This window comes from Manduca sexta, chromosome 24 (genome assembly GCF_014839805.1).
Source record: "Manduca sexta isolate Smith_Timp_Sample1 chromosome 24, JHU_Msex_v1.0, whole genome shotgun sequence".
NCBI lineage: Eukaryota > Metazoa > Arthropoda > Insecta > Lepidoptera > Sphingidae > Manduca > Manduca sexta.
The window spans coordinates 5,951,169-6,095,347 of record NC_051138.1 but is presented as its reverse complement, the minus strand read 5'-3'; the positions used below and the strand labels follow the sequence as shown (position 1 = coordinate 6,095,347).

Sequence of the window (144,179 nt, the reverse complement as noted above, 5' to 3'; positions counted from 1 at the left end):
ACCTATAATTATGTATGTTAATACGTGCGAGGTGGTTCAGATACCGTCTAACGACTTCCTTTGATAAAAATAAAGTTGCGTTGAAATTTTAGTTCCGTATTGCAAGTTTATTGTCGAATTGCGTGCGAAGCCATGCAATCAGGAGTTTACCATCGCCCTTTATATAGACATTGATTAAATTTACATACGAATGTAATGGAGATGATAATAATAATCAAGATGTTTACATTTGTACTACCCAATACATATCATGATTGAATAATTAATTAACACTTCAATTGCAAATGTGAGATACGATGGTCGTACGTCATCTTGATCCTTTGACGTTGCGAATGGAGATGTCAGAATAATCATTACGATGCTCAATAATCTATATTATTCAGACGTTTCTGTTTTAAATTTGAATGTAAGTTTTTGTTTATAACAGTAAGAAGACAGGCGAGGGTGTTGACAGAGTAGGTTAATGCCACTGCCCCTGAATGATAATGATTGATAGTTGATATTGTTAGGGCTCCAATGATATTACTAACCGTGTATACCGGAATAGTGAAGGTGTTAGTTTACCTCGACTTTCTGTTAAATTGTGCTATAGTACATAATATGATGTGCACAAATTGCACTAGGTATACTTGAACCCATACCAAACCATAGTATAGACGAAAATGCAGTATAAATATTATGTAGTACTTGTATTTATATGTTTGAAATAAAGTATTAAAGAATAAAAAATTAAGTAGTATTGTTTCATTTATATTTACATTTACACGGAAAATCTATCTTGTTCCGACAGTCTAAACCGCAACGGAATGTCGATAAGGGGTTATTTGCAAATTGCCCGTATCTGAATTGTGTTTTATGATTTACACTTATGTCGGGTATTTCATTATTTATATGAATAAATTTAAACACGACGTCAAATAATTTCGCATCGGTTTACGGTATCCACATGCACAGTGTAAAGTGTAAATCTACATACAAAAAAAACCCGTGTTCATGTTTATACATATTAAAATAACGTTGGCATCACTCATCAATATAAATGATAGGCAATTTATTCGTAGTCCGTCTGTACATATTGTCGCCAGTTGAGCTTGACAGATGACACCGGCGCCATATTGTTGGTGCAGAGCAACAAACAAATATGGCCACATCACGCTCTCATAAACGGGCTCAAATATTATCCTTTAACAAATTATCACAACGTCTGCGCGTAACAATAAACAATATCAATGTAAAACAATAACTCGACGGCGGACACAGTGAAATCTTCGTTAATTACGACTAGGAGCTTCGCTAAGCATCCCAGGCTTACCTTTGCGTATTTAATCTCGATCCCGCTGAAGGGAAATGCAGCTTCTGTAATCCGGATCGAAGCATTTTAAAATAATCGGTTTGGATGACTCGCGAGCGACGAATAATTAACCTGCTACAATTTGTAGCCACATGTTTATCCAGAAGTGGCGTGCACTGTATGTTTTATTAATTGTGTTACCTTGTATAGATAATATATGATTATATAAGATATTGAACATTGTTTGAGATGCTTAATTCTTTATACAATAAAATATACGACAATTTTCTTACTAATATCTTCTTAAATAAAAACAAACCTTAAAAAAATATTTATATTAAGGACGACTTTTCCATTTACACAACTTTAATCACGACCGTGCAAGTATAAATTTATCATAATTATTCAGCGCGTACAGAGCAAAATTCACGAAAAAAAAATCAAGTATGCCTACGTTGGCGGCTTCAATTTCATTACAGCGGCTGCCAAACAAAGATTTGAAGAAAACTTGTGACGCCGTTTTTCTCCGCAAGGAAGACGGTAAAGCGAAGAAAATACGCGTTTCAGACTGATTAATTTAGAACGAAACAACAATAAATGCTAATGTTGTCCGAAGACTTTCTTGTTTCTTCGAAAATAAAAAATAAAGCAGATTAATCGCTAGACCCTTATTAACAAAGCAATTGTTACTGAGGCTTAATTTTGAAAACCAACAATGGAAAATAAAAATGGACTGGAGTGCGCTGCGTCCTCTCGTCCTAATGAATGAGGAGTAATTTCAGTTTAAATAAAAGAGAGAACAATAAAATACTCATTTTAAATACAGTACGATGAGCAAATTGCCGAGGCATTCAATTTATAGACAATGGGGGAGAACTGTTAACATTGCTATTCCCAAACAATGAGAATGGCAAAACGCATCGCGTTTATGCAATACATACTGATCGGACTATTCCTAAAACTAATTTGCTTCGTTTTTGGTGTTGCCGCAACTAAATATGGCCTACAAGCATAATAATATAGCTAATTAATTACTCGAATAAATGTCCACATTTCAATATGAATTCTCCCTTTGTAACAAAAAGGTATTCAGTGAATTCCATGCTATTAAATAGAAATAAAAAGCTCATAAACACATTAAATTTTGTTTCCCGATATACCGAACATTAACGTTTAATATCGATATACTATAATGAAATTCACCGTGTTAATATAATACTTAAATTTATTTCATTTAGTGTATTTATACAAATTGCTTCGAGCAATAATGCTAAGCTATAATAGGTCAGCAATAAAGGGTACCAGAATAAATTTAATAGATGTACATGAAAGATAGATGGCTTCATGAACATACTAAATGAGAAAAGGGGGAAGCTGTTTTCATTATGGCCCTAAATTGCTACGAAATATTTCATTTCGATCGAATGATTGGCTCTGGCCCAACTGTGTGACGCGACGGATGCCGACAGTACTACGATGCTCGCTATCAGATGTTCGAGGTATATGCTATTTTTCTCCGCAAGAATACAAATGTCTTGCCAAATTGTCTACTGCCGAACTAGTCCAATTTGGAAAGCAATTTCGCGACCAATTCGTTTTGTAAGCGGATCAAGAGGCCAACCTTAAATATGGCCATTAACTCGTTTCGGTTGAAACTGAAATTCATCTTTTAAAAGAAATATTTTACTTCATATAATGTTATAGATAAAAACAGAAAATATGAATTTAATAAAATCTGAAATTAAGCCTAGAGCATGACTTTTATGAAATTTAAAGCATTAATGGATTAACGTAAAACAATTATTTACATAATTCATTCTACGTTATGGATCTCAAACAAAAGGCATCTGATAAGTAGTTGTATATCGAAATACATGCTCAGCGGCGTGTTCTCTGATAAGGAGCCGACCGTCAGCACGACATGAAAGAGCCACGTTATAGAATATTTTGAAAGGGCATCTGTTGACATGTGTTCGGTTTAACGAGGCAAGTTCCAGCGTGATTGAAACTGTTGCCCATCCGATAGTCATCGCACCCTTTCATTCAGAACTGACCCTCGCATCCCACATACATGCCTTCATATTTGATAAAAGACCTTAATTAAAACTTTACGTAGTTTCGAAACTAACGCCGAATGTACACCACGGAGCTGTTCAACAAGATCCCTAATTAAGTTTGAAGTATTTAGGATAATGTTAATTAAAATGATGCAACAAACGTTTGCATATTAAACTTACGTTGACAGCGTATGTTTGTATGTATTCGAGAGTTCAAACAAGCCGGAGTGGAGTGTACGTTATTCTGCTAAACGTCGATGACAGTAAATATGTTCTTTGCTATCAAAGTTTGATTCGATATCCGTGCGAAGCGAACCGTGCATGCTGTACGGTAGACATTGCACGTTGGCAAAGCAAACTCGCGGTACGTGAGGTACATAAACTTTCAGATCAACGTTCCCGAACCCTCGCAGGACATATTGGTCACGTATTCCCACCGACTGCTTTTATTATCTCTCAGTCTCGTCGCTTTTAATTTTCTGCCAAAGTTAATCGTCGCTAAGCCGACTGCTGCGAATTTCTTTTATTGGTTTTGGCGATGCCTAAATTACCGACTTTGTCTCGACTTAGTAATCTCAATTAGTACAGATCCACTGGGACTGCTTCTTAATTCAGATTATATAAAAACCAAATAAAAACTTAACTGGACCGTAATAGGAATTGTATATATTCCACAGATTATTTGGCTAACTTATATATTTAGCATAACATTTTTAGTAAAAAGTCAATTCTTAATTGTCAACATATACGTCATATCTACTTACGAAAATCCATAATTCTAAACTCGTTTCTGTTAAATAAAAAAAAACCATTTGCACCTAACTTTGTTCAGTATGTAACAATTAAATAACCTAAACAGTCAAAACATTGCAATGGCATGATTTAACTGCCGTAAGAATACACTCCATTAACCATTTTCCTGTAATGAAACCGAGGGTTAATCATTATTGTCAGAGCATAGCTCAGCCCTGCCACAGCCAGGGGACAACTACTTGCCTTTCCACTTGATTACTTTCTCACAATAGTCTCAACAAACAATAATACCCACACTAGTAAAGCTATTTATTTCTTACTGTTATTTACAAGCCCTGAACTTTTCATTGAAATTACGACCAATCTTACAACAGTGTGTAAACTTTACTGTTAAAATTATATTTACCTACTCGTATATCACTCTCACTCACTTAATATCGTGTATGTTTTATCAGTAATAATACTCTATAAATTATATATTTTAATGCCATCTTTTTTTACAAATAAAATACTCTAGTTGTGAGTTAAAAGTCAATAAATTAACTAACCTGTTTTATCTTAACTGTGCATAACATAACAAATTTTAAACGGATAAAAATCATGACATTCTTGAACTTTACTACAATCCAATGAAACATTGTTTACGTGGTCCGCATTACATGTACACAAAGACCTAAAGGGATCTTGCAGCAGTTAACCACGCAATCATAAGTGACACGACGAACGTCCATCGTAACATGTTCCAGAGCTGTAAAAGTGTACCATAAAATAAATTTAATATAAATCCAAGAGAGGCGACACATAAAATTGAAGTAAATCACCAAAAGTCAGCCGGCGGAGACGTTTACAGCCTCCGAGGCTGTTAGTTCCGAAGCCGGCACCCGTGGATACCCCTCAGACGCGTTATAACATGTTTGCAACCCTCTACACTTAATGTGTAAATAATTTTACAAATCTAATGTTTATTTTCCATGGAATAGGGTTAGGTCCGTTGATAACAATCTAAGGCGTTGGAGCGCAATGGAGCTCGAAATTAAAGGTTTAAGAGAAACTTAGAAAGACAAAAAAGGGGTAGACACAGGGGTTAAACTATATTATTTTAATATCATACAATATGTACTATATATTGACCTAAATACGAGTACACTAAATTTATTCAAAATTTACACATAGTTAAAAAGTCTGCACGTGAAATAATAAATGTTTTATGTTAATGTTGTAGCTCTCGGTTTGCATTTCAAACTAATTTTCTTCACTGCTCCCTGCTGTACGACCAATCGACGCTAATAAATTTGATTCGCTACTTTCTAAGTTGACTTCGAACTTTTTATTTTACACAAGACTTCATTTACCAGACGCTTGCAAATACATTGCTAATTTCAAGGCAAATAGACGTACATTTTGTATCTACATTTAATTACTTGGTTTTACTTGTGACTAAATAAAAACCGTTTTTGAGATAAAAAGTAGCCTACGGGACTCACTTATAATATGACTTTCTATTAGTGAAGGATATTTAAGAATCAGATGAGTATTTATTGTCAATTCCTGTGATATTGTGGAGGTTAGGGAGAAATCGTGATTATTCAGCATGGAGTGGTAGTTTATTTGCCGCCTTTATAACAGATCTAAACATAAAGTGCATAGACGTGTCATTTAATGTTGTTACAAAGCAAAATAAGCATATTATGTGGCGCGTTCACACCGCTAAGCCAGACGTATGGGCCATTTGCTGACACAATCGCGGCAACCCCTACACGTTGTATTTGATATTATTCATGGGTCTAACATTAATATCGCCGAGCGTCCTGTTACGTTCCGAAATTAACGCGCCACAACACTCGTTTGTATCTTTTATTTGAACACAATAAATATAATAGACGGTTTTAAACTTCATAAATATTTTTATTTGTAAAAGAATATTTTTGAATGACTGCCTCGGTGGCGTAGTTGTATTGCACGTGCGGTACAATAGCGCTCTGAGGTCCTGGGTTCGAATCCCGGGTCGGGCAAAGTGATATTTGGGTTTTTCTGCTCAGTATCAGCCCGGAGTCTGGAATTTGTGCCCGATATGGCGATAGGCTCGCCCCCTATCACATCATGGGACGGAACATACTTGGCGAAAAGTGGGTGCCCTAGTTGCGCCTCTGCATACCCCTTCGGGGATAAATGCGTGATGTTATGTATGTATGTATGTATATTTTTGAATATTTATGAAACTGTGATAACACCTGTGGCTTGGGAAACTGTAAAACTATTACAGAGTACTGTAAAAATTTAATAAATCTTAGAAATGGGCAGCGATTCGTTCTTGTGCGATGTTTTTAATTAATATCCAGGAATGGTGGATGAAAATTCAGAGCCATATACACCTAAAATTTTCAAGAAGTTGTTGCGTTATTCTATATCGGCTATGCGACTATATTCTATTTAAATACATACTTATAAACAAAATCAATCGATCAAAACAAGGATGATGAATATTTTCTCTGGGTCTCTTAAATAAAATAGCTTTTTTCCTCTTGATTGAATATGGTAGGTTTTAACTGATTTTTTTTCTGAGTATACAGATAAACTAAAGCTGTAAAGCACTAAACATTAATAAATATAGAATTTTGCTTCGCAGTTAAAGAACCACTTTTTATCGCTAATTAGATGGAGAGCCCTCATGCTACGAAATGTTACGCGGGAAAATATTTATAATGATCATAGAAAGAATTCGGTAGTACATTAATGTAGATATCTTCGTGCGCTGTGCATTGTAAAATTATGAATATACAGAATCCGCAAACCATATGGATGTTAACTAGAAGATATGAAAAAATGGATTGTTTGAAAATATTTTACATTCACGTCTACGTTGAGTCGGCATTGTTGTTCATTTTCATTCAGTGTGACTCCCGAAGGACCGGGGCATGACGTGATTCATTTCCAGACTGCATTATAAATTTGTATCCCATTGTTTCTTTTTCAACATCCAGCTGGTACAGTTACCTATTGTTGGGATTAACAAAAGCTGGAGATAGTGATACGGTTTGAAAGCAACCGCTGAATACGTATTTTCCAATTACTTTATATGCCGTCTACGCGGCTGTGTTAATTTTAAACTGTAAGTACTTAATGCTTACCATACTTCAAGTAAACAAAGAGTATACTTTTTTAAACTTTGGTTACAGTGAGGACTAAGTGATTGTGTAAACACTTTTTTAACAAAACGAAGGTGAATAACTAACTCACAATATTGTTTCATCACCGCTGCGTAAGTTATACATGTCTGATAGAATGAACTTACTAATGAACGTGCATAAATCATGATTTTTTCTTACAGCGTAATATACAGTGTGTCCTATAACTCCGAAACGATGGCCCTATTTTTGAGATAATTGCGTTTTATGAAGCAATTTACCCTTGCTATGTCGTAAAAGTGTTTATTTTATCACGTCTATTCCAGTTTAGTGTAATCTCAGGGAAAATTCAATGCGAAGGTGAACATAAACTGAAGGTGAAAAGTGTGAACAGTTAACTACCCGCTTTGTTTATAACCAACTTTAAAACTAGACGCAATCCTCAATTTCATTAAAAACTTTGGTTTGGAAACAATTTACACGGGCGGTATTTTTAAGGCTTTAAAATACGTTACACGTGGAGCGCAATTTTGTAATTCATTTCATTAAGTATATATATATATATATATATATATATATATATATATATATATATATATATATATATATATATATATATATGTGTGTATATCACCAATGTTTGTACCCAAGGTGACACTTAACCCAAATGTAGAGTAAAAATAAAGCTTGGTACGATTTTATTACGCCATATTAACATGGGCTATTTAGATGTATAACTAACAATTCAAGTAAATTTTTTTAACATAACAATATTCTTAACGAATTCCGATCATAATTTTCAATATGTTTATTCCACGGCTCATAGAAAAAAGCATAAATGATATAAAAACATAGTTTAATTACTACATTAATGTTTAAAACTAAATAAGTATTATTGTCCTAAATGACAAAATTCCAATTTAGAAACCGGGTATTCTCAAAACACATTAATTGCAACTCTAATACTAAACTCTTAAATATTAATTCATTAACAGAATAGTTAACTACAAGTATTCATATTAACAACACACACAAGGACAAGGGCCGGTCGAGTAAACACCCTGTTTATTGCCACCCCCTTTCATATAACAAAACTAGTATGAAACAGTGGTATATGAACCTATTGTTCTGGTTGTATATGTTGGAATATATCATTCTACCACTTTACTGCCGCCTTTGGATTCACATATTGCCTCATTTCGGCACGATTTCGTTGGCCCGAGCTGCATCTTGTTAGATATACAGTTTGGCATGGCTTGTGTATCAACTTAATTTCGGATGAAGTCACTTTATTATGTAGGATAGTTGAAATTGCACTTTAAATTTTTAGTTGAGTTTAGTAAAATAACTTTAGTAGAAAAAATATTTTGTGCTATATAATTTTTCATGCGAATGAGACACAGTATAAAGTGTTCCACATAGTATTTTGTAGACATGCTTACATACCTGACTGCGTGTGTCTGCAAGCATATGGGCATATTTGCTTCAACCAATGAGAAAAAATTCATCTCTCGCGAATTGATAGATTTTTAAAGCATCAGAAGCGGGGTATTTCCTTTACTATTCCCGAAAAAACAACATTCCGACGATGTAAATATTGAAACAATTCTTTTCAAACAATAATGAATACAATTATAATAATAATAATAATAAACGTTTATTATCAAAAGGTAAGTAATATTGACATCACTCTTGTTAATTAGTTTAAAGGTTTAAAGCATATAATTTTTATCTTAAAGGATTTATTTGATTTATCTCTCTTCAATAATGATGAGAGCAATTCTCATAATGCAGCGGCCAGAGCTTCGATTCAAGCGACTGGAAGCTATCTCGGAATAAACGCTGTTAACAGTCCACTTACTGTAATTAAGGCCGCGGCCTTAACCGATCAAGAGAAATCCGAAACAATTTCATTCGAGTTCTTCAATTTTATTTAATCCCAGGAAAGTCGCCACGACCTGCGGGGCTCAAGTAATTTCCTGAAGGGACCGGGAGGGCTGCGGGGAGTCCGACGGGAGACGGTTGAAAAACGAGAATTACACCATTCGCTAATTGCAGCAATCAGTTTAATGTAGTCGACGAGACCGGTCTGAGAGGAATCCAACCGATGGCCATCTTATAAACAACTCGCCACTTTTTTAACTACACTGTATAATGCGTTCGTTCTTTCCTTTAGTACTTAAGTAGATCTTTGTGTTTTACTAATTAAGCATTTTTTCATTTTGAATCAAGATTAATTGAAAATTCATTAGTACACGTCGTACCGGAGGCGACGCAATTTTCCTTAGCATTTTGGTTACGAATATGTTTGATGCTTCCGCCATTGTTATTTAAAGAAAGACATTATGTTATTAATATTAACATCGCTTTAACGACTATGTTATTAAACACGGGTACAAAAATAACGTTAATAAAATCGATAGTAGTATCGCAGAGGTCCAATAATAATGTGCTGACCTACTCAATGTCTAATTTCCGCAGTCTCTTTGAAACGCAGCGCACAGGAAGCTACGCCAGGCGCTCAAAGATAAATACAAACGAACTAGAGCCCACGTAGAAGCATATTCTGTTTCCAATTATATACATCCCGTGTGCATTCTAACGTATATTATATTAAAAAAGAGCTAAAATAATTGTGATGTACCTACTCGTGCGACAGTGTATGTATATTATTATCTTACTTCTCACTAACATTAAAAATAAAAATAATTACAAAATGTTTGGATGTTTGCTAGAAGTAAACGCAGAAACTACTAAACGGATTTGGATGAAATTTGGCACGCGAATAAAAAATATCTTGGATTAACACATAGATATCTTTTTATACCGGTAATTTTCTCTTATAGAAAAAAAAGGATATCCTTTATCAAAATCCTTTAAATAGATGGAACAGTGTTTCAGAGAGTTTTGTACCGGTAAAGGCTATTCACACGGATTAAGCCGCGAGCAAGACATATTAAGAAATATTTCTGATTATTGTATATCAACTTTGATTATTATCATATTGCGACATAGCATCTTCTTTCGTATATTAAAACTATTTCATTTATTTAGTAATAGATAGGTTAGTACTAATATTGACAGGTGGGGTGGTCCTTATGTTGTACCGGCAAGGAAAATTCCTTCATGAGCTATTTTGCTAACCGCCTTACGAAGAAGTCAAGTCAGTTATCAGAAGAAATATCACTTGTAGCCAGAGATTGTCTCAACAAACTAAAGTTTTGTCGTCCAATAGGTATTTTAAGAAGGCATCATGAGGTAGGAGACCACTGGAAGGATTCGGGATCGTACCGTGCTCTCTATCTATACTTACTATTATATAAAGCTGAAGAGTTTGTTTGTTTGTTTGTTTGTTTGTTTGTTTGAACGCGCTAATCTCAGGAATTACCGGTCCAAACTGAAAAATTCTTTTTGCGTTGGATAGCCCTTTGTTCGTGGAGTGTTATAGGCTATATATCATCACGCTATCCCCAAAAGGAGCGGAGCAGTAATGGCTAATCTCAGGAACTACCGGTCCAACTGAAAAATTCTTTTTGCGTTGGATAGCCCTTTGTTCGTGGAGTGCTATAGGCTATATATCATCACGCTATACCCAATAGGAGCGGAGCAGTAATGGCTAATCTCAGAAACTACCGGTCCAAACCGAAAAATTCTTTTTGTGTTGGATAGCCCTTTGTTCGTAGAGTGCTATCATCACGCTATAACCAATAGGAGCAGAGCAGTAATGAAACATGTTGCAAAAACGGGGAAAATTTATTAGTTTTGAGAGCTTCCGTTGCGTGCACTGCGTAAACGGTTAAAGTTATGCAACAATGATGTATGACGGGATTGTTCCTCTTAAAAAGTTCTACATATATATATATATATATATTATAAAACAAAGTCCCCCGCTGCATCTGTCTGCCTAAACGTGTTAAACTCAAAAACTACCCAACGTATTAAGATGAAATTTGGTATGGAGACAGTTTGAGACCACGGGAAGGACATAGGCTCCCGGGAAAATATAGCGTGACTTTTATAACGGAAAACTTTAGCCCGAAAAACTTTATAACGCGGGCGGAGCCGCGGGCAAAAGCTAGTTATAAAATAATAAAGGGAAAAATATTACCTCATACCTTGTTACAGAACAATGTGTTACTGAATATGTATTTTAGTTTTAATACAACCTTTACTCGTACAAATACTCTTTTAAATAAAATAAAGTGCTAACAGTCATTATAAACAAATTAAAATAAACAATGCAGTCTCATGCAATATTTTAATAACATGTCAACACTTTTAGATATCAGTGAAATAAAGCTTTGTTCACCTGATGGAATTCATTAAAATAATAATTAAACCAATTATATTTAAGCCAAATTGAATTCGGAAATAATTATAACTGGCCAAGCCGCGAGGCTATCTCTTCAGTTTTATATTGTACTAAACTGTATATAAGCCTATATATGATGTTATATCAAAACTGTAATGGAAGTGTGTCTATAAATAAGGTGGTATACAGACTTTAAGTAACAGTCGCACTCACTTCAGCAACTGTCAGTTACATGAGAGTACTTATTAGTTGGCAATAAGTTGACAATATCTTACTCGACGCGTTCATGGATTTGGGCGCACTACACTTTTATCGTTGCAAATATGTCAATCATGAGTAGATACTACTCACGAGACACTAGACTACATACGAGACATATCCTCAGTACGAGACAGAACCATTAATAGAAAGTGGTGCTGTAAATATTACATAGGAATACGAATTTTTATTATAATACCTTTAATTAAAAGTATCATTGTTGTTTAATTTGTCATTCCATAAGGTGGCTCATACAATCCTATAGAATTATACTCAAAGTGCAATTCAAAATTCTGATATTAACTCATTTGGTAGTAATTTCATTATTTGAAACAAGGTAATTTTGGTATTGCATTATAATTTTGGGATTATATTATAAATGAAACCGCATAGATATTTGTCGCCTTCAAAATAATATATTACTATAAATTACTCTAACCGTAGATGTATAATCAAAAAAGTGTAAATTTCGAACAAAATAAATATAAATAAAAAGTCATTTTAATTTTACACGTCCTAATTCTTATTTTTAGTCAGAAACACACTAACGCAGACACCGTATTCGCACCAAACTACAAACTGATAAGATTCAGAAAATGAAAACAGGGATTTTGGCGGAAATAATTATTATTTATAAATGATTTTTGGAACGATGTTAGCAGAGGTTGACAACCATGCGTTTTCATTTATTAATGCAGTATCAAAAGTCCTGTATATTGACAAAAATCAAAGAAACAATTTACACCCAACTACGAAACATATAAATCATGAAAAAACTCTGAACAACTAGTACAGAATGACAGTTATAGCTTGGTATATCATATAAGTAAGGTGATGTCAATATAACTTATAAATTTAGCAAAATATAATAAATTTTGTCCTTGATCATGTAGGCGTATGGACTGCGCGTATGATTAGTCAAATCAAAAAGTGAAAGAAAGTGATAACATAGACAATGAGAACAGAATTAGACCAATGGAAAAATAAGCGGAAGTTATAATAAAAAGGAATTCTTAATATAACCTAATTAATCTTATGTAATTTGGCGCCTACGAGCGGCATTATACATCTTACAATACATAACCAAGCATAATGTTTGGCACAAATGATCAAATCGATACAGGCTTCAAACTATTAAACGTTGCGATAGCGGCTTGGCTCGCATTCAACATTAAGAAAAATAAAAGTTAGGGAGCAAATTGACAGCTGCACCTTCCAGCCGGCCGGTCACACGCAACGCCACGTTTCCACAATTTATATGACTCGTGTTGCAAACATAAATTCATCCACGGCTTTTTTCACGTTGACGTAGGCACAAACCTATTTAGCGTTTTTTTTAATATTTGTTGAAAGGCTTGAATAAACATTTCACAATCAATAAATAACAGTTAGTTAATAGAAAACACAAGATTAAAATATGCTACTATTTTCAACATAGCAACAAGCAAATTGTTTCCATTTGGCTTCATTTCCGTAAATTTCTCTGGAGATTTAAAACGATGAGAATAATATTTTGTAGCATTTATGCCGATTTTAATCACTGTAGAAGTTGAACTTGGCTATAATTTTCTCAAGATATTTTCTTCCCCAATATTATAATGAGGGACGATTAAATCGCTTAAGATTTTGCTTGAAGAATGTGAATACTTTTTCATTCTATTTTCCTTAATACTAACATCATATCCGTAAAAACAGTTCAATAATAAACCACCTCTTGATACGAAATAAAAACAATAACTACACAGAGCGTGTGCGAAGTAAAAACAAATTTTTGCATCAATGAGCTCATCGCGACCTGCAGAGGCGTAGTTCGAAATGAAATGAGAGGCGGAACAATAAAATACGGGTTTTTAAGGCTGTACTGGAACAAATTGCGACTGGCAGCGTTCCTCCCATACTATGAGATTTATTCGCTAACAACTAAAACCTAACGGAACTACGTCTACTCCTCATTACACACTACGTATAATACATAACATTATTATATATTATCTACGTAGTATATATTCGTATAATATATTAGTAGTGATCGATGCTTAGTTTTTGTGGGCGGGTGATCGATGGTTTATGAGCCACTGTGATCACAAACTGTGATCATTTGCTATTAGGTGACGATATCCTAGTTTACTCAAAATCGAAACTATAAAAACTTAATCAACTATTTAGGTCTTTTTTCTGACACAGCTTTAAATAAACATGAAACAATGATTTGTAATCATATTCGAAATATCCTCAAATAGTATTTGTAATCAAAAGTCAATAGTAGCGGCCGCGCGGTTCATCCCGTTCCAAAGATTTGTTGGTGAGATTTAATTTGAGATACAGTCGCGACCATGCCAGCCGTCGCCAATTTTTTTACGTAACCATACTCTAAATTAGCTGCCATTGTTACCACATAAACGTATATTAACGCACAATAATTTTTGTTCAACTTGGCAGTTTGTTTTCTTGCTTATTTAAAACTCCGAAATACTAGATAAGTATTAACAATAGTTATGTATATCTTAATTATTATTGTACGTAATACATACCGAGTTAGTTCTAATTATATCAAGTTTGATACTTTTAATAAATAATTGTTATATAATTGATATATTTATAAAGCACCTAGCTTTTGCTCGCAATGCGCTTATTTACAAGTCCTTCTCCGCCATGCAATGTAATGAAAACTGTCTAAATAATCTATTATTCTGCGATCTACCTTCTGTTTTTGAGATTAAGGAATACGAACATATAGAGAAGAAAAGAAAAAGTCGTGTTAAAATTTGCTTATCACGTCAGCTCAAAAACAGCCTTCGTCTAGAAGTCACAAACACTTCAATTATATTTCATTCAATTTACCTCAAAATATTCGCAAAATAATACGAGACAAGCAAACAAAATTCATTATGAAAAAGCCCGGACAAGATCGCGTCATTAGGTACAAAGTTATACAAACACGCTGAAGCGAGCAAATTTCGTTGCAGCATTTAGAAATTATACAGTGGCTGGCAGGTAGTAATTTGATACCTGCCGTCGGAGATAGAAAACGGGGCGATCGTTGTGGCATGTATCATTCATAAGGAAATGTGGCTTCGGGCGTACATCGCGAATATTTTACAGTCGGTTTATCGAAAGAGCAGAGGCGCGTTTAAAGCCTCATAGAGTAGGGGCACAGGTGGCGGGAATATCCTCGCCAATAGTATGGAGACGTGATCGGAAAACCAAATTGCGATTGGCAACTCGCGACTTCCTCTTCAAATAATGAAATTTGAAATTTATTGTACCGATCGAAGTCTCCGCTGTTCCGCTGTCCCAATAAATTAGACCGTAGGCAACTCTGCACGCGAACAAAATTAAGGAGAACTTGCTGCAAATCTATTTTACCATTTAACTTCCATCGCAAGTTTTAATTTTATGAGAATAGTTCTTAATTTCGAACGTCTTTACGACGCGATGTTATAATAGACTATGTCAATAAAGCAAAAAACGCTTTACCCAACTATGACCTCATCGATATTATTCATTGTGTATTAAGACGCATTGCATTATCAACATGATATACATTATGTATGATACATTCCAAGTCTATTAAGAAACAAGAACTGCAATTAAATAAGAAAGACGCTGGCCTGGTGATAAGCATCACTATCGTCCAAAAGCAGAGTAACATTACTCCTCAATCTTTGAATTACAAATGTGTGCGTGGAACTCCACTACGTTTGTCACATGTTCTGCAATACGTGCAGGAGCCTTATTCTCTATGCCACACGTTGTTTTGAGTCGTAACAAGCACGTAACGCACTGTGTTGCGTTTAATACAACAGAAATTGGCATGCAGAATGCCATTTCACCTAATTTCACGAACACAACGTAACAAGGCCCGAGCTTACACTGTCATACAGAATAAGGCCCCTGTAATATTATTTAGAATAAGGCCCCTGTAATATTATTTATTAATGTCAAGAACTAAAACATAAATTGTTCCTGAACACTGTTTAAGAAGTAAAACAGTAACAACACAGTTTGTTGCATCTCTTTAACAATTTTTCTTAAGATGACGATCCCAACAATCAAACGGACGCTTTGAATAAAACAGGAACGTTTTTATATTTTGTCGAGAATCTAGTACTTACTTCAGAATTGTGCTGAGCACTCAAAGTTCAGTGAAGCGGTATAATAATGAAGCATCCGGCTATACTATAGTACAAATGGATAGATACTATACTTCAACGCTCGCAATTTTTATGCTTTAAGAAATATTTGTCTTAAAAAATATCATGCCGAGAAATCGAGTAATAGTTTAAAATTGGGCTCCATTTCTGATGCACATAAACTTTTTACGTGTAGTCTTAATTAAAAAGATATGTGTTCCATTACTCTGTATGCTTTCATGGCTAGCCGAAGCAACTACCATGAAGCTAACAATCTTTTCATTTAGCTATATAAAATTCTTAATCGAACATTGGTGATATATGTTTAAAGGCAAATGCTATAAAATAAACATATAGGTAGACATATTAATTTCCTAGTGTATAGGTTATATAAAATAACGGAATAATTTTATAGGAAGCGGAAATTGAATACTTGCTATAAACGTTTTATGACTTCTTCGATGCGTATATCGACCGTTAAATAAACTTTAGGTACGTATAAAATACACAATCCTTTTTGTATTCTAAATGAATATGATAAATGTAGCCTTTCTAAACATTTTATAAAACTGTTGACTTTTTAATCATGCTTTCCTATCTACACAAAGAAACGAGATTGTTTAGTCAAAGCAATTGGTATGCAAGCAATTTTCTCAGTAAGTACTGGATGGATTTGTTATGGCTAAAATGTTTTGTCTGATTTATTTTTTTAAATTGGTAACACACAGTAATGCCATTTTATTTATGGCACCTTTAGAGATTTTTAAAGAGCAACAACAATCATTGTCGTATGATTACTACAACACATTAAAATATGATATTTTGAAGATTTTTTCATTTGATATTAACTAAAGTATTGTAGTAAAACTATAGAACAACATACTTACTTAATCTATCACAATATTTTCTAAAATGCATTTCTAAAGAACACCCATCTTCTACAGAACCCTATTGCATTACACGTGATCTTGCATGACAGCAGTGAGCAGAAATTGAATACGACTACAAAAGATAATATTATATTTTCAAAGGAAATAAAATTACGTTATGGAAAATCATTGTAAACTTAATTCTTATGTGTTTATATTGAAGGTTGATTTTTGATCATATCGCGTACTAGCGAATCCTGAACAGGTACAATATCTATTTGTGAAAAAGCTTTTAAATATTACACAAATTAACGATTTATATTTATCATCTCTCTCTCTCTGTCTCTCCCTCGTCGCCCTTGTTTAAATTTATTTTTGTTTGGTTGTATTTTGTAATATGCATTTTGTAGAATAAAGTTACATACTTAAACATAAATAAATTATAATCCTAGAATGAAAGCAAGTTGTTCACACGCATGTGATGTTTTATAAATGAATGTATTATGACTACTTCGTTAAGCTGGTTGTTCATAGCGCATCATAGGTAAACCCCTTCGAACTAAATAATTTGGTCTGTTCATAGAAATCACATTTTCATTCGAAATCCGTGAATACTCTCTGAATAGTAGACAGTAATTTGAGAGCAAAACGCAATTCAAAGTGAGTTTTTAAAATTCATATTTTAAGACACCGAATCATAAAAAAAATATTTCTGCTCTGTGGCAGCAGTCACAAAGCGAAAAGGACCGTAGTGTTGTAAAAACTAAAATATTCACCTGAAATTTCTCGCTTTTTGTATCCCACCTCGATGACTTTCCTGCTTAAAGGTGGGAAAACGGCAGATCCCGTTAATTGGAGACTAAAAAACCCTTTCGAATGCACCCTAGGTCATTGAATAGGTTATAACTCAGATATAAATATTACTTTTATTGCGAATCTACAAATGCCGAAATGTAAACTATAATATTTCAAACAAGGAATTTATGTGTCATGAACCAGAAAAAATATGGGATAAGTAAATTATCTTTAACATATTTCGATACCAAATGTTGGCCACTATTAATATTTCTATTAGTGGTATAAGAATCAATAATTCCGCCATAGTAGCCACGTATATGTCACGCTCCGATCAGCCGGTGTACTATATCCGATTTCAAACGGGGCGGCATAATTGTGTCGACTGGCAAGGGGTAATCATCTCTCGTTTGACACTATATGAAAACTACTCCAATTACCATCAGATGCCGTGCGTCACTTTGCCGTGGAGGTATATTTTATTTTTATTTATTTAAGGACCTCCAACAAAGGATACACGGCATATAATAAATACAATGTCGTAATATTGGTATAATTAACAATGTATAAATAAACATGTAATATTTTATTTTCTTACGACATGCAGGGGATACCGTGGTGGAATTCTCCAAATGCCCCCAATCTACAGGGCGAATATAACCATTTTAAATGACCATTTTTAATTCTGACATCTTATATTACCGTTACTATGCTGGTAACATGCCTCCTTTACTACTATCGTCTTCTTATTCTATAAGAATCGCCCACAAATACATTTTCAGCGTACAACTAATTAAAATCGTAAATTAAATCAGTCAATGGAATATAAAAATATGTGCACAAATTTTTGCCTTATAAATATAAAAAAGCGAACGATATTCGTCGATTGACGAATAATAAAACAAAAAGCATTCATATAATTTGCAGAATTTTATTTTATTTCTGGCAGACACGATCAATCAAGTTCATACAAGCGCGTGCTATAAAAACTATTTTAAAACAACGGGAATTCATATTTTAAAATGGCCTATAAATATTTGTTATCTATAGTTTTGTAGTTACACGGCGAGATAAGCAATCCCGCAGTCAAACTATAAACATGTACCTAGTTAGCGTTACATGAGTTATATGGGGTTAGTTGGCCAGCAGAGTAGAATACGATAACACCTTCCTCTATAGTATCGAGAATCAAGGTGTCACAGCACACTAACCAACGAGCTTGATGCCTAAATATTGTATATATATACAATACGTATATATATATATATATATATTTGTTTTTGTAACAATATACAGCCCCAGTGCTGGGCACGGGCCTTCTCTACTACTGAGAGGACTTAGGCCTCAGTCCACCACGCTGGCCTAAATTGATGCATATGCTAGCAGTTTATCGTGTTCGTCCAGTGTACACTTTCGAAGAAAAATTCGAAATAAAGACAAAAGTCTAGCTTCGTAACTAGCCTGTCGTTTCAATCGAGAGGATTGGTCGCTAAATATTTTTATTCAACAATACAGCGTTTGTGTAGGTACTAGGTAGATATTATCTACTTCGTCTCTTTCAGAGTAGAACGTACTATAGTATTATGAATTAATTTGCGCTACAACTATCATACGATGTTTAAACTATACCACGCAAGCAATGTGTTTATATATAAAGGAATGCTTCCACACTCCGGGCTTAGAAAGCAAAGCCCACGTAAATCCAGATTTGAAAAATATAACAGTAGTTATTATAATTCAACTGTATAACTGTATCCAAGGTTCCAGCTACCACAGAAACTCTCACGCTAGCAATAAACGTCCCGAGAAATATTTTCACATCGTTGTGAAAGTTAAAATGAAAGTAAGTACACCCCACAGAGCCATAGCGGACCCTCACACCAACGACGGTAATGCTGAATATTTCTACGAGTTACATAATTTTATTCATGACAACACGAACGATTTCGTATCATATCGTATCGAGTTAGTACAATTGATCGGAACTTTTGCTTTTAAAATTCACCAGTTAGTTTAATATTTACAGAGTTATAACAAGGTTTGTCACTCTTCTTTTGTTTGGAGCTTAGTAGCAGTTATTAAATGGTTGGTGTGGTTTGAAGTTTTACTAATAAATAGTTACATTATTTCACGGGCTTATTTCTTTTGTATTGTTTTAGTAATATTGTCAATGATATCTACCAATAGTGGCAACGAATTTAGGATATAAGTACCTAAGCTCATAAGCACGTTTTTATTTAGTATAAACCAATTAAGTTTTATCTAGGTCTTCAGTGATGATTCCGTAAGCTTATGTAAGTACGTTTCAGTATTTTTACATAATCAATCTTCACATTATATCGTAAATTACGTATTAACTATGTCCATCAACTTATAAACTCGAGGTAATATTATGCACAGTATATAAAAGATATGTAGCTATTACAAACTAAAGCATCCATACATGACCCATTCGTAACTCATAAGTACTTATTTTTGAAATTGGGAATCAATTGCCCGTTGTGAGACGCACGCTCGTGTATCGATTTTAATAGCGCACTGTGACTGTTTGACGAATATAAAACTGGCGTTGCAGCGTGAGTTTTCAAATCTCAATTCAATGGTTTTAAAAACTCGAATTCACGTATCTCATCTGCCAACGACTGTATGCTATGGTTAGATAAAACAGAAAGCCATGAATGACACGTGAGGAAAACATACTTCGTGTTGCTTTGAAAATATTGCGTGGGATGAATGTGGCGCGATTTAACGTGCAATATGAAAGTAAATATTGAGAAACGACAGTGAAGGCATGAGTAAATACAACCGAAACAACGCTCAAGTCTGTAAACGTGACATTTATTAATGTTTAAAATATCATTAGGTGTTTAAAAGTTATATGTTGACTGTATTTAATATTTAGAAGAATAAAGTGTATAAAATTGTATTCGTATATATTTTTTGATTAGATACAGTATTCAAACTTTTATAGATTCAAAAACAATCGTTTAAAATTATCCAGTAAAAACCAAAAGATTTTTTTGCGAGTAGACTCCCAATCACCATTTGAGTGGGGCGGTGCGCGGCGGACACGTGTTCGAGTGAACAAACCAATAGCGGACACGTTTCTGTTTGAAGTTGAACTAATTAACGATATACTCCAACGGCATATAGAGATAGTTAACCAAATAATGATGTCCATCTTTGCAAATAAACACTACGTTGGATTGTTACTACTTAGTTACTCATTAATTTTGCCAAGGGAACCATCGAGGTATGATGCATTTTTGGTTATACCAATGGTTCAACTATCTCTTACGATAGTTTTATTTAATAATTATAATTGAAATAAAAACTAAAAACTATTTAAACGGATTTTATCGCGGTTTTTTATATTATTATTTTCTCCCGACGTTTCGAAGACTTTGCAACCTTCATGGTCACGGGGGGGAATAATTATAAATTAAAATATTTGTGAAATGATTAATAATACACGGTAACAATAAAAACATGTGAAATTTAGAGAATCTATTCACAATTTGTATGAACATCTGTGATTCTTTAAAACCAATGAATCAGAACATTTAAATGTAACAGTAAATATAGCTTAAATCTCTTGGAATCGGCGAAAATAATCACTTTCCTTACGTTCTCACGTCCGTAACCGTGTCTCGATTTTATAATTTCTCATCTCTCCCTTTGCGTCAGGAATAATCATAAAAATGGAAATCATTATTATTTTCAATAATGAGCTTTTGTTCAGCCGCCGTTTTCAATATAAAAAATTGGCGGCCATCTGTCTATACACTTATTGATCAACGACCATAAAATAGGCTGTCACAATAAATTACATTATCAAGTTTAATAGTATTTGCCTGCGACTTCGGACGCGTTGACTTCACGTCACATAAAATTTATTTTATGTTTTACTTGTACCCTAATACGTGGTAATGGACTGTCTTCCTATGCGTTCATAAGTTTTTCATCACTATCAATAGAGTTATTACAACAAAACAAACGTAAACATAATACGTAACGTCTTACTTTAAAGTTGTGGAAGCCGTATAAAATACTAGTGATAAATTGCACTGTATTAAGCAGATTCTACATAGTAAATCCTAACCACTATCAAGTCCGAACCTCATTCTGACCATGTACGATGAACAAATTTTCCCGCTGCGTTGTTTACTAGTTACTAAGTAATAAAAAGTTTGTTTGATAGCAGATTAGAAACTACGGGAAAGAACCCAGTTCGGTTTGTGGCTTACGTGACTAAATAAATCTGACTCTTGACTTCAACTCGGCTAAAGTATTGCCAAGTACTTATCTACTCAAGCTTGAGAAGGTAAATAAATCAAACTATTAACTTGTGAATAGCATGAGTAATTTATAGACGATGGCACAACTGGTATATTTGTGAATCTTAAAAATAAAGGGTTAACAAACTCACGTCAGCTTACTCAGCAGTCTTACAAACTTGTTTTAACTTTTGTGTAAATAAGGAGAAGGCTACCTAATGAAGATAGTAATCGTACTTGCATTTAAAACTGACTACGTCTTCAACTAAACTTGGAACTTGTAGTCGCTAGAGAAGATTTAGAAACATCAAATAACAGATGGAATAATTCATGTGTAGTTTGAACCGAAAAATATCGATTTTCTACCATTTAACGGTAATTGGCTTCAGTTTTTCTCAGTTTAAGCTGTTATAACGTCAATTTAAACACGTATTTGATACCAATACGCAACTATGTTGATAACAGTTCAATCTAAAAACAAAATACCAAATATTAGTAAACACAAACACGTACTTACAAATCTACAATAGTATACTCTTAAACAAATATCCTTATAAGTAAAGAATACCCAAGAAAGGAAATGGAATCCCATCTATAAAAACATAAGTGATTCATTGTTTCGTCGGAATCAAGATACCTGAATTGATTGGCGCTCATCAATTTTAATTCAATATCCACCGTCGTCTCGCGAGGAGAGAACATGTTGCAGATAATCGAACATTTTGCTCCGTCGACTATAAACGTTTGTACGTTAATATGCCCTTCTTGTAAAATATTATTTGGTCGTGTAGTTATGATGATGCCGTCTCGAGTAATATATAAATTGATAGCATCTCATGTTGTCATAACAGAACACATCTTAAATAGGTATTAACGTAGGTATCTTGTGTGAAGAAATATATATTTATTTTACAATTTTCGGTTAAAACTAACAGCTAATACATGCATAGTACAATTGTAAGTAACTAAAAGCTAATTATAAGTTTCTACTAATAAATATTGTTGTACTTTAAAAGGAGAAAATATAATATATCCATCACACTTGATTTTTGATACTCAATAGCATATAGCAGTTAAGATATCATAGTAGTGCCAGATCCTAAATAGAGGTAATTAAAAGCCGCTTAAGGCATTTAGGAGTTTTATTAAATAAAGTCTACAGTTGAAACATCTTCCTGTCCTTAAGAATAAGGCATTCTGCCTATCGGTTTTCCTTATCGACAGAGTATACGGAGGTCAAGTTTTCGAAATGACGCTGTATTCGTGCGTTACCCATTCATTTCCAATTAATTAAATATCTTAAGTCATCAATATTTCTACGTGTTTTTAAGTGCCAATAACTTAATTTCTTATACTGGTTAATAAAATTTGCAAATATATCTTTGTTTTATATTATAAGTGCCGTAAAAAACGCTGTTGAATTCTCTCAAACCTAAAAATATTGGAGGTATAACGCGGATTCCATGCGTGTGAGGCATATTCCAAATAACTTCGAACATATATAAGTACAATAAAGTATTTTAAAGGATTTAATCTTGGTAAATTCTGATGACAACCTAAGTGCAAAGCCCAGAGCTCTTAAGGCTTTATTAATAATATGTCCATGGTTTGGGCAAATAATAGTTTCCTATCTAAAGTTACACCTAAATCACGAATAGAATTAAACCTGGATAAAATTATACTATTGAATTCGATGAAATATTCTTTCGAAAATAAGTCTTGTGGTAGCTTAAATTAATGTACATAATGTTTGTTCTAATTTACTTCCAAAACCTCGTCATATTATGCTGTACACGGTTCCACTAAGTAATTAATCTACTAAAACTTGATTACAATTTCCTAAATTATAAAACTGTTTTCCCCTGAAACTTATTAAGTGAATGATCACGCCATTATTTTATTGTAATCAGGCACTTGATTGATGTCTACTTACAAAGTTTTTCATTTAGATAAAAATACTTAAAGTTAGAAAATAATTGTTTTTGTATTGAAGCAAATGTTATTAGATTTTAAATAAATGTTATAAAGAAATAATTCTCTTCCATTTTACTGCTTAAAGAAATGCTAAAAGGTTTTCTTTATCCATTTCGTGATCTTTTAGAAGTATAATGGTTCAAAATAATAAGAACAGAATATTTTCTTTATAATCTATTCAAGTTATCAATTTATATTTAGGTAGGTATCTGTTATTAATTCCTATATTAATTATAATAATTCTAAGTTATCTTAATGGTGGGTGTAAACAATTTATATTTTTATGCGGGTCAGTCGATACCGTTTTTAACTGTCTAGCCGATGTTCATTTCAGCCAAATGAGTTTTCAGCAGTCACGGGGGAATTGTCTTTGTATACAGCAGCGAGTTGAGACGCGACAATTGAGACAACGTTTTTTTGTAGAAACTGCTCTTTTCGCCATCCGCAAGATTAGATTCAAGAGGATAAATCTCTCCTTCCTCCCACTTGTGTCGCCCATTTTGTGTGAAGGCTTTATTCCGGATTATTTATACAGAACATTTCGCTCGCCGGCTGACATACTGAATAACGCCGTCCTTTAATCTTTCCATGTTAGAATAGTTGGTAGTCACCTTCCGAACTGAATCAACTCTTTCATTTGGGTGTGAAAGCAGAAAAAAACATAGTATCCTTTTAGAGGTTCGCTAAAAGATTTCACGGTAAAAGCTTTGCACGGTGTTCATTAGCGAAATTATTCAGTATTATCCAAGCACGTATGCCGATTGCGGCGCACTAAGTAGATATAAACATTGAATTACATTTAGAGACGCACGTAAGAAGCAAGCAATTCCTGATGTACCATGAAGTTAGATTGGAAAACTTCTCATTCTGCAACGTGCTGTTGCTTCGTACTGTTCACAAATGCTCATATTATTATCGTGTTTATTGAAACACGCACTAACAGAGTCTTTACTAGATTCGTTTATATGAAATCTCACACAATTTCTTACGTGAATTGTGTATTCAGATAAACACTGAATAACTTTCGTGAACCCAGCGGTGTAATAGATTTCTAAGTCAACTTTTTTCACGATAAAGACTGTTATATTCCTCTTCACGTTGAGGTGTATTTTAATTACAATATAGCTATTATAATTTATGTATTTGCTAAAATGTCGCGTTTCGCTTGCTTAAATATATCACTATGTTTAAATTTATGCAAATATTTTCCGCCTAATTTGTTTCCTATGATACAAAAGTGAAATATATTGATTCAAATTTATTGCCTAATTCCTGTAACGCATTCGTACAATGTAATTAATTTATAACACAACAAAAATAGTTTTGTCAGAATCTTGACTTTCTTCTATATATATAGGTACCATTAATAATGTCACAAAAGTCCATATCGGACTCACGGTAAAACGTGTATAGGCGACGTGTACAAAAATATTATTATCCCGGTATATTTTTTCCCGTGTGTAATATCGCCGCTAGACGTTCGTCGTAAACAGAGGCTTTGTTGATGCAATTTCCACGATACCACATTTCTGCGAGATTAAATTCGTAATACGGCTTCCGTTTGGCTCTGGTTCCATATTCACTGCGCCTACTACGGGTATAGTTTGCTGTTTGAGTAAGTTATTAAGAACGTACCAAAGAGCATGCGTGATTCTTGTTGTTAAATGGCATTGTTAAACGATTCTTTTGTAGTTTGTTGTTGAGAGCTCGATTAAGTTTAATGTTTCATGTTTTATTGAACAAGAGTCATTTAATAAAAGTTATTTTAATTTGTGACTGCCTCGGTGGCGTAGTTGTATTGCATGTCCGGTACAATAGCGCTCTGAGGTCCTGGGTTCGAATCCCGGGTCGGGCAAAGTGATATTTGGGTTTTTCTGCTCAGTATCAGCCCGGAGTCTGGAATTTGTGCCCGATATGGCGATAGGCTCGCCCCTATCACATCATGGGACGGAACATACTTGGCGAAAAGTGGGTGCCCTAGTTGCGCCTCTGCATACCCCTTCGGGGATAAATGCGTGATGTTATGTATGTATGTATGTATGTATGTATGTATGTATTTTAATTTTATAGAATAGACATGTTAAAACAGTTCTTTCTAAGTTCTTATATTCTTATGTTCTACTTTTTTAAGGTATTGCTCAGAAAGAGATTTTAAAGAATAAAAAGTGTAAATACTGTTATATTTTATTATTGTTGCAAAAGATAATACTTACCCAACCTCGAACAAAATATAGTCCAACCAAAAAAAATAAGACGTTCGTCTCATCTCGGAATCGATCCCTAAAATTGATTACACACACCTATCAAACCCATGACAAACCGACGAATAAAGAACAACTAAAAAAAAATAAAACAATCTGCAAAAAATAGAATTAATTTTATTTCATTTTTTATTTGACCACAATTTGCGGTTTCACTCAGCTTAATTGATATTAATACGTAGTAGGGGTTTCAGTAAAACGGGATCTTTTCCAGAATGGCTTATTTGTCAATGTCAGGCGAGCCAGTGACGCCTGTGTCTGTTTCTGATAGCCTCATTGTTTCGTTTTATTCGTAAGCACATTTACTTTTACACACTGCGTGGATAACATGTGGAATAGCTCATCGAATACCGTTTGGTACATGCCCTCTGCGATAATTTATGAACTATATAGCTTGGTTATCGCGAAAGAATTAAACGAAGCATTGGATTAAAATATAGATTAGATATAGAATAGTCAACTCAAGAAGATTTTTAGTTCCTGATTATGTACTGTAAGTCTTTAAAATCCACCTTATCTATTACTAAGTTAGATACTACCACCTTGTCAGTTTTAACAACCAAAAATACTTAGGAAGCTTTATAGTTCTAGATGTCGCTACTTATGTCTGAATCTGGTGCAAATGTTACTACCAGAACATGTAGTTTGTCTTATTGTGTATTGTGTACGAACGGAATTCTTTAAACATAATAAAAACGAAACGAAATAATTGACCCCTCGTACTGTAAAGAAAATTACATTAAAATTGGTTAGAAATGGAGGTTAGTATATAAATATATAATAAGACCTTAAAAATAAAAATAAACACGACAATTACCGTAATTTGAGCAACGCACCGTTTTTTCACAATTCCTTGTTTGTTCCAACCATATGTCCACACAGCGTAACGTCAGCTATTTGTCATTTTGTTAGTCGCGGGACTCGCAATATTCCGTGGAATAACTCGCTGGTGCGGTGGGATTGCTTCCCACTTTACTGCCTCCCCTCTCGAGAAGAGGGAACTGAGAAAAAGTTGTAAATTTGACGTCAAATCGCGCGTTTATACAGCCTGACTGACCTCAAGTGCCTTTGCCGCACTGCGTGATACGAGATTTGCTGAAATTGGACTCACCTGGTCAGTGTTTTATAGAGCTATTTCTTAGTTTCCTTTTTAATTAATATATCGATGCACCAACAATAGTCCCATCGTAAGATAATGAAATTATATGAAGGACTATTTAATGAGCAGTCATTAAATACGCTTTCATATATATACTAACTACAAAATGTTCATGCGATTCTTTATTCATGTAATGACGAATAATGCGTATTTATTTATTGACATACACGCTTTAAAAGTAATTTAGGACTGGAATACCGAGTACAGCATTGCTGTGCCTTTGTTTTGCTAAACATCATAGATAAAAATAAACTGTGTAATCTAGGGTATCATTTTGTGAGTTAAATACAAGAAAATATTTTTTAAATTTTATATCTTATAATAAATTAAGTTAAATTCCATCCATATCGCTTGTATGCGTATCTATCTTTAATCATATATGTGTCATTTAAGATATCACAAAAATAAATACATAATCCTAATCGGTTAACACAAAAAAAACTTGAACCAAAACTAAAAGCAATATTCTAATGAATATAATTTTAAGTAATACACACCACGTTACAAATTATCATCCCTGCCGTACCCATTAACAAATTGTGTAATTTTCTTTTTCCAGTTTCTGTTGGGCCCGAACAAAATTACATCGCCCTCGCAACCCGCCATTTAAAGGCAGGAATGATGAAAATTTACTTTAATAATAATTACGTTAATCAAGTTATTCCTTTGAAATTGTACTGACCTACATACCCCATCTAAAAACTCGACAAATAAATAAAAAATCTTCCTTTACATTGTGTTCAATTAGACTTCTTTAAAAGAAATTCGTTTTCGCACCATGAACAACACAAAAACAGTTTTAGTTAAACTTTTTTACAGATATTTTTATTTAATTGAAAGTAGAACTGGAAGTAAATAATTAAAGAACATCTGCATTGAAAGAAATCGTTCAAATGAATATACTCTGTTACTGTAGATATGTCGGTATGTATTTTAGGTATCATTTTAATACTTCGTGACGACATCATATCGTATTTCTACATCTATAACCCATAGATGCGACGAAGTTTTACAAATTATTTACGCACAAAACTCCCAAAGGATAGACGAGCTATAACTCAACGACTGATTCAAGTTGTACTTTTTTTCACTCCCTCAACATTTCATACAAACTACACAATAAACTACTTCACAAACTCTATATAATAACACTCCAATTCGACTGGCACGAATACGAAAGCGTTTCCAAAAAGAGGCCCATAACTTGTTGCGACGCCTGTAAAACGTGATGAAAACCGGCATTTTTGGACTAGTGCCAGGGCGTAGCGGTCACTCCTTTTTCTTTGGCAAGCATCGAAACTTTTACATGGTTTAATAGTTGCGAAGATATAGTTCAGGCCCACGCACTTATCTCGCGCATAACTTACATATAAGGAACTATTAAAGAAGATGGAATACACAACACGTTTGTGTACTGTAAATATACACCTAGAAATGTTAATAAAAGTGCGAATGAAATTTAGAATGGATAAATACATTTCTAAATAATAAAAACGTCACGATTCAGCTCCATCTTCTTAATAATTCACTTTCTATATCGCCTTCGATGTGTGGTGTCAATATTAAGAATGGTTCTCCTCTGTTTTAGGCTAGCAGGTGTATTTCAATAGTAGTTTTCCAGTATTTTAAAAATAAGAACAAGTTAGGTATTTTTGTTGATTATAATCTAGCCGTTTTAATAATTAAAAAATACATTAATAATAGTAAACAACATAAGTCAATGTTTCAGTTCAGTCTATTAATTCCTTATTATTTTTAGCAAACGCCAGAGTGAAAATTGAAATATAAAACAATATGTAATATTTCTTCACCTCAGTTAAACACACATGTTATTCCGTCATGAATAAATGATATCTGGATTTTAGCATTCAATCGCTGATTATCTCAGGCTTCATAAAGTACTAGGTGTTGCTCGCAACGTCGTGCGTGGAAAACCTTTACCGCAACAAAAGTTAACAAAACACTGTGGCGTTAATAGCACCAAATATACATCTTTTTAAAAGTTCTTATTATTTTCCTTGGGAGCAAATTATCTGGATAAAATGTACATCCAGGACATGGCCTATACGTGTGTTAAATTTCATTCCAATCCCTTCAGCATTTAATACATTTACATGTAACAAATATCAATTTACATTTCAATATTAGTAAGAGTAAGATTAAGTGACCTTCCCATAACAGACCATAAATAATAAATATGCTATAAATATACTATAGAGTTAGATAGTAATAATAGTTCAAATACACGCAATAGTTTAGATAGCGGCTGTGCCCGGACATTGCTGCAGTCGATGGGCGGCGGAAATCGCTTACCATTAGGCAGACCGCTAGATTATCTGCCCAATTGCGCAAAGAGAATAACAATTATTTGGAATTATAGAACTACTTTGGAGATATAAGCATTTTAAAACTAAAATAATAATTTATAATGGACAATGCGTTAATTATCGCTAACAATTAACTAAATAAATATTTTTTTCCTTCCTTTATGTCGGTTAAAAGTGAAACACGTACTTACTATATTAAAACACAAAGTTTGCGTCGCGGGACCCATCTAAAGGGAAAGCTTTGGGCACTCTCCCTATAACAACAATCATTTTTTAAACTTATGCAATTAATGTTGTTACAACTACGAATAATTATACATTGACTACAGCATATCTTGGTACACAGAAAATATGAAAATACAAAGATATATTCGCAACAACTCTTTAAATATATCTCGTGTTATGCTATTTCGTTTTGTTACATTGTTCAAAACATTCAATTAATATTGTGCATAATTTTATGTTATAAATGCATTCCTTACCTTGCCTTATAGGAGATTTAACATTAGATAATAGGCACACGAATGCAAAACTCTTAAACTGTATATATGAATAAGTGAAAAAACCTTTGAATACCTTTGTAGCTCATATATGCAGAAGGAGCGCATAAAAATATTCTTTTATGTATAATATTACAAATATATCAAGCTCGACGATCGAATTTCGAGCACGGACGACCACTACTTTAAATAAAAGCACAATGAAATCCATCCATTAGCCACAGATTTTTAATGGATTCGCCAAAACCGTAATAGACAACATGACTCTCAAAAGTATGAAACCAAATCGAGCAAAAGCGTTTCGACAATAGGAGTAAGGAATTCATATTTGCTACTGTTCGCTCTCACGGGCACGGAATTTAAATGAACTTTGGCCAACAACAATGACACTAGAGACTTTTGTTCCATGAACAATACATTTTACCGGTAGAATTAAAAACTGCGGACAAAAGAGTACAAATTCATAATGCAGCCACAGCCGGCCCGCGACGATTGCGTGCCGAGTTCTGGCGCTGAACCACCATAAGGAAAAACAGGAAGGATTTAGTAAATCATACCGTTTTTTACCAAACTTGATGCGCTTAAATTTAACTTAAATTTATTCCTTTTTTGTAATCAACATAATATAAAAACATATTTTTCTAAGTCTGTATTTCATAATTTTATGTCCTTGTCCTCTCTAATTCTTGTATGAACATAATAATCTATACTACTATCTTTTAGGGCGAGATATTGGGGTAACTTATGATGAATGCTATTGGCTATCGGCTGAAAAAACTGGGAAAATAATACATTATAATAATTGTTTATTTTAATACAGGTAAATAATTTTCATTTGTTAAACACGCCCATAACGTGAAAGCAATTACAACAACATAAATGTCAACTAAAATTCTGTTTGTTTCATTAAAATTAAATCACAAATCCAGTATTGTTATAGAAACGAATGACGAGACGACGAAATTGCTCCCTTGTGGTAAGCGACACGATTGCTGATAAACAATAACAACACTATCTAGTATTTCGAATTACAAAGCGATGAGTCGCAATACACTGGTTTAAATTATTCCACAACTTACTAGAATCGAGAGCGGTTTGGACTTCTTTGAACAGCCGGGCAGACTTTACATATCTTAGAAAGACTTAGAAGAAGTTAAGTATATCTATCAACGGCAAAGAGTCGATATAACTCGAGTCCTGTCGGCTTCCCTTTATATACGATTTATATAGATTCTAATTATCATTAGAATGATTTGCAGACCGCATTCAAACATTTTAGTACCCATATGTTGTGTCGGGTTCCCTTTTGGAAAATCCTACCTTCCGCCTTTCTCAAAAAGTGTACTTCACCGTTCAAAAAAACAATATCGACGCTTGAAAGGCATATCTAAGCGACAAATATACCAAGAATGAATTTTATAAGTATTTCGAATCGCCATATTTTTCTGCGTCATTTGATCTAGATTTTGTAGGTCTTAAACAATTTTAATATCATTAGACTGTATTGATATTATTATCTTTAATAATAATAATATCAGCCCTGTATTATATACTTGCCCACTGCTGAGCACAGGCCTCCTCTACTACTGAGAGGGATTAGGCCTTAGTCCACCACGCTGGCCTAGTGCGGATTGGTAGACTTCACACACCTTCGAAATTCCTATAGAGAATTACTCAGATGTGCAGGTTTCCTCACGATGTTCTCCTTCACCGTTAAAGCGAACGATAAATTCACAAAGAATACACACATGATTTTAGAAAAGTCAGAGGTGTGTGCCCTTGGGATTTGAACCTGCAGACATTCGTCTTGGCAGTTCGATCCACACCCAACTAAGCTATCGCCGCTTTTTTTTTTATTTTTATAAAATAAAAAAATATATTTTATTGTGATGAATTTTCATATTAAAATCAAAACTTTAGAGCACTCTATTCAAAAATTTACTGATCGCTTTAATTTGCTGATTTATCTACTGTCGGTTAGATATGCTCGCCTTTCAAGTGTCGATATTAATATGTTATAACCTACACGGTACTAATACACACGTAACTTGAAAAGGCTCATATAGGCCGATTATCTAAAGCCGGCGTGTATAGCACATTCGCATGTTGCGCTCATGTAGTGTCTGAATAAATAGACCCTAGTCGTCATGACAACGCAACGGTCAAGCAACAATAGATTAAAAAAAATTGTTGATGTTTTATTTGAATCCATGTATCACTACTACCCCAATTAAAGTTCAAATATAAAATAAATCATATAGTAATATGATTTTTTAATATATGGTTTTGAAATTTAACATTGGCCGAATTGTAAAAACGACACGTTTAATTACAACCGATTGAAATTGGAATTTGCTTTTTTTCACATACTGTGTAAAATTCATTCCGTGTATGTACTATGGTCGTGCAAGCCTTAGTTAATCGATCTATACTAAGAACAATAGTGCGCGCTTTGAAACCGAACTCAAAACCTCGGTCTCGGCATTATCTCCTACACCTGTTATACTATCGTTATAATAATATTTATATTAGAAAACATTGGGTTTAATATATATAACGACAACATACCGTAAGTATAATGTATACCTAAATAAAAAGCGACTGGCTGAAGTCGAACGCTGTACGAGAAGTAGTTGTGTTTAATGTATACTCACATACACTGTATTTATCTGTGTAGCATAGACGAAAAACATTCATCGTTCATGGTCCTCCAAAAAAATACGTTAACACATTTCGAATCTCGCTATACAAACATTAATAGGCTTTTAGGAAAAACAAGCGTTCAAGTCTCGCACAAATAAAAACAGAGTGGAATAACTTGGAATGTCCGCAAAACGATTGGTTGTGTAGACAGACGAGCCGACGACAGCCTCTTATCAGATGAAAGACGTTATTTGTCTCGGGAAAAATACAAAAGTCAGCCAAATACCACGGCTTGGACAGCTCAAAGCTTGAGAACCGTTTACGAATACAAGATGTCTTCGCGGATGTAACAAAATGCACGCCGAAGGCTAGTAAAACGCAAACTTTGTCGAATATAAACTCCGAGACTTCACATCATAAAGAGAACTACATATTCACATTGAAATTGAATGCCTATATGCACATAGCTTGAAGACTGTACTATATGAGTTGAGGTATTTAAACCCATTATGAAACGTTTCATGCAGTTTAATGTCGGTATAATGATGTTTAACTTTAATATCATTTTTTTTTTCTGAATATTATAGTTAGGCACTTACACAGTGCCAGAGAAATAGCTAAAGTAGTAAGTTTTGGAGTTCACGGTAGTTTATACTTCAACTATGAAGCAATAATAAGAATTTGTAATATTAATTAAAAATAATTAAAAGATAAATTAAATATTTGTCAATATGATCAAAAATAAAAAATAATTTTATAGTTTATTTGAATTAACGATGTTGACTAAAAGTTTTTCTTTTCGTTACAAAAAATACAAAAAGACACTTTTTTATTCATATCATTAAAAATACAAAAAATATTGGCAAAGGTCCGCTCTACAAGATTTTCATATACAAGCAACAGAGATTTCGTTATAAATGCGCGCTGCATCAAGTTAAATATTGACGCATCACGCCGCAATGTCATCAGAATTTATACATGCGTGCAGCGTACGGTACGTACGGTGGGTTAAAATATCAATGTTGACTTCAAAGCCTTTACGTGGCTTGCTTTTCGTATGTAAAGTAGGGTTCTTACCTATGCGAAGTAACCTATTATCCGTATTTTCGCAGTTACATTACTTCGGAGAGAGCAAGCTCTTATCTCTGGGGCTACGGCTTGTTTATCGTCCAACTCCCATTTATGACTTCGTTATTTCCCTATTCTGACAACATAAAAATGTCGTCCATAAGAATAACTCTGGCCTTTTATCTTTGTTCGTAGCCTGATAAGGGAAAATAATGAGAAGACTAAACATTGATCGCTCTTAACTTGTTGTCGTGGTCAAGTTAATAAAACCGAATGTGACAACGCGACGTTTGTGATACGTTATACGGGCACACACTAGATTGATAGCACAAATTCTTCCTATCATGTAAAAAATTACATTTCTTGTCCATTACTACAAATAGCCAAGATTGTCAAATAAAAAAAATTGTCGACATTAATAGACGAGGATAAAAACATTATGTTTCCTTTAATGTGAGAATTATCTGATGTGGGTCGCAGGCGGTCCGGCAAAGTAGAATAGCACCTTTCCCATTCGTACCAAGGTGGTATAAGGCAACTAAGCCGATTAACACACGACGTACCGCGCTGTGACGATTGGCTGCACGCGGTGTTTTGTCTGAAAATACGGTTTGCATTCAAAATCATACAATTTTTTATTCGTTCGCCATTATTTTTTTATCCGACTACGGCGAAGCAAGGAAGGATAATGATTTGAACACCTTATGTATGTATCAATTTTATATTACATTATTAGTCCATTGAAATGTTACATTTTTTTGGCCTTACCTTGCGTTTTTTAGAGGACGCAATTTTATTTTTAGAAGTGTAGGGGGGGTCAGTGTAAAGCTAAAACCAAGTTTCTGAACCAAAGTTGTAGAGAATTTAATTTGCAACAAAAAATGTTATAATTTTTTTTTGTCAGATAAATAGTTTAAGAGATACATCGTAAAAACTATTTCAACCCAAGATGGCGGCCGTGGGACAAGGGTGGCGAGCCCACAAACTTGGTTTTAGCTTTACACTGACCCCCCCTACACTTCTAAAAATAAAATTGCGTCCTCTAAAAAACGCAACCCCAAATGTAACTTTTCAATGGACTATCTACCGTCGCTCCTACTAAACCGATTGTGACAAATGCGATCACTATCGATTCGTTTTATTATTGCAATGTTTATAGGCTATAATATATTTTTGTATTTGTCATTTTTATCTATAATTTGTGTAAGATGGTATATTGATTATTATTATAAAGTTATATGTATAGTATATAAAATAAATGAATCAGAAAAAAAAACATTCCGTTAGATATTTTGCTATGGTTGACCAGTATCATTCTACAATGCTTTATTATATGTCTTCTAAACGAATTATAGTCGCTTTCAAGGACCAATAACCCAGAAATGTATCAATTCTGAGAAATTTTCCTGTTATATCAAGATAATCCAGGTTTTATGCATAGCCATGTACCCTAAATTATACCTCAGCCGATACAAGGGAAGAGGACACTAATTTAGTTCAAAATGTTGTTTTCAACACCTCACATACTTCTATCCCTTTTTCTTTTTTATCTATCGTCTAGACTACAAGTGCAACACTATGCCAAAATCAATTTACATATCCTTTCTACATACCTGATCCAATATCCATTTGATTAGTAACAGCCACGAAGTAAAAACGTCGAGTCTTAGTAAATGTCAAGTTATATAATGAAGTTCAACCTGGCGCCAATATTATCTTACCAATTTCAGTTTCAATAGGTAAGTCGGTTGGCTACGGGTAATTTTGTGGAATACGTGACAAATCACATGTCGTAAACTTCGTCTCCTTCTGTTTCCAATGTTTCCATTTACATATTCGTGAAGTCTTACTGTCGAATTTATAGTCGACGAATGAGATTCAGGATAATTTTAGCATGACATAAATCTTTTGCACGGACGAAAGATTTATACAGATAGGGAATTATCTGCGAACACACATATGTTATGCAAAGCTTTTATGGCTGTGAAATAGACGGCATCGTTTATTCCAATGTGTGTTCGAATTTACAAAGCGTACTCCGAAGAATTATTCTATATGGAATTTAGCCCATTAAATATTCGTGACGCTATTGTTTTATCCTGCTTAAGTTATATACAGAATAAAATCCATTTCTTTATTCGCGAGCAATTTAGATTATAAACACCATAATGTTAAGGATTCTAAGCCAAAAGAAAACGGCAATTTACATCTACCCACATTCATCACTTAGGTATGGGTTGGAATTAAACTGATAATTTTATATATTATTTCCTTAAGTGGTACTTATTTCAGATCCATAATTTGCACTCCCTTTGTTTTTTATTGTCAAATTCACAACATATGATATTACATTCCCAAAACTACAGTCTCCACAACCTCATGAAACCTTCGGCCAGTTTTTAATCTCAAATTATGCGCATGTCGCGCCACTAACGTTAAACTAAACAGGCGTACAAAATTGCAACAAAAGTAGTAGCTAGCTGGTTGATGCTTTGTAACATTCATAACGCTGACCTGTTTTCGTCATACGAGTAATAGGGTAGTCTTATTATATTTTATGAAGCCTCTTGCCTCAGGGAACCCGTAATGTTCACCACTCGGTGAAAATGCCCCCGGCTCTTATTACCACCTTCCTGCGCTGTTTAGTATTGTTGATATTTATTCGTCCGCCCTATCGCAGTGATAATACACAAGTTACTCGGTTGCAGACATTTTAATAATATGTTTACAAAACGAATCCGACTAAGAGTCGTACATTGAAAGTTTAGCATCGTACGCGCACTCAAAAATGTTAAGAAAACTTACGGTAAGTGAAAAGTGTATAAAACATGCTTGCCAACGCACGATGTCTGCAACTTTAGAAATAACGTTATTGATTCTTGAACCAGGATTCAGAATGGGGTGGAACCGATTCCGAATATGTGTACATAATATAACAAAAACTCTGTAATAGGAACTAATGCATGTGAATATGGCGAAAGTTTCCGAGGAGCCATTCTCTGCGCAATCTCAAATTAAATCTCCGCCGACGAGCCTGAGTCGCGAACTGCGAGACGTCCTCGATAGTAAAAATATGTCGCAATAGCATTTTAGGTACTTTTATGAGGTAACGTACAGACCACGAAACTGCTTTCTTTAAAGGAAAACTGTATTGTTGGTGCTAGTTTATTCGATCGTAATTTTTGTAGCTACGTAGGTACGTACTTATTCGATATAGTCATATTGTATTGGACGTCGGCGGATATCAAGCAAGTTTTAACGTGTGTTCACAATGTTTCATTGTTTTTAACAACTGTATTCATCTTTATGGCATTAGCCTAACGATTCATTTAAATTTAGAAATTACAATTCTTGTGTCTGAAATATATACCATCTAAAATTAGTTTATTCGATGTTTAAATGTTTATGAGCATGAACATAAAACTAGTTAACAAAAGCAATATGACACACGTCATGCCATTATGTATCTAGAGTTGCTAAATTAAACATGCTATTGTGTTCTATGTGTAATTTCCAAGCATGTATAATTTGATAATTTAATTTCATCCTTAATAAACTTGTTAAAATGTGGTTTTAGTAAAAATCTTAAATATTATATATTACAATGAAACAAAATGTCATAGTATTATGATATAATATAGTTAGGTAGGTAGAGGTAGTGGTAAAATTCTACTCATATTTATAATTCATAATAAATATGAGTAAAAAAACTTTGTGTTTAATGTAATAAAAGACTTGTATTTATAATACAGTTTATTTAGAAAACGATAAATTATTTCTTCACAAAAGAGTGACGAGAATAATATTTAGTATTCGAATGAAGGTTAAAATTTTTATCTCGTTCATAATAGCACGCCGTATTGAATTAACCTCTTATTGAAATTTATTCTAACAATGTAACGATCAAAAGGAACGGAATATAAAAATCTAATATTTCATTACCACAAAAACAAGAGTTATCGTGTTATTAAAATTGACAGAAAATTCAAAATATAAAAATTAATTACAAACAATGACATTTAATATCAGTAGCTTTGGTCATTTTATAAACATTTCAACGTGTCTGGTAATCTAAAATATTAAACAAGTGGTCATGTTTTGGTTAAGTATGATGGAAAGGACATTTTTGAGGTTCCAGCTGTCGAGGCGAAAGCCATCGAGCCGACAATTTCGTATCGATTTGGGAATATGAGCCCACTTATCATTTATATTGAATATAAATTGCGATGACTAGTCACCGTTATCTTAACTTACATGCGTATCTTATATACAAAGTGAAAAGTATAATCTATTCAGGATATCGTGCTTAGACAACATTCGGATTCTAAATGCGTAAGTTTTTAACATATCAGATTATGTTGTATAGTTTATAACAATAGACAGAGGCACTTATATATAGGCACCTCGTAGTTGATAAATTATATAATGGCATCTCGCTCTATCGAAAGTAAGAAGCGAATATTCCGCCCCAACCGAGGCATCAAAAACCACTACACCGTCAGTGTAAGTGTGTTGAGCAAACGTTTCATACCAACATCCCTCGACGTAAGCATTCGGCGTTCCAAATGTGGGATGAAATATGCCGAATAGATTATAGTTGCTATACGGGTCTATTTACGTTAAACTATTTTCTTTTGAGATTGTCGGGTATATAGTTGTCTTTGCCCGGTATGCCGGTCCCGCCAGAGTCTCCCAACCACGGGAATCTGAAACGTAAATTGGAATATTAAGGGTTTGTTTTGATAGGTATTTTAAATGGCGTATATCGTGTAGTTGTTTCACATTTCTGCAGAAGTTTAATTTTTCGAGTGTTGTGGATCATCGTTATCAATTTTTTATTAAGTGTTAAAAATACAGTATAATCCGTTTATTATGACTCTGCCTATATTGACCAACCTCTTATTATGACGTAATTACACTACGAAGTTTGGTTTTCATATAAGATTCTTTATAAAAAAGTCGAATATAATGACTTCCCTTACAGTGACATGTCGCTTATTGTGACCCCTTTTAATAAATTATGTCCGGTTATAATGACCGACATGATTCTTTACGCCCTCGGTAATGTTCCTTGATTCCCGACGACGTTCGGCACGTGGCTCGTTTTTGTTTTGAATCTCAGTGAGTAATTGACATAGCGATGTCTTCTATACACAATAGTATTAGAGACTGTTTTTACAATAAAATAAAAAAAACAAAAGCAGACAAAAATTACAGATTACTTACATTAAAAAAATACAACTTTTATGTAAATACATAGGTATGTACTTATTACGTGCATTTTTATTTTATAAGTTACTATGTTTCTTTATTAAAGTACTTAAATACATGCATACTATTTACATATTTTTTTTTTCACAAAACGCTTTGTATGACGTCCGCTTATTATGACGTGTTTGTCAATTCCCTTCGATGTCATTATAAACGGATTCGACTGTAGTTTTATTTTTATGCAATTTACATGTTTAGAAGACGGTGATTAAAACAAATAATAAACAATAGAATAAGCCTCTAGGAATACTCCTAAAGGAGTTCGTCTATCTATATACATAGAGCCTATATGAGATAAGAAAAACGCGAAATTGATATTAAATAACTTTGCAAAACGCCGCGGGATTCGTTTGTCCTGCAAATTTCAATATCACACCAGTAACATCATGACAATATTCGTAAATGCTAAACGACTAGTAAAAATAAATATGAATATTAAATAATGTCATGCAACAGCATTTTTATTACGCCGGTGCAAAATTCAAATTAACTCAGCGCAGCAATATCAACTTTTTATTTAGAAAACTCATTTTAACTTACTTGAAAAATAAACCACGACTTCGTTTAGTTGAGACGACAGCCGTGAATCATTAAGACGTGTTGAGACTGTGTTGGTAACTTAATAAGTGTTGTTAATGTAGCAAGAGCTGTTTTTAGATCACATATGGTTATAATGTATAGAATTGAAGGATTGCCATTGTAGGAAAAACACAGTCAAATTGTTTCACTTTTACCTTCAGTTAGCTCAGTCAACTGATTGTGAAAAATAAGAGAGTCTAAATAAACCAGTACATAAAAATCAATGCTACGGGTAAATCTAATGTTAATATTCTTGCATCCGGCGAAATGCAAACTTGAAAGTTTTCTAGAAGTCTATAACCGTCTCTCCACAGGAATAATGCCAACATTTATATTACGAAGTATATAATTTCCTGGTATAATATTTCTATTACCTAAATGAACAAGTATCTCAGAACTGGAATACTTGTTCACTCCATTACCGTGTATTTACAACCAATGTTTTTTTTCAAGTCCAAATAGCGTAAGTTTGATCGCGAGTAGTTCGCATAATGATTAAAACCACGTATTTCAGGCCCGAAAGTATTGTAAGCTTGGACGATAAAAAAATTACACGCTCTATTCAGAACCTACCAATATTATTTTTATATTAAGGACAAACGAATCCGAGAATAAAAGGAAACAATATGAAGTCGTTCATAAATAAAATGTTGACCCCGCCCCCGCGCGGGTCACATGCTACGAATAAACGCCAGTTTCAAGCACTCGCTGCACGGCTTTATTTACCTGACAGATTTTTTAACAAAGGATTTTTTTCAATTTTTAGAGACCACGGATCGTATGACTACGCTCATTGGCCGCTATAGTCAAGTCCTTTGCTAGAAGCTTTATTGACACTCTATCAAATGCCTATTAGTTTAACAACTGAGTAATAGTCAACTAATCTAACATAATATTCTTAGATTTAACGAAGGCCGTAAGGTATAAATGACTATTTATTCGCTATAACATAGGACTAATTTACGAAAGCGCCACATCATCACTTTTTATTTTAAGCCATTTTATATCTTACTGTCAGGTGGCTCTATACTATCACAGATCAATAACTACTGCTACACGATAATTCTCTTTAGTTTAAATCGACATTGCAATGTGCTGTTTGTAAACCGAAATAAATCAATCCAATTGGCTAAAATGCGTTGATCACTGTGCTCTCATTTCATATAATAGCAGGAGATCGAATGATGTTTCTATAAAACACAGGTTATCTATGGGACTTATATTCCATAAGAGTCCAAAACATTTTCAATAAGTGTTTCACAATTTAAAGAACCATGTCAATTAATTTTACCGATGTTTGAACATCTTTTTAATCGCCTGGACCTCTAATAAGGTCTACAATTCCTGTATTTGTATTTTTTCATGTATATACTCAAAAATGTATAGTTTAAATTCCGTGATTTCTATTTTATTAAGTAATTAAATATGTAATACCAAAAGTAACAAAGAAAAATATTTTTTATATAGTAGTAAGTAGCAAACGAGCAAATAGGTTACCTGATTGTAACTGATCACCACTGCGCATAAACATACCAATGCACAATACCAAAAGAACATGCTGCGGAAAGGATATAGATATCGGCCTGGTTAGCGAACTACGTACACAACTAGTAAACTGCCCGTAGTGGCCCATTGCGTTCCGCAATCAGCCTCTGTGTATCCGGTTCTAAACAGGCCGGCATAATTATGGCGACTGGAAAGAGGAAGCATCTTTCGTGTGTCAAAACTCTATGTCGACCATACTCCATTTACCATTAAATGCAGTGGTCACTTAACCGTGCACGTAGAAAAACCATCAAGATTTAAGTTAAAATCATGAATAAGTATACAGTCTACACTCACTGGTTAGGGCATTCGCTGCAAGTCTCCATGTATCTGGTGTCTGTGAAGTTGCTCTCTGGCAGTTTGAAGGAGAGCGCGCACTTGTTCGGCAAGTTGCAGGGAGCGGCGGGCCAGTCCTTATTGTCGCAGCGCCAAGCCTCGTAGTTGTTCAGGGCCTTCGCTGGCCGTGGATCAGTCATCCACGTCAAGGCTTGGGTCACGGTAACGAACCACACGTCTTTGCTGGATAGAGTTAATAACTTAGGTTAAAATTAATGCAAATCCCTCAGGTCCACGGTGGATTACTAAAGGTCTCAGAGTTTCATGTACGACCAAAAGGAAACTAAGATATAACTATTATATAGATAGGTCGGACGTAAATAAACAAGCATATTTCCGGTATAATAAATCACTTTCAAAATGCATACTCGAAGCAAAAAGAAATATGAATAATAAATATATAGAAAAGGCAAAAAATAAATGCAAGGCCTCTTGGGATTTAATTAAAAACAAAGCAGACAGTATGAAATATTACCAGTCCATAGAGTCCATTACATACAAAGATAAAATAATTACTAACCCTATTCATATAGCAAATGCCTTCAACGAATATTATGTAACAATGACATCCACAGAAAATCACTGTAATGATATACCTAACATACAAAATATACAAAAGTCATTATTCTTATACCCTTGTACCCCATCCGAAGTTGAAAAAATTATAGGATCTTTAAAAAGGACAAAGTCAGTAGGACATGACTCCATATCGACCAATGTACTAAAAATGTGCTCAAAATATATATCTTTACCTTTGTCGTACTTGATAAATCTCTCATTTAGTCAAGGAATATTTCCTTATGAGTTAAAACTTTCTACAGTCAAACCGATATATAAGAAAGACAATGCGTTAGAAATAGCTAATTACAGACCCATAACTCTGATACCTACATTGTCTAAAATATACGAAAAGGCAATGCATGCACGTATTTTAAATTTTTTGAACAAATTCAAAGTAATTAAAGAAGAACAAAACGGTTTTCAGAAGAATAAATCTACTACACTGGCAGGTTTTTCACTGATGAAGACGGTTACGGAAAACATAGATAATGGGATCCCTGTCACTGTATTATTTTTAGATATGTCGAAAGCCTTTGACTTCGTTAATCACGCTATACTCATTCGTAAATGTGAACACTATGGTATTAGGGGGCCAGCTCTAAACTGGATCAAAACCTACCTATCAAACAGACACCAATATGTGGTAATAAACCGTCTTAACAAAAATTTAATATCCACTACTTATAAGTCAACGCTCAAAGAAAATTCAAAGGGAGTCCCGCAGGGAAGCGTGATGGGACCACTTCTTTTCCTGCTTTATATTAATGTTCTTCCCAATAATATAAATCACCAATGCATCCTATTTGCAGATGATATATCTATAATTATACCTAACAAAAACCGACAAACCATCAACCATGAAATTGTAGCGAATTAAACTCTATCTGATGTAATTGAATGGTTGAAATTAAATGATCTACATGTAAATCTAACTAAAACTAAATTCATTTAATTCTCTAATTATAAAATGACGTCAAAGGGTTTATCCTTAAAATACTACGACCAACAATTAGAACAAACTGACCACATCAAGTTTTAAGGGATTTCTGTTGATGAGCATTGCAATTGGAAATCACACGTTTTATCCGTATGCAACAGAATAAATAAATTCGTCTTTGCGTTGCGAAATATACGTAGGATAGCCTCGGAACATACAGCACTAACAGCTTACCACGGGTATGTAGGATCAGTTTTGCGATATGGCCTATTGTTGTGGGGCAATTCACCACAAATATCTCAAGCTTTCCTGGCTCAAAAAAAAATGTATAAGAGCAATATGCAATGTAGGACCTTTAGATTCATGCAAACCACTTTTTATTAAAACAAAAACACTTACATTGACCGGTCTGTATATCCTCGAAATTGGACTATTTGTCAAAAAACATCCACAGTTGTTTAAGAAAATAGGTGACAATAGTTTGTTCAGTCAAAGAGACCCAACAAAGCTAGTAATGAAAAATGTAGAACGACCCTTTATCAAAAGAGCTGTCATAGTATGTGTGTTAAAATATATAATAAAATTCCACAATGTCTACGTGAACTACCATTAAGATTATTTGTTAAAAAATTAAAAAAATGGCTTCTGGAAAGATGCTTCTACACAATCCAGGAGTTCTTGAACTATAAAAATTAAAAAAAACGGAAACAGTACTGTATAAAGATTATCTGCGACATTTTGTATTCTAGAATTAATAATCATAATCAATATTCAAAATTAATCATATTACAATAGGTATCATAATGTAAAACTTATGTTAAATTCCATTGACAACCAAATTTTAATTTAAAAAAATTATAACTAAAACTTGCCCTAACCTAATTAATTATTTTCTTTTATTATTATACACATAAAAAAAAAAAAAAAAAATTTGCATGTCAATAAACTTGACAAAAGTTGATTGATCAGAAATGACTAGTTAAGATTCTATACTGTACCAACTTTTTTGCAAATAAAGGATTTTACTATTTTTACTATTTTACTTAATTAAGGTAGACAACAATCCTTTTATCTCAACAGTAAGTACTTTATTCGAAGAAATTAACCAAGGAGGATAGTATAATTTCCTACAAATCACTTACTCTTAATCACTTACTTAATAATGTTTATTATTAAAAACGAGATAACCCAAGGAGGAAAGTCTAAAATTTTCTACAATTAAATTACTCCCTGAATAATGGTAATTATTAAAACTATATTATTTAAATTTAATTCAATAGTATTCAATCTCTACATATTCGAACGATTTTGAATAAAACTGTCACTCGGGAAAATATAAGAGTGCGTAACGTCAGCGAAAGGCAACAATAACCAGCGTAAAGCGGTTTGTCAACAGCGAACCAAACGTCGGAGCTAATATGACCGCATTATTAGTTCCACCCTCCTTAGCGATGTGACGGACGGGAAATTCATAAAGAATGGAAGGTGGAGCAGAAAATATGTCATTCAGAGCTTAAATGAAGGTAGACGCAATATTTTCAAAAAATATATTAATAACGGTCACTCAGTGAGCGTTTGTTATTACACGGAATAGCTATAAATGTGGGAGATTTACTTGTACGAATATTCATAAAGAGGGACTTTAGAGAGTAATTAATACTTTATTTTTGACTTTGACTAATATTATTTTATAACTTACAGATCCGCCGCCCATCTCAAGAACTTGTGCAGGCCGTTCTCGAGCTCTTTGATCTGGAACCAGTTGGTATGGAAGGGCATCATGTACGGAGCCCTGTTCTGTTCATAATAACGGCTGAAATCCTCCTGCAGCCACTCGAATACCTGGCGAAACGTCCAATTTATTCACATAGTACTTTCAATACACAAATCGCACGATGTAAAGATTTTAACCATCGATGAGTGGCGTGCAAAAAGACCCATTAACAAAATTTAAATCTGCCGAACGCAATCAAGGGTCATTCACTCTTGAATGACTTCCTATATTCATTCGTTTAAGGGAAATACTATGGTTTCACGGTTAAACGATATTATATTAAAAATTGCTAAATAAAAAAAAACCGGGAATTAAAATATATAAGAGTTCCATATGTATAACAACAATTTAATCATTCTCTTAAATTTATATAATATTTCTTTAAAGTGATTTGTCCATTTAACTCGGTGTGTGCCATAGATTTATTGTCAATGACAATTCAGCTGTCCTATTCTGTGGTATTACAAATACAGTACTTGTATATCTTCTAACTGTTTGCAATAGCTAAACACTTTTTCCATTCGAGCCAATTTAATCTGAATAACTTAAAGTGCATAAAATACACAAAATTCCATGCGACATTAATCGAAAAAAAAAACATTTTCATATGTGAAAAGTTTTAATTAACCCTCTCTGCAGCGGTTGGAAACGATACTCTCCAGCTAGCAAGCGGTAAAAGCTTTATATATAGTTTTATTAAACACTTGACGTACATAATAACAGTGGCGCAACGCACAATAGTTTAAAAGCGTCGCATACCGACTGCATGCCGGCATAAAATAACATTCGAGTCAACCTTCCATATAAACTCGACTGCATTTACCCGCGTATTAATGTTTCATTAGCCACTCGGTGACTTTTAACATTTTTATTAAATAATTAAAACCTTTTCAAGCCACTTAAAAAAGCGGCGATAACTTAGTTGGGAGTGGAACGGACTGCGGAGACGAATGTCCGCAGGTTCAAAACCCTAAGGCACACACCTCTGACTTTTCTAAAAGTGATGTGTGTATTCTTTGTGATTTATCGCTTGCTTTAACGGTGAAGGAAAACATCGGAAGAAAATCTGCATAAAATAAAATAATAAATAAAATAAAATACTTTATTTATCACGTAGGCGAACAAAGTTGCACTTATGATACGTCAAAACAAAGAATAAGAATAATTATTATTTCTAAACAACTATTAAAATTACTTACAGTATATTATACAGAACTGATATTATTATTATTTATTGTAAGCCACTCAACATGCAGTTATTCGCTTACAGCCCCAAAACGTCTACGCAGTTTGATTTCTCTACGTTTATAATTTCACAGGAATTTAATTGCTATTTTACAAGTCAAAATGAAAACCAAATCAAGTCCGATACGACTCCGTTTGGAAATTATGTTTGTCTTTTATAACAAGAATAAGCTAATCTAGATTTCTATTGGATTTAACTAAGTATACGCGGTACTACTGTGAAAACAAAACCTGAGGCTAATTTAATCAAAGTTATATAAGAGAACATAATAAAAACGTTTAGAAACTACAGACCGTTTTAAATAAAAGTAATGATAGATATCTTATATAGCAATCAACCATTTGAGCGTGCTCTTTCATTATAAAATATGGTTAATAATTTCTAACATAAATCTATATTTATGTTAGAAATTATTGAGTCTTCGCGTCTATACGCGAAGACTCAACTTCAGATTGAAACCGCATCAAACCGTCTGCGAATAACATACGACAATTTAGTTATAAAACAGCAGCGAGTAAATAAATATTAGTTCACGGATGAAACACTGCAAACTATGCACAACACGCGTATTGTGAACGCTCTACACTGGGCAGTCACTTGCAAAATGTTTGCGGTCTAAAACTATTCAAAATTTAAAATATCGATAGAACGGGGTGAATGGGACTCAAGTCTGTCGAAACGTACTGCGACAACAATATCTAAACAGTAATACAAATTTACATTTGGTACATAATACATCTATATTTACGTTAATTAAAAATAGTTTTATCTGAAAATTAATTAATCATTAATTTTATTATTTACTATACCCTTGAGTCGTATTTCCCTCATTACGGAGTAAACTAACCTCATTAGCGTCATGGTTGTGAAGCACGCACTGGTCGAGGTAGGGGCAGTGGCCACCCTCGAAGGACTCCACGTAGTGGGCGTTAAACGGGACTTCCCAGAGACCTGTCACAACAACCCTCATTATGTGCTAACTACGTCATAATAGTAACAAAGGGTTAAAAACAACAGCTTGTTTTAATTAGATAGTTGTTAATTGGGTTGTGATGTAGTGTAAACGAAAGGTCATGTTACTTTTTAACTATGGGATGAATTAAAAGTGGACTAAGTTAAGGTAATTCAAATAGGTACAGGGTAACACGATAATGATAATTATTAAGGAACAAATTTTGAGACATTCTTTATTAGAGATTATTGTGTGTTCCTACAGCTTGCTTACATCTTTATATTGCCATGTCATGCGATCAATTATCGACCTTCCTGCTATAAACATGAAATGAAATAATTTATTTCGAATCCATAAAATGTTCAATATTTATATTCAGTAAATTTTTACTCTACCAACAATTTGGAAAACAAATTCCATCAGAGAAGAATGGGCAAGAAATACTAGTGTTACTCTTTATCAGAATTAGTTCTAAGGTATGATGTAGGTACAGTGTATAAAATAACAGATTTTTTTATTTTGTTTAGAGCAATTTATTAATGTATTTGCAAAATGAAAAAAATAACAAACTCCTCATGCGTAACCCTCTCAGGAATCATGAAATAATTTTATAATCTAAAATTTTACCAAGCTGTAGTACATAATGAAATTATCACTAACCTGGGAATGATTTAGTAGGACAGGTGCCAGATTTACACTCGTGTGGGATCTTGTAGTCCAGCGTGTAGGGCCACACGGGTATCGGCAGGGGCGGCACGCCCACCGAACTATCGTAAATGTACCCGAAGTCTTCCAATACCTGTAAATGACCTAGCTATTGGCGCTTTCTTGTCGAATCTTAAGCTTTAATCGATGTTTAAGTCTTGGCGGTGTGACATGTTTTTGCGCATATCTTTACTTACCATCAGGTTTCCACGATTAAAAAATGGTTTTAGTGACCAAACTGAGTATTATTTTAGAGATTATTATTTGGTCACTAGTTATTATCACGATCCACGGAGTTCTACTTTCACAAACTAGAAGTCATAAGCCACAGATAGTAACTAAACATAGTTCTGCCTAAAGATCTTTAGACCTACTTAAGAGAGGCCACTATATCAAACAACTATTACATTTAAAAAGTCATACAAAAAATATAGAACAAACGATTAAACATATTGCCGTGCCATAAATGTACCAAAGTAATACGACAAGCTTTAATGGATATAATCAATCTCAACACCTATACAATTGACACGATAATCGAAGGAGTTAAGTGGCAGAATGTGTGGCTCGGACTTGTGTTCCTTATGTATGTCCGCAGGCATAAGGTGATCCACAATTTGGAGTGACATGTTCGTTTAATACTGCCGCTATTTAGTTAATTTATAATTTATTTCTATAATGAAAAGGCTTTTTCCTATTTGCAAAGAATATTCAACCATGTTAAATATGACGTGCTATCAATGTTCAACCGAATGTATTTTTGATATATGACTCCTTACTATACTACAATATTAACATACTCCCAAATGATTTAAAAGAGCGATTCACTATTAATTCAGGTTATCTTTGTGTTACATTTGGGCCAACACTCATTGCCTATTTCGTTTGTCCATTCCAATTTGTTCCATTGTAACAGGAACGTATTGGTTAATTGCGGACACCGCGCCACTGAGCGACGTGCGAACCAAGTTTGGACGTTCGACGCGAATATTTCGCTTAATTGTGGGCCTTTTGATGTGTAAATAAAAACCACGACGAAACGCGAATTGACTATAATACAGATGTCAATACAGAGTCTTTATGAAATGGTGTGGAATACTTATTATTGTTTATTACCCTCACTGAGCTTTTTATACCAATCGTCCGGCGACCTAAACTATAATGTTGGAGCATAACACGTGATAGGGTTCGACGCAATTCTTCACGAAATGACAGCAATCAAACTAAATCATAATAAGCCCAACAACAAAGTAGCCATTAGTCACTGCAAACAATATAATGGTGGGATTGTGCAATGGTTTGAATTGTATTTCTGCACACGCTCGCACCATCTAAATCTGCCTCGAGCAATGCAGCGTCTGTTGAGAGGTCACTTCACCCACTAACGCTGTTTTAATCTTCTTGAGAGATGGAACAAGGCCAACAATAATAAAATTGGCGTTTAGAAAGTGTTGATATTTATAAATATACTTCCTCTTTGTGTCCCGTTATAACTTGTGATGTCTTGACCCGCCGTCAGTAACCCTTAGCATGAATGACAAAGGGACAGGTTTTCGAATGAAAGGATCTTCAACATCTAAGTAGACGTATATGTAGGCATATATTACACGTATAAATTACGAAAGCACATAAAACCTATACGGCTATTCAGTCTAAGAGGATTCCAACTAATGGCAAAACATCATAGGATCTAGTTATTGATAAATATAAATTATTTTTAAAGTTTTTATAAAAATTATAGATGACAGAAAATAGGAATGCATTTATAGTAATGATTAACAAGTAAAAGCGAATAAACTAATACGGAAAGTTTCTATTACTAACATTAAATGTTACATAACTGATAAAAATACTACAAGACACATTACGAGTACATGCAATATTCCTGCATTCGCGATCAGCAAGTAAATCGCGTTTTCGAAGCTCGGTTTAGCGATAGTACGATAGTATAATCAGCGCACGTAGACCTAAAACTTTTACCATCGCGATTGTCGATGTTACTGCATTTCGGAAACAAGCTATCAAAATGCACCGCAACGCTATGCGACAACGCGGGTAAATTCTGTCGAGTTAAACGTCAGTCATTTTAATATTTTTTCTATGGAGAAAATGTCAAATGATTCGCCCAGAAAAAATATCTGACGATTGAAAAAGCGGTCCTAAGGGCTTTTGCGTCAGACAATTCTATCGCACGAAATTCGACTTATTCAACAATCTGTCAAATTATTTAGATATTCCTGAGACAGCGCCGTCCTACGATTGAAAAATCTTAAGACATAATCTAGTTTAAGCTGATCAGATTGTTCATTACCTACCAATGATACTGAGTTATCTTCCCATTTGCTTTAACATTCTCACCGACAGCCGTCAATTTTTATTTTAACATTTAACGTTACCTGACAATTACATCAGTCACACGGCGTTTTCAAGTGAAAATATGTGGGGTATTACGTATGGAGACAAGCCGAAGGGAGATACGTCACTTGTCAACCAATTACGCACGCAATATGTAGGTTCGCGAGTACCTACCAACGTTTTCAAGAGCTCTGATTGATACATTGATTGATGCTAACGGATATATCCTTTGAAATTTGTCAGATTTAAATGCACTTAGGTATGTGTAAAGGTATTCTACATTAATTGAATATGGTGTCAATTATTGCTATAGAATGACTATCTATATAATATTTGTGACTAACTAGATATAATCTGGTATCCAAATTTATGTATGTAAGTAAATTCTAAGAAACTAAGGAAATTTAGTTAACATAGATAAAATAATTCAAAAAAATACTACAGTTCCAAGATCAAAAATATTAAAATCAAAGTCACATTGGACTATGTTAGTGTAGAGTTCCGTAGGCATATGTTATATTTCTATCAAAAATATGAAGGTAAATCTGTCTTAACTTATTGATACAATAGAACAAATCATTTAATTCTTTAATAAATATTCACGTTACCTTAAATTGGGTATTTCTGCCAGGTTTGAGGAAAGGTGCTCGGGCGCCGACAATCTCTGACCGGGAGATGTTAGCGAATTTCTTGAGGATCTCTCGCATGCCGATCATCTCTCCTGCCCATTCTTCGTAACCCTTGTCTTGCAGGCCTTGTTGCTGGGATACTGTTCCTGTTGCAATCTAAACATACAATAAAAAATGTTTATTTTTTCGGCACAATTTAATTTATATAGTTGGAGCAGTAGCTTTTTTAGGTTATAAGTACAAATAATATCAGTCCATTTAATATTCCATTACCGACTTTACATATACATACTTAAAAACGATATTTTAATTGACTCACGAAATTCTTTATTAACTTTCAATATAAAATGAATGACAGGGTCGGTTACGTATATTATATTTAATATGTACTTTTAATATAAAACTGATAATAAAACACATTAATTAAAATAATTAAAACATAATAATGAGATAAACCAATAAACCACTTCGACACTTTCAATCAATATTTGTGAATTTTGATAATATAAAATGTAAAAAAAAAAAAAATGATGACAATCAACACTTATTTAAGCATTTTTAAAGCATTCACTTAAGTAAATACTTTAAGCACCATCTATCCAGATGATCATATTTTAATATGATCACCAGGAAAGATGTTTCTTTCGTTATATTTACATCAGTTCTACGAATGAGAAGAAGCAATTAGGCAGGCCGTCACAATTAAGTCAACCGCCCAACAACTCAACAACCTTCGCAAGTAGATATTTTTCTCAAACCATGCTGTACTTAAACTAGTATAAATACAATAACAGCAAAAATCAACTCACTTCGTGACCACTATGTGCCAGATGCTGAACCATGACGTAGTTGCTGAAACAATGCGATAATAATAAAATAAAAGAAGCGAGTAATGCTTTCGCTTTCAAAATTTTACATCGACACATGTCTTAATTGCCTTCAATTCATTTATTTATTTTTTCATACCAAATTAATATAGATGAAACGCCAATAACAAATGTCGCGATTTATTAATCTTCAAACCTTGCTCTACATCCTCATATTAAATGCCGCGTGGCTCTTAGTTTGATATTATTATTCTATATTATAACTTAATTTAAATTCAAATACTGATGATAAAACAACATTAATTATGAAATTCGTGTTTAATATTAATAAATTCATATCAAACGGATTTTGATAGCCTAGTGATATTTTACAAGACCAGCATTTTTAACGTGATATAGAAATATTTAGCTTTCGAGTTTCAAGGATGATTTAAATATAACCTACGTATTCCGTTTCACAGTTCGTAATATTTCATTAACACGAAATAAATTATGTGTCGAAATAACTATTTTAATTATAAAAGTAACAACAAAAAGTATTGCATAAACTTATAATATAATATATTTGCAGCAAACGAGGCGTGTTGATTAATCCAATTATATTTGGTTGTACTGAAAAGTTTTAATGACATGGGCCTCGTCGGGCATTGTTACTTTTATGCTTTTGTTCGCGTCCCCAAAATGATCGTGGACGTAATAACAGACAGCCATCGTATTTATTAAAAACCGGAAGATGAGCGCGACCCTCGATATTTAAAACTAAATTGTATAGTTTTAACATTTAAAGCGCTTATAGAAAACGTGATCTTATAACAATGTAGTCAAGCAAGATAATTAAATGAACACTTATGGCCGAGTTTTTTAATTAATAAACGATCGTGATCGAAATCTTGATACCAGAAATGGATCGATCAGAATAAATTTTGTTTGAAAGGCTAAATACATATTTCACACATATGAAACTAAAGCAAATACAATAAGTTATACTTAGAAACAATGAGATCTATAGTGATAAATATATTAACTACAGCAATCAAACAAAAACATCGAGTTATGTAATGAAATAACGCACAACAGACAAGGGTAATAATAAAAAACAACACGCGTTTAAATAACATACCTGTATTCGTGAGACAAGAAGAACGTGCCCCGGATCGCACATCCATTAGGGTTCTTGATTTTTCCATTGAATACCTTTTTGTACAATTCGAAGTTATTCAAATTGACAGCGCCGTCGAATGTCAGCAAGATAATTTGTGGAGTCTGCAAGTAATTGTTGATAGTTTCAACTTTTGATACAATCGCTTTTCTATGTTACATAGGTAGCGTGGCTTGTGCCTCCACGCGCACAGTTCCGGATTTGGCTTCCTTATACTTGTTTATGGCATCATAAATTTTGATCGCGAGAATAATAATAATTGTAGGTCAAACAAATATTAGTAACTAGAAAGACTATCGTCGATAATCAGATGTTGCAATATGCGACGTCTTGTCTATTTGCTAAGATAAATAAAAGTCTCTTATTTCCACGAAATATCCAAAAATGTTATGAAATATATGTATTGAATTGATTTACATGTATTAATATCACATTTCACAAATCACAGTATGACCTATTTAAAACTAAACTGTACCTAAAGGACATTAATATGGTTAAAGTCTAAAAACATAGTCATTGTCAAACCGATTACATAAATTGATTTTAAGACGAGGTTTAAACACGTCGAGTCTCATATTTCATAACGTACAGGCCAAGGTAATTACACAATATATTCTGTCTTCGCTATTACAAATAACAATGAACAAAACGTAATATGTCCAATGAGAAATATGTGCCAAAATACAAAAAATGTGAAAGGGCACAATACAGTGACGTAAGCGAATGGAGCGACAGAACGCGGCAGCTGTTTTATTTCCTCCTTACAATATTGTGAACACTCAAATACAAAATATGTTTAATAGGTAATTGAATTAGACAAGTATTTTCTTAAATCGTGCTTAGTCATCGTAAACGATACTTTAAATACTCGATACCGGTTTAAAATCATATAAGTTTACAGAATAAACATAATTTTATATGAAAATGCAAATTCCGATGTCTAAACGTAATGAGTTAGGTGAACAAATGACCGGTTTAAATGAAAAACGAAGAGCATAATATAACGTTCGATGGTTCATGGTCAACAAGTAAAGAACACGGTGAAGAGCGATGTACCGAAACCAATGTTCATATCGTTCAAGAAAATTGGAATAGCCTGACCAAAGTAGAACAAAGTCATAATGTAACAATACTAAAAAAAATACCCTTTTATAGTAAAGTATATTGTGTATTCATCAAAATCTTCATGATAATTCCAATGACTTGAATTATTTACTTGAAATTTGGCATTAAGAAGCGTTTTGTCACAAGGGAAGAAATAAATTGGAAATCATTAATTTAATTAAAATCTCCGTAGATTTATTACATGTACTGCACAAGCGCCCGCGAATTAAAAGTTTGTCGCTTAAACAAAAGGCCATCAAACTTTTTCACTGTCATTAGCTGATTGAAACCAGTATAGATAGCTTTTACCATTAAATTATTTTTATGGTACTTTCCACAATATTTATGTGCAGTTACTTCGAAATTTTAAACACAAATGTAGAGTATATATTTTGACCAACATTGATTAGAAAATTACAGCAACAATAATTAAAACGAAACATGAAAATACGAGTTTCTTTAAAAAGTATTGTAAGTACAGAAATAATCTTTACAATATTTACATCGTAAATAATGCCCACCGGCCGTTCGGGTGTATATTCATAACTTAAAATGACTTTTCATAAAAGAAATATCAATTCTTATAATATTATTTCAAAGAATACTCAAAGTTTTACCTCTTCAGGGTCGAGTCCTCCAGGTATAAGCGTGCCGTCTTTTGAGCAGAAGCAGTAAGGAAGCTGACAGTCCGCTGGCTCGCATTTTGTGGCCAAATCTAGTGGGGCTTCGGTTATTGGAGCTGGTGCTAAGAAAAAAGGATGAAATGTTTTCTTCAATGCAAACAGCCATTCAACTCGTATTCAAGCCCATCCCATTTCTTTAGTATAATATTTAAAAGACAATGCCTGTTAAGTATCATAAGTATAAACAAAATAAGGTTTTTAAATATTTGTATTTAATGGAATTCGTGCATTTGACCTCCATTATAATGTAACCTTTATTGAGGAAGGTACATTTCTACTTTGTCGCAAACTTCACGACCTTCTCATTTGTTCACTGCAGTTTGTATCTAAAATGCATTGGCGTCACTTTCGGAGAAGAAAACGTCACAAACACTCAGGAAAGGTCACACTTTGTCACGAAACTATTCTGATTATAATCTTACAGATGAAACAACATCTTTGAGATAATCAATATAGTCGTTTTTGTTCGGATTCACTATTAATATAATCGATACGAACATAATATAATCAATAGCATTTTTACGTCTGTGTAAGTATTATTATTTCTATGTCACAAACATATAACAATATCATGCACGATATTCATGGAATTAAATACTCAATTGTAAACATTATTATAATTCTCGTATGGCAAAGCAAAAAGCGGCGATAGCCTAGTTGGGTGTGGAACGGTCTGCCAAGACGAATGTCCGCAGGTTCAAATCCCAAGGGCACACACCTCTGACTTTTCTTAATCATGTGTGTATTCTTTGTGAATTTATCGTTCGCTTTAGCGGTGAAGTAAAACATCGTGAGGAAACCTGCACATCCGAGAAGTTCTCTATAGGAATGTCGAAGGTGTGTGAAGTCTACCAATCCGCACTAGGCCAGCGTGGTGGACTAAGGCCTAATCCCTCTCAGTAGTAGAGGAGGCCAGTGCTCAGCAGTGGGCAAGTATAAAATACAGGGCTGATATTATTATTATTATTATTAAAGCAAAAGAACAATGATATCCTTGAAAAATATTTAAAACATCCAAATATTAATGAAATTATAAAATCATATTTGTATTAAGCTGTAAACATAATACGCGTTTATGACTCCACGATCATATACAATAAAAATATTTGGGGTTATAAACGAAATTACAAATTTCTTAATACAATGTTTAAACACAAAGTGTATGGTTACATAACTTTTTGCGAGCACGAAACAAATTTTAACATCTAGTCTTAACGAAACAAATGTCTTAGCTAGAGTGCGTAAACCGCAGCTAATGACCAACTGATTAGATTTACTACAGCCTACAGTGATGAGTTACTGTGTTTTACGTATAGTGAAGTAATAGGTCGGCCCTCCTCAAAATATATTATAATCCGCTAGTGAAACGTTAGGTAATACTCACTTGTAGCGATGGGACCGCATCTGGCTTCAGCTTTGAATGTACAGTACTTGCTAATATCATCAAAGTAGAGCCCAGACGGACATCTGTTCAAGTACGGGTATCCATCGACGCACTAAAAATGTGATCAAAGTAATGTTATTAGTGTTCAGTGACCTTGCTACAGACGCTCAATAATCAACAGACCTAAGTTACAATTTCGCAATAAAACAAGTATGCAACTCCGCCCGTTCATTGGACAGATGTCGTGAAATATGATTTAAACCTTTTATATAGATTAATATAGTACTGAGTTAAACCATAATAGTTAGAAAACTCAAACATATAAAATATCCTCAGTAGTCACTACTTATTAGTTAACCGAAACTCTAAAGGGTTGCTATATCATTGTTAATAAAATAACTGGCAAAGATAAATAAGAATGTTATCGTATATTAAAAACTTTTTTGTATCCGTTTTAGTATTTAAAAGAAGAATAAAACCTTGACGAGGGTAGAAGTAACTCGTGATTTTTAAATTTTTATTTTTGTTTGCGTAGTCTAACCGTACATGTTCAAATTAGTAACGATTGTAGTCGGCCATTTTTATTTTAGAATCCGCCCTATTTCGCAGACGTAACATAAACTCAAGGGTAATCCCATGAGAGGCAGTCACGCGGGGCTACATTATTACATACGAAAAAAGGAAACCTACATTTTTATACGCGTAATATTCGTTGTTTGTTTATATAATACAAAGAATATTTTGTGTACAGAATAAACGTTATTAATTTTCTTAGACCCGTTTATTTCTAACTTTTACATTTATTAGTGTAATAAAATTATAAGTTATTAGAACCTTTTTTCATACGGAGTATATAACTTATAGCTAAAATCCATTCTCAAATGCCACTGTCTCGTTTTTATATGTACACATTAAAAGTCATTAAATCGTTGAACCAGGTTACTAAAACCTGGATAAAGTAACCTAGTATTTAATTTTATGTATTTATATTTCTAAAATTTACGTTTTAATATAAACATATTTCGTATTTTCTACTAACCCCCTTATTCATAAACGTTTTTTATCTAAGGATGAAGTAAATCTGTAATAACAAGCCTGTTTCTCAGTGCCCAAAAGCACTGAGAAATAGACATAGGGCCGTTGTGATTGTTTATTATTGTTGTATTTCAATATTAGCCAATCACAACGTTCCTACGTCTACGCCCTGCGAAGACTGCCATGCCGTCAGCACTGAGAAACAGACTTGTTATCACAGCCTTACTCGGTCGTTAGATAAAAAACGTCTATGAATAAGGGGGTAAGTATCTACATGCATTATAGCAAATTTATTGGAATTCCATCCCAAAGGATTATTTGTGCAATACATAATTCCGATCCCATTAATTAGGTCTGGTTTTATAATTTATATGTTATATTATTAACAACTGAACAATAGAGACACGGGTCGCGTTTAAATTATATTCATAAATGATATATTATTAGGTCAACAGGTTAATTAAACTTATATACCATTGCTAAACCTACGTATTCTACAGATAAAGTCACTATGCCGGTCATATTCGTGATCAACATAATTTGCCGGAGTCGTGGGACCTATTTCAATGTTATCAAGGGCAAGGTTATTTTGAAGCATTTTATCTGTCATTATCATAATACTATAGATACCTATCTGTTTATATTATAATAAAAGGTACTTATTTAAAAAAAAAAATATTTGAGTGCCGCTAGCAGGGCCTAGCCCAGTTTTAGTACTGGGGGTTAAAAAAATAAAACGAGAAAAATGAGCATTGCATGACTTTCATAATCATTTCATATTCAGGTTGTCAGTCTTAAAAAGTCTAAAAAAATTCAATTGTTTGTTGAATAAACTTTATTTTGGGCGGAGGAGGAGGGGTAGAATGTTAACTCCAGATCACCGCGGTATGCTCATAAAATTGTGCCGGTAATATTTCACCAATTGGCACATTTTTGCGGCGCATTCTGAAGCATATTAACATTCAGCCGGCATAAGCAATAAACACACGTTTATATGAATAACGAAAAAGCCATAGAAATCCGACAACCGCTGTACACATAATATCGATATTGCCCATTATATTTACTCCGTATACAAAAATACGAAAGCAAATTCACTGAATAATTTTTTATAGTCACGTGAATTTTTCGCAACTATCAATGCAACACCTCTTAATACTTAGAAACAGCTATAATTTTATTGTTTTTGTAAGAATGATGGCGGCAAAAGATCTTGCTATAAGTAAGATTGTATTCGGTAACCACGGAAAGGAATAAAAATCCGAGTCGGTAACAGTAAACTCTACATATCTACTTATCAATTAATATCATAATAATTTAATAAAATTTTACAGTAGCTGTCTAGGGATATTTCAATTTAATTTTCACTTCTTAGGTTATAAGAATTGGTACAAATTTTTAATTTTCAAAATGGTTGTTAAAATTTGCTCCAGAATTTACTTCAGTTTACATGTTAACTTCAGTAGATTTTGTATCTCATTCATATAAATTCAGAATATCATGGTTCGTGAACTTTTCGTTTTAACAACTTAGATAAATAAAATTATCTAAGTCTTCATTATGTCATGAGGAAGAGGTGCCTACATTATGAATTTATAGTTTCACTCTTTCCATAGCAGCAAATATTTTGTGAGAGATTAAAGATTTGATAAGTGGATACAAAATCAATGCTATTCTCGCAAAATAATCTATACGACTCTGTTGAATTTAGATACTAACCTACAAGATACTTTGCACCTTTTTCTAAGATATGCTTCAATTTTGTTAGTAACATCTTATTAAATATAGAATTCTATTTTAAATTTTAATACTTAAAAACTCAAAGGCTTTTTTGTAAATTCTAGTGCCACAAGGTGTTCGAACTCTATGTTAATAATATTGAGATCCCTAAATACTTCCTCAATATGTTACACAACTAACATAGCCACCTACTGACCGATTAACAGTTATATGGTTGTCTAATGAATTGGCTTTTATTACTTTGTAACAAAAATGCCAATCGCTATATTTAAAATACACAACCAGTTTTTATATAATATGGTCATAACAAGACTTGTCTGATTTATACTAGCAAAAATTGTTTTAAAACCAAGGGTCAATAATATTCAACACTACGCTCATTTTAAGGTTTATTTGTACGTAAAGGTAAAACAAAATACTGTAGTTTTTAATTCAAAGAAAATTATTTTAGTTGCTTACCCACGAGGTAATATTTTAAAAACATAAGGTAACATAATAAAATGCTTGCAAAGGTATTACCAATTCGTTTTAATAACATTTTGTAAAATACGATCCGCAAATACATTTCTAAAGAAAGTATCTAAATTGCAAATCTTACTTGATAAAAACGTCTGCAAGTGGCTGGATCAGCAAAATTCCCATTACCTTGCGTGCCTTCGGGACAAACAAATTCTTCTTCTTCCTTATCTTTCTGTTGGTAGCTACCTGAAAATCGAATAAACGATCAGCAAAATGAATAAACAAGTCACGTGTAATTATCTGTTTGGAGATTTAATGTAAAACGGTCTTGTACAACATAAACAAGTTAAAAGTTGTTTCCACAGAAGGCGTAAGCTACGCATACAGATAAAATAGGTTTTACTATCCTCGTAAATGCATTTACACGAAATCCATTTGTATTATTGTTCAATAGCGCATTAGCTAAACTAATAATTGCCTCTTTAATGTCATTAGTTTGTACGTAACAATTTCTATGAGGAACTTGATGGTTATGACTGCTATTAATGGAATTCTTGCCAAATATTATTAAAATATACTTTCACACATTACCTATCCATTAGGATTCAGTGTCTATTGTCTCGCTGAGAAGAGAAAGTGAATTACGTAAAATTTGATATACCTATTAGGTATCAAATAAGTATGCTAAACAATGTTGCAGAGTTAATACTTATTATTAGCAACTATGTTTAAGGAAACATTTTTTATAAACTTTAAATAGCACCTTCATATCCAAACAAAGGATATTTAAAATTTAACAAGCAAAGCCGTCTTAATCTTGTCACGCATTCAAATGTTAGGCATGAAGGTAACGTTGGAAGAATAGTAAATTTTTATAAAGATGTGCTTCCATGGTCGTTGAGTTGCATTGTGCGTCAATCGCAAGTTGTTGTTTAGGCGTTGTTTGTGAATTCAACTAATAGACATTTTAAAGCTGTTCGTAATAATAATAGGTAAAAAATAATGATAAAAACTCGTACAGGAGTTGGTCAATATATCCGAACATTACTTACTCCATGAACAAACATAGCCAACCTTTTATGTATGTTACTATGCTTGACTATTTGGCCTCGTGTATAAAAAGTCTAAGCGATTGGTCGCCATTTATTTTATATTTATTTTGGCCGGTACTAGTACGAGCCAGTTCTTTAACCTGTCTGAGAGACTTTAATTACTCATTCTACCTATAGGTACGGCCATACGTTTTCTGTATATTTTAAACAATATAATTTATGTTTAAATAACTTCCAAGACGAAACAAATAAAAATATAAAATCTGTATCTACAGTACCACTGTTCCCAGCACTATATTTAAGAAAAAAATAATAAAATTATTTCACAAAATCTGACAGTTAAATTTTAAAAGACTACAAAAAAAAATCAGTCTGGCTCTAGCATGTTTCACAAAAAGTCCTCACGTTAGATACCGAATAAGTCATGAGTTGCATACATCATTTTGATCGTCCACTGAGTCAATATCCTGAATCACATACAACCGGTCACAGGCCTCAATGTCAAGTGAAAGAAAGGACGTACGTGTTATATTAATTATGTACACGTATTTGATGGAGACATATGATTATCAAAGCTTTCTCAACGATAATTCAACATTACAACATTAAACCCAGGCGTACTCGTGAAATTGCGTTAACGTCTCACGCGCGAGTCGTCCTTACGGGAAATTAAAATTACACAATACCTAGAAAACTATGAAAACATATAACAAAATTCCACCAAATGCAAATAGCTTTCACCGTATCACTTTGCCGTAACAGTTACGTTAGCAACTTAACAAATTGATCCGTGGATCGCTTGCATAAGCTTACGAAGCAAAATTTTCTAAATCCATGTAGAGATCGAGACGCAACTACTAGACGGGAATGCAGCTCGTCCACTTTAAAAATATATAAATAGTGTAGAAAACTAACCGTTGATTAAAAGCGCACAAATAAGGAATATTCGCAAGCCGGCCATTCTGGTGTTCCGCGCAACGTTCACACTGCATGTCGACATGGTGCCTTTCACCAGCGCGCACACACTACGCCTGGCAGCGTGCTGCGTGCGCTAGCGCCGCCGCCACCTCCGCCGCCCTCCACCAGCCGACCTCCGCAGACGGCTTTCTCCTCAGATCCCTGACACTCGTCACTCAACTAATGTACCTACTACCGCGTCTGCGTTGTTATTGACGACTTATACCGGTGTAATAATACCTGACATTTACGACCCATCTACAGTAATTTTACTGCTCATATACTTGCTTAACTACAAGCGTTTTATACGTAAATGATGAAACCATTAAAATCAGTCAACTTTATGTAAAAGAGGGCCTGCTTAAAGATTAACCAACCAACATAAAATACATTTGTCTGTCTAGAGTCACCGAAGTAAGAATTATAGCCATCTATAGCACTTTGTATAGGTCAAAGTTTAGAAACGTACCTTATAAAAATTATTATGACTAATAAATTTTATACGACACAATTAATACGTTCTTGCTGTTATATAAGTATATTTTACACCGTGCTCTAGGAAATAACATCGCATACTCGCATATTCTCATACGTATTTGGCGACTTTGATCTTATACGTAAATTGTATCCCCTTTATTCATAAACGTTTTTTATCTAACGACCGAGTAAGGCTGTGATAACAAGTCTGTTTCTCAGTGCTGACGGCATGGCAGTCTTCACAGTGCGTAGACGTAGGGCCGTTGTGATTGGCTAATATTGAACACAACAATAATAACCAATCACAACGGCCCCATGTCTATTTCTCAGTGCCGTTGGGCACTGAGAAACAGGCTTGTTATCACAGCTTTACTCCGTCCTTAGATAAAAAACGTTTATGAATAAGGGGGTATGAGTTTTCGAGCAATTACTTACAAGCAAATTCCTATCTCTAATTCGTAATTCTCTGCTATTCACGGTTGATGTGTCTAAAAAAAGAAGGGATATTTTTAGCTACAAACACCGAACCCGCAAAATTAGAAACTTCTGTCTGAGAAATCCTGGATACATATGGCAAATGATCATTCTCTATAAAATATTGACTAAAGTAATGGCAATGTTTTTTTTTCAAATAACATTACAATTACTTATTAAATAATTGATTAATTGTAACTGTTTTAAAAAAGAATTTATTCATTCTAATTGTAATTAACAGCACTTATGCGATTTTCATTAAGATCGAAAAAATAGATATACTTATTTTTTACTGAATTGTACACCGTTTACATTAAAACTAGTTTGCGTGTTTCCTGTATTCCAATTTTCAGTGAAATCACCTGTGGTTGATGCACACAGTTGATTACGAAAAACACTAATAGTTCTAGACCTACACTTGTTCCACAATCGTTTGTGATTACTTCCTCGGCACTATCCTCTACTTTGTAGAATAGTGATTAATTTTCTATTTTAATGTAAAATACAAACAGTTTAATCCTCTTTAATAATTCCTAGAATGCTTCTGTAAAGTGTTAAGTTAGTACCTAATCGGTTGATAAGAATTAAGAGTTCGATCGCCGCAACGGGATAAATATTGACGTGATCCACAATGTTTGATCGTAGGTATATTTGTGATGGTAATTCGAAAGATCTACGTAGTTCTTAACATCAGGAAATTAAAATTTGCCCGAAACGCCTACATAGCTCATCATTCCACTTGTAGGTTTCTATTCTATGTCTATTCTTACATCTTTCTTATACTTTCTTATTTATGAATATTGTTATAATATCCCCACATACGATACAAAATATTTCAGTAGAACTCCAAAGATAAAGTATATTGAGACATACTTATTACTTAATCAACAAATTATATTTAAAAAAAAAGATCGCTTTCCACGTTAGAACAGTCCAGAAAAAATCAAAGCAAGGAAGATGTAGGTATCCAATCGAAGCTGCCACGCCTATATCGCCTGTAAAATTATACCGTGAAAAATTAGCAATGTCAGACACATAACATGAATGATATATGATTAAAAATCATGATTAATTGAAGACCAAATAGGTAATAATCAAGAAACTCAAAAACGAGTAACAACGCATTAACTCAGTAAGAGAGTGTTCCATTTTTTGGGTTGATCTCCATGCTATTATAGCCTTATTAGATATATAAATATAAAAACTCGGTAAACCTTAAATTAAATAATGTGTAAGGAAATATTTTATCACATTTTTATATGTACATTAGTGCTAGTCCAATGATAATAACGAAAAAAACGTTTTTCGATTAAATAAACAGAACCCTTGAACGCATGATACCCTACATAACCGATAATTTTACAGTTATATTTTAACAGTCTCTATTATAGAGTTTTAAAATAATCATTCTGCTTCCACTGGAAACAGACACAATGGTAGTGCTAGATAAATACTACATAAACAAAAAATCTTATTCCTGACTAAGTAACCTAAGATCTAATTGGTGCCTTTAAAAATAACTACATTTTGCACAAAGTTCCTTATTCCTTACATAACATAAGTAATCACTCAGACAGGAATTTCGAAAATTCAACCTTAAGAGGGTTTAATCTTTTCGGCACTATAGTCAGTTGTAAATAAAATTATTAAAATAGAAATGGGAAGTGATTGTCTAGGTGTAAAAGGTTCACAGAAATACAAAGATTTGGTGTATGCTGCGACTGTTTAGCGCCAATCGAAATGCTTAACATCAGGCGAGGTACTAGCTTGTCTCATATAAGAAATATTGCATATCGTAAAAAAAAATGTACAGATCGTAGAAAGTAGTAGAAACTTGTTATAATACAACTGCTCCACAAATTTTGAAACCTAAACGTAAGCTCTCTTCATAATATTTTTATAATTATTAAAATAACGAGACGAGTATGTCTTCCGCTTATCGTGAACGCCATACCTGAAAACAGGCAGTAATTTTATTTTCAAGTATCGCACTTAATTACACAAAGCACGTGAATTCAACTTAAATTTCCTTTACCTAAATCACAATAATTCACTGCAGTATAAGTGTTTAGCAAAAAGAAAACGTATGCGGATAGATGGTGGATGAACTTTTGTCTTCCCAATAGTTTTATCTATAATATAATTCTTAGCATTTGGTTAGCTATCGCCTTAGTGTAAGTGATGATGAAGATTGTTTTTTTTTATTTGTACGTTTCTTTTGATTTTGTACATTACTTATATCAACTCTTTGCATATCTCTGGTGATTATTATACTTACATAATATTGACTTTTACGCAGCGTTTTACATGTGTAGCACCACGCCTGCCCATAAAACAGCAGCAATGACTCCCAAAGCTCCAAATTACAATTTTATTATTCAGTATATTATTACAACATGTTAGGATAATCTACCTATATAATAATGTTTTTTGTTGTTTTTTTTAATATACCGAACTACGAAATAAGCAAGTAGCTCGCCTGATGGTAAACGACACGCCCGCTCACAAATCGTAGAAACACTATCAACAATAATTTAGACAGCGCTACGTGGCATTCCGCTGCGCCAATCACACTGAAATTCAATATTATGTAAGATCTCATAACGCCGAGTAATATCATAAACTATAGTGTTTTTCCAATCAGTACACAGTTGTTTAGCGAAAGAAATAGATGTTTTGTTCAGCAATGATACGTAGACCTACACAGAAAGAGCCGCGCATACTACTTACCACCAATTAATGTCCATCAATTGCAAAGTAAGTAGGTGTTTAAAGCCAGAAAGTAACATTACTTTCTCGGTGCTGCTCATAAATAAATATTATAGCTCATAATTAGATCATGGGTATTTTGTAAAGACGATTTTAGAAGGTCTTGTCTATTTAGTAAAGACAAGGTCCTTAATCTTCATTACTGCACTAGGGCTTATGACTACCGCTCAGCCTTCGTGGGGGCGACTGAGCGGTTATGTTGGGGTCACCGTGCCTTACGACCCGGCATTGCGCCGCCTGGATTTGATGTCGACCTTCAGGCGACCGCCGGGCCGAGTCCCTAACCTATGTACAACGCACGGCATACCAACTAAAACTCCGCGGTGGCCCTCTTCGGCGCATTAGGGACGACTACGAGCTTCCTCTGACGGAAATGTCTAAGTCTGCTTCCACAGCCGCCCCTGCGCGGTGCCGCCTAGTGCGGCCCGTCTCCTGTGGGGGGAGGGGCTCAGGAGCCCCCACGCACCGAAGGACGCCCTCGGCGTCTACGGCAGCATGAGGCCAACTGCACACTGCCGTCCATCCCGGGGGTCAACCGAAAGATGTGCAAAAATGCACCAAAATGCACTAGGGCGGACAGCCCCCTGCTGCCCGCCGACGACCCCCATCGTGGCCCCTATTAGTCGCCTTTTACGACAGGCAGGGGATACCGTGGTGAAATTCTCCAAACGCCCCCAATCCACAGGGCGGACTGCACTAGGGCTAGCCTAGAAAGAGTTTTTTTTTAATTTATTTTGTGGGGAACCAGCTAAAATAAAGGACCATGCTGCATATTCATAAGTTATTTACTTTTTGGGTAGATTATCTATAAGTACTTATAATAAATCTGTAGAGAGGTCAATTCTGTACATGAAATATATTTCCAAAATAACTATCACGGGGTGATTAGGGATCGATACTGAAGCCAAAAATGCAATTAGTAAAATTTTTGTCTGTCTGTCTGTCTGTCTGTATAACCGTTATAGAAACAAAAACTACTCGACGGATTTTAACGAAACTTGGTACAATTATTTTTCATACTCCTGAGCTGGTTACTGTATACTTTTCATCACGCTACAATTAATAGGAGCAGAGCAGTGAAGGGAAATGTTGGGAAAACGGGAGAAGTTACTCCATTTTTTAAGCTTCCATCGCGTGTGCAATCTTAATGGTTAAAGCTACACAGAAATCAAATATGACGGAAATGTTCTCCTTAAAATTATATAAAAAATATCCCACGACAGCATATGTCTATCTTTTATGGTTGACTCACAATAACACGTGTAACTCCCGATAGCTTAGCAGTTCGAAGCTTTCTCATTATATTTGTCTACTCTTACGTTTATAACACTCTCAGTCATCCCTAATTAAAAAAGTTAACATTATTAAATATTCCATAAAAAAGAATCATAGAAATCGGTAGGTATAGAAACACCAAAGTTATACATGAAATACGCTAATAATAAGCCATCACGCGTGAATACTGAATCATGCTATATGCTTCCTTCGATTTCACCAGGATCCCATCAGACAATGACCGGACAATCGGACCACCTGCATACCACCATACATTAAAAAAACATCCCGACAAATTGAGCACCTCTTCCATTTTTGAAGTCCGAAATCCACGCGGGCGAAGCTGCGGGCGGAAGCTAGTATCCAATAAATTGCTTCAGTAGATAAACTATAAACTCGAAAAAACCGTCGACGGCAACAAGAAACTATAATTCGAAAACCGTATGTACTTCGCAGAAAAATAAGTGAAATATTTGCGTGTAATAAATAATCACAAAACATTTACAAATTAGTACAAATTATTGTTACATCAAATGTTCTTAAATAAATATTGTAAAGGTAAAATATTAAAAATTTTTTGATTTCAATAACATACTTTAGAGTTTAGAAATTAAGTATCGGAATGTATCGATTACGTGTCATTCTATAAGCGAAATGTCAGTTTGACAGATATGTGTAGATGTTGATAAAAATGTTGGTTCCCAGATTTTAAAAGAAAAGATTTGTGTATTGTAATAATTAAATCAATTGATATAATTTACTAATGAATGAGAAGCTATTCGCGATCTAAAATGACGACCTTACGAGAACGACAGTTAAGTAAGTACTGAGATTTTTAAGTTATCTTAAGAATGATCATAATTATTGTTAATTAAATGTGTAACATTACAGATGCTCTAAAGCAAATGCTCAATTTAAACCAGCCGCTAACTAAAAACACGGCAAACGAGCCAGTTTGGAAAGTACTGATATACGACAGAGTTGGCCAAGATATTATTTCTCCACTAGTATCAATAAAAGAGCTTCGAGAGTTAGGCGTGACTCTACATGTGTAAGTATCGTCACATAAACACGACAGACTACTTTATACTGTGAATAATTACATATCTTAAATATAAAAAATAATACATTCTGCTGTACACATAGAAATTAAATCCCACAAGACTAAACCTTACGAGGTGTCACAAATTAAAAGAAAGAGGTTGTTTCATGGAACATATACAATAAAAGCTATAGTAGAATATCAAACAAAATAATTATAATTTGACTGTTTCATATATTTGTTCTGTAATAATGTTATTACAAAACAATCTTGCTTATCATACAAAAAGAAATCTACACTTTTTATAATAACCAAAATTTATAATTAATATTTCAGACAACTGCATTCAGACCGCGATCCAATACCTGAAGTGCCAGCGGTATACTTCTGTGCGCCTACTGAGGAAAATCTTGGCCGTATATGTCAAGATCTTGACAATGGAGTGTATGATCAATACCACCTCAACTTTGTATCACCTATCACAAGACAGAAACTTGAAGATTTGGCTGCATCAGCCATACAGTCCAACTCAGCTGTCAACATTCACAAAGTTTTTGATCAATACTTGAACTTCATTTGCTTGGAAGATGACCTTTTTATTATGAAACACCAGCAGTCTGATTCATTGTCTTATTATGGTATGTATAAGTTAATTATAATTATGGTTAATGAGCTGTATTTAAATAATATAGATATTTCTCTGGAGCCTCTTCATCCACTATACACAATAATTGCATAACTTAGAGAATAACAGAATGACATGGACATTTCAAACAAATAATAATCCTTTTGAAACTGCATAAAATGTAATAATTTAATTTTTTCGGCTGAACTGATATCCTTTGCGTCTCTAGTTTTATCCTCGGGATCAAATTTAATTCTTAGAATGTCATCATAATATCTATGGTAACAAATCTGTTCCCATGGTAATGCTGGGTTGAAGCCACACTCTAAACTATATTTTATTTTAAAATTGTGCAAATAAAAAATGTGATTTGTGAAAAAATGTCTTTTGTACATTAATTTTTTTGAAACAATGTGAGCAGAGGTAAAGACGAGTATATGGTTCAATTTATCAACACCATATCAAAGTGACCCAGTATAGGTTTTTTTAGTGGAATTTATTATACCTGGAATTTTTATTCCTTTTTATGATCTGATTACAGTAAAGTTTTTGGTAAATACTTATTGTGATTGAAGAAGTATATCATGACTTTATTTTCATATATTTATTGGTTATTATTATTACATATAGATTATTGATAAATAAGATTTATTTATTACTCACATAAACCATTTCTATTTCAGCTATCAACAAAGGTGACACAAAAGACACAGAAATGGAAGCCATCATGGACAATATTGTTGAGAGCTTATTTTCAGTATTTGTTACATTAGGTATTTATTAAATTCCATTCCTTTCCAATCTTAGATATTATTTTGATTGGTAATTTTTTTACATAACATATTTTGACATACAAATAAATAGATTATAAGCCTTAAAATTATATAGACCACTTAGTTACGAAAAAAAGTTTGTAGCTTGTGGATTTCTAGATAATTGGGCAGTAAGCATAATCTCATATATAATATTTTGTCCTGCACTGATGTCAGTTGCAACCCTTTAAAAAAATATAACATTCATCATTATAGTAACATATATTGTTGTAGATAAATACATGACATCTTTTTTTTATTTTATTCAGGTAATGTCCCAATAATAAGAAGCAGTAAAGGCAATGCTGCAGAGATGGTAGCGAAAAAGTTGGATAAAAAATTACGTGAAAACCTTTGGGATGCCAGGAACAACCTTTTCCATGGCAACACTGGACAAACTGCATCTTTTAGTTTCACAAGACCTATGCTCATATTATTGGACAGGAACATTGATATGGCCACACCATTGCATCACACTTGGACATATCAAGCTTTGGCGCATGACGTACTGGATCTTTCGTTAAATAGGTATTTACTATTATAAAAACTGTGTTTATCCTTCCTGATCATGAAACTATTCATATGATATATACCACAGTACGAAATTTGTAAGATCTCTTAGTACTTGTTTGTGATACTACACTTGGTTTATACAGTAACAGATATACATCACATACTTGTATCTTAATAGTAGAAATATGTCTGTGACTGGATTCATAAATACATTCAGAAATTATTATTTTATGTTTCTAATTTATGATTCACTAGGTGTTGCCCACGGTTTGCCTGCTACAAAAGTCCCTAAAATTTGTACGACGCCAACTCCATTTAAGAAATCTATTATTTCCGAGGGGGGTAAATTATCAGGATAAAAAGTAGCCTATAAGTTAATCCACGACATGGTATACCCGTTTGCCAAATTGCATCAAAATCTGTTCAGTTGTTTCTGAGTTCTTGGTGAGAGAGAAAAAAGGCCATTGACATTTTTATAAGCTAGTACAGGTCTACTTGGCCCTTTGAATATATAAGGGCAAACTTATGTATTTTATATGCACTGTTATTTTACCAGGTTGCAAATTAATATTTTGGTTCTTGGTTCAATCAATTAACACTACTTAAAACACTAACAATTAATAAAACAAATAATATGACCTCTTTAATGGCTTCATTCCATTTTCACACCTAATGCTAGGCTTTATCATGAGTAATTAATAATTAATGCGTTAATATTTAATTCTGCAGAGCAGTAGTGCCGGAAAATACCGGTGTTGTAGTACCAGGTCAAAAAACTAAAACAAGGATATGTGATTTAGATTCTAAAGACCCTCTTTGGTTGGAACACAAAGGCAGTCCGTTTCCGACCGTCGCCGAAGCTATTCAAGAGGACCTTGATAAATATAGGTGAGTCAAAAATAAAAAAAGAATGATAAAATTATAGTTTGAATAATTTAAATAAAGATTTTTTAATAAAATTTGTAAATATTATAAAAGAGATATTAATCAATATGAATCTTCAAAGAAGGCACAAATATATTTTTTGAGTAATTAAAGAGTAGAAATTACTATAAAAATGTCATTTATATAATATTATTTTAAAACAATGCAAATTGACTCATAGTTTAAACGACTTTTATCCAATAACTGGTAAATTAAACATATAAACTGCAGGAGTTCAGAAGCTGAAGTGAAGAAGTTAAAGAGCTCTATGGGTCTGGACGCAGACAGTGATTTGGCTCTGAGCATGGTGAGCGACAACACGCAGCGACTGACCAACGCGGTCAATTCCTTGCCACAACTCATGGAGAAGAAACGGCTTATAGATATGCATACCACTATCGCCACCGGTAAGGATAAATTAATTGAAAAATTGATTAAAAAAAAATAAGACGAAGTGCTATTATGATGTCAGAATGTTCAAAATTTAATTATGATATATTCGTCTTTGTACATAGACAACATAACAAATGCACTATAAATTAATTATAGGATTACTTTTTTTTATATGAAAATCTAATATTTATTTGAACATACCATTCTTGTCGCTTATTAATTCCCAACGTCGATAAAAGAACCACGATGTTGTTAATATCAAGTGTGTTTAGATCACTCTAGTCCAATCATCTTCAAGTCCCTGTCCAAAACTATGCCTATACAGCATTTTAAAAAAAATCGCAATTTCAGCAATCTTAAACGCCATCAAATCCAGGCGTTTGGATTCGTTCTTCGAGTTAGAAGAGAAGATAATGAGCAAGAGCAGCAGTGTAGAGAGCAAAGCTGTTATGGATCTCATTACCGACCCCACTGCGGGCACGCCGGAGGACAAAATGCGCCTGTTCATTATATATTATCTGTGCACCGGTCAAATACCCGAGGAGGAATATAAGAAGTTCGAAGCGGCACTGTCCACAGCAGAATGTGATATAAAAGCTATGTCTTACATGAAGCGGTGGAAGTGAGTCATATATTTTGTTAGCTCATACACACAACTAGGGCATATGACATTTTTTTTATCAAAAACAATTATTTATGTAGTCAAAGTGCAGAAAGAATTATTAAAATTCATTTGATATTGTCCTTTACCAATGGTAATTAATTAAGTAAAATATTTAACAGTATTTAAGTGCTCCAAAAATTTTATGAAGTAAGTAATTTACATCATGTATTTTTGTTCCAGAGGTTTCACTAAAATGTCTAATCAATACGAGGGCGGAGGCACAAAGACTGTGTCGATGTTTTCTAAACTCGTTTCTCAGGGATCGTCATTTGTCATGGAAGGTGTTAAAAATTTAGTTGTAAAGAAACATGTAAGTAGTGATTATTAGTTATGGATATTGGATAATGTTCTCCTGAATAATATTCCTTTTTTTTTTATAAACCTATCTCGGTAATCTTACTTTTATTACTAACTTATAATCGTTATACAGCCCCGGATAGATCGATAGGTGGGGGTAAGCCAGGGCCTGTTCCCCGGGCGGCGAATTCACACTTGGCAGACGCATACACAACTCATCATTAACGCAACTTTGACTACTGAGACGTTCAGTACATTAAACACATTAATAATTTCCCGCGGGGCGCAAAATGATTATGATGCAAGGTAAAAATATAGGTGGTCGGGGGCGGCACTATCCAGATCCTGCCCCCCCCCCTCCAAAAGATTCAAGATCCGGGACTGTCATTTAAGTACCAGCCTGTCACTGCTCCTGTCGCACGCACTGGGCCAGAGGACTCAATTTTTTATGTTACATCTGGGCCCTGAATTACCTATAAAGCTGGCACGTTTACAGTACTCACACCAATACAATTTAGCAGAATATGTTAAAAAAAAACGCTTCATATTATTGTAATGGAGGAGATATACGATTAAAAAAGCTGCATATTATTATATAATAATGGAGGGGATAATCAACTGGAACAGATACATAAATATCAAAAAAAACATCACGCTATATTTTCCTTTATCGATGCTTGAGCAATGCATCGTCATAGCCACTGACACAAGCGCATCTATCGAATGTGTTGTATAATTCGGGTTTATATGATCGAGCTATACATCAGTGTACACTCACCCCATATGTACACAAATTTAATATTTTTTTTCTTTCTGGGAAATAAATCCCTTTCATATTATTCTAGTGAAGAAAAAATAATTTTGCTATGGACACAAAAGTGTACAGGCGATTAGAATCTTTGAATCTGTTGAGCTATTTAGGAAGATGACTGTACGTAGAATTAGATGCAAGTAATGATGTGTGCAGAAGCTGCCGGTGAGCCGCGCGGTGGAGGGCGCGCTGGCGGGCGGGTGGGGCGGCGGCGGCGAGGCGGGCGCGGAGCTCACGTGGCTCGACCCGCGCGCCGCGCGCACGGACAGCGCGGCGCGTGCGCGCGCCACGCGCCACCCGCCGCCCACCGACGCCGTCGTCTTCCTCGTCGGCGGCGGCAACTACATCGAGTACCACAACCTCATCGACTTCGCAAAGGTACGCCACTACTACCAGTATCGAATTACAAATAACTAGGCACTGTTCAGACCATCATTTTTGATTTACTTACTTTTTTTGCTACTACTAAGTAGTAACAAAAAAATATATTGGATGTCATCGACCTAAATGGCTTGTACAAGGTAAATTTAGAACTAGCTGAACCTTTCGAAATATGTGATTAAAATGCCCGATTCAAGTCGAAATGGTATTTAATACTAGGTGGACTTAGTAAGGTACTAATCGATACGCGTGCTTAGTACCTTTACTTCTTACTTGAACTATTACTCTTCACTACTCAACAAAGTTAAGTACCAGCTAGTTCACATAATCTCCATAGTCCAGAGGATTAGGTATTTTAAATCTTTAGTAACAGGATTCTAGTACCATCGACATTACTGAAATTTCGCGTGTCTAAACCGAATGCATACATAATTTGAGCCGAAGGAAGCGTGAGGGAAGCCATGGATCACTTAATCTTCAAGCTCACTTGAATTATTGACATTATTTGAAGATCAAGGCGGCTATTTCCCAATATATTAGTCAATTATGTAAAAAATATTCCAAATCAGTATTTGAAGGTCACTGTGGTCACCAAAATACAATATAAGTATAAAATATATTTGTCCACAATATTTTCAAGGCTTGAAATTTTAAAAATACTAATATTCACAGCCGCATATACATACCTAAACTGGTGCGATAACGGACGAAGGAAAGTAAATTCATATCGGCAAATATATTTTAACCCTTATTAGGCTTGTTATAGACATTGCAATTTTATTAATATTATTCACACAAAAATACGGTAAAATATTGTCAAATCACACTATTATAATTAAATGCCGGTTATGTAAGAAGTTTACAATGCGTTGCTCATTAGATTATTACACCTGAACGAGTGTAGCGAATTTTGTTTTAATTATAACCATTAACTCTCTAACTGTAGTTAGAGTCTGTTAGTACCTATTACATTATTTTTTTATTTACAGCAACAGGCGACCGGCGGCACGATGAGAAAAATTATCTACGGCGCCACCACTCTGCCGAACGCATCACAGTTTCTGAAACAACTGTCACTCCTCGGAGAAGAAATTCAATAATCATTCCTACTGACGGATGTCTATCGGGTTGTTAAGCCAATGAAACATGTCTCTCAACAAGTTGGCATTTTATTTACAATGACATTGAAAATATAGCTAACATCTAGTAATCTAGTATAGATTTTGATTGTTTTAAACAAGAAGTATAAAATCTAAATCACAAGATTAGTTAATTCAACAATGTTAACCCACAATTTATTACACGAAACTCACTTAGTCGGAAGATAAACAAAACAGTTTCACAACCAAAAATATAAATACAGTACTCGTCCACAGATATTGTAAGGACAAACTTGTTGAATGTCATCCCAGCTCTTATTCTATTGTGCTTAATCAATATAGAAAATAAAATGCATATTTTATTAAAAAGATACGTCAATAGCCCTCGAAAAATAGCAAATATGCGTTTGGACTACGTTACACACTAAAAATACATAAATGTTAAGGAAATAGGTTTATAGATTTCAATGATAAGGAACTTGAATATCTTCCTCAGCACTGCAGAAACCACCACTGTATAATTTGGAAAAGATAGACTCCATATATTTAAGACAATCTAATAAACAAAACATCTTATACATCATATACAATATTTATCACTGATCATGATATGGTTTTGGCACAGTGAAAACTCAATCGTCTAACAATGTATTAGGAAACAAACTTGAAAACAGGCGCGCACTACGATATTATGCATCTTACAATGGCAAGGTCGTAACACTCGTGTTTATCATCAATTATTTGTCTCATGTTTGTGCATAAAAACTCTCATTTAAAATCTTATATCATTCAGATGTTCAATGTATATTTATTATATAAGCATAAATTGTTTTGTAATACGCAGTTAATGCTATAAGCGACAACTTTTAGTGTTTAAATTGTGCGCAGTTCAGTAAAACAGGAACTGGTTGTAGAAAAAATATAATAATGAATGTATAATTCCTAAGTTATTATAATTTAAAAGTAAATTTAAATAAACCGAAAGTAACTACACATGGCACGTTTTATTATTTCAATTACATCGAACAAATTGTGTTTAATTACAATTAAATATACTAATTCAACTCAACGGCCCAATAATTCAGATAATATAATTCTTAGGCCGTTTTCACAGATGTATCACCCTGACATAGATTTCGACAATACTACGACGATTACCGACCGTGTGGTGCCGTTGCGGCGCCTTTATATAAACATCAGAGACAATATACGCGCACTAGACCTGGTACCTGGAAGGGAGGCGGCAGAGGAAAGTAGTGCACTCTCAAAGCAACTGCATTACACTATCCACACTGCAGCGCCCTGATAGCACTAGACAATGCCAACATTATAACGCTGCCGCACCGCCTCCTTGTAGCCTCATTAAAAGCAACAGCGTATTAGGATGCATGTCATTGCACATAATTACAAATATTTTAAATAATTTACGCCATAAACATTAATTGTAAGTTTCGGTATTTATCTTGACAAAACAAAATGGTGATAGTGTACTACAGCCTTGTCATTCAGTAAAATAAATCTCAACATGACCTCATAACCTTTCTTTATGTATAATAATAAACAAACAGATTACAGAAGTTACTCGGCTTATATCTTATATAGTGACAAAAGCCATATTATTGATCTTAAAATTACAACAGCTACAGTAAATTCTACACGGAGCACAGACAGAACTACTAAATTTACACAGATCATTAAGGCAGGCGATTATTCAAAACTTTATTACTTAAAAATATTAAAGATTAAGCAGTGCAATGCTTAACAAGGAAGCCATATTTATTAATAACATAGCTTTATAATATATATATATTTAACGCCCGATTGGGGCATACATTTTTGATGACATGGATTAAGTATACAAAACAAATCATAGATGAATCCCTTACTTAAAAACTTTCTAAGTTGGTGTTTTAACTAAGTCAGGGTGCTCTCACTCTTCAGGCGTTTAACTCAAGAGATAAAATGACAGTCATTAGTTAAAACACTGATTAAAAATGTTTGTAAGTAAAGGAGAATATACCTACATTAAATAAACTACAAAAAATAAAGTTTAAAAACATGAAAGCGCAAAGCGAAAACTAAATTGCGCCTCCTACCGTTCTCAACCATTTCCATAATAAAAACTCTACTTAAATATTTCACTCCAAACCGTACAGACCTATCTATATTCAGGTCAACTTGTATATTAAAAAAAAAAGATTATAGTAAAAAAGAAATAAAGTTCAAAACAAATGCAAATATTAAACGCCAACAATCATTATAGAAATGTTAACAATTTTCCAATATTCCTAACATTTATGAATCATTCAATGTTTGGTCAGATTATAATATATTGTATGTCTGTGGTAAAATTAAGAGATTATAATTCATACAACGCTACAACAATATTTTGGTTTATTAAATAATTTTGTTCACACCATTGCACAAATGACACATGCATCAGTAAATTGATTAAGCATTCAGGCAGTCACAGTTCAAATCACACGATAATACCCTCACCAGCCCGTGCCTAATGAATGTAAGTGTGTATGTTCTGGGGAATTATTACCTTATAAGTTACATTACGATATAAGAAATACTGCGTGTGCACGCATTTTTATACTTAAAGCGACACGTAGTCAAAATTTTGCAGTGGTGTGACCTAATCTTTAAAAAACCATGAACTATATTTCTAATTTAGTTATCAATTTATCACTGCCACGAAAGAAATAGAAAAGTATTAGAACATTTTAAACTATTCATTCAATCGAAATTATGGACGGAAACTTATCCATTTAAATGTATACAAGTTGCCAATTATAATTATTAGTCTTCAACGATACTCGTCGAAAAAATGAACGTGTCAAATTATAATAATCCTATTATTTTGATTTCATAATAAGTGGAATGTTGTTTTTAAATTGATCGAAGGATTTTAAACACGTTGTTAATTTATAAATCTTTCATAATGGAAATAATAGAATTAAAGAAAAAAACAATAGAAATTCATTGTAAATAAAATAATATACCTAAACACTAAGATTTAAAATAATTCAATAAGAACACAACGTATCCATTTTATGGGCTTGGAAAAGAATAAATTCCAAATTTTAAAATTCGAATAGGATATAAAGGCGATAATATATTATTATTTGAATTTGTAATCCTCTGCATCCCCAAGAAGAAGTTAATAACTTATATAAAGTAAGTAAGATAAATTGTATAAAGAGGTCACACCAGGCATTGTGATAACCAATTAATTGCCTGAACAAAATCTAACCAGAAACTTTTCAGTGGGTATCGAAATTAAAAAGATTTTATGCCCTGAACCATCACTTCAAAAGCACGTATATGTGGAATGTAAGAAATAAAGAAATATATTGCGCTCATTTTTTTATGGTAAATATAATACTTATATTAGGAATGTTTAGTAAAAAGACCCTCAATGTGAATCTAACAGATTTTTTTCTGATACAGCCTAGTGAATGCAATTCAATGCAATATTCTGCGAGCTCCTGCCATCGATAACACGCATATTATCAGTAATTCGATTCGCTTCAGTCACACAATGACGAATATCTCATTCCGTTTACAACAAACCGAAAATTTAAATATGGAATTTGGTTAGCATTGTGACCAGTCCTTATGAACTACAACAAATTGATTATGCTGCCCTATATTTGTTTAAGGATTAGACTCACTTTTCACCAGTATCCTTTTGCGCTAAAGTAAACAGTACGATACGTGGAAAGACATGACATCTATTGATTGTTTAATAAACTCCCAGTTACAGTTTCAACAATCGGTGACATAATAATACTCAGATAAAATAATAAGGTGACCTTCGTAACCTGATAAACGGGCCTTCAAACAGCTGACTCAACGCTGAGTGAAAATTAACGAACTGGACATATTATGACACTGAAATTGCAAATAAAAACCTTATCTTAGATAAAAAAATCCGCGAATCCTATTTTACCTTTGAATTACACGAAACTAGTAATAGATATACGCATTCCCTGTTTTCAATTTATAGCACGGATGTGTCTCGCAAATAACCTTTGGCCGAATTCAAATCACCAAATGCATAATATTATGGTCTGTAAACGTATATACATGCAAAGGCTAAAAAGTAAAAACGTGAGGATGAATTTCGTTCGATGGCATTCATTGTATTTGTTTAAACGCAGTATACATACTTAAACAATTTATTTTTAAAGTCAACTGTATTGATATGCTCCCTTACTTAAAAACAAATTTAATCAGTGTATACTTAATCATTGTTTTGTCGCTTTTCTCCTCACGTCTAATAATTGAAGAGTAAAAGAGACAAAGCATTATAAGTCTCAGTTAAACTAAAATAAAAATTACTAAAAAGAAAAAAGAAAATGTTACCTAAGTAGCAATGATAAAAACGAATTACCTATGCCTAAGGTTAACAATTTAAAAAAGTTTATCATGTCGTAACAGTCTCAGTCTTGCATACAATGCAGATCTTAAAAACGCTATTATCAAATCCACACCACATAGAAATTATATATAAATATACGTGCCGAAAAGAAAGAAAGGAATAAGCAGTGAAGATTTCTACCAACTTGGCATACATTGCAAAATAGAGATGTCTTATGCATACAGAGGACTTTTTTTAACTTTTGATTCAATAGTGCAATATAATAGGTATATTAATACCAATTACTACATAATAAGACATTGAACATTATAGTGGATAAATAGGACTTAGCTATAAAATCACGAAACTTACTCTAGGTATAACATAGTGAAGTGTCTATCGCCAGCCTCCATGGACGGCCTTCTGACCCAAATAACAATAATTTATTTGCATGAATGTTATTAGGGGGTACAGAAAGGCAATCACATTCCTATTCGTTGATGTAATCAGACACAGATATAAAAAATAATGACGGAAATGATTTTTTTTATTCTTAGCCGAATTTGGCCACTGTGGCTCATCACAACGAAGATCAGCCATGATCGGAGAAAGATCAGGGGCAGAACCAATGGCTTTACGTGTATTCCGAGGCACGGAAGTATCACACCGCCAACTTCCCGACTCCAAACTGCGACTGAATAATTTTTAAGATGGAAAATCCCACTCAATTATTTTTTGGTCCGACCCGCTATTTGAACCCATGACCCAGCGAGATAGTTGTAGTCGTAGCGTAGACAATTACAACTACGCCACCGAGACAGCCAAAAAGAAAATATGAAATGTACGTAAATACAAAATTGCTATCCTTGTCTTAAATCCATAAAGAATGGCAATAGACCCTTTGATAACATAGAGGAGATATTTTTTCAACAAATTTTCAAACAACTACATTAAAAGGGTTAAATATTTTCGTTATATTTGCAATAAGGGACATAATTATGTGCCCATCACAAGGACTAAAAATTCAGATCTCTGGTTATAATGTTGCGCTTGGGCGAATTAATTTGTAGCAACACCTCAAAGTGACATGTGTATTAAAACACTGTCATAAATATATTCGCCATTTTATCATCACTTTGTATCATTCTAAAGAAGTTTGCAACAGACTTATTACTAATAAGTGATTATAATCACAGTACCTAAGTAATATAATTATTAGTCAGTATCTTCAAAGAGAACTTTTTTAAATAATCTAACTATTTCAATTTGTATACTAGAAAATATTAAAGGTTCAAATATATTTTTTATTTTTGAAGGTACATGTAGAGTTATGGTAAAATGCTATTCAATTATCTTATGTAAATAAGATTGTCATGTTGGTAGGTTAATGACAAATTGTCATTCAGACTATAAGCATGAGATTCTGAATACAGTGCAGGCAAAATGTGATAAATGTATGTTAACACTATAGTAATCCACTATGATGAATATATGAAATTATTCTTGAGGAAAGCATGGTGATAATATGACTAGACATGATGTCTTATAAACATTTTGTTGATTTATAAAATTTTGACATAATTTGCTTATTGCATATTCCTAGAAGCACAGCTCAAGTATAATATATTAGAAGTTTCAAGCATTACATGGTACCTATATTTAGCGATGAAACAAATTGCAGTTGTGATTCTCAGTAACTGTTTTGACAATGAATTCCAATTAAAGTGACACAAGTACCAATTTAACAAGTGTTGCACGAACAGTGCTCAGTACCAATCACATTAAGACTATACGAGCTCAATCCAAGCATATTATATATTATGTTTAAGTACCTTGTTAAGCAAGTGTATCAATGGCAATATGAAGGTGGGCAAGTTGTTGGACACAGCTATTGTTTGGGCTGAGTCTGGTTGGCGCTGCGACTTGAACTGCTGCTGTTTAATATCATCTTCTGCATTTGCCGGATGACAGTGGTGGCATGGTATGCTTGTTTCCAACGGGATTTCGCAAAGTTCTTCTTGAGCTGTTCTGATACAGTACCGTGAATATTCTTGTTACTGGCAGCATTACCAGAGATCCATGGGTGTGCTAAGGCTTGCCTGCAAACAAAATACATTCTATTATATACAAATACAGTTAATATTTAACTACTACCGGCAATATATTGTAAATTTTTGTGTCAAATTCCTATGCAGGAATCCAGTAAGCTCTAAACCAATTTATGGTCAGATAGTACAATAAATATTAGTCTCAATGTGAGATTATTTACTAAAATAGCTATTGGTGTTGCTTAAAGGTGCTCAGAATAAAGGCAATGCTAAATAACCATTTAAGTATCTGAAATTGTTCAATATAATTATTTGAGGTTTTATAGTGCTTAGGGGTAATTTGGAAAGTAATTTCAGCCCCAAATAAATTTATAATGTGGAATACAACATAAATTACAAAAAAAGTTTAAAATAATATACTCAATTGAACTTTTGTTGCCACTCTTGTGCTATTGAACTATCCCCAACAATATGTTGACAAGGCAAGCTTCAATATTACTTTGTAATTCATATATTTGGTCTTCATTACTGTGTAAATTAATTTGAAGCTAGCTACCGAAAAAGGTACTACCTAGTAGTGAAATAAATTTTATTTATAATATTCAGTAGTAGTCTTATTACTCATATACTATATCTGTTATACTTTTACTGTATGTAGTCTTCAGAAATTACCTTAGCAATATAACAAACTCTTTAATTTAGACAACCATATAGATTATAATATAAATAGATTTATGTATCATTTTCAAGCCTGTACACCTGTATATTAATGATGTATAATGAAGAAACATTTTAAAAAACAATTTATATCACTAATTTGCTAATCACCATGTATTTCAATCAGTAATTTACTCAAGCACACATTAATAAAATATTTTTACCCTGTTATTTATTGTTACCAGCTTGACAACAATTTATGAATATTTGATACACATTGTCAGCCTAAAGCTAAAACACAAATACTGTGCAGAGCTATTGCAATAACCTGCACTTTCATGGATCAATATTGTATGATCATTAAAATGAGATGTATTTCTTTACTATCTTCTATTTACAATTTACATAAAATGTATGCTTACACACATTCATAATTATGTATCCAATTCAAGATATTTAACATATATATTACCATGGTATAAATATGTTGTAATATTGCATACATTAACATAAAAAACTGGCAAAATAGTTATTCAAATTATGTAACAAAATAAGAAAAATTGTTTAACAAGTTTTAAAAATTAGAACTCACTTGCAAGTGTATCTCTTCTCTACATCTACACACATCAGATGCCGAATAAAATCCTTTGCTGAATCACTAATGTCATCCCAATACGGAGAATCAAATTCAAAGTCTCCCTTTAAGATTTGGGCAAACAAGTTTGCATCATTCTCATCATAAAATGGTGGGTATCCACACAACAGGATGTATGAAATGACTCCTATACTCCACACATCCACAGCCTTGCCATATGGTTTTTGTGCTAACACTTCAGGTGCCACATAGCCTGGTGTCCCACAAGCTGTGGCCATAATCCCAGAATCTTCAATTTTCGACAGTCCAAAATCACTTATCATAATTTTACTATCCTCATCAGCACTATAGTAGAGAAGGTTTTCAGGTTTCAAATCTCTATGTACCACTCCCTGAGAATGCATGTAATCTACAGCCTCCAACACCTGTCGTATTAAGTTGGAAGCATCTTTTTCAGTGTATGAACCTTTCTCAACAATTCTATCAAATAATTCGCCACCCGTAACCAGTTCCATGACGAGGTACACTTTATTTTTGTCCTCATATGTTTCCAACAGCTGGACGATGTTCGGGTGCGAAAACATTTTCTTCTCGCCACCCTCGCCTTTTGCTTGCTCACTGAATCGTTTCAAAACTCTAATTTCATTTTCTAGAGAGTCTTCTTTGCCTTTTAAGGCTTTCTTGTCGATTATTTTGCATGCGTACAATTGACCATTTTCTTTACTCTCTATCAGACGCACTTCCGAAAAGGCGCCCGTGCCTAACAGATCTTTCACAATATACTTATCCTCAATGGATGGCTGTTTTTCAGATTCCTTGCCATCTTTTTTAGATTTCCTCCCAAAATCCTTTTTACCAAATAGAGGCATTGTCACGCCTCGATTACAAATATTTTTAACTATGCTACTTTTATCATCAATCCAACGTACACAGTAAATTACACACTTTGAGACTACTGGCTAGAGAACAATAATCTCGTTCGGAATGCTCGGCTGGCTTCACAAATGTTGCAAGTTGCGTTGCGCAGGACGCCTGCAAGGTCAAGCATTTGTCAAAAATTAAATACGTTTCGTTTTACAAAATATATTTGTGATTGTATGAGCGTATTTTTTTAAAAATATTAATGTCAGCTATGACTTGTACGGTGTTTTTGTTATATTATACTTATGTATTATGTATAAATATTATGTATTTCCACACACACACACACGCACACACACACATCATATAATTTTTTACAAAGAATATTTGTTTATTACTTATTTTGTGTGTATACCTCATTTAGGATTAAAAAAAATCTCTTACAAGTAACAACATTTTTTTGCACACAATTTACTCGTTAATTATATTTGGGACATGTTTTATAGTTTTTATTTATCGATCTAGTATTAATTTTCTTTCCAATTTTATTTATTTCCGAATAATCAGTGGACGTTTCGTTATATTTTTCCATGGTGGTAGCGATATAAAGTACGTTATACGGCAAGTTGACTTATAGCAACACTAATTACGACCTGAATTTTTAGACAAAGCCATTCCGGATGATTACCTCCGATCTAGCACGTGGATGAAGTCCAATTCTTGGATATTAAACTTTACCGTGGTGGTTATATTCTCTTTGAAATAACTTTACAATATGTGTAGCATCTAAAGTAGACGATATTTTCAATTTTGATCATTTTAATGCAAACTGAAACGAAACGATATGCATTCCGATTCTGAAGTTTGAATGCTCGCGAATATCATTCTCTCAGGCCAATCTGAAACATTTTAAGAATTATTCACATCCGGAAAAAATCGACAAATGACGGATGAGGTAGTACCAAATTGTATGGAAACTGGAGCTTTCCGGATCAAATTAAGCTCTGGTTCTAAATTCAGAAAGTATGAACCCGGCCTTAAATGATTCAAGAGTGCTGCAAGAAAAGGAACATGCATATGAGACAATGGAGTAAAGTTGTCCAAAACTTTTAGAGGCCACAAAAATGATAAAGTTTTCACGCCTGAAGCTTTAAACCTGGCGCTAATTATTCCCAAATATTACATACCTAAATTGAAATCTATAAAAACATAATACGATAATCATACGCGTCTACAACGACAATCATACGCCTAAACTTTAAAAAAAATAATGTGTTTCAGAATTATAGTTTGCAACTCTAACAACAAAACACATTTAAAGAAAGGAAAATACAAGTAAATCTGCCTACTTACTTATAAATGTTTAAATCTGAGGTTTAAATGCTCATTGACAGGCCGATAATTACGTTTTATTATGACCCGCACATCTGATAAAAACTAAGTGAGAAAGGCAATACACGATGCGATGATTCTGTGACCGAACGGACTATCCAACCGAATTCGTGTATAGATAGGGTTCTGCAGGTACTTTAAAGATTAAGCAGTCACCTACCATATATTATAATAATAATTTAATATTCCGCAAATAGGTGCATATTTAATACTAGTCGGTCCACAAGACGGTCCGCATAACCGGTCGAATCTGTTTCTAATACTTAAGTAAAAATCCTAAATTACCTTCCACCTTGATTAATTTAACAATTTTCATTTTTATATACACGTCCCTTTGTACTTATATTGCGGTTTGGCTCCACATAATACCTACTTATAAAATTTACTACTTTCTTTATGTTCTTAAATAGGTTTATCTAACCCACTTTTTATAAAAAAGTACACATAAAAATATTAAGTAGTAAAAATCTTTATGCATTGGTTTTTATAGTTTAAACTTACCTATTAAATATGATATCTATAGCTTGTATCCTGTAGGTAATTATAGGTAAAAGATGGATTATAATCATCTACAAGATACTCATACCTGTATGCTGTAATCAATGAAAGATTTTTAAATATACTTAGGTACCTGCACAAATTAAAATTAAAATTATTAAAGTACGATATAAAATGCATTACTTTATGTACTTCCTTTCATTTAAAATAGGTATGTCAGTATTTGCGGTGGGGCCGTGGAAACCGCAGGTAGAGATTTCTACAAAAAATATTTAAAAACGGTACATGTTTATTTTGTTTAGTTAAGTACATCTACTTAACTTTTCTTCTTAACATAGATTAATAATTATGAATGCTTACCTATTCCGACTTATATCAAAATAATATAATTAATTTTAATGTTATTATAATATTATTACCCAAAGGAAATAATCAAAAAAACTTCACAAAGCAAATACAAAAATTTGATACTTTTACTCTAAATAACAAGAAAATAATCCTCCAAATACTGTAAAGCAAGCACCTAAACTTATTAATAATAACACCAGTTTAACATTCAAACTCATCCACGATTAAGCTCGATTACCGAAAATAACCTTAAATACATACATTACCAGCTTCAATAATGTGTTTTGCCAAAGAGTGGTAAAATAATCTGTATTGTATTTTTGTTTCCTATTTTTCAACCGCAACCCTCATCTACAATTTCCTTCGTCTATGCTTCCACCCCCTGACGTCACTGTGAAAATCGACCAATCCTATTGGACGCAGTATTCGATGGCCCTCATAAGCGGTTTTACTGCCGCGCACTGTTTCATACCCTATTTTCTAAATGTTTTCGTTGTGCGACAATACGTGTAGTTCAAAAATGATTCCAGCTGTGATTAAAGCTGTTTAACATGAACAGTGTTACCTCATCGTCGCTGTAAAATATTGTTTTCGTTTTATTTTTATCTGAAGTGTGTTAGGTTTCTAAAATTACGCTAGGGGGTGGTGCCGTGATGCCAGTTCGTAAGCAAGGTATTCTATATAATATTTCAATATTACGTATTATATTTGCAATAGTTCCAACTGTGTTACGTATTGATACATCTAGTTTGCGCATTGTGCAGGGGGCGGATTGTATTGACGATAGCACCCTTCTGTTGGTTGGTATTGATATTAGGGGGTTGTCAGGCGACCAGTGTGCATGCTCTACATTACGCACGCTTACAGATTTTCTTTACTTTTGTATGGTACTATATTATTTTGTTATGCAAGCAATTCTAATATCAATCAAGTAAAGTGTAACATTATTAAGATTACAAATAATACGTACATTTTATAGTTAATGAAAATCACTCTTAAAATACAAATACCTATTGTGTGTAACCTACATTATATTAAGTTCTATAATTATTGAGCCAATAACATACTATTACATGAACCTATCATAATTTATATACCCGAGACAAAACTGCACTTCTAAATAGATTTTGTTACTCTATGAATAAAAACATATGTTAACCAGGTATATTGGACTCTCTGGGTAATAAGTAGAACCTTTTTCACAAAAAATATGACCCCTATTTTAGATGGAACTTATTACCTCCACTTTATTCGTCTACAGCAGTGACGAAGGGTCCATATAACCCGATTCCTACCGGCTTCCCTTTATGTAAAATCTAATTACCATTACAGCGATTTGCAGACCGCATTTATGCATATTAGTATCAATACATTATTAATTATGTCGGATTTCCTTAAAAAAAACACACTTCTCCACTGGTCTACAGCGTACTTTAACAGATTGTATAATTATTTATATACGCACAATATTGAGTTCAATTCCCGAGTTAGGCAAACAAACGAAAATTTCTCAATGTGTAAAGCACATAAAAGATTTTGGTTAGCGTTTTAAGAATTGTCTTTTTTTGCGTTTTTGTTTTGCTCGTGGCGACTAACTGTTCTAATTTTTACAGAGGCCCATCGAGCTTTAGAACTCCTGGAAGATTACCACAGCAAATTGGTGAAGCCACAAGACCGTCAACTTAAGCTCGCCATCGAAAGAGTTATCAGGATTTTCAAGTCACGCCTTTTTCAAGCTCTTCTTGGTATGTTTATTTTTTTTTTCTATAATTGTAAGGTCTATATAATCCACATAATATTTTTTGAAACGTTCGTTAAAAATATTCTCATTAAGATTCGGACTTGAACATCAGTTCACGATCCTAAAACTTTAAGTAAGTATGTCAAGTTATTATTGTAATATCCCAACATCATACTTTGGGGAAATTTCAGCACGCTTCATAATACGGTTGAAAAGGTACAATAATAAAAAATATACACTTGTCTTACCTTAAAATTTTATCATTTACACAAATATAATGATCGCTCTATCAGGTACTATTGGCAACCTGTGTGAACGGAACCTTAAAAGAACCTACCTTCTAGTTTCCACAAACGTGAGGTTTTTACATTTTGTGCTTTAAGAGTGACGTGTTCCGTTATGCACGTAATTAGGACCTATAATGTTCTAATAATTATTATATTATAATTAATGTGACTACTAGAAAGTCTGGAGACCTAAATCTAGTTGATCTCTTAACATGTAGTAAGTATATTGAGTCCAGGTGACGTTGGCATCAATCCAAGTGTATGCATAATTTACATCATACGACCTACAAAATTTCTGACTTAGCCCAATTCAATACATAGACCGGAAATATTAAGTTTGTCCATCCGGTTTTTGAATAGAGCAAATTTAAATATCGTTTTAAAATGATATCCTTGGGATAATTTTGTGGAGTTAGCTAACAAGATCACCCGATGGACATCTTGTGAAGACCGCTACTTATGAACAAACCAGAAGGTCATGAGAATTATTCCTGCTCTATTGACCTTTGAGAAAAACATACAAATAAGCACTCTACCAACAAAGATCACTAACCGCACATTATGCGCTATGGAAACTATTACTTCATGTTGTTTTTTTTTTTTACTAGTGGTAACAATAACCAGACACACCAACAGTAAACGTACTGTGTACACAATAAGGTTAATTTTGGTATGTTATGGTTAACGTACATTTATCATAAATCTAAAAAGATTAATTATAAAATCCGCTTGACAGAATTTAATATTCACTTAACCATAATTTTAATAGTTACCCAAGTATTCGAAATAGAAACTGCTTTTACCAAAGAAAATTTTTAATAAATTGTAAAACATACCTACCGGTTACAAGGTTGTATTTAAGTCCGGTTTATTTTCGAAGTTCAGTGATCGATGGGACCCCGTCGAAGCCGTGATTCAGTTCGATTAGCGCGTTTCTAGTCTATAAATAAGCATACAACAGTCGCGCGTGACCGTACTGCGCGTCACTAACGCTCTTGAGCCTTCCTTGACCACGACACTGCTATTGTGATTCGTATTATATTTAGCTGGCTGCAATGAGCAACATGCCCAATTGAAACAGTTGCATGCAAAAATATTTTATTTATTACATATACTATAATACCTACATGGTATTAAGTATATATTAACCTGCTTATTACAGTATCGTATATGTACAAAGTATTTTGCTGTTGGTAGAAAATATTTTATATCCGCCCGGATAGCGACCATCGTGCACAAGGTGATAAAACCCACCATAGTGGCCCACGTAAGAGTGATGCGTTCTGGGATCAGCCTGTGTATATCCAGTTCTGTATGGGGTGCCTGTGTATTGAGTAATCATCTCTCGTCAGTCGATATTTTATTGGACCCCCACACCACTCACCATCAGGTGTAGAAGTGTCAGTTTGCCATGGCCAGATGAAAAAAAGAAGTAAGCAGACATTGGATTTATAATCAAAAATCTACTGGGTAGAAGTATCCAGTAGGTGCGTGGCTCCATCGCATTATAAAAGCGTGCGATAATTTATAATGAATACACACAAACTTAAAAAAGGTAAACGTGCGTGCTTTGGGTTCAAACCTGTGAGTTTCGTTTCGGCAGTCATTTCCGTTCATCGCTAGATTACAGTCGCTTGTTTGTTGTTAAAACAATAACAATTAAGTATGTGAAGGCGTTGAGGAAAATTATCTAGGTATACCTACTATTATTTCAATTAATTGATTTATCTACCAATGGCTTCAAGTCACACCTTAAATGGAAAACTACTGCCTTAAAAATGTATTTTTGTACGCCGTAAATTAAATATTGATTTCAGATTAAACTTGCCTACATAATTTATTCCATCCCAATATTCAATTTTAAAACCTGCAACAAAATATATTATAGAGAGTTGAGTTAATGGTTAAGTAAATAACTTGTCTGAGAACCATCGCCGCTGTCTATGACCAACCACAACAGTTGAGAGTTCGTCGAAATGTTCCGCCCTTGAGAATTATTGGTCTTCTGTCGACTACCGTCAGCTAAAGTTGACAACACGAAAATGCGACTTTCTATTCAAGTCAGTTTTGTGTGAGTTTTTACTTTGCACACGGGTTCAATTAACTTATTTATGATGTAGAGCTAAATATTAGTATCCGCTCTACTGTTGTAATTTTTAGCGTTTTATCAGATTTTATTACTTACTTAAATATATTTAAAAAATTATTTAAAAATCTATTACCTACCTTCTTTAATGCTTTCCAATTTAATTTGGTTTAATTTATGGATAAATATTAATTATCTCGTGACTGTTCATTCTTTATCAGTATCTATCAATTGAGATGTTAAATATCTTTTACTTATTAATTATTTTGTGCATAAAGACCACTATATGAATTAAAAAAATGCTTTTTAAATTTCAGATATATCGGCTTTCCAGAAATAGTACCTACTTATAGATATAATTATTTATTAACTATCTAAAAAGGATCTCTTGTAGATTAACACGTTCACAAATGTTTACATGCATTGCATTCTTTGCATTGAAATGGGCATCAGCACATAATAATACAATAGCATCTGTTATATCGTCGCATAGTTCTTCCAGTGTGCATGTGAATATTCACACACTGCGACAAGCGATGCGTACGTAAGTACTTATTTGATCAACAAATTGAACGCTCTACCATTCATGTAATTCATGCTAATGAATTAATATTAGCAATTAATTAACATATTTGAACGTGTTTATCAAGATAGCAATAACTTGGTAGTGCTTGCTTACTACGAAATGAAATCGTTTATTGAAAAACAGACTTACAGAGACTTAATTCTGCTTAAAATAAATTTATATAAAAGTATGAGATACTTAAAACTAGAATTTCTAGGGGTATCCAAACTAGGCAAAGCCTGTATCTTGGGCTACCAGCGACAGAGTTAAACTAAACTGATACTTAGGACGAAAGGAAAAATAAAGGCAACAGAAAACAAAATAAAATTAATGGTATCCTAAAACAATGTACGAACTTATTGTGCATAAAATAAAATTGTTATCACTAAGTGGAATAGGTTTTCAAACATTTCCTGGGCAAAGAATTTTAAAGCAAATTGTCTTCAAAACCGATATTTAGGCTAAATACTAGATTGATTAAGTGTTACAAATTAAATTTATTGAAAAATAGGCTTTACTTCTACTTTTTTTTTATCTTTATTTCCTTAGAGGGTTTTTTCATTAATGAAAATGTCATCCCCATTATTGAATACAAAAATTAATATACAAAACTTACAAATCTACAAAACAAAACACAAAGTTATGGAAATTAATGTTCCCGTAATCTTAAACCTGTAATTATTATTTTGTAAAGCATTCTAGCCTCTTTCGACAACGGAATGGCCAAAATGCTATTATAAAAACCTAAATTATAATTTTTGTCACCAAAAGCTTGACATTTTTGAGTCTCAGTGAGACTACATTCAAATAAAATGTGATAGACGTCTTCCACAACTCCACATACTGAACAATTAGGCGAATTTATTTTACGCATCATGAAAGCGAAGCTGTTCAGTGGTACATGGCCAGCGCGAATGAGATATACTATAGCTTTCATATTAGAAGAAGCTTCATATATAGCTTCTACTTTTTATAATATGGAACTTGGTCTTACTTACCAGTTTTCGCGTTCATTAAACACGTGTCTACTCTCTATGATTGTGATAATCAAAACTACGCCATGAAAACTCTATAGAACTATCAAATTTGTAAAATACTTAAAACTAGTAACTTACGTAGAAGGCTACAACTGGATACATACATAAAGGGTCATCGATTCCCATGTCAATCAGGGCATGTAGACGTCCCCGCTATTACCAAATATAACGCAATCTATTTAAAAATGAAAGAAACTCATGTATAAAACAGTTATTTTTGTGCTTGGTGGAATTATTATTTCTGCGATTTAACAATAATTAATTAAAAATATTATAATCAAAGCGGTGATAGCCTAGTTGGGTGTGGAACGGACTGCCAAGACGAATGTCCGCAGGTTCAAATCCCAAGGGCAAACAACTCTAACTTTTCAAAAAAATCATGTGTGTATTCTTTGTGAAATTATCGTTCGCTTTAACGGTGACGGAAAACATCGTGAGAAAACCTGCACATCTGAGAAGACCTCTATAGGAATTTCGAAGGTGTGTGAAGTCTACCAATCCGCACTAGGCCAGCGTGGTGGACTAAGGCCTAATCCCTCTCAGTACTAGAGGAGGCCCGTGCTCAGCAGTGGGCAAGTATATGATACAGGGCTCATATTATAATTAAAAATATTAATTAAATCAACCAATTTTTATGGATGACTCGTAATATTAGTATGTGTTACCTATGTAGATATAATTTCGAATTTTGTTTGCCAACTAATAGATGTGCTGCCGCAAACTCCATGATATGTGCGGTGGTCCGTTTGACCCAGATCACAAGATACGGGTCAACGAGTACACTGGACCTGACGTCGATGACAAGATTCGCTCCTCCGCTGTTTACGTTGAAATTTTAAAATATTCAACAACCGCTCCTCATTAATGCACAAACAAATTAGTGTGATGCAAATGTAATGTAAATAGTAATAGCAATTTAATTAATTAACTTTAATAGTTTTGTCATTTACACTTTCAATTTTGTTCAAGGCATATCCATTGAATGTTTTAGGTAAAAGTTTGTATAAAAATTGTAAAGATTATACGTAAAGAGAAATGTTGGCGTCCAGCACATAATCAATATTTTTATAAGTATGGCCTAGCACAGCCTAAGCCATAATTATAGGCGGGCATGACCATGGTTTCGTGCACGACATGTTCCTGATTCACTGAAAATTAGATCAACAAATTAGTAATCCCTTTTTTATTTAAAAAAATATTTTGACTACTCGACTCTACCCTTGTTTTACAGAAAACCAACTTAAATACGTATAGTGAGTGGGATTTTCGCAGGCCGAAATAACTTTCTTACATCCCAAATCCTCATTACTTACTACATACCTAAGACTAGCTGCACATCCATGGCTCTCCTGCTGTTATGTGTTTGGCCAGGGGAGATCATGTAACACTAGGTGACCTACTTCCTCGTTGACCAGTCAATGGTATAAATAAATCAATTAAAAAACAACTACTAAGCAATAAATATTCGGTTAAAGACATAATCGCCGAAACCATGTAAACTCTACATCAAGGAACTCTACATGAGCGCCTATAGATCATCTGTTTTGCATCATATCGACTTGAAATGAGATTTCTTTGCTATTTAGTGTAGTCTTTATCGACATGAATAAAACTCGAAAAGTTTTGTGTACATTCTTAATAATTACTTAATAGGTACTGAAAAACTGAAAACATTTTACAAAAACGGATGCTTGGCCTATTATTAATTGTTATTTGAATAATTTTATAGGACATTTTTATTATAGTTAATTTAACTTTCGTTTATGTAATTATAGTACTATATAGCATTGTATTCAATATTATTAACCATAATTCTATTTAATAATGAAACTGAAACGGGGTCGCCGCCCGTTCGCTCCAAGTATATCGATCTTCGACATGACACGACTCACGCGCGTGTGTATATCTACTTTCCGCTACAAAATGTATTACAGATTAACTGTTACTGATAAAATCACCCCGCGCAGTACACGGTGTTTAAATTTATACCAAATTGACATCTTATTTATTGGGTCACTATTCTTATTTATTTGGCTTGGGCTGTGATAGCACTTCTAGGTACCACTGAAACGAGTTAAAGGCGGGGTGCAATTTAAAATTTCGTGGAGAATTTGCCTGACAGCAAAATTTTTATATTAGTTTATATCGCAAACAGATTTCAGAATCTATTCAAGAGAATCCAATTTGATCAATCAAAAAGCAGTACCAATATTAAGATTTAAACATAGATAATATTTTCAATTCCAGATATCCAAGAATTCTACGAACTAACATTACTCGATGACAACAAATCGATTCAGCAGAAGACTGCTGAAACAATCCGCATCGCGAACAAGTGGGAAGCGGATGGAACCCGTCGTGAGGTAATAACAATAACTTTTGGTTAGATAACAATACTGATCAACTGATGGATATCGATGCGCGCTTTTAATTATAAACATCTATAGTTTATATTACCCTATTCATTAGTTCAGGACGTGGTCCTGGACTTGGATTACGCCATACTTTCTCAACAATAAATGTAACTACTTAAGTACCTACAACAAACAAAATGATAACTATTTATCAATTAATAGGAGCGCGGATTGCTAGGTTTGCAATTTTTAATTACTGATCGTTTGTATTGCTATTGCAATAAAAGTTTCACAGAACTGTTTACAAAATCGCTGACCCATTTTACTGTTTCATAATGAAACAATTTGTAGGGATCCGGTGTATGGAATTATTGGCGTTTGTTCAAAAAGTATTCATGCTACAAATCACTATCGTAGATTGAAATTTAACAATCATTTACTACATCATTATAGTATGTATTAATTACGTAATATTAATAAATGGTTCTAATTATATGTATTAACTATTGGGGCGTTTTCTAGGATTAAGTAAATAATATCAAGTAATAGGAAATATGCAGTCAACAACGAATGATATGTACGATTGTTATAATAAGGAATCATAGTTATTTAAAGTTTGTAAACATCTATTTAACTTAGCGGTTTCTTAGCAAAAAATAAAATGTCGTTTAACATTAATGTACCAACTTGCCGACGATTCCGTATGCATTTAATTACAAAACCCTTTTCTGAAATAAAATGCACCTTAAATTACCAAAACTCTTTTCTTCGTAGATTTTTTTGATTTTTCTACTTGCTTTATACAACGTGTAAGTAAATCGCATTAAAATAGTTTATTAAATTTAAGATTAGCCCGCACTTACGAAAACACAAATATAATAATTGTTCTGTTCATTTGTAGGTACCGGCCGAGGAGAGTGACTACAGATCGGTGTCTAGTGCCTTTTTTCAAGACAACAAAAAAACGGAATCTGGCGTTGAAACGCCAAATTCAGCAAAGGTTTGTACAAACATGTACCTAGTCTTTATTTGTTTTAAATCGTATTAGTCGTTATTCAGCACATTAAAATTGTGATTGTTTACAATATTCAGATACATACTGTTATACAACCAAGCGATGACTTCGAAGAGAAAAAGGTAAGTATCTTCAAGTTTAATAGTTTGTTGCTTGTTTGATTATTTTGGTTTTATTTTATTTGAGTCTTACTTTTTTCACCTATCTACTAATTTATTTAGGTACAGTACATACCAACCTGTAATAGGTATCAGAGAAATTGTAGTTACAATTATTCATCAAACGAAAACCGCAACTATGTAGTATTGCGTCAAGAATCTATAATGCCACCTAGAAATTAGAAACGTTTTTGCGGCCTGGAGCGATTTTCAGCAACGGACTCTACAAAATGGAATCATCTTATAAATAAAATATATCGCGTGCGCCGTAACATAGCAGGCGGTCGTAATGGGTCGATTGAGCAGTGCGTATCATGTGACGTCATTTTTCGGATAAGGTTTGCCGTTTTTTATTTTACCCTTTTATTTTTTCCTGGGTCAGTGAAGAAGAAGAGTGCAGTGCGGCCATTGCCTGTTTTTGCTTCTCTCGTCTTTTTCCAAGCCTAACCATCACAATGAACATTTGTACCTCAGGCCTTATGCTTGCTATTATTAGAGTAAAAATTTAATTTATAGTTAGATAGATTATTTATATTAGATTTATAATTTATAGATTAGATAGTATAGGTAATATCAAATATGTGTTTGGTACGATATTTTGTTAAATGTTTGTACCATCCAGTATGAAGTACATCTATAAATATAATAAATATTAATATTTTATAAAAAGCATTACCTAGTCGTCCTACATAAATAGAGGCAGCCGTATACATTGTAGTTAGTAAACATGGTGATAATGCTTAGCAATAAAAGCATGCGCTATAAATTAACAAATAACTGCCAAATTAACATATAAGTGCACAGTGCATATTATAGAACGTGTCATTTCAATTAAAAATGCGTTCATAAATTCACGTAATCCGCTGTTAGCGCCATCTTTTGAAAAAATATAAAACCTGTTGATTCTTAGATAGTTACCTAAATCGCTTGGCGCGTTTGAACTATCGACGATTTCGTTTGTTTTTTTTTTTATTTTGATGACGTGACGAAGGTGGCTGAACGATGCGAGTACCTATAATATCTACATAATATTATGTACCTACACTTAACATAGCACAACAAGTGGCCAGTAATGGCGGATGGTTGGTGTTTCGCGTCTCGTAGTAGTACTATTTATAACCTAAAATATAGTACAAGTTTTCGGCGATATGTGCGCTAACGTTTCTTCGTTCTGTGGATTGGTGCCGTTAAATTTCACAATTGTGCCAATGACGTACGAACACTACATCAACTGAAAGTATACTGCTCGTAAATGATTATCAGTGAAATGATATTGCATACAAAATTTTGACATTCACACTGCTGATATTTCGTATCCGTCGCAAGTAAGGCCATTTAATAAACACTAATCTATTTATAAACATTTAGTAATTCTTTCGCTCTGTGGAAACATTTTCAACTTTTGGGCGAAACTACGAGTTCCGAAACAGATTTGCTTGCAACAAATCGCTGATACTTGCTGGTGCAACATAGTCATAAAGCTACACCTATGATAATATTACTTTCAAGAGCTCTTAAATTGCACACTAATAACGTAACACGGACATTCTAATTAAGGGTCATCGCTTTGACATTCATACCATCCTATCATCGAATATGAGTTGGTAACACGCCTAATAATTGCCTATCCATATATTACATATCTACTAAACTCGCTATCAAAAAAGGGCTCGGTTCGATTATTACATTCATTAGATAAGATTTGATGCAATTTTAAAACCAAGCTAACATGATAATGGGCTTAAAACATTATGGGACTGTCAACAGACACAAGAGGTGACACACTTAGCTACTTATAAAAGGTCACATGCATTTGAAATATTTGGTGCAAGTTAGTTGTAGGTTCTAGGTAGAGAATGATGCATGCTGAGCATCGTCCAATGAGGTGCTGAAAGTGGACAAAGTGTGTAACTAACAATGCATGCAGTGTACATAGTGTAATACGGACCACATTCGTATATTACTGAAAGGCTATGCAAACTTGATATCAAAAATGACAGAAAGACGGAAGAAAAAGTCACATAATGGATTCCTTCGGAAAGTGTCCTCCTTGTTTAATCTTGACACGGTGAGTAGGTGATCATTTGGACTTTAAACTACAAGTATTGGCTGTTTATAAACAATACTGTCAGGATTCCTCAATGAGATAGAATATTCCATATATACATACCTCAGACCTAAAGTTTAATAGTATACAGAGTGAGTACAAAATGTGTACAAAGCTGAAGAAATTGATACCATCTAGTATAATAATACCATGATGCCTGAAGTGTTTAATGGACACAAGTGAAAACAATACTCGACTCTAATGCTTTACCAAAAGTGCTGAAATAAATCAGCGAGAGGGCAATATTTTTGTGAACACTGTCACAGTAAATTCCTAGGAGATATAAAAGCTAAACAATATGAACTAATTTATGTGACTTAAGAAGTCCTAATAGTGATAAACATACAATATTTATTTTGTGTGATAAGTTATTCCTGTTTATGAAACCATAAATGATTTTAATTTGGAGAAGTCAAAAACATTGTTTTTAAGATACAAAGTTATATGTTCAATATCAATATTATCCATACCTGGGGGGCTAGAAAAATAATTTGTGTATGTGCTCTATTTTATTCTTTCGGTCTGAGGCATTTACTTGTTAACATATATGTATATTGTAACAGAAAGTGAAACCTTTTAAAATTATGTAATTCACATCTTATCAGGAGTACTTTACCTATTTAAATTCAACAACTCTCAATGCAATTGGTTATGTATATTTTTACAGAATTGTATTTATGTATTGACAATTATTTACAGTATTTTGTTTGTTTTTTTTATCCTTATCTGAAATAAATGTGTTGTTTTTATTTGTTTTTCTTCCATAACAATAATATAAGGACCATTGTTAATATTTCATTAGTTAATAGTAATGTTGACACAAGTAAAGTGAAGGCTTGCTATCTTGCAAGTAACTTGTCTCTGCATTTACTTGTTTAAAAATAAAATATTAAAGGTTTATATAGTACTATGCCAATCATATAAATTTGCCCGACATAAATTATGGCAACTATATCTTTGATATTTTTTTAAAAACTGATGGAGTTGAAACATGAATTAATGCCTAAACTTTTTGGTTGAGAACTTTATGCATGGGACACAATAAAATGTTCTAAAGGTAAAGGATTAAACTTTAAAAAAGTGTAATGTAATGATTATTTTTTTAATATACTTAAACAAGATTAGTTATAGCACTAATACAGAATTAATAATGATGTCATAAGTACCAAATCAGTGATAATTTTTTATGTTTCCTCTATAACACTCAACGGTAATTGTATTATATATATTTTTCTAGTGTTTATAAAAATATGTATTATTTTCAGGCTCACATTACGTCGCCAGAAATGAAGCAGGTAAATTTATTATCAATCCATTGTTCCATATAGTGCAAACAGGAAAACATACAATCAATGCATGTATACTATACTTCTAATTTTCCCAGAAAGGAATCAATTCAATAAATATACAACATACATTCTGTGTTATATGTTAAGCTAAACAATGTATCGCCTTGTGAAATTCATATATCACAAATCCTAAGTGTAAATTGCATTATAAGTATAATGGATTTAGTTTAGTTACATAGCTTAAAGGTGCATATTATGTTAAATATCGCTGTAAGTAAGCTTAATACATATATATTTTATTTTGCAAATAAAGTGAAGTACTAATTTTAAACAGTCAAAAATGAAATCCATGAAAATATAAAGGACAATGCTTGTATACTAATTAATTTTAAAAAATATGCTAAAACTACTTAACAATCCACTTTTAAAAATAAACCAATTATTTAATAGAACTGCAATATGTGCTATGTTATAAAATGCCAAACCAATATGGTAACACTGTGAAAGTTGCAGGTAAATGGCATCGAAGGGGGAGGCACAGAACGCACTCACGAGGATGGCTATGTCTACCTGAATGTTGTGCTGTCGCGAGCGGGCGGCGCCGGGCTTGGGTTCAGCATCGCCGGCGGCTCCGACAACCCGCACGTTCCCGATGACCCTCATATCTACGTCACCAAGCTTATACCCGGGGGCGCCGCCGCGGCCAGCCAGATGCTGATAAACGATGCTATATTACAGGTAATGTTAACATCAGATAATACAAATATAATTTTGTATATTGAGCTGAAAGGCTGGGGCAACTATCATGTCCCGAAAGCGTGAGTTTATGTTCTTTGATTGTTTTCTATTGATATCAAAAATTTATTTCTGAAGCATGGAATGATTTGATTTCAGAGACTTACTATATTTATTGGTTTTTATGAAATAATTATAGGGTATTAGAATAAAACAACGAAACATTTATCCGCACAATGTACTGATGTACTGGGGCGCACACAAACATTTCCAAGGTATAAAAAAAATTACACAGAGGGTTCGGGAAACGTGCATCCCATGATACTGCCGAAAAGGTTCCAGTTCACCACAAAATAAAAAAAGATTACCCTCTTCCAGATTATATTACCGTCTTTCCGTTTGCAAACTGTCCTAAGCAAGTCTTCAAACGAAATCTGTTAGGCAGGTATAGATAGGCATACAGTTAAACGAAGATTCAGTTTCTCATCTATAATATTAATAAGATATAGTTGTTATATAAAGTTAGAACAATATATTCATGAGCTTAGAAGTCAAATTAAGTTTGTAAAATATTTGCAAAAGAACTGTTTTATTATGTGATTGCGTTATACGCGATAAATGCCACTTGATGTAAGCAAAACTATGCCATCAGCCTCGTGTATATAAGAATTTTCCGCCTGATCTAATATCTATTCAGACAAGACTCAGCAATGACTCTTATTATTATAAGAATTTTATAAGCTACAGGTGATGCCGTCACTTGAATTTGAAACTTTCTAACTCGCATGTTTGAATTATTCTTAAATTAATATCGTCTCGTTAAAGTAAGATGTTTTTAATTACTCGAAACCCTTAACGTGAAATAATATTTAGCATATAAAGGTCCGTTACATAACATTGGTGTCGTAAGACTCGTCCGAAAAATTATAATGTCAATATGTAAATTCCATATACCTGTTAGTTACTCAATATTAGTAAGAACGAACCTTGAAGTTACTATCATAGTGTAGACACATGTCATTAGAAAATCCTTACGCGCGAGATAAGCGCGTTTTATATTGTTTTTTAGTACGTAAAATACAAACAATAGGTTGAATGTTTAAAACTTTCATAAAGTGACATTGTTTTGATTTTGTTGCATTATCGATAGAGTGGATCGAATAGCGTGCGTTTTTTATACAAAGTGTATTTGCGTTTTTGTTTTAGACTTTATCAATGACGACTGTGGTGTGTGTTTTGCATAATTTATTAAACTCGTAGTAAGGATAACGTCAGATAAGTAGGTGATTTAAGCTTTAATTATTGTAAACATCATTAATAAATTCCTCAGCCCAGTTCATTATATGCCTGCGTAGGTACTATGTAGGCATTGACACGTATGTTAAAGGCGAGGCAAAAGACTATATTTCTGCACTCTCATAGATACAATATCGTTACATAAACTACATAGTTTATGTAGTTTATGTAGGTATCTATATGAATCACCATAAATCTGGATATGACCTGTTTAACGAGTACGTGGTTTTTCTCAAACAACTACAAAATCAAGTACCAATGACTTTTTTGTAGATATTTTTAAGTACTCGTGTAGGTATTACTAATAATTATTAATAACATATATTTTTTGTTGCAGGTAAACGATACGAATGTAGAAAATGTAACGCACGCGGAAGCCGTCGACGCACTCAAAAAAGCTGGCAATACTGTCAAAATGGTAAGCATTTAATGAATGTAATACACTTTATGTATTCCTTTTGTATTGCATACTGTAACATTACATATTTTTTAATTAATCTAACATTGCTAAAGAAATGTGGGAGTGGTTATACGAAGGCAGTGACCCAGTGACCTATTCCTGCAAAGGGAAAACGTCATGATACTGTATTTATGTATTTTTACCGTTTCAGAAAGTACGTCGTCGCGCTGCCGATGACACACTGAACGTTTCCCAATTGTCTGCTAAGGAAGAGTCTGTAGAAATTGAATTGGCGAAAGGTGGATCCGGCTTGGGGTTCAGTATAGCAGGCGGCCTTGGTAATCAACACATACCCGGAGACAATGGTATTTACGTGACTAAGATAATGGCCGGCGGCGCCGCCCATCGAGACGGTCGCTTGAGGGTCGGCGACAAGTTGTTAATGGTGAAGAACACTTCTGTGAGTAACATCGACTTCTTCTAAAAAAATATTGCTGCTTTTTTTTTCATTATGAATAAACTAAATAAAAAAAGGAGTTTTCCGGTATAAAAGTCTTGCTACATATTTTCCCGGTAACGGTAGTTTCAAACTCATTTTATCCCCATGGGTGTTGAATTTATCAAAATCCTATTTAAACGAACGTCTTCATCATAGTAGCTCCAATCTTTAATTTCAGTTCAATCACTCGAAAATCTAAGAAGATTTATACAAACTTTCATCCCCTATTTTATCCCCTTAGGCGTGGAATTTATCAAAATCCCTTCTTAAGGGATGCCTACGTCATAGTAGCTTTATGCATGCAACGTCTCAGCCCAATCGGAGTTTCATACAAACTTTCATCCCCTATTTTATCCCCTTGGGGGTAGAATTAATCAGAATCCTTTCTTAGCGGATGCCTACGTCATAACATCTACCTGCATGCCAAATTTCAGCCCGACCCGTCCGGTGGTTTGGGCTGTGCGTTGTTAGATCACTATGTCAGTCAGTCAGTCACCTTTAAGTTATATATATTTAGATTGACTAATAGCTAAATGTCTATTTAGAGCATATTTCAGATATGTCGAGTTTAAGCTGCTTTAGTGTATGTAAATATACCTATTAATATATAGTGTGTTGCGCTGCAGGTATCACGCCGCGGTATAATTATAAAGAATTTTTGATACATAGCACGTATTCGTACATTATAGCAGTCTCAACTGTCTCTAGAATCGTCAATATTTTTTTTATTGTTACTGCATAACATTCCAGCACGGAGACGTGAACCTGGACAACGTGACGCACGAGGAGGCGGTGGCGGCGCTGAAGGCCACGGGCGAGCGCGTGCAGCTCGTGCTGGTGCCGGGGCCGCGCCACGGGCAGCCCTCGCCGCGGGTCTCGCGCGCCAATACACGTAAACATTATAATATTCATATACAACTTATGATAACTTCGCTATCTGCTTTACCTTTATTTATTACTAGCTTTTGCTCGCGGCTCCGCCCGCGTTATAAAGTTTTTCAGGCTAAAGTTTTCCGTTATAAAAATAGTAGTTTCCCGGGAGCCTATATTCTTCCCAGGGTCTCAAACTGTCTCCATACCAAATTTCATCTTAATACGTTAGGTAGTTTTTGAGTTTAACACGTTAAGGCAGACAGATGCAGCGGGGGACTTTGTTATATTATTTAGAACTTTTTAAGTGAAACAATCCCGTCATACATCATTGTTGCATAACTTTAACCGTTTACGCAGCGCAGGCAACGGAAGCTCTCAAAACTCATAATTTTCCCCGTTTTTGCAACATGTTTCATTGCTGCTCCGCTCCTATTGGTCATAGCATGATGATATAAAGCCTATAGCACTCCAGGAACAAAGGGCTATCCAACACAAAAAGATTTTTTTCAGTTCAAACCGGTAGTTCCTGAGATTAGCCATTACTGCTCCGCTCCTATTGGTCATAGCGTGATGATATATAGCTTATAGCGGTCCACAAATAAAGGGCTATCCAACACAAAACGAATTTTTCAGTTGAAACCGGTAGTTCCTGAGATTAGCCATTACTGCTCCGCTCCTATTGGTCATAGCGTGATGATATATAACTTTGTGTACTCCACAAACAAAGGACTATTCAACACAAAAATATTTTTTCAGTTCGAATCGGTAGTTCCTGAGATTAGCCATTACTGCTCCGCTCCTATTGAATATAGCGTGATGATATATAGCCTATAGCTCTCCACGAACAAAGGGCTATCCAACGCAAAAAGAATTTTTCAGTTTGGACCGGTAGTTCCTGAGATTAGCCATTACTGCTCCGCTCCTATTGGTCATAGCGTGATGATATATAGCTTATAGCGGTCCACAAATAAAGGGCTATCCAACACAAAACGATTTTTCAGTTGAAACCGGTAGTTCCTGAGATTAGCCATTACTGCTCCGCTCCTATTGGTCATAGCGTGATGATATATAGCCTATAGCACTTCACGAATAAAGGGCTATCCAACGAAAAAATAATTTTTCAGTTTGAACCGGTAGTTCCTGAGATTAGCCATTACTGCCCCGCTCCTATTGGGTATAGCGTGATGATATATAGCCTATAGCACTCCACGAACAAAGGGCTATCCAACGCAAAAAGAATTTTTCAGTTTGGACCGGTAGTTCCTGAGATTAGCCATTACTGCCCCGCTCCTATTGGGTATAGCGTGATGATATATAGCCTATAGCACTCCACGAACAAAGGGCTATCCAACGCAAAAGAATTTTTCAGTTTGGACCGGTAGTTCCTGAGATTAGCCATTACTGCCCCGCTCCTATTGGGTATAGCGTGATGATATATAGCCTATAGCACTCCACGAACAAAGGGCTATCCAACGCAAAAAGAATTTTTCAGTTTGGACCGGTAGTTCCTGAGATTAGCGCGTTCAAACAAACAAACAAACAAACAAACAAACAAACAAACTCTTCAGCTTTATATAATAGTATAGATATCTATCAAGCTCTACTGATTTTCGTCTAACTTTTTTGGTGATTATTAAAAAAATATTCAACGTTGTCGCCACTTCTTGCTGTCGTTATCTTATGTGTATACTTATTTTATTTGGTCGTAATTATTGTTGCTTGTATAAAAATATGAACCATCGCAGCGTCAAGCACAGCGAACTCTCTCCGGCGCGAGGATGTGACGGACGGCGCCGAGGAGCCGCGCGTGGTTGAACTAGAGAAGGGGCAGGCGGGTCTCGGGTTCAACATCGTGGGCGGGGAGGACGGGCACGGCATCTACGTGTCGTTCCTGCTGGCGGGCGGGCCGGCGGAGCGGTCGGGCGCGCTGCGGCGCGGGGACCGGCTGCTCGCCGTCAACGACCTCGACATCACGCACGCCACGCACGAGCAGGCCGCCAAGGCGCTCAAGGTACCACGCTCACACCGGCCACTAGACGGTGGCTACCTTCTCACATCTTTAATTTTACTGGGCGGCGTGATCGGAATAGTACCAGGGTCTTACACAAAATCTGAATAACGGAGCCCTCTCATTGCATTCCATTGTCATTATATTGTGAGCCTAAATTTTATCGACAAAGTTTGCAAACATAAACGTAACCGGAAAATTATGAAGAATACAATAATATATTATTTTCAGAGCACTGGACAAAATGTGAAATTAACAGTAGTGTACCGGCCTCAGGAATACAATAAGTTTGAAGCTCGAATCAATGAATTAAAGCATCACACACTCCTTAGAACATCTCAGAAACGCTCCTTATATGTGAGGTAAGTATTTATAATATTTTATTAGATTAGTATGCAGCACTGTATCATTTCTACATCCATATATTTTAAATATAATTCTCACCAATATTCTTTATATAAATTTCTAGGACTTGCCTTTTTTATGAAAAACATATGGGCATGGGCCTAGCCAACATAGGCTAGTAAATTAGCAAACAGGGCTTCTAATGTTAAGCGGAGTCTATCAACAATTAAAAAAAAATGATTAAGAAAGGATAATATGAATATCTTACCTAACACGCAAAATAATAATTATAATTTTACGTCAGTTTTTCTTTAAATTATGTAATGTAACTCAATTGAACCACTGTATTCAGGCTAAACTAAAACTAGAAATTTTGTAACATGTCTCGCAGCATTTTTATCCTTGTAGACTGCTAATAACGCATTATAGGCATCATAAATATTTTGACCCAAAAAAACGTAGTTCACAAGTTTTATACAATAACTGATGGTGACCTAATCCATTATAAAATTTCAGAGCACTATTCGATTACGACCCAGTCAGAGACGATGGTTTACCGTCAAGAGGATTGCCATTCCGGTATGGAGATATTTTGCACGTGACAAACGCCTCGGACGACGAGTGGTGGCAAGCACGGTGAGTTATTATGTTATATAACAAATAATATAATACATTACATACATAACATCACACATTTATCCCCGAAGGGGTATGCAGAGGCACAACTAGGGCACCCACTTTTCGCCAAGTATGTTCCGTCCCATGATGTGATTGGGGGCGAGCCTATCGCCGTATCGGGCACAAATTCCAGACTTCGGGCTGATACTGAGCAGAAAAACCCAAATATCACATTGCCCGACGCGGGATTCGAACCCAGGACCTCAGAGCGCTATTGTACCGGGCATGCAATACAACTACGCCACCGAGGCAGTCAGGCAATATAATACATTAGGTAGTCATAATATTCTGTTTAATCAAAATTATGCTACTTTTCCTAATATTATGAACTAGGTTTTTATGATTTTTTTCTCTATGAACTTTTTCGGAATGAATAAAACGTACTTATTTATCTGTGTGATTTATGAATACGTTCAGAGTTTTCTGCTTTTAGTGCTAACATTCAAACATCTTCACAAACTTTCTTATTAATATTGGTAAGAGCACGTTTGCACATTTGTTATGACGCTTTGCACTTGTCGGCAGAAGATTAGACAAGGCGGAGTCGGACGCGATCGGCATCATCCCCTCCAAGCGGCGCTGGGAGCGCAAGCAGCGCGCGCGCGACCGCCAAGTCAAGTTCCAGGGGCAGGCCACGCCCGTCTCCGCCGTGAGTCACTTCTCATACTTACTCCACAGTACCATATTGTACATAACTACCCCCGTATACATGGTGTAAAACCCGCCATAATGGCTTACGTAAGTGATGGATTATGAAAGAAATAACTCTGGATTGTAAAACTATTAGTGGATTTATTGAGAATAGTAAAGACTAGACAATGACCAAAGAGAAGTATATAATTTCTTAATTTAAAGCGGCATACTACCAGTACTAATATAGCTCACATTGGTTGTTATTGTTTGGTTTATACTCTTTGTTACTATACAGTTTTAACAGTTAGTGTCTCGTGTTCCGTGGCGTTGTCTGTGTATGTTCAAATAGTGGCCAAATTATGTTGACTCGTGACGGATAACATTGTTTTGTCAGTCGGCAGCCTATCTGAACTTTATTCCGCTTACCGTCAGGTGCAGAGGGTCACAATGCGGAGGTCAATAAAAAAAAAATATTGTGTCTGTACAGTCTGCAATAAAAAATTGCTGAAAAAATTCTAATATTAAAATGACCTATGCATATTAAGTTTTGAATTTGTTTAGCTGTTTTTGTGACCGTCTATGCACTTCAAATATACAGTTCACGTCGGACTTTATGTCTGGCATAGCAACAAGCTCATTTCTCGCAATCACAAAACAAATCTCACAAATCAAAAGTCAAAACTGGAGCAGTTATAATCAAATTCTACATTAATATTATTCAAAAGAAAAGTTAATATATCACTCTGCCTTCCAAGTTTGTAAGATCCATCTCATTTGTAACAGAGCCAGTCTACACTGGAGAGGAAAAAGAAAACTTTATCATTTAGCAGAAAGTTCCCGTTCATGAAGAGCAGAGAGGATGGCAAATCTGAAGATGGTTCGGACCAAGAACGTAAGTATAAGTATAAATATGCCTTACTGATATCAAATATCAAAAATATATTGAAGGCAAAACAAGGTTCGGTTGCACCTTACTAATACACCAAATATCGAAACATTCGCTTCTGGGACATCTCTTCATCATGGTCACATTGGCATAATGAGATTCAATGTACTGGATGCACTGTATAAAAATGTTATGGTTACCACATAAAAAGATATTCATGACCGTCAAGGAGTTGGTGTAATAACTGTATATTCTGGTGTGGGGCTCTAAATTTCACACAACTGTGTACACGTTTGAATGCTGTCGACTAATATACCTATTTGTTTACAGCTTTCATGCTTTGTTACACGCAGGAGGATGCTAACGCGGACGGTAAGTGCATAATTTATATCCATAAGTACACGTTTACATTCGCTATTTGCTGTTAATTGTATGTAGGTCATTATGCAGTTTTTGTTTCATGCGGCTGCTAACAACCACTGTTAAAAGTTAGGTTGTTTTTACATTGAAGCTGTGTACGCTTTGTCTAACCACAGAACATAGACGTGTCGCCCATCTATGACCAGATCAGCAACGCTCTCGAACAATTAAAATTCCTTTAGAAATAATAATATTGTTTCAAAGTATTTTATTCATTTTATACTTTATTCTATAATGAAGTATCGAGTTATCTTGCCAGCATCATGTATGATTTATTCGACGGCCTTTGACATAAGGGTATTTGCATATTTATATTTTCATAGTAATTGTCTCGATTTCTATGTTTATTTGCGGCCTCCTACCTGTCACTGCGTCAACCTTCGTCTTTTTAGTGGTGACTTATAATAAAAGTAGCTCCGATATAATCTATTAACTTGAATCCCCCGTAGATATAGGGTGTTTTAAATGAAAGCTGCTGATCTGTGCCCCAGTGTGTGATTTTTCAAGACGTAACCGTCGACCGTATTCGAGAAATATGAATTAGCGCGTCTACCGAAGAGTTGTGAAAAATTAAATTCATTATTCTTGAATACAGATGACGTGATCGTTATACAAATAAAACACACTTTGGAACCACCATATAGATGTGCGACGAGTCTAACTTATACGATGTGATAAGTTCTATGTTTTCTAAAATATTTAAAAGTATTTGTGAGAAGTAAGTATCACGGATGAACAAAACGCTTATGGTGGTTAATTATGTATACAAGGTGTAGCTTTTTTAGGGATTTAAGATTAAATACGACTACACTTTATAACAACAAATTGATTAATTCCTACATCTATTGAAATTCAGCAATATTATGATTTGATAGATATTTAAGTAAAAAATGTTTATATAAACATTTTTTATTAGAAAGAGAAGACGGACAGTAAAAAAATATTATTTATTATACAAGTTATCTCTTATTGAATTTGCGGGATTTGTGTGAGTAAGTTCTATAGCTTTTAGTGTGTATGGAGGAGCATGGTGAAGCATTATATATATTATAATAATTATTGGAATAATATAGGCTTAGTGATATAATATGTCAGTATTGCCGTAACATTTTGTCGCTTGTCGAATAATAATTACGACGCGGTGTTATAATCTATATGACAAGCTATGTACTCATTAACTCTGTGTTTAGATAGTTTCATTTTTTATAAATAACTCTTTATCCACATAAACATGTTTATTAATATAAAAAATTATATACAGGCAGTAGATTTATTTCCTTTAATATGAAACGTTCGACAATATTTGCTTATAAAAATCCCTATTGATTTATAAAAGAGAATTTAAATCAATAAAATTCCGAGTTCGATAAACTCATGCACAGGTTAAGAATTGTAAAAATTATTTACCATATATAAATGCACACCACCTGCCAAAACCTTTTTATCGATTAAACATATAAGAGTATAAGAAAACTGAAAATAAAGCAGATTAAAATGCTGAAAATGATACCTACATGAATCTACACCCTGTATATTCCACGAGATAAAATATTTTTGTTTTAATTAAATATTGAAAATATAACGACGTGGTTGTAGAATATTGGACAAGTTTGTGTGGAAAGAGCTTAGAATACAAATGGATGTTCCACATGTAGTTAATGTCGAACCAAGAATGGGTCGCAGCGAGCACGCGGGTTGGTTTGAGTCTTAACTTGAGACACGTCCGGCCGCAGTCCCGTGCTTCTAGTTGCCTAACCTGAGCGAACATACCGACGTGATAACCATCTCACAGATGATGCGTATTTTTATTTGTTGTTTATTTTCCTGAGCGCTATTAACTATTATGTAAAAAGCTACGTCCAAAACATTTGACACATATAGTGACGAATAATAATAATACCAAAAATTCCAGTAAATACCAAAGGTATCAATCACAGTCTGGTCCCGTATCCGTGTCCGAACTATACACATATTATGACAAAAAAATAAATAAAATATTTTTAATTGTATGTAACGTTAATTTTTCTACGTGTAGGGGAAATCTTGTATCGAGTGGAACTTCCCATGATGGAGGAGATAACGCTCATTTATCTCGAGGACGAGAGTAAGTTTTGGGAGTGAGGCGTAGCTTGCGAGTGCCGTAGCCGATACCTTACCTCCCGCATTCTGGTTATGATCATCAATTAGAGATGTAGATTTCATTTCAATAACACTCCAATTTTATTTTTATTATTTGTCATTATTTCTTTTGTTCAGTTGTTTTTAATTCATACAACGCGTTTATTCTAATAGCCTCTCCGCACTCGTTAAATATTACCATCGTGGTCACTAAAGTTTTTGAATCATTTTTGAGAATCGTAAGGTTAACTTGAGGCCGGGCTCACAATTTCGCGAGTGTGGGCGACCTGTCCCCGTCCAGTTAGAGTAGAGCGGTGTGGGTGATGCGAGCCTCGGTCGATCGATCAGTTGCGGTGGGAGATGGGGCCACTGGAAGCACACGAGGACACAAGTGCCGCCTCGGTCACGCAGACACTAGCTGCCGCTTCGGCCGCCGCGCATGTCGCCGAACCGCTTTGCCTTTAGTTACACACGACACTGCGTCACGAGCATGTATCAGAACAACAACTCGATCACACGACATCCTCATATGCGCTTGTTTTCAACGTTTTTTTTTACAATTACGCTGTGCTGGTTTATTTTAGATTTAGATTTTTTTAGCTTCTGAAATGTCGGGATGCTGTAAAATGTTGAATAAGCCTAGAAGACGCTGACGCCGTTTGTATTGAAATGTATAAATCTGCTTATTTGTTATATTTGAAACGTATTAGTTAGTATTTAGAACAATCTCAAAGCCATGATTAAACAGGAAGTTGCATTTTTTGCTTGAATCATAAAGGTGATCAATTAATTATGGTTTTGAAATTAGATTACGATACCTGTTATGTGAAAGAGCAAGCATGTGCAGTATGACGTAAGATAAAAGTTGGTCACATTTCTTAGACATGGCTCACATTATATTTTGCTTTGTGCTCGCGCGTTTGATACCTATTCTCATCGTAGCATTGTAATTACTACATTTAACCCACGTAGGTACTTGTATCTTATGTCGTGCTGTGATTGTAATCATTCACAAAAATATTATTTCGAATATTTATTTTATCAAATTGTTATAAATTAGTACAGTTTCTAAAATCAAGATTCTGTAGATTGAAGTGTAGTATATACAATATTTTGTATTTAATGAGAGCTTGGACCTATATAATATAAATCTTTAGGTAGCACCGTGTATGGCGTATGGCGTAGAATATCGAACATATGTTTGTCTAGATAATGCATCGTATGTTTAGGTTATGTACTTTAAATTTGATAAACGTATAAATATTAATCTAAGGCGAATTATGATAGATACAAGCGTTATGTATGTATTTTACAAGATATTTACAATTAGCCTATACTACATTTTGTATTATAAAATTTTGAAGAAAATACAACTAGTGTTTTCAACACTTCACTGCACGTAAAAATGCTATCGGCACGGGTAGCACGTATAATTTTATTATTGGATTTTTTTTATGTACAAAATTATTGTAAACTTACTCATAATCTTAATTGTTTAGTCAGCAACACAAGCTTTGTTATACTGAAACAAAATTGGGAACACATAAGGGTTTAAGGAACATTTTACAAAGTTACTATGCCATACACTGTAAAAACTACAGAAATCTGGTGTAGTCAACTACTAGTTAATAAATTCGTAATTTTTCAAGAAACACCGAAATTAAAACAGTTTAACACTTTTCTAATAATTTTCAGGTCAAGATGAAACTGTGCTATCATACGAAACGGTGCAGCAGTTAACGATCAATTACACTCGACCCGTTATTATACTTGGTCCTCTAAAGGATAGAATAAATGACGACCTGATATCAGAGTTCCCCGACAAGTTTGGAAGCTGCGTCCCTCGTGAGTAATGTTCTTTATGTTATGATGGTGACTGCTAGTTGTTGTTTCTACACTATATAAAAACAATGGTATAATGGTTGCGATATCAAGGATATGTTAATATTTTTGTGAAGGCATTGGAATAAAATATTTTCTTCTGAAACCATAGGTTTAGAGAAATTGCAACCAAAAACACTTTATGTAGTTAGGATAAAATTGTTGATACCCAAATGTTAGAACACCCTGTATATTCTCACCGTAATAAAATAAGTACATTTAGCAAGGCTCAAGATTATATCGAGCATTTTGAAGAAGAACATAGAAACCAATCTTTCGCACTTTATGTTAAAACTGGTTTTTCCTTATTAAGTATTGAATTACAAAAATAATCAATCTATACACGCCGTTAATATTCTTCCTGGAAAGGCTTATATTATGAAATAATAAATTACAATTTGAATCACTGTGTCCAAACAGCATTTTGATATTACGTCTCAAATGATCTCAATGTAAGTGTTATAATGCTCAGACACAACTCGGCCCCGTCGCGATTACGAAGTGGACGGGCGGGATTATCACTTCGTCGCCAGCCGCGAGCAGATGGAGCGCGATATACAGAACCACCTGTTCATAGAGGCAGGCCAGTACAACGACAACCTTTACGGCACATCTGTTGCTTCCGTACGGGAAGTCGCCGAGAAGGTCAGTTTATTATTTTATAGTGAACACATTTTTTTTATATTTTTTTTATTGCATTGAATGACGAGACGAGCTTGCCGTTCGCCTGATGGTAAGCGATACGACCACCCATAAACAATAGAAACACCATCCAACACCTTGAATCACAAAGTATTGTTTAGTTTTCCATTGCGCTCGCCATCCTGAGACGTGAGATGTTAAAGTCTTATTATGCCCAGTAGCTACACTGGCTACAATATCCTTAAAACCGGAACACAACGGTGACTACACACTGCTGCTAGACGGCAGAAATAGACATTGCAGTGGTTCCTACAAAGTATTTAAAAATTAAATTCCTTTGTTTGTATATATAGTATGTAAAATACTTGACAGATCTAAATTTAAAGAAACTAAAGCTTAAATGATTGAATCGAATTTAGTGAAGTTTGTTTGCACTCCTTCGGCAATAGCAAAATACTTTTTTTGTTTCAGGGCAAACATTGCATTTTGGACGTGAGTGGAAACGCAATAAAGAGATTGCAAGTGGCGCAACTTTATCCCATTGCCATATTCATCAAACCAAAGAGTGTAGAATCCATTATGTGAGTAATAGATGATTGTCACGAGTTAAACTATTTAAATTAAGTAATTATTCATATTACTTTAACAGCAAATTATGTTTTAGGGAAATGAATAAACGAATGACTGAAGATCAAGCAAAGAAAACTTATGAACGCGCACTGAAAATGGAACAAGAATTCGCCGAATACTTTACTGGTTGGTATTATTGGTTAGATAATTGTAATTACCTCAATTTTATTATGCACTAGGATTTTGCATACGGTATACGGGTTATAAAATGAACTCATTATGGATATCTGAAAAGTGTGTAACGAAATAAATACATAGAATTTAAGAAATGACTCGCCCGAGGCCCCTATTAGAATAGAACATTAGTATAATTAATTGATGCTTTAAACAACGATACGAAGTCCTAACTATAGAGAATAATGTTATGTTTGATCAGCCGTGGTGACGGGCGACACGCCGGAGGAGATCTACTCCAAGGTGAAGGCGGTGATCACGGCGGAGAGCGGGCCCAGCGTGTGGGTGCCGCGCCGCGACCCGCTGTGAGCGCACGCGCCGCGCCCGCCGCCGCCCGCCGCCCGCCGCCCGCCGCCGCGCCCCCCGCGTCTCACCCGCCACCAGTACCTACTACAGTGCCTCGAGTTCACTCGCCAACACACGCAAACTGAACCACCAGTCTGTTATTTTATTACGATATTTTGCGTAGGTAACGTGGGATCCCATGTCGGTATTAATCGTGTTTGTTGTTCACGCCATTAGACGGTGAGTGATATGTTGCAATGGGCTTCACTTGAATAAGCAATAAAGTTGTAGAACGAGTGGATCGCCGCGATGGTACTCGCGGCGACGGCACGCACGGTCGTGTGGTTTTTATCAGATTTTGACTTCACCGCTTGACAGTTGAAACCTACCCCGGTATCGCATAAACATATTCATTAATATGAGAATTTTCACTATTGAATACAATTGTTGACCAAGAATCTGTTATTGACTAGCGTTCACTAGATTATTGTACGCTTATGTTTATTGTGCATATATTTTATAATAGCAATAAATAAAATGTATTGTCAAATGCAATGTATGTTTTAAATTATAATTTTATTTCATTTGACAAGGCCCATTAATTGTGCTTCAATTAATTAATTGTGTAAATTGTATATTAATAAATTTTTAAATGGTATTATACATGTTAATTTACTCAGGTTGCTAGATACTTTTAAATTTTCATCAGTGTTAAGAGTTTACTATAATTAAAGTATTTGAAAGTAAAGTTGTCATGAAATGGATCACATGCACCTGTGATTTTAAATCTATGATAATGTATACTTATTTACTAAATAGTCTATATGTACTACGACGCTGAGTAGTCGGTCCCACCTCACGTATGCCTAGGCTAAGAAATTCATAATCTGGATTATTTGCTCAAGCGGCAATCTATATAGCAACCATTGAATCTCATTACATGTACTGCGCACCGACAACCTCCTTGACACGTTAGGCGATGTGCAAAGTTGTTTGTTGATCATTTTTATAGTAAGCAATTATGTTATATGGTGTGATTGTCTCACCAATTAAATAGTGTTTGACATTTATTTATTGAGAATTTTATTTTCTTACGGAATAATAACTGAATGCCCATCTGCAAATATGGCGCTAAAAGCGAGCATATAAGGCTCAAGTTTCATATTGCATATAAGCGATAATATTGCGAATTTTAATTTCGACACTGTCCCTATGCTGCAACATACCTAAAGATGGTACATTAATTTTATTATCCGTGTGGTACTTAATAGTTATTAGTGCGTTATTAGTAGGTTTACACAAGTGACTATGAGTATTAACGTTTGAACACATGACAAATACCGATTTTATTATAATAGTTTGGAAAGGAATCACGACAAACAACACTGATATTGTGACCAAAGAGATACGTGCAAAATAATTGGGCACTTGCAGATATAGTCATCACACATGGTTTTATTGTTTTAAAAATATTTACTGTTTGTCCTGATTCCTTGAAAATGTTTTGTTTTGTAAATAATATTAAAATCTATGATAAGTTGCTGTATCAATATTAACAATATTGTTAGAAATATTTTATTTTTATGAATATTTATTTTATTGTCTATTGTAGGCGTTCTATTTAAATGAATGAGTGTGTAAATTAAGTGTAATTAATGTTTTAACATCTATTTAACTTTTAACATAATCAAGACACCCATATTTGCAGATGTACAATGTTTATGAGTTAGTGATGTTCAATAGAATAGTTTGAATAAAATTATTTACGTTGAAAATTCTATTATTGTTTTTCTAAACACCCATTTACCATACCCCAAATAGAGGAGTTAAAAGTTATAAACGTACCTATATTTATAGTAAAACAATACTAGCAAATCAAAATATTTACACAAGTTTCCACACAATATTATAATCTATACCATTATACATTATTTTTAGAATATTACAAACCAGACATTTTAACATGTTATATTTTATCCCAAAAACGTAGTACGCACATATTAGCACATTAATGAAATATTAATTACGTACTAAGTACAGCATTTCGTTATTATTGATCTACCTCGTGCTGATTATTATATTTTTTTGTTTTATTTTATAGATAACATTAAGTGTAAATTATACAAAAAAAAAATCTTTGTCTAGTATTGCCATGATCAATAGTTTGCGCTATGCACGAAGCAAGGCTACTTCCGTCTTCCTCACACCCGTAAAGTAAAGCCAGGTGATGTCACTGCTTCTGACTGCTCCTGTCTTCCTATAATTGATGGTTATGGGTCAAATACCCTATCCAACTAATTTTAAATTCAAACTGTTTCGATTCTCTGTCAATCCCGTACTGTCTTGGGTTCGATCCGCGAGTCAAGTAGATGTCTGATGTTACTTACGCCAAAGTTCAATTATATTATTATTACCTACGGCTTCTAAAAGCGTATACTGCTAATGGCATCATCTTTAGCCTGTTAATCGCTAGGATCGATTTTCGATAACGTCGGCAGTCGGGAAAGATAAATGAGAATTTTTTTTTCGGAATTAGAATTAATTTTCATGAATTATCAAATTGTTTATGTTTTAAATATCGTAGAGGGCGGCAAATGACCAAATAGGTCCTCAGAGGGTAAGTTATCACCTCCATCCAAAAACATCAATACCAAAGGAATCCATTAGTTGGGACTCTTTTCACCCCTCTGGGTATAAACAGTTATAAATCAGCATACTGCATAATGCAATGCAATGCAATGCGATGCAATGTTCAGCGGCGATAGCCTAGTTGGGTGTGGAACGGACTGCCAAGACGAATGTCCGCAGGTTCAAATCCCAAGGGCACACACCTCTGACTTTTCTAAAAAATCATATGTGTATTCTTTGTGAATTTATCGTTCGCTTTAACGGTGAAGTAAAACATCGTGAGGAAACCTGCACATCTAAGTTCTCTATAGGAATTTCGAAGGTGTGTGAAGTCTACCAATCCTCACTAGGTCAGCGTGGTGGACTAAGGCCTAATCCCTCTCAGCAGTAGAGGCCCGTGCTCAGCAGTGGGCAAGTATATAATACAGGGCTGATTTTAACACGCTTTTATTATTATTATACTGCATAAAAATACAGAATTTTAAAATGTATTAAAAATACATCTAAAACTTTTTTAGTTTTAGGTATATTGTTAGTCTGATTACCAAAGGCGGCATTGGGGGAGGCGAACTGGACCCGCCCGGGCCCTCGCGCGGTGCATCGGAGGACCTATTTTTACGATGTTACCAGCGGAAACTATTAATACCTACTGGGGAACTGGTTTTTTGCTCCGCCCGTGGGCTCGCATCTCTTTTTTGCTTTCGCCTGAAGCCTCATGTAGGTTAGTGCCGCCACTGCTTATTATAATACTATTGAAATAACTGCTTTTGCAAAACAAGCTACTTTCATATTTTTTTTTGCCAGTCGCCAAGTTTAACCCTTTGTTTCTTTCATTTGATTGGGCTAATCTACAAAATATCTGAATCAATGGCAAATTAACTTTTTTGGGGGCTAGCCTAGTAAATTCTTAAGAAATAAAGCTACTGTAATTCTATTTTGGAAAATGCCTTTACAAAGGGGAATCTGCAAGCAAAAGGGAGTGTTTGTATAAAATAAAAGTACCAATATCATATACTTATTTTAATGATCTTATATCTCATCAAGCAACACCGTTGTCTTCTCAGACACATAGAGACCGTCCAAGAACTTTCGGATATCCTTGTTTTTGACCGTCGTTGACTGCTGGATGAGAGCTGCAGAGCTGGACACATCCTCAATAGAGTTGCCTTCGATGATGAGCTCATCCTTCTGTTTAGGTGAGTTGGCAACAGTGACTCCTGGGGCCATCTTTACTCTCCTGATGTATTTCTCACCAAGGAAATTACGGATCTCAATGACTGTGTTTCCTTCAGTGGTGACACAGTTGATGGGGAAGTGAGCGTATACAGCACGCATCTTGTATTGGAATCCCTTGGTCACTCCTGGAACACAAGTATGAAAATTTTATTACAATTATTATTTGTAAAAAGGCACACTACAGGCAAATACCACTAGTTGTCACACACATTAGGCAAAAGTTTAACATCAACATGCCACAAATATTTATTAAATTTAATACAAAACTGATTACAATAACACTATCAATTCCATTCTTATGTTTCATAAGGGTGATGACTGGTACATCACTGACTTCATTATAATTAAAAAAAGGAATTAATTTCTAAATTAAATGAATATAATATTACTAGTCAATCTATATAGAAATCAATAGGTAAGCAAAACATTTTTATGGAACATTAAATTTGCAAAAAAAAAGAATAAAACAGAGATTAATGATAATTTAAAAACAAAAAATAATTTAGGAAGTTTCAATACATGGACATAAATATGCAAGAAAGCTCATCCAGGAATATTGTAGTTATTTCAATGTGTAACCAATTTATTTGTTCATTTAAAAAAAAATCATATTGCATTATAATGCACTATTTACAAATGTAAATAAATCTCCAATTAGTCATAGAAATTGTATATGAAGTATGTTTTATCTAAAAAAAAATTTCTAAAATATTTTACCCTACAAAGAAAAAAAATTATAATAGTAAATATGTCAATCAAACAACATTGCAATTACTCTGATACTAGATCAGAAATTTCCTCAGATAAACTTGTATGATTCCAAAGAAACATAAATATAATTAGATTGATGAATTATGAATAAATAAACATGTTTTACTCAATAGATTTTTATATTTAATTAACAATACCAGCCCTGGTTCCATAGGCAAAATGCTTTTATGTGATTGTTAATACTAATAAAGAATAAAAAAAAGTAAGGAATAACATCTACAATTATTAAATCTATCTCTAGGATATATCGTATGCCACCGTTATAGTTATATACTGAGTATGGCACTTTACTATAAGAAAGAAGGTTAGGTTAGTTACTGTCTGTAGTGCAGTCTTTTGTAGAATAAAAAATGCACTTTTGTTACATCACAGTATGACCTGTCAGTCATAATTAGTATGAATGGAGTTTCCTGAAATAAGCATAGTGGCTTATGGACTCATAGTTACTGGTCTACCACCGTACAGCAGGAAGTAAACAATATAACCAATTACCTTTAATCATGTTTTCTACGTGCGAGCACACAGTCCTTACGGCGGCAAGCTCCTTCTTTGAGCCAAACCATTTCTCAACCTTCAACTGGCGAGAGTTCACCATGCGAATATCAACAGCCAAGTGTTTGAAGTTCCTCTTGAGAATACCGCGCGGACCTTTCACTGTCACTAGACGGGATTTCACATGAACAGTGAGTCCCTCTGGGATATTCACTTTTTGGTTTGCCACTATTTGCTTCATATTGAGGCCTAAAAAATAAATAAACCGATAAGTTCTAACCTAGTGGATGTTTGACAACTATGTAACATTCTATTATATATGACTGAAATATTTATTTCATCCAAGTTATATATATTTAATATAATGCATACAATCACTTTTTTAAGAAATCCGCGATTAAATCATAAGATTTTTTTGGATTATTTTGAAATAATTCCAAGTTCACCTACTTTGTTTGACACAACAGCCGGAAAAGAGAGAATTGACATTTGAATTGCAAGTGTTGCCATTAATCCAAATTAGTGATAGCTATAGCGCATATCTACGTGTACAACTAAGAAACTTGTGTACAACCAATCAAGCGGTTTTTTCATCCGCTTTATTTTTCTAAGTTCAAACTTTGAATCCTATCACTAAACAAAAATAAAAATATTTTTTTCAGAAAAATCACGCATTTATTTTTGATGTTCGTAAATTATAAATTAATGACCTAAATATTTTCGCAAAGGATAGCATGAAATCAAAATTCAATGCCTCCTAGAATTTTGTAGGTCTATAAGTAATTTGCTTCAAAGCTTGGAATCCAATTAAATATAATACATAAGGATAGTAACATATTATTATGTAAATATATTTTTATATAATTTAGCTTCTTTAAGGTGGTCAAGTTTTTTTTTATAATGGCGAGTTTGAAAGTTGCAACTTTTCGATAGCAAGATGTGAGACAAGCATTCGTTTTCTGAATTTTGAATTTCGTTTTTGGTTTCAGCATGCAATTCCATTTGTACAAGCCAGAGGAAACACAATCTGGAATTTTTTGAAAATAGCGCTGAGCCGTGGGCATGTGATCTAATACAACCACTTTGGTCTTTGATTCAAAACTTTTATTACTTTCAAACTCGACTTCTTCGACTCAATAAAACTAGATCACCTCAGTTGAATTTACAAAAAAATAATAAATAAAATTAAAAAACTTATTTATATAAAATAATAAGAAACGTAATCACAAAATGCCCACTTATTATTTAAATGAATTTCATTTAAATATCATAAAATAATTTAATTTTTCCGGAATTTAGTAATTATTATATGTATCTATTATTAATTTAATAATTAATTTGTACACTTATTACATATAATGTAATTATGACTAAATGACTAGCTTATTTCATGGTGTCGGTATTTCGTGATGGTGTGCGCGCACATCGTTAAAATTTACTCTCATAATTTTTCCATAACGCGCCTTAAACAGAAGATAAATTAACTTACTTTTTACGAAATATACATTTACTTATTAGCATTTTATAATTTAAGTGAAATCTAAATCGAGAACGCTTGTCACCACCATTTTTCTAGATCAATCTTAAGGCGATACCTCAAGGTCCATTTTCATACATTTTGTTTCGGCTTTAATCTGGGTAACTAAACAAGTATTGGCAAGTAAAGAATTTAAATTCACGTCTAGTTAGTGATTAGTTCTCGCAGTTGAAGAAAAATGTAAAAATAATTAATAATCATGGATATTTCTGCCTTTAAAATTTCGTCATATTAAATTTTAAAGGCCGAAATATCCATGATTATTAATTATTTTTACATTTTTCTTCAACTGCGAGAACTAATCACTAACTAGACGTGAATTTAAATTCTTTACTTGCCAATACTTGTTTAGTTACCCAGATTAAAGCCGAAACAAAATGTATGAAAATGGACCTTGAGGTATCGCCTTAATTAAAATTAGGTAATCATTCATAATTATTATTCGTTCATGGCAAAATTCAGCATGTACGTGATCATTAGATGGAACATCGATTTCTGTAGGGATTCGGATTCGTTTCTGAATTCAGACATGAAAAAAACGAATATATAGTCTTGGCCTTTATAAACTGAATAAAAAAAAGTTCAAAATGTGTTGCCAAATTGGATATATTTCCCTAATTTTAAGTAACAATTTAATTCTTATGGTAATTAAAAAAAAGAAAAACACGATGAATCTTTATTCATATATTATTTAGTAATGCAGCTGAGTAAATATTAAAATGGACAAAACTGTAAGACGCGTCTAGTTTGCCTAATAATACTATTTTTTCCAAGATTTTTCGTATCTTTGGGTAGGAAAACACCATAAAGATAAGATTGCTATAATTTGGAAAACCAAAACATATATTTTAAAAGAAATTGAATGTTACATCTGGCAATAATGGTTGTCTGTCAGTTTGTCAAGTATTTACAAATTATTGCATGGCATATTGTTTTTACATTATAAATAATACGAATTTAGAAAGTAATTTTAACGGTTATTGTATATAAACAATTCATCCTTGTATAATAGAATAAAATAAAATTATACGTGTAATTAATGCACAATGTGCCACCGTTATTCGTGATAGATTTATCACTAATGGTCGATTTTGGAAAAGGGTCCTCGATTGTGAAAAATTTATCAGAGCAAATTATTGAACATGGATATCCCTGTGCAAATAGCTATACGGCTAAAACCGCCGAGCCTTGCGGATTCTACCCAATGTATATTTAGCAACCCTGTTACTCAAATAGTGATTACGGAAAGTGGACAGACGTTTCATGTAAACAGAGCTTTGCCAGTGGATTGTACCCAGGCTCATCTATTTAACTCTTTTATGATACCGCAAATCAATTGCTTTTTGGATGGATGTGACACGTCTGTTGTTATTTTTGGCCAATCAAAGACTGGAAAAACTTACACTCTCTTTGGTCCAGGTGAGTCCCATTACTGTTAGAACTTGTAGACTTGCTGAAAACGTACACAAAGCATTGGTATTACAATATGAGATTAAAATAAGAAATAATAAATGTTGATTTTTTATTAATTTGAGTATCCCTTTGTAGGTTTTGAATGTATTCATAGTGAATGTGATCAAGGCATTGTGCCACGATTTCTCACTGAGATATTTCACAAACTGAATCAAATGCCAGAAAGGGAATTTGTTTTACACATCACATGGATGCAAGTGGTCAACAATAATATATTTGATGTTCTCGGAGCTGGACTGGTCAGGTGTAACAATGTGGAAGAGACTTTTCAATATCTCCAGATGGGTTGGAGGCAGAGATGTCAGGGAAACAACCACACTGTTTTCACTGTTAGTGTTGAACAGAAATGGGTGGGCACAAATGGTGTTTTAAACCACAGAATGTCTACAGCTAGTTTTTGTGATCTTGCGGCTTATCCAGATCCTGGATTATATGCTTTAGAAAACATACTTAAAGAACTACTTGCTGGCAATCCACCAAAACAAATAAACTATGACAGATGTATCCTCACAGCGATGCTCAGAGATTCGTTTGGTGGGAGAGCTTTCACATGGGTCATTGGATGCATAAGTGCTGAGCCAGAGGACTATCAAGACACCTTGAAGATACTAAACTTGTGCTTGTGTTGTAGAGGAATAAAGAATTTTGTCACTGTTAATTTATTTGCTGACAATAACACTCCGGTATATGGTGAGAAAACAATATTGCCAAATACAGACAATAATTTTAATTTACAATTTGCTACAGCTCAATGGATAAAACTGGTTTCTAATGCTGAAGGACTTTTTAATAAAATATTACAGTCAAAATCACTAACAGAGGCTGATATAAATCAAGTAAGTGAGTGGTTGTTTCTGAAAGCTGAATGTGATGAATGCCTAAATAGTGATAATGTAGTAGATAATAAAGATGTTAATACAAAACAAGGCTTACCAAGAATAGCAGAAGATACAGAACCCAGTGAGTTAAGTGAATCTGATGTTGATTCTGATTCAGAAGAAGACACACATTCAGACACTGTCTTTCAAGATAAGCTTGAAAAATTTATGGAATACTTCAGAGAGAAAAATGATCAGCTATTCGCAGAGAGATGTGAAGAATATTTAAATCATGTTGATTCTGATGACATTACAATTTCAGAGACAAGTGGATCTCAGTCATTGCCAATAATGACATCACAATCTAATTCAGGAAGAAGGAGAACTATACAACCTGGTGAAAGTTTATCTGGTGCAGAACTAGAATTATTAAGAAAAGTGGCAGCTAAAGCAATATCACCTGAATCTCAGAAAATACTTATTGAATCTCGCAAAAAGGATCTTGATCCAGAACCTAAGTTGATAGAAAGAGAATTATTAAAAATGATTGATACACCTAAGATTGATGAAATATGTAAGAAGTATAAAATGACTAAGGAGAAATACACCCAGAAACAAATTTTGGCTAGAAAACTTTCTAAAGAAATAAGCAGTACTCAGTCACAATTAAAAGAACTAATTAACCTTTGTATTGCCAAAGAGAGATTGATAGATGAACTTACAAGAACATTGCTCCATAATAATGAGAACAAACCATCTGAGAAAGGGATAGAGTGTAGTGTCATTGACCAAGACACTATCAAAGAAATAAAGAGGCATGAAACTAATCTTAAAACATATAAAAAGCAAATTGAGCAAATAAAAAAGCAAATAAAGAAGGATGAAAAACGTAAAAATACTTTAGATATAGAACTTGTAAAAGATAAACTTAAGTTAGATGAATTATCAGACACATCGGTAGATGTGAAAGATAAAAAAGTTAATTCATTGAAGCACTTTACAAATAGAATTACACAGTTGGACAGTATTTTAAAGGAAAAGACAAATGATTTAGAAAACACAGACCTATCCAAAGATAAAGAGTTGATGTTGAGGAAGGAAATCAAAAACCTAAGGAAGACAAGAGAATGCCTCCATGATCAAAGATGTAGTTTAGGTCACAAGAGAAAGGTCTACAAATCACTTTCAGATTCAGAGGTAATCCAATTCAATCATATTTTTTTATTTATGATTTTAAAATTGGGATTTCAGAAAATAGAAACCTCTCATAATTATGCTTTATTAATCGGTTTATCTTTATTCAGATAGGATTGTGTATTTTTAAGTAACTGATCATAAAAATCTATTTGTCAGTATTGACCTTAGTGGTAGGCGAAGCGGGTAATGGCCCTGGGTCACGTGCTATACAATTGACCTCGCGTTTAGGTCTTGCGCGGTCCTGTAGATAAGAACAGTTTTTTTTAGGTGATGAACCACCAAAATATATAATACTTACGTAATTGTTGAAATTTGGAGTTTTTTCTCTGCTCTCGCCCGAGGCTACAACTGCCATCTGGGCTTAACCTGCGTCCCATTATTACACTTTATCATTTTACCTATATACAGAGATTGTTGTGTATACCAAGTTTTTGGGTGATTATAAAATGTTTTGGGTACAAGTCCTTGGTGACCTATAATCTCGTAGTTTTTTTGGGTTAAAATTTGTATATATTTATTTACGATCTTTTTAGGAACGTAAATTGTTAGAATGTGAAGAAGCCATAGAAGCAATAGATACTGCAATAGAATACAAGAATAATTTGATTTGTGGTAAATCACCATCTGCATCGCTGTCTGACTCTCAAGATAATAAGGATTCAAGGAGCAGAGGCGAGCAAATGTTGATGGCGAGATTAGACAAACTATCACATGATGAAATGAAAACTTTACTTTATAGGTATTTCCAAAAGGTAAATATATTGGGTAATACCTATTTTAAGAAACACAGGTAGGCGCTCGCCAGCGATCTAAACAAGTTTTGCACGCACACATTACGCTTACTGGTGGTAGACTTTTGTGTGCGAGAGGCCGTCTTGCGTATGTATCACTGCAATGACTACAGTGGACCCTCGATAATCCGGCGCCCCCTGTAATCCGACATGTCTTTGAATATTACATACTTATTTGACAATCTTCGCTAATGTAGATGACGCAGGTTTGAACAGGTTACAACTTGTACGCGCCACCGCTATTGTGCTCGACGCGTAAGCATTGTTTTACTTAGTTTGAATTTGACTACTTGTGATAGCGGCACGGCTTAGCGTGCGTTCATTGTTTACTATTTATTCATTGTGTATTAAGTATAGTACCTAGTAATGTCATTACTTTTGAGAAGACTGAGGGACAAAGCTCTGATCTCGCGTTATAACAACCTTAAACAAAAAAAATTTAATGAATATTTCCAACCTTCATAATTTGATAAATTCATTGATTATTTTAGTCTACCCACCCGCACTAGGCCAGCGTGGTGGACTAAGGCCTAATCCCTCTCAGTAGTAGAGGAGGCCCGTGCTCAGCAGTGGGCAAGTATATAATACAGGGCTGATATTATTATTATTATTATTGATTATTTTGGTACATATGTATGTGCATTTATGCTTAATTTTATAATAAAACGTAAGCTCTCTATTGTTATTTAAGTAATTTACTAAATTCGACATACATAAACTATGTATGATTTTACTTCAAGTACATATAAGATACATATATAATCTTATCATTGGATATGTAATTTGTCGGATTACAAGGTACTCTTTTGTAAAAAATTCCGGACTATAGGGGGTCTTAGGCAGTGCTCTATAATCCGACAAATTCGATATTCCGACACTGCCCTGCATAGTGTTTGTCGGTTTACCGGAGGTCCACTGTATTTCTAGTCAGGGTAACGAACGCAGTGGACAGACTGTGGGCGGTGGCGTTGCTTACCATCGGGCAAGTGCCATGGTTATCTTGTCATTCACTGCAATAAAAAAAGGTTTTAATGTATGAGTCTGCGGGTTTCTGTCATTATACCTAAAAATAAGTTTACGTTTGCCTCGAAGAGGGTAGGTAATGATGTAACTTTTACATCCACAGTTGGATAACTTTACCATTTGACGATATTGTAAGTTTTTAAATTTTTGATGAATAACATTAATAAGCTTAAATGTTATTATTTGGTGTAAAAAGGTGGTGGATTTGCGCGGCGCGTGCGCAGCGCTGGAGGCGGGCGCGGCGTCCGCGGCTGACGAGGCCGCCGCCTGGCGCGCGCGCGCCGCCGCCGCCTGGCGACACGCGCAGCGACTCAAGCCGCACGCACACACCAGGTTACCACCAATAAACATTTTATTTTTCACTAGCTTTTGTCCGCGGCACCGCCCGCGTTACAAAGTTTTTCGGGCTAAAGTTTTCCGTTATATATTTTCCCGGGAGCCTATGTTCTTTCCAGGGTCTCATACTGTCTCCATACCAAATTTTATCTTAATACGTTGGGTAGTTTCTGAGTTTAACACGTTCATGCAGACAGATGCAGCGGGGGACTTTGTTCTTGACTTTGACCCGCAGCTTCGCCCGCGTGGATTTCGGACTTCAAAAATGGAGGAGGTGCTCAATTTGTCGGAATGTTTTTTTAATGTATGGTGGTATGCAGGTGGTCCGATTGTCCGGTCAGGGTCTGATGATGGGATCCTAGTGAAATCGAAGGAACTTTTAACCATTAAGGTTGCACACGCGACGGAAGCTTAAAAAATGGAGTAACTTCTCCCGTTTTCCCAACATTTCCCTTCACTGCTCTGCTCCTATTAATTGTAGCGTGATGAAAAGTATACTATAACCAGCTCAGGAGTATGAAAAATAATTGTACCAAGTTTCGTTAAAATCCGTCGAGTAGTTTTTGTTTCTATAACGGTTATACAGACAGATAGACAGACAAAAATTTTACTCATTGCATTTTTGGCATCAGTATCGATCCTTAACCACAACCTGATAGTTATTTTGGAAATATATTTCATGTACAGAATTGACCTCTCTACAGATTTATTATAAGTATAGATAACTTTTTAAGAGGAACAATCCCATCATACATCATTGCATAACTTTAAGCGATTATGCAAAAGGGCTATCCAACACAAAAATATTTTTTCAGTTCGAACTGGTAGTCCCTGAGATTAGCCATTACTGCTCCGCTCCTATTAGGTATAGCGTGATGATATATAGCCTATAGCACTCCACGAACAAAGGGCTATCTAACACGAAAAGAACTTGAACTTTTCAGCTTGAACTGGTAGTTCCTGAGATTAGCGTGTTCAAACAAACAAACTCTTCAGCTTTATATAATAGTATAGATGAGGATCTGGTTGGGTTCATTTTTTTTATAGCAATTATTAAGGTACTATGGGTGCCGGTTGGTGACATTACTTAATTACTACACGGTTATTTACTTTGCTATACTTTTACCATCTAATTTAAAATTAGATACTTGCACTTTAATGATTATTTTGTTATGTTACAGACATTTTCAGTCTATACATAGATGTCTGGACAGCGGTAATGCGGAGAGGGCTTTATCGCTAGGCATGACGTCAGACTCTGAAACTTCTGATGATGCCATGCGATTGGTTAATCGTATGAAACAACTCGCCAGATATCCTGCTGTAAGTTGTTATAGTACCGATATTATATAGATTTAATAATATTATGGATCTCACTGTGGCGCGTGTGGTCACGTTATATAGCCATGCTGTAATAATGTATCTATGATTTTTGTGTCTTTTCAGCCTCCGGTAATACCTAGTCAAAACTTGCGACAACTTATGCCTGCTACAAATATTCCAGTCGCTAAAGTCACAAAAGAGAAGAACAAGCTGGTAATAATACAGCAGAATAAGAAACACTGATATTTAGAGAAGTTTTTTATGTTTATGACTACTGTGGTACTTATATTTACATTTATATGTTATTTGTGCTACACGATTTTTATCTTTACATGGTTGTTCTAGCATCACAAATTAAAATAAAGAGAAAATAGTTAGAAATATCAGGCTATGTACTTAGATGTATTCATTAATAGAAGTAATTTTTCATAAATTATAAGCATATTGCGTAAATATTTAGCTTATTTCGGTTAAAGCGATTGTGGATATTTATGTTAAAAGACTGTTTAGATATGTATATACAAAATAATGAATTCTAGTAAACTTTTAAATTTGATTAGAGATATTTTAAGTCAATTATATTACTCTTATTAACACTATATTGTTATAACATAAATGCACCTGTGTATTTGCTCATATATTATGGTATCTGGGCGATCCGGCAACTCGTGTTACTAGAAATTACTAGCCAATAGCTTAACAGACATTTCGCTCACGACAAACCTTGTAATTATTATTGTAAATTTAAAACCCGCTATGTGGACCATGCATGAATTCACAACGATGAGATAGGATTGTTTGAGCCCAATTTCAGAATTTGGTTAGAAAATTATGTAGGTTTTTTATAGCAGGATCTTATACGGAATGTACCGTAATTGTTGAACATGTGGTTAGTTATGTATTAAGACTTAACACAAATAAAAAATCGCATACTTAATAATGAAGTATAAAGTTGCAATATAATCTTTATGGTTTAAATAAGTTTCGGAGTCGGTAAATTGTATTTTAAGAAATATATTCCATGGTTAGATATTATAACAGCTGCAGTCATATGATGTCCGATAATAATGGATATCATAATACTCATTACTCATTGCCTCGGTGGCGTAGTTGTACTGCATGCGCGGTACGGCAGCGCTCTGAGGTCCTGGGTTCGAATCCCGGGTCGGGCAAAGTGATATTTGGGTTTTTCTGCTCAGTATCAGCCCGGAGTCTGGAATTTGTGCCCGATATGGCGATAGGCTCGCCCCCTATCACATCATGGGACGGAACACACTTGGCGAAAAGTGGGTGCCATGGTTGCGCCTCTGCATACCCCTTCGGGGATAAAATGCGTGATGTTGTGTGTGTGTGTATAATACTCATTATTATTGGGCCCTGCTATACACAACTTATTTAAATATAAATTATTTATAATTGTAAAGTTTAAAGATCTTGCTGAATTTATTGGTTAGAAATCATCATTAGAACATGTTAAACTTTAGTAATTCTATTGCTAATAACTTGCCAACAAGGGGTTTAAAAAAAACTGCTGCGATGCGCCAAAAATATGTACATATATTTTTACTACATTATACGATTACTGATCTACTATTTGATATTTATTTAAAATTCCAAGGAATACATAAAATTCCCTCGGTGAGTACGGAGTAATAATGCGTTATGTATAGAATGTTCCCTCGCAATTTCTGTAAAATAAAATTATTATTTTATACTATGTGGTTTTAGTAATCATCGTAACATAAATTATGTTTTAAATGTAGACTGCGACAAATGAGTAGATAATTGCGTGGTTCAGCCAATGCTGCTGGTTATGGCATAATTTGCAAATATATAATATTTGAACGCATTATTCCAAAAGGCAACGTATATGTCGATTAACTGTAATTAAAGATTTATCGATGTTCAAATCAAGCCTGAAAAGAAACTAATCAACACAAAGAATTTTATATGAAACTGTTGTGATAATACTTTACTTCTGATTGGTTCATTTCCGGGATTGATCTGTACATATCTACTATGATCTTTCAATAATGATTTCGGGCGGACAGCCTGGCGCCTTAATTTGTTTATATACAAATTGGAACAATCATTTTTTCGATTCGATTCGATTCGAAAAATAAAAGCGGCGATAGCCCAGTTGGGTGTGGAACGGTCAGCCAAGACGAATGTCCGCAGGTTCAAATCCCAAGGGCACACACCTCTGACTTTTCTAAAAAAATCAAGTGTGTATTCTTTGTGAATTTATCGTTCGCTTTAACGGTGAAGGAAAACATCGTGAGGAAACCTGCACATCCGAGAAGTTCTCTATAGGAATTTCGAAGGTGTGTGAAGTCTACCAACCCGCACTAGGCCAGCGTGGTGGACTAAGGCCTAATCCCTCTCAGTAGTTAGAGGAGGCTCGTGCTCAGCAGTGGGCAAGTATATAATACAGGGCTGATATTATTATTATTATTATATTTTTTCGATTAGTCCTTTGAAATCGGTAATCGGCTGGGTGCCACGATGTTCAACTACTGCTAAATATGAGTTCAGTTCAGTTCGGCGGCTATTTACTTATTTGAATCCTATAGTAAATTAAACCATGTCGTTTAGTCTAATATAATCAATATCTACTATTACATATAAATAGTCGCTACTCGCTAGAATAAATTTCACGCTACTTACGACATTAAGTTGATCACTTCTGGTAAGCAATCGTTGACAGCAGGATATCATCAAACCGGGCGTTATACTGTCATCTTTGTGGAGGTCTAGTAAGTGGAACCTCTCTTTTACTTCTTTGCACAGCGCTCTTTCGACATGCTTATTTCTGAAATGGGAATGTTTTACTTAACTCTATTGCCTAATAAGTTTAAATACATAATAAATGATATTGGCTACCTCCGCAAACATTCTGAATGACTACAAAAAAAAATGATCAGATATTATTTTGTCAAAGTCGTAATTTATTAATATATATTTAGAACCGGCAATTAGCTTATCTTGGCCAATTACAAATTGTCCCACGCTTTTATTGCCATAATGTTGATGCCATTATACAATAGCAATACCACCTTTGGATCGTTAGCGAAAATGGACCAATCACATAAAAGTTCATTTGACACGCTTGCAGGTCTCACTTTGATTGGTTTATTTTTGGAAACAATCTGAAAATAGCTATTAGAATTGGAGATTTTGACGCGTTTTTGCAGGATTCTTGCCTTTACACTCACATGTTGTATTCTGTCAAGAGCAGTGTGGCTTCATCAAGATTATTGGTGATAAATGCTATGAGCTCATCTGCAGGGCACGATGATGGAGTGATGAACTGTCCTGTAGGAGACACCATCAACGGCCCAGCCTCCCTGAAAAATAGTTTTATTTTTACCAAGCTAATTAATAATGCATTTGATTTTATAGTTACAACTATAACGGTCATCGTAATAAGTTTTATATGGACGCTTGAAGGCAATCATATTTAAACGACAATGAATGAACTATTGAGTAAAGTCTTGAAGCAGATTCATAAAAAAAACAAATAATTCGTAAAAATGAAGTCTAATAATATAAAAATTATCGTTTGAGATACAAAATCTAAATCAAACAGGACAAAAAAGTGTCAATTCCAAATATATCAAAACTATTTTTTGGTATATTTCACGCGCCGATTTTATTCTGTATACATTACTTACGGTTCTACAACGATTTCGTATTTGCTGAGCGAATCAGGAACTACGGAGGGAAACTTATTACCGCGTCCATAAAAATCACCGATTGATGTTATTAACTGCCTCAGATGATTACAATATTGGGTGGCAGAAACTTTCGGCATGAATTTCCTGTTAAAATCATTTTTTTTTTAAAGGATTATCACTTGTATATAAAAATACGAGTATGGTAACTGATTACTATAAAAGATCAATGATTATTTGCTTACGAAGAGCAAAAGTAATGTCGCGTAGTACCTGGACATTACCTTCTACAAATATGTATGTCTCTTAAAATACTCGACAGTGCTTTTTCGTAATTGGGTATCATTGTCAGAGCACTGTCCTCTTGGCTTACTTTTTTAATTAACTGAAAAGTTAAAAAAAGAACATTATTGCATACTTCAAATTATTCTTGATAGTATATTGAGTATTGAACCTTATCGCCTATTACAATTTACAGGTTTTGTGCCTTATAGCTCACAAGGGCGAAAAGTTACGTTATTCGAATTGTCATATAATCGTTAACGCTACAAAAGATGTTCGAATTTGACGTGAACAAATTATCCTAAATTATACACCTATATTTTAATTATAATATTCGTAGCTTAGATCGGGTAATAGAAAGACTAAATTTGTTTTTTACTATAATAAAATCAATCGCGTGCAACATTATGCCTTAGTAAATATGGACGATAAGTTATAGAATTAAGTTATAACTAAATAATTTCCGCACACTATTACACTTACCGAAAGCCATTCATTTCTAACGTCAATAATGTTCAGAAACACGTCACCGTCTAAGCTGACTCCGGTGAATTGTCCTAAGGCTATTGTTCTACCTGCAATATAAAAAAAATATATTATGGGCTCGTAGTGAGTTTATCAAGCTGTCTCGCTCGCACAACTTCAACGTAATGAATGTGACGTCAGACATAGACAGAGCATCGTTTTGGAATTATGTTAGACAGCTTTCACAGAATGTCACAGTATATAATTGATATATTTTTAATCTGATTTTTATTAACTATAAATATCTTACAAGACGAGTCATCATATTTAAGTATTTCATGGTACGTAAAATGGGAGAAGGGCAAAAAAATATGGGACTTCTATACTAGCACCACTGTAGTCTAAAATCGTGTCTTTGGCGGCTCTCTATATTTTACAACTATTTTACACAAACCTTCTAGATTGCCCATAACTTTTGAATGCTGGGTTGCTAATGAAACTAGACTTTGCAGGGCTCCCCGAATGTGGCTGATATTCCAGCCACTATCATATTTTACCTGGAAAAGAGAATTTTGTTGAATGGTAAGATTTAGGATTAAGATAGGCGATTAGTACATGCTTTATTTCTTAATCTTTAAAAGTATATTAAATTAACATTATTTTATTACAGACTTTTAATTACATTGGGCCTGTCTTTGTGTAACACTGTAATAAATGACGCTTTTATCTCCATTTTGGACACATCCAGCCTCCAATGGACAATCAATATTTCTGATATCGAAAATTGCGAAATTTGGTATAAGCCTTAGGGTGAAACCATTGAGAAAGTAAAATACTGTTGAATATAATTTAAATGCTTAAACACATAATTTACTTAGTTTTTACCAACTTCTTTTATACCGTAAGTATTGCGTAAATGGTCTATCAAACTTTGCACTTGATCCCTTGTAGCATGCGTAGCTTCATATTTATCTCTTGCAATGGCACTGTTTTCATAAATCCAATCACTGTAAGAAAACAGAGCTTGTTTAATGTAAATCTCTGCATATTGCTTAAAATTTAGACATCAATTTATAATTACTTAGATAAGAAACTCATTATTACAATTATTTTAGATCAAAAGCAAATAAAAAGTGTAATAATCTGTATTACTGGTAACTTTGGCAACTTAAAGAGCAATTATTTTTATGAATTCATTGTATATTGATTGAGATATAAAATATAATAAGACAGTAAAAAGAACGTTTCAATTATAACAATAAAAGTAGTTTGAAACTCACACAATATTGTCAATTGCTTTCTTTTTTTCTATATCTCTCTTCATTCGAGTTGCTTTTTCAAAATCATCAGTATACTGTTGGTAAGCTTTCGCAAAATCAGGTTTACTGAAACATAAAAGAATAATTTCAAATTGATTTTTTATAAAAAAATAACTTAGGCAATATTGTTTTTATTATTTGATTGGTTTAGATGCCAAATACAACTTACCTAAATTCGGTTTTGGGTGGGGTGGTAGGTATTTTATCTACATAACTTGTTGAAATATCACAGGCATTCAAAACTTTTACTACTGTTTCTCTTACATCATTACCATTTAAATGAATTTTTACTAATTTAAAATTACCTGTAAAACAATATTGATTAAAAATTGGAAAACAATCTGAATAAGATTTTTACATTTCATAATTTTTGAGGAAAAACTTTTGGGTACTCTTAATTTTTGTTATTATCCTCCCATAGCTTGTAACAAGAAATGCCTGTGTTTATTATAGCTAATTATTAGAACATTAGCATATGGTATGCAATTATATTTTAAATCTAAAGAATAGCTATTATATAACAAATAAAGATCAATTTGCAATGTGTTAGCAATATTATTGTTGGTATTTAAAACCATACAACATAAGTAGTGACATACTAATGTTTGTACACAACAATTTGGTACATCATAAATTAGATTATTATTTATTGTACTATAGTATAAATGCTATACCATCTGGCATGTCCCTTTGTCTGATGTAAAATGATAATGGTGGAATGGACATTCTTCTTCTAGATTGTTGGGCTTCTATGAATGCGCTTAATTGTTGAAGGGAGTTTTCATTGGTGCTCTGTAAACAACAAAACATTCCGACATTAGAATGATAAATAATCGTACCATAAATGCAAAAGTTTGTGAAAATGTTTGGATGATGTTAAGACTAAATACAACTGGGCGGTTTTAGGTGTAATATTGCATACTGATACTTTACACACATAAGATACTTTTTATCGTGTTAATTAGCTCTATTTAGAAATACTTAAATATTTAAATGTTTTTTTAAATAGATGATGCAGGAGTTGTAGTGTTCTGGGACATTTTTAGCAGAAAGGGCTTAACATGTGGCCAAAGCTGCAAGCAATAAGTATATTATAATGCAGTGTATAAATGTTGTATTTTTTGTTTAGTCTATACAGAAAAAAAAAAACTATGCTGCTGAATATCTTATAGCAGTTTGTTCAGGTGAATTTCTCAAGGTCACTTTCTGCAGGTGTTCTACCTACTCACTTGGTATAAGAAAGGTAAATAACACATACCCACCTAGTGACATATAATATTTTTTTCTTTTTTATGAAATAAAAGACCACCAGATTGTAAGTGATCTCTACTTGTATACACATATGTAAAACTTCTACACAAAAAAAAATCTATGTTATATGCAACATTCAGTTGTTTTATACATATTTGGAATCACAATTTTTTTATCTTTAAAAAAAGTTTAAATTTTTGAAACAAAATACTTATGTCCATTATCTCACCAAAAATTTATATGGGGAAGAAAGAGTGAACGCCAATAAATTACTTTGTTTCTTGCTAGACAGTAGTGCATTAAATTCCAATAAGCCCCAACCTTTTGCTGTAGTAGGTAAGCAGTTGTTCCTTAATATTTAAACAAGTTAAATGAAATTCATATAGTTTGAGTGGCAGTCATAAGCACAATTCACTTAGAAATATTTTCAAATATGGAATGTTTAGAACAGTTTTAAAAATCCACTAATTGGATTAACATATATGACAGTAAATAGAAATAAACTTGTTTTATTTGAAACTTACTCTTTGTTCTGGATATTTTCCAAATAGATCTGGATGTACACTAAAATAGAAAGGTCTGAGTGCAGTAGATATTTCAGCAGAACTTAAAAACCTGCATAAAATTCCACTCGCGCATCCACACCTGAAATTTTTGCCAAAATTGTATACAATAAAAACTGTTTTTCTAAGAACTTTTAGTTTATTTAATTAAGAAACAAAAAAATATATACACCTTATTTTCATTCTGGTATACATGGTATATTTTTTTCTTTTCCTGACAGAACAAATTTATTATTTGCGCACCAAATTACAGAGAAAGAATATTACTAGCTTACTACATGTTTATGGCCTTGAACCCTACCAGACAACTTCAGACAAGTAGACAAGAATAGACAACTTTTAGAACGCGAATTCCATGAAGGAATTATTTATAGTAATAGATCATATGGATCAATGACTAAAATACTGCAAAGATGAAGAATCTAGATAAAATCTAAATCCCAAAGTGATCATGATGGCCGTGATGAAATGTCACTTTGACAGATACTAGTGTTGCACAATAAGTTAATTGAATCATTGAAAAAGATTAAGTATGTCTTAAAAATCGATTTTTACTGATTATATTTTTGACTATTTTTAAAGTTTTTATTATATAACTAGCTTCCGCCCGCAGCTTCGCCCGCGTGGATTTCGGACTTCAAATATGGAGGAGGTGCTCAATTTGTCGGGATGTTTTTTTAATGTATGGTGGTATGCAGGTGGTCCGATGGTCCGGTCAGAGTCTGATGATTGGATCCCGGTGAAATCGAAGGAAGCATATAGCATGATTCAGTATTCACGCGTGATGGCTTATTATTAGCGGATTTCATGTATAACTTTGGTGTTTCTATACCGATTTCTATGATTCTTTTTTATGGAATATTTAATAATGTTAACTTTTTAAATTAGTGATGACTGAGAGTGTTATAAACGTAAGAGTAGACAAATATAATGACAAAGCTTCGAACTGCTAAGCTATCGGGAGTTACACGTGTTATTGTGAGTCAACCATAAAAGATAGAAGTACGCTGTCGTGGGATATTTTTTACTTAATTTTAAGGAGAACATTTCCGTCATACATGATTTCTGTATAGCTTTAACCATTAAGGTTGCACACGCGACGGAAGCTTAAAAAATTGAGTAACTTCTCCCGTTTTCCCAATATTTCCCTTCACTGCTCTGCTCCTATTAATTGTAGCGTGATGAAAAGTATACTATAACCAGCACAGGAGTATGACAAATAATTGTACAAAGTTTCGTTAAAATCCGTCGAGTAGTTTTGTTTCTATAACGGTTATACAGACAGACAGACAAAAATTTTACTAATTGCATTTTTGGCATCAGTATCGATCCCTAATCACCCGCTGATAGTTATTTTGGAAATATATTTCATGTACAGAATTGACCTCTCTACAGATTTATTATGAGTATAGAAGAAGACAGATAGATTACATGATCTCGGCGTTATTATTTGGGTTGACAGAAAAGCGTGCTTTCATATTTTTGGTACTACATACATACGTGATATGCTGTCTGAGTCCAACTTTCAGATTCTTGTCTCAGATAGCCATAGCTTTAATGGATTACAGGCTACCGTCGGTTATTCTTTTATTTCGGTGTAGGTGCCTTGCTTTGATGGCCAGAATGTATTAAGCTAGGTCGTTATAAGTACTTTACCGACCAGAAAAACACAAAACGTTTTCCGCCATTAGCTAGGGCAGGTAGTAACTAAAGAGTATGGTATCCATCTTGTATATGTAGCTACTTCACATAAAAGTATTATTTTTACTTAATTTAACAAAATTTCTCTTACGAAATATATTATGTAACTGAAATCGTTTTACTACTTACCAAGGCTTAAATCATTGAATGAAAATAGTTTTCTTTTTATAATTTATGCCGACAACATTTATATTATATCAACTAATTTATACTTGTTTTATATGTGCCACCTATGTGTAAATAAATAACAATTTATCAATAAAACTAGGTATCGATTTGAGATAAAGATTACCTAAATTGAAAAACAAACTTCACCATATTGCCCATTCTGAAGAAAGAGACAGAGTGTTTATGCGGCCAATAGGTGCTTTAGTATTTGCTAATGATTTATTTCTTATTCGTCTGCAGTAGGTAACGAAGGTCCAATATGTGCCAAACTTACTTGCTTTCGCAAGCTTGTGACTAAACCAATCGAAATCGTACCTATGTAGTAACTTTATAATTATCTGACAATCGTAGGCAAAAAAATTCAATTAGCCGCACGTTCGTTTTACATTTGTCAGATCAAAGTTCATTTCATTGTCAGTTCATCCATGTGTACCTATCTATCAAATAAATTAATTATAATTGAACTGTATAAAGAAGTAAAACCGTAATTTTTAATTTGAAAGTTGTTCATTATATGAATAACTTTCAAATTATTCATATAATGAAATAATTGAATATTAGGCCCTAGTGTTGCCCAAATTCAGTCTTGGTCTTGCAGTCTTGGTCTTGTTCTTGCGTTTTTGCAAGACCAAGACCAAGAACAAGACCGCGTATTTTTAGCAAGACCAAGACCAAGACTGACCGTGCAAGACTTGAGCAAGAACAAGACATAGCCTGCAAGACTCTTGCGTCTTGCAGCTAGGACTTAGCGCTATTTCACTGAGTAGTTAGGTGTAACAGTTCGGTGTATAGGTAGGTACGCTTAGGAATTCTATGAGACGCAAAAACTGTATCAAAGAATATGAAAAACTGGACCTATGCGCATTACGACTAATACCATAAACATAGCGAATAAAAAAAATATCTATTAAAATCAAACTGAGTGCATGCATAGCTATGTTTTAACCATCGGCACTTTGATAATGCGGCATCAAAGGTTTTGTACTTACTTCTCAAAGAAATTTGCCGCTTTTCGGAAGTACATGGTTATGATACACGCGCCGGCGGCTTCTTTTGAAATCTAAAACAATCGTTGCCGCCACGCCGAAATCATAACATTTGACACTATTTGATTGCCGCCATAGGGCGTAGGTATACTCATGCAAAATAATTTCGAATTTTAAGAGTACCTACAGGTGTTCCAAAGAATAAATAAGTTTCAGAGTGCTTAGAATGAAAATGAATACATTATACTGATCACGCAAGTAGTATTATGATTGGGATAAAATGGTAAGGATAGCCCGACTAGAAATTTAAAAGTGCGACCAATGGGGCCCCTTTTGGGCTTCCCTCTTGGGGCCCACTTTGGGATGTCACGCAAAGCCCTCTTGGGCTCCCATTGGGAAATCCCAAATGGGGCCCAATTGGGAAATCCCCATCAGATCCCAATCTAAATTTATAAAAAATCTAAAATTTCAAAAAATCAAAAATAATTTTGAATTACGGACTCTGATGGTACTATAACTTTATATTTCGATTAGAAAGTGAACTATTGGTTGAATGCATCCTTGTCGTCAGTTGGGCTCGAACTCGGGTCCTCTTGATCATCAGTCGTTCACGTTACCACTGGTCCAAGCGGGAATATTACATTCGTCGCTTTATTTGATGTACATCGAATCAACTAGATGATATTACTAATATTGCGGTTAAATGTTTAATATTTGTTTCTTTTTTTCGTTTATCTTAGTTAGATTTATTCAAGCGGAACTATTAGCAATAATTTACTATTTCAACGTTGGGATTTCCCACTTAAATCCCACTCAAGCCCCAATTAGGAAATGTTAACAATAATTTTTCATTTTTACTTTGGGATTTCCCACTTTGGCCCCACTCGGGTCCCAATTGGGAAATATTAATAATAATTTTTCATTTTTACTTTGGGATACAATGATAAATCGTAAAACTCTTTTATTAAATTTCTTATAAGTTGAAGGTTCAATCTCTTTCTAGACAGATAAGTATTGTTCTTTAAAATACAGTCAAGTTATTGTAATTAATTTGTTTTTTTTATATTTTTTAGCAAATGTAAGCTTATAAATCATAAATGTTTATTAAGAAACAGTTACTTCCATGGAAAACGACATATAGGTCAGTTGATTTTTCGAATTTCTTATCAAATCTTCAGTTATTTATTAATCTGCTTGATCTTTACTATGGCTATGTTAATTCAAGCTCACAATGTTCCAATTCTAATACGTTTTTCTAAGATTTAAAGTAAACTTTAATAAATAGTAATAGACTAATAGGTAATTGCAAGACTTGCAAGACTCTTGCTGCAAGACCAAGACCAAGACCAAGACTGGGAGCGCAAGACCAAGACCAAGACCAAGATCAGGTGTATTGGCGCAAGACCAAGACCAAGACTGGCTAAGTCTCGTCTTGTTCTTGCATTTGGGCAACACTATTAGGCCCTGATAAACATAGGCGAGTATAAGTAAGCTTTGTTTGAAATTAAAATCAATTGTATAGGCAAATTTTGGATAACATATATAATATTACTGGGATTAATTAATAGGTGATGGACCCGCTGCAGTATTACCATGGGTACTTGCTAAAAGGATACTGACGACCCCTGGCTTATCAACTACAGCTGCGCGGTGCAAATTTGGAGAGAAAATGGGGGTAGGAAAAGAAAGGGAATGAGACGGATTTTTAGGATGGGCGTCGAGGAATTGGGAAATATTAGTGCCCGATATGATAACTAAGTTTTTGAAATTACTTATATGTTGTGTCTTTTATAGTTTATATTAATATTTAAAGTTAACCATATTACCATGATAACATAAGCACTAATTTTCTCAGTGTCATATAATTATAACAGTCTGTTCGTAATACACTTAATTGGGAATGTTAGTACATCTTTATTTGGTAAGCACATAAGAACAGTACTATACTAAGAAAACTGAACTAATCTTAATTGTATGTGTAAACTGTTGATGTTCCTATGTATAATAAATAAATATAAAAAAAAAATAAGCCATTGAAATTAAACTAATTTTCGGATTCTATCGCGGTGCTAGTATTTTATTTTCTCCCGACGTTTCGAAGACTTTGCAGCCTTCATGGTCCCCCCCGTGACCATGAAGGCTGCAAAGTCTTCGAAAACTTAAATCCGAAAATTAGTTTAATTTCAATGTCTAACATTCGCGTAAAAAATAAGCCTTTGAGGCTTAATGTGCGGATGAATGTGATTGTATGGTTTACCTAGAGTTGCGACAAATGAGCGCACGCCCTTTTGATGTGGAGACAAAATACACAAGAATTGCCTCAAGGGGATCAGTTAGTAAATTATTTCCGAATTTTTTACCCCCGTTAGACAGAGATTGACTAAAAATAACTTTCGAAGTGAGGTGAGGCGCGGACGACTTAACGTATGGATTCTACAAATAATTAATTACACCTCACGATATATAGCCAAACTGTAGTTTTTAATTCAACACGAATATGATATCTAGTATCTACTTATTAAAATTACCACATTGTGGTTTAAATTCCTGGGGCGGGTAAAATTATATTGAGTTTTTCTGCTCAGAAACACCCTGTGCTCAGTAAACGGTTACAGCCTCGCTCCCTATTGCATGAGACCAATGTGTTTGTAAGCCCATGTCTCCTACAGCACAGTTGCGTAGCATAAACAATTTCGTACGTTTTTTAGCATTTTACGACGTAAAATGCGGCCCTGGGTAAGGTGGGCAAGATTTGGTGTGCCGCACATTACTGCTATCTTCATCGTGTCACATGGATGTCGCTCTCAACTTTGGATTAGTTAGGTACTACTTTGCACGTTTTGCCGGCTACAACGCACCTTTCTTCCCGATTACCCCAAGCCAGACTTCTTTTTAAAAATAAAGATAAAGATCTTTCATCATTAACGTCCCGAAATAAGTGAGATATTTTTTAGATATAACAATACTATAAAAAAAAGCGACGAAAGCCTAGTTGGGTGTGAAACGGACTGCCGAGGCGAATGTCCGCAGGTTCAAATCCCAAGGGCACACACCTCTGACTTTTCTAAAAAATCATGTGTGTATTCTTTGTGAATTTATCGTTCGCTTTAACGGTGAAGGAAAACATCGTGAGGAAACCTGCACATCTGAGAAGTTATCTATAGGAATTTCGAAGGTGTGTGAAGTCTACCAATCCGCACTAGGCCAGCGTGGTGGACTAAGGCCTAATCCCTCTCAGTAGTAGAGGAGGCCCGTGCTCAGCAGTGGGCAAGTATATAATACAGGGCTGATATTATTATTATTATTAACAATACTATGCTATGAGCTGTATGTATCTGTTCCGTTATAAATTAGAAATTTATTCCCTAAGGTGTAAAAATGTTTGATGCAACTTTGTATAAAAAAAAATCCCTAACTGATTTTTTATTTTTTTTCCCTGGTAGATAGTTACCCGTTAGTGTTATAGGCTATTTTACATCCCGGCAATGGTAATAACGTGCGCAAAGCCAAAAGCAAATACTAATCTATTTATATATTTACTCGTGATCACACTACACGACTACTAACTTGTTAACTCTCAACATTTTTAAGAATAAGTATTATATAACAAATTGATACGATTTTCCAATGTTTTCCTACAAGTGTTTTATAGCAAATTTAGTTCCTGTTCAGTCCTTGAGAATTATCAATATGGGTTAGTACAGAGATCAAGTAAATATTCTTAATATTTTGCTACCACATGCCCATTTAGAGAAGGAAATGGCAATTTCATCGTTTTTCCTGTAACTGTATTCAGAACGCCATTTTAAAAGAATACAAGACCTTAAACCGATTTCTAGTGATTCTCTTAATCCTTTGTTACATTGTACTAAGTCGCACCTATGTCGTCAGATGAGCCTAACTATCCTTGCATCCGCTTAAAGGCTCTTTGTTAGGCGTAGCCCGTCGATGGAAAAATATCATTGATGATGATGATGATAGAATACTGAATTTTTCATCGATGATTATTATCGATAAAAAAAAGCATTGGCACCGCCATGCTGATAATAGGTTCATTTGTCTTAGAGAACTTAATAATATATCGTTTTTTAAATTATTTGAATATCAACAAAAAAAAAAAAAAAGACTGTCACTTTTACGTTTGAATGACCAAGTATTCTAATTAAATATCCTTTATTTGATGACTGTAGGAACCTTGAGATATTATTTTTAAAATATATGTTGCTAACACGATAATATATATTACAATTGAACTCTAACTTAATCGTAACAGATTACTTATTGTTTTTGGTACAAGTAAAATACACACGTTTGCAAGGTCTATGAATTTAAGATTTCTTGAGATTATAAAGAAATGTTTTAGTTGCACTCATCATATTATACTTATGCATTAGCATATCGTGTTTTATAAATATTCCGATAAATTTGACGAATCGCGGAAATGAAGACAGGAAGATATAGCAATATGATGTAAGTTAGAGGTTAATGTTATAAACGAATAACAGGTGAGCATCGGATTGACCAAGGAGGCAGATAATATCTGTGAAGGCTGCGCGTGCGACGGAGCGGTGGCGGTGGTGCAGCAGTGGTGCGGCGGCTCGGTGCTCGCGACGTGTGACGCAACACGCGAGTGCAGACGCGGTAGCGCCGCACGCTAACTGCCAGCGCCTGCGCCTCGCCGAGCTGCCTCATAATTGTTACACAGACGAGTTTAATAATTAAGCGATAAATATACAGCAGTCCGGCAGTGAGAGGAGGGCGGCAGTCGAGCGGCGACCGCGTCGCGTATCACACACCCGTGCCGAGTGATGGACCCGAGGCTCGTTCGACATTTTTCTATCGGACGCCATAGGAATCTCACCGGACTGGTTCCCGCGCAACGCTGCGTTAGTGCGCCGCTCTGGTGAACCCTTTCGCTTGTAAATGTGCCGATATTTACATATGCGCGCTCGATCTCGCGTCGAACTTTCGATCTGCGCCCGTGGCTGGCGGCTGAGTAGAGTGCCCCGCGAGCAGCGCGCCGCCGGCGACTCCACGCCACTGCCGCCGCCGCCGCACCCGCCACAGACACTTCTCCTCCAACACGACGTGCGATGAGCTACGTATGTTATTCTTACCCTTATGTCTCGTTCTTGCCCACATTCTAGCAAATTTCTTATTTGAAATTTTATTTATTTGTTCATTGTTTACATGCATATAGATAAGAGTAGTATTTAGCATTTTAATATAAACCTCGTTTTAAAACATACTAAAATCAAATTATAGGGTATTGTGCATAATAATACCATATTCATGTTATATTAAAGCTATCTAAGTTACAAAAATACACGGTTGGGCAAAGCTCTATATATATATCTGGCCTTCAATGACCACGAACTTACTTGTACTTTGAGAAGTCTTTATCACAGTAGGATATAATAATAATTTACATATATAATATAGGTAAGATAAAGAACACACGTGAAAAAAACTATTTACTATGTCGAATCTCATTAAGCGGATCATACACGTACCGAAGCCTAACAATGTGAATATTTACATTAATCAATTTAATCCCTCAAGCAACTTTAGCCACTATCTATATAACTGTGCTTGTGTTTTGCAGTCATACACAGCCAACTATTAACATTATATGTATATGCGAACAATTTCCGAGAAGATGTAACATTTGAAAAGATAATAAGCAAGTCGATAGATACAAGTATGTAAATTATTACCTTGTTCCAATTAAATCACAGCTTGTTGATAAACCAGTGACGTTTTTCGGTAAAGATGTTATCGACGCCCTGAGATGACGTGATTTACTTGTAACTAGATAATATGAACCAGACGAACTTTACGATTATACTATTAAGAAATATGTTTATAAAATAACAAGTGACTATGTGTGCACAGAGTTTTCCGTTTCACCTGCTTTGTTTGTTGTTGGATCATTAATTGAGTTTCTAGACATCATGGTTCTTTTATGTCAAAACGGAAATACAATGTGAAACGTATCAAAAATATTTCTTTATTTACTAGTAAACTGTGCAACATGTTTATTTTCTATCTGGATTTTTTTTTATGTTAAAGTTCAGGACTTTATACAACAAAGAAAAATTTCGCTTACAAAGTAACATTAGCTATTTGCATAACAACAAAGTTTGAAAGTAGTTGCTATTTTATATTTGAAAAACTTTATCATTAAAAACATCCAGCTTACGTTAGAACTGCGCGGAATTTTTGATAAAACCAAACAGACCATGGAAATCCCGATTATATAGTTATTATCTGTTTCATTAAATTACAATTACGATAAACAATACATAAATATCACTTGTTTACATGTTTGTACCCGGAAAATCTTATTCCATAGAAATCTTCTATTTCCAAAAGAAGCAAATGTAGAGATATTGAAATTAAATGATTAAATGATGTATCTACTGTTTTTCAATGCTCCATTTTCATTGTCATATATTTTTAAACTATAAGTACAGTATTTTAAAAAGCAAGATATTCAATGTAGTTCAATTTTGAGAGAGACTACATTAAATGATGTGATACAATGTGCCCGCTTCATGAACATTAGGTTCAACTGTAGATAAGTTTTTACAAAAAATTTCTATAACATAGTTTATTTTTATAAAGACTTCATACATCACCCAATTAAACGATAATGCAGTTATGCAATAATTTTAATAATATTAATTCCATTAATTTAACGAACACGTCCCGTAATCTTTCTTAAAAATAACACCTGTTGGCTTTCGTAATCAATCTATACAAATCGTATGTAACTAGTTCTAGCGGATTGATGTATGAACCAACAGTGCATTGGAGAGGACTTTGCCTTTTATATTTTATGATTGTATAAATATTAAAATCAGAACGCAAACAAAGTGTGGGCATAACAGGAAAACAATTGTAATGAATAAAACGACATGCTCCATATTATAATAGGTACGGATGTCATATTGTTTTACGTCGGATTTAATTGTTTATTTTATAAAAATTGCGGGAACCACGTGGATATCTCGGAAACCTCACGTGCGCTTATTGCGTTATTATACTTGCTTGGCCATATTTACAGATTATTAAAAGGTCAAATCGTTTGTACTTTGCTGTGTTCATCACTTTTCGGAGCGTGCAATCTATATACAATATCGATATACGTCTCTCAACGGTCGCAAAGCTGGTATTAACTGGATGTATACCAGCTGAATCTGGATTACTATCGTCGAAATAAGCAATTATGACGCGAATTTCTATCATTTGTACAGCGGTCGTTGTTATAAAAATGACGTGCAAAAATAACTAAATTAGGTTACTCAATTGTCATTGACATTTCACTCACAAATTCACATTAATAATAATTGCTTCTATTTTTAGGGCGTATCGCCGGAGAGTACTTTTCACTCTGCTATCACACATTACACATTACTTTAAATCATCTATTATTAATTGTGCCATATTCCAAATACCATTAAGTGTTAATTACTCTAATTATATTGCGTACAGATTCCAGAATCCTTATACATCTGTTATCTGCAGTAGAAGCGGGACTAATTTTGTTTGTTAACTGATTGAATGTGTCACTGTCGAGCGACGTAAGCTAAACTTATCATTGGACAATAAAGGAAATCTGTACAAAACAGCGAGCAATTGTAATATATAAACAAAATTATCACTTAAATTACCCAGCCAGAGCATTCGCGTATTAATTTACTTTGAATGTTCGTCGAGCATTAGCGTATCTAAATCTAAATGTATTATGTGGTATATAAATACTGTTACGTCTATAAATAGATAGTAAAGCGGCAAAGCTGGATTGGTGATCAGTGAAGCATTTCCAGCCAGAAGGCCGTCGGGCTCCATGGTCTGGTGGTTTTACCGACGCCTCCTGTTTTACGCAGCCAATTATTGCGTACCTACATTTCCACCTGTTATATACAGTTACAACTAGATTCATTTAACTGAGCTTTCTAATTTGGACCTTGGAAGTAAGATCATAATAATCGGCTTCTCTAGTTAAGCTTGTGTTTATACATGAAATTACATTTTAAATTAATATAAAGATAACGGTATTGGTTGTTAGAGATGATCTTTATTAATAGTTTGTTATATTTAATTGCATTTATGCTAACAAAGATAAATATGCTGTATATATTACATTGTTTTCAAACATCTGTACACTAACGACATGACTAGCATCAGTTATATATTACATAATATAATATAAGTTTAGTAGGTAACTCTATTTATTTTTCAAAGCACGGATGAAACTGCATTATATTTAAAAATATCAATTAAGTTAGTATGCGGGGAGCATAACGTAATTTTTTTTTGTCTGAGGATCATTCAGTATTATGCAATCATCTCGGATCATCTTATACAAAATAACCAATTTCCATTTATAGGATCGAATCGTTTGTGTCTAGCACGTGTCTTGTTATCGCATTAGGTATATAAATAACCAGTATCGGACATTGTTTACAACACAACTGTTCCATCTGCGCTACAAAATACGTGTTAATGTTATACGTAGTCGTTCTTTGACGTTTTAACATGAACCCTCTGATTATTGAACTATATTGTGTCAGAAAGTCC

General features: G+C 34.0%; 8 protein-coding genes across 24 annotated transcripts in view; 4 read left to right on the top strand and 4 right to left on the bottom strand.

Moving 5' to 3' along the window:
- Window positions 1–37,542: 37,542 nt before the first annotated feature.
- LOC115440432 (chitin deacetylase 1) lies at window positions 37,543–61,257 on the bottom strand. The gene is made up of 12 exons (XM_030164730.2): window positions 61,051–61,257; window positions 59,223–59,329; window positions 55,850–55,961; window positions 54,400–54,527; window positions 52,640–52,782; window positions 51,502–51,544; window positions 50,672–50,848; window positions 47,664–47,802; window positions 46,899–47,002; window positions 44,731–44,873; window positions 41,495–41,716; window positions 37,543–38,508 (listed from the first exon to the last, which is right to left on the bottom strand). The coding sequence occupies exons 1-12, from the start codon at window positions 61,133–61,135 to the stop codon at window positions 38,427–38,429; spliced, it is 1,485 nt and encodes a 494-aa protein (XP_030020590.1). The 5' UTR covers window positions 61,136–61,257; the 3' UTR covers window positions 37,543–38,426.
- A 5,464-nt stretch (window positions 61,258–66,721) lies between these two features.
- LOC115440456 (protein sly1 homolog) lies at window positions 66,722–73,763 on the top strand. Its single transcript, XM_030164772.2, has 11 exons — window positions 66,722–66,906; window positions 66,979–67,138; window positions 67,466–67,767; window positions 68,438–68,527; window positions 68,836–69,094; window positions 69,809–69,967; window positions 70,235–70,410; window positions 70,748–71,018; window positions 71,241–71,370; window positions 72,325–72,546; window positions 73,539–73,763. Exons 1-11 carry the CDS (start codon window positions 66,855–66,857, stop codon window positions 73,647–73,649), a joined length of 1,932 nt encoding a protein of 643 aa, XP_030020632.2. The 5' UTR covers window positions 66,722–66,854; the 3' UTR covers window positions 73,650–73,763.
- Window positions 73,703–82,357, bottom strand: LOC115440457 (calcium/calmodulin-dependent protein kinase type 1). Its single transcript, XM_030164773.2, has 2 exons — window positions 81,316–82,357; window positions 73,703–80,117 (listed from the first exon to the last, which is right to left on the bottom strand). The coding sequence occupies exons 1-2, from the start codon at window positions 82,185–82,187 to the stop codon at window positions 79,907–79,909; spliced, it is 1,083 nt and encodes a 360-aa protein (XP_030020633.1). The 5' UTR covers window positions 82,188–82,357; the 3' UTR covers window positions 73,703–79,906.
- Window positions 82,358–84,844: 2,487 nt separating this feature from the next.
- On the top strand, window positions 84,845–113,337 carry LOC115440427 (disks large 1 tumor suppressor protein). 16 transcript variants are annotated; one of them, XM_037442355.1, is made up of 22 exons: window positions 84,845–85,089; window positions 86,031–86,162; window positions 92,381–92,496; window positions 93,389–93,487; window positions 93,580–93,624; window positions 97,033–97,062; window positions 97,564–97,794; window positions 99,425–99,505; window positions 99,699–99,947; window positions 100,737–100,878; window positions 102,605–102,870; window positions 103,099–103,229; window positions 103,729–103,848; window positions 104,419–104,539; window positions 105,307–105,415; window positions 105,740–105,781; window positions 107,865–107,933; window positions 109,643–109,792; window positions 110,301–110,473; window positions 110,942–111,051; window positions 111,135–111,226; window positions 111,477–111,618. In XM_037442355.1, the coding sequence occupies exons 1-22, from the start codon at window positions 85,071–85,073 to the stop codon at window positions 111,581–111,583; spliced, it is 2,634 nt and encodes an 877-aa protein (XP_037298252.1). In that variant the 5' UTR covers window positions 84,845–85,070; the 3' UTR covers window positions 111,584–111,618. The 16 variants fall into 16 exon arrangements, with proteins under 16 accessions (XP_037298252.1, XP_037298251.1, XP_030020579.2 ...); XM_037442354.1 differs by having other exon boundaries at window positions 84,846–85,089; window positions 104,416–104,539; window positions 111,477–113,337; XM_030164719.2 differs by having other exon boundaries at window positions 84,846–85,089; window positions 97,570–97,794; window positions 104,416–104,539.
- A 1,855-nt stretch (window positions 113,338–115,192) lies between these two features.
- On the bottom strand, window positions 115,193–117,366 carry LOC115440450 (60S ribosomal protein L9). Of its 2 annotated transcripts, none has more exons than XM_030164764.2 (3): window positions 117,137–117,366; window positions 116,687–116,935; window positions 115,193–115,548 (listed from the first exon to the last, which is right to left on the bottom strand). In XM_030164764.2, the coding sequence occupies exons 2-3, from the start codon at window positions 116,925–116,927 to the stop codon at window positions 115,217–115,219; spliced, it is 573 nt and encodes a 190-aa protein (XP_030020624.1). In that variant the 5' UTR covers window positions 116,928–116,935; window positions 117,137–117,366; the 3' UTR covers window positions 115,193–115,216. The 2 variants fall into 2 exon arrangements, with proteins under 2 accessions (XP_030020624.1, XP_030020625.1); XM_030164765.2 differs by having other exon boundaries at window positions 117,059–117,175.
- Window positions 117,367–119,098: 1,732 nt separating this feature from the next.
- On the top strand, window positions 119,099–126,898 carry LOC115440437 (kinesin-like protein costa). Its single transcript, XM_030164735.2, has 6 exons — window positions 119,099–119,642; window positions 119,772–121,711; window positions 122,245–122,463; window positions 123,722–123,858; window positions 125,043–125,184; window positions 125,308–126,898. The coding sequence occupies exons 1-6, from the start codon at window positions 119,366–119,368 to the stop codon at window positions 125,425–125,427; spliced, it is 2,835 nt and encodes a 944-aa protein (XP_030020595.1). The 5' UTR covers window positions 119,099–119,365; the 3' UTR covers window positions 125,428–126,898.
- Window positions 126,722–133,222, bottom strand: LOC115440438 (T-cell activation inhibitor, mitochondrial). Its single transcript, XM_030164736.2, has 13 exons — window positions 132,911–133,222; window positions 132,700–132,820; window positions 131,599–131,716; window positions 131,094–131,229; window positions 130,886–130,990; window positions 130,495–130,612; window positions 130,060–130,162; window positions 129,624–129,715; window positions 129,143–129,243; window positions 128,859–129,005; window positions 128,400–128,531; window positions 127,852–127,996; window positions 126,722–126,872 (listed from the first exon to the last, which is right to left on the bottom strand). Exons 1-13 carry the CDS (start codon window positions 132,931–132,933, stop codon window positions 126,786–126,788), a joined length of 1,428 nt encoding a protein of 475 aa, XP_030020596.1. The 5' UTR covers window positions 132,934–133,222; the 3' UTR covers window positions 126,722–126,785.
- Window positions 133,223–140,214: 6,992 nt separating this feature from the next.
- LOC115440434 (protein decapentaplegic) overlaps window positions 140,215–144,179 on the top strand; it is a 20,166-nt gene continuing 16,201 nt past the window's right edge. The window contains exon 1 of the mRNA XM_030164732.2: window positions 140,215–140,695. Coding sequence (XP_030020592.2) covers window positions 140,687–140,695 — 9 coding nt within the window. The 5' untranslated portion in view covers window positions 140,215–140,686. The remainder of the gene's footprint in view (window positions 140,696–144,179) is intronic.

Bases quoted from the DNA above. Each gene is read 5' to 3' on its own strand.
- LOC115440432 (XM_030164730.2), bottom strand. From the start codon at position 61,135: ATGTCGACATGCAGTGTGAACGTTGCGCGGAACACCAGAATGGCCGGC. The intron at 52,783-54,399 runs GTAAAACTTTGA...AATTACTTGCAG, and splicing joins GAGGACTCGACCCTGAAGAG to ACTCCACAAATTATCTTGCT. The intron at 47,803-50,671 runs GTAACGTGAATA...GGTCATTTACAG, and splicing joins GCAGAAATACCCAATTTAAG to GTATTGGAAGACTTCGGGTA.
- LOC115440456 (XM_030164772.2), top strand. From the start codon at position 66,855: ATGAGAAGCTATTCGCGATCTAAAATGACGACCTTACGAGAACGACAG. The intron at 67,768-68,437 runs GTATGTATAAGT...TTTCTATTTCAG, and splicing joins TGATTCATTGTCTTATTATG to CTATCAACAAAGGTGACACA. The intron at 72,547-73,538 runs GTACGCCACTAC...TTTTATTTACAG, and splicing joins ACCTCATCGACTTCGCAAAG to CAACAGGCGACCGGCGGCAC.
- LOC115440457 (XM_030164773.2), bottom strand. From the start codon at position 82,187: ATGCCTCTATTTGGTAAAAAGGATTTTGGGAGGAAATCTAAAAAAGAT. The intron at 80,118-81,315 runs GTGAGTTCTAAT...TTTTGTTTGCAG, and splicing joins GAGAAGAGATACACTTGCAA to GCAAGCCTTAGCACACCCAT.
- LOC115440427 (XM_037442354.1), top strand. The intron at 97,063-97,563 runs GTAAATTTATTA...ACACTGTGAAAG, and splicing joins CGTCGCCAGAAATGAAGCAG to TTGCAGGTAAATGGCATCGA. The intron at 105,416-105,739 runs GTAAGTATAAGT...ATTTGTTTACAG, and splicing joins AGATGGTTCGGACCAAGAAC to CTTTCATGCTTTGTTACACG.
- LOC115440450 (XM_030164764.2), bottom strand. From the start codon at position 116,927: ATGAAGCAAATAGTGGCAAACCAAAAAGTGAATATCCCAGAGGGACTC. The intron at 115,549-116,686 runs GTAATTGGTTAT...CTTGTGTTCCAG, and splicing joins CGTAGAAAACATGATTAAAG to GAGTGACCAAGGGATTCCAA.
- LOC115440437 (XM_030164735.2), top strand. From the start codon at position 119,366: ATGGATATCCCTGTGCAAATAGCTATACGGCTAAAACCGCCGAGCCTT. The intron at 119,643-119,771 runs GTGAGTCCCATT...ATCCCTTTGTAG, and splicing joins TTACACTCTCTTTGGTCCAG to GTTTTGAATGTATTCATAGT. The intron at 123,859-125,042 runs GTTACCACCAAT...GTTATGTTACAG, and splicing joins AAGCCGCACGCACACACCAG to ACATTTTCAGTCTATACATA.
- LOC115440438 (XM_030164736.2), bottom strand. From the start codon at position 132,933: ATGTATACCAGAATGAAAATAAG. The intron at 129,244-129,623 runs GTAAGTGTAATA...TTAACTTTTCAG, and splicing joins TTAGAAATGAATGGCTTTCG to TTAATTAAAAAAGTAAGCCA. The intron at 126,873-127,851 runs GTAAGTAGCGTG...TTTATTTTACAG, and splicing joins GAAGTGATCAACTTAATGTC to AAATTGCGAGGGAACATTCT.